We start from the raw sequence: 144,179 nt of genomic DNA, 5'->3' as shown, positions 1-144,179 counted from the left end.
ACAACGTGTCCTGGAATCTGAGATGTAATGATAATGACAACAATTACTATGTCGTTCACAATGGGGTGGAGACTAAACTCTCTGTCCGTCCCTCTGACTCTGTCCTCGGTCTCCGTCGCTCCAACAGAGTAGCAGTGTACGTGGACTGCTCTGCTGGCACTCTGTCCTTCTACAAAGTGTCCTCTAACACACTGACACACCTTCACACCTTCCAGACCACTTCCACTGAACCACTCTGTGTTGGGTTCAACTGCTGCTGCTGGAGGTCTGGTTCCTCAGTGTCTCTGTGTCAGATCTAGGAGGAACAGTAACACCATGTGACCTGGATGCACTCATGCACACACGCATGCACACACGCACACACACACACACAGCACACACAGCCCTGAATGACCATAACAGGTCTGTAACTCGGAGAGTGATCTGACCTCATCAAACCCTGTACACTCAAGACACGCTCCATATGTGGCCAGTACAGAATTCACTCCATATGTTGATCTGACCCCCACCATGCCAAAGCGCCAGCTCTCGCCCAGCAGTCTGCTGTCACCCAGGAGGATGCATTATTATTAATATTATAACTCAACCTTAATTGAATTCACACTTCCAGCATGATCAGATGATCCTGATCAGAAGCAAGACCATCAGTTCAACACAGACAAATGGATGATAGTGATTCATCAAAGTCCTTTAGTTTATCAGACAGTGGATGGATTTGTTTTTACACCCTGATACCCCGACCAGGACAGGCTTCAGACGCCCCTCCATAGGAGACCAGTGTTGTTTTTGATTTTAGTTTTAGTCACCCGGAATGTTTTAGTGTTAGTCTCGTTTTAGTCGACTAAATATCATAAGATTTTAGTCGGCTAAATCTACAGTTGATTTAGTCAACTAAAATGTATTTTGGCGGGCCTTGATGCCGTCATTTTTACACTTTCTGAAAATAGACGATCTACAAGCTCACAACGCGTCGCGTGCAGCGCGGTGCGTTGTGAGCTTGTAGATCTGCTATTTTCAGCATGCAACCTAGTGTAAAATGACTTATACTGGATCTCTTGTCCACTAGTCCCTTCCTCACATTTTAGTCTAGTTTTTATTTGTCGACGAAATTGTCAGTACATTTAGTCTTAGTTTTAGTCATAGCTTCGTTTTCATTTAGTTTTCATCAGTGGAAAAAAGGTAGTCGACGAACATTTTTCGTCTTAAGTTTTAGTCGAGGAAATCAACAGTGGATCTGAAGTCATTTGATTTGGCGTTAGGAACCCGTTGCTGTCCACCACAGGGCAGTGTTTATGCATAACCTCCCGCATTAAAGGCATATATCTCTGCTGTCTGAAGGAAACCCCAGAACTCCATCTTTGAGGTTTTTGATTTTTGTTCTCCATAAATCAGTGCTATTGAACACCCTTTACGTCTGTGTGTTGTTTCGAAAATATTGAACCAATGGAAAGTAGTAAAAAACGCATTGGACCCTCAAAATGTCTGCTAAAGCAACTAACTCCACCACCTCTCATGGAAGTAATTGACAATATATAACACCAACTTTGATGACGCTTTATTGCTTTGTTTTTAAAAAAATCACACCCGTGTGAACTGAGTGGTGTAAGGTATTATATAGCCTGATCAGCTCTGATCTGACGTAATGTCTGACGTAATGAAATCACACCCGGGTGAACTGGGTGACCGTAGCGACCATGCTCATTTTTTGGTACGAACAGACAGACAGACAGACAGACAGACAGACAGACAGACAGACACGTAAACTAACAAAGTTTACACCACTCAAATATAAGGTTTTCTTAATTTCCTGAAAAATGTATATTTTTAATTTCCTGAAAAATAAACATTTTGGAGTTATGAGGTTTCCTCCCGACAGCAGAGATATGCTCTAACGCTAACCACTACACTAGGACGGCCCGACCGTAGGTCACATTTACTGTGAAAACCTGCATCTCTGTGTGTTAGTCACGCCTCCATATATGGTCACGCCTCCTTACATCACACGTCACGAGGCGTGATGTCACGCCTCGTGACATCACGCCTCCATACATGGTCACGCCTTGTGACATCACACCTCCATACATGGTCATGCCTCGTGACATCACACCTCCATACATGGTCACGCCTCGTGACATCACACCTCCATACATGGTCATGCCTCGTGACATCACACCTCCATACATGGTCACGCCTCGTGACATCACACCTCCATACATGGTCATGCCTTGTGACATCACACCTCCATACATGGTCACGCCTCGTGACATGTCATGCCACCATATATGGCCATCTCTGAAGATCACAACCTCATCTAACCCTGGATAACCATAACCATAACCTGTCTGCTGCAGATAATTGATTTTATTCATGTTACTCAATGGAAGAGATTTCTTTCTTTCTTCCTTCCAGACAGTACTGTATCATACTGTGTAACCTTTTCAATGAAAAGTTATTTTTGCTATAAATATTTCACTGCATGTTTCCAATAACCATTCTATGTGGGGGGTTTTTGTTTGTTTTTTGGAACTTCTCTAAACTCTATTTTGAACCAGACTGTCTGCCTGACACACCAGAATTATATTAAATTAAATTCAGATTGTTGACGTCCCTATTTCCTTGTCTTTATTCTAAGCCATTGGCGCACAGCTCCACTATTCCTAACGATAGTTGAAGCCCAGTGGCCATACATTTCACACAAGCGTCTTAAGTTTCTTCTTCTCAGATATTTGGGCTTGCAGCTGCGGTCACACTTGTTGACCGCACTTGTTGTGAACATTTTGTAGTGGCTCTCTGAAGTCTATAGGCTCTTGTGTACATTCACCAATATTGTGTATTATGCATACTTGGAAGTATTGTGATGCCTTGCTTCAGACCCTGCCCTTTTACCCGTTTGTAAAACAATCACCCTTTCCAGACCACGAATGCAGCATTTACTATGTGGCACTCCTTTCCATGCCATGCCGGAAGGCAGCATTCAGGAGAATTGCTTTTGAAATCCATGTCGTTACACCGCATCTCCACTAGCTAAAGAGTGCTGGGTTGCGCCCCGAAAATAGCTGATCTACAAGCTCTCAATAGCTCTCAATAGTTCGCTATTGTTGTCCAAAAGTGCCCCCTTACAGGATTTTAGCCCCTGTCCCTCTAACACTCTGCACTCTGCTCAGACTCTAAATCTGATCTGGAGCAGCTAGACAGGGATTGGTGATTTCACACTGGTCAGCTCATCTCGTTTCAAAAGGCACATGACCCATTCAATATCAACATTTACTTCTTTGAGCGGGGTCCGCACGTAATTCCGACTGAGCATTAGTCTGTGTCATATCCTCTCCAGTTGACATGATTTCATTACAAATATGTCAATACATCAATAATTAAGACTTGCATTATTTTGTAGTAAAAACATTATATTTGTTTAATTGTATTCAAGTGGGACGGTTTGTGACACTTAGAGTACATTTATATTATTATACGTTTATTATTATTATTATTATTAGGTCATAAGAGTTAGCTGACCTAACACAGAAAAGGAGACTCTAAATCTGATCTGGAGCAGCTAGACAGGGATTGGTGACACTGGTCAGCTCATCTCGTTTCAAAAGGCACATTTACTTCTTTGAGCGGGATCCGCACGTAATTCCGTGGACATTAGTCCATGTCAGACATGCGCTGCTCCTGTGCTTGCGGTTATGGTTAGTTTAGGGTTTGAGGTAGTTTGTCGTTTGTCGGACCATGAATGACTAGTCTGAACTCTGAACTAAGTACTGCACCCCTTTGAGCTGCTTGGAATCTGGCCTCAAATCCTAAGCCTTTGGCACCCTCTAGCTGTAGCAGCAAAACACATACAGTACTAGATAGAAAGATAGATGGATAGATAGATAGATGCTTTGCCCTGGCTTGCAGACGTTCATTTTGTACTAAGAAGCCATCAGGAATTCAGGTTACAAAGAAATCAGAACACAATAAATACACAATACATAGACAGATCACACAATGCATTGACAATACTACACAGCTCCTCTTACAGAGAGCATGATGGAATAGGCTACCAGTCACAGTTCAAGAGGCATCACAATACACATGTTATGCACAGAACAGAGATGGGGTCTGCTTGTTCACAAGTCCTGTACTTGTGGGGACAAATCATGTTCAAATGCTTTTTCAGGATTTCTGACTGACAGTATAGTGACCAACCGTTATTGAAAGTGACATTCACATGAATCACTAGTCGTTTCCACCCCCCTTCACAGCAAGACTATACTTTCAGGGATCATTTCTATGGTTTTCAACTTGAGAGATGAGTTTCTTTTTTTTAAAGATGTTTTTGGGTATTTTTGTCTTTGATAGATGACAGTACGGTCTGTAACTCTGAGTGTACAAATGTACAAATGCATTTGTACACTCTGAGTTACATTAACATGGATTTTACAATATAAATTGGGGGTCCCAGAGGTAGAAATGCCATTAAATGGGGTCCGTATAGACTAATGCATGTCAAACTTGAAGGGGTCCTTGAAATTAAACGAGTTGAGAATCACTGCTAGAGCCGTGAACATCTTCTCTTATGGGGGTCCGGATCCCTGGCATATATTTTCAAATGGGGGTCCGTGGGCTAATGAGTGTCCATTTGGGGGTCCTTGACATGAACATGTTTGGGAACCACTGTTATAGCCTAGGCTACAAAATAAATCACACCCGTGTGAAGTGAGGGGCGCTAATATATTAAAGTCTAACTAATGGTGATATAAAACAAACCTTAAACGCCATTAACAATAAAGAGACAATATGACGTAATGAGGCACATTATGACGTAAACAAAACAATGGCACACATTGTGACCTGATGGTCAAGATTCAACGTATCCCCTGAGCAAGCAGCCTGGCTCTATTAGCTCAATGGTAAAAATGTCAGCAATTGCAGCTGTATAGTTAAATATACAATTGTTGTAATGTGGAAAACGTAATGACAGGAGAGATAGTCAGCCCTAACCTCCCCCATATCTGGAACAATAGTGCCATGATGTGTTGGTTTTCAGAACTCGTACTTTGAATTCCAATGACCAGAAGAGTTAGGCCTACAAGATATATAGGTGGGCACTAGTAGGGACATCTGGGCACCTCCATGTACAAATATTAGACCTACGGTAAATTGTCGAATGTTTAAGCATCCAAATATTTTAGTTTAACATTTTGTAAAAATATATATATGTAAAAATAAATAAAAACAATCTATTTAACACAGAGGTGCCCAATCTGCCTTGTCGAATGTTTAATCTTATGGCACCAAGGAAGATTGGGCAACACAGTGTTAAAAAATATATATTTTTGTCTTTACATATATATTGTTTTACAAAATGTTAAAATAAAATATTTGGAAAATGTTTTTAAGTATAATGTATACATGATTAGAACATGCTTAAACATTCGACAATGAAGGTCTAAGCTAAGCTCTACAGTCACTTCACTTGCATAACATGGGATTTCTAGTAGGCAGTGGTGGAAAAAGTACTCAATTGTTTTACTTAAGTAAAAGTATCAATACTGTAATTTAGATGTACTCCTCTCCGTTACAAGTAAAAGTCCGGAATTCAAAATGTGCTTGAGTAAAAGTACAAAAGTATTGACGTCATACGTACATATTTTGTACCCATTATGCAGAAATGTCCCATTTGAAGTTTTCAAACGTTATAAAAACATTTGAAATTAGCGAATCTACAAGCTCACAATGCATCGCATCGGGACACATTGTTATCTTGTAGATCGGCTATTTTCAAATGGTATAAATTATAGGGCTGAAGTAGGAGAGATGTAGTCGTCCTTGGCCCTGTGACCTTCTTGAACAACACCGCCATCGTGTGTTGGTTTTAAGAACTTGTACTTTTAATTATTACACTAGCAAGACAGACTACAGATAATAAAGCACAAAACAGAACACAGGTTCTGATGGTCAGAAGCCACGGGGCTAATTGAATGGGTCAGAACAGAATCTGACCCATTCTTTACCCCATGGTCACAAATAAGTGTTGGAAAAAGTACTCGCATGTTTTAATTTAGGCTACTTAAGTAAAAGTATCAATACTGCAATGTAGAAATTCTCAGTAAAAAAGTCCGGGATTTAACTGAGTAGAAGTACAAAAGTATTGCTATCAAAATGTACTTCAAGTACCGAAAGGAAAAGGTACTCATTGTGCAAAATGTCCCATTTCACAAGTTTTCAAAAGAATAAAATGGATACAAATCCTTTGAAAATAGCATATCTACAAGTTCACAATGGGCCACATGGCGATGCATTGTGAGGTTGTATAGAACTTGTAGATCAGCTATTTTCAAATTGAAGTGGTTAATGCAGGTTTTGTTACAATAATCAAAATCTACAAAGTAATTATATTAGTAACTAAAGTTTTCAAATGATTGTAGTGGAGTAAAAGTACAGTATTTGCCTCTGAGATGTAGTGGAGTAGAAGTAGAAGTACAGAAAAAGTAAAGTGAAAAAACAACAACCTCATAATTGTACTTAAGTAGCCTATACAGTTACTTTACATCAGTGGTTCCCAAACTCTTTCATGTTAAGGACCCCCAAATTGACACTAATTAGCCCACAGACCCCCATTTGAAAAGATATGCCAGGGACCCCCATGAGAGAAGATTTGTACGGCTCTAGCAGTGATTCTCAACCCGTTTAATTTCAAGGACACCCAGTTTGTCATGCATTATAGGACCCCGATTGAATGGCATTGTCATCTCTGAGACCCCAATTTATATTGCAAAATCAATGTTAATTTAACTCTGAGAATGTACAGTGTTAGGCATTTGTACACTCTCAGTGTAGAGTTACAGACCCATAAGGGTCCATTTGGTTACAAACTGTCATTTAGCTAGGGATCCCCTGAAACTCCCTCAAGGACCCCTGGGGGGGGGGGGGGGGGGGGGGATCCTTGAGGAGGATTAGTTTGACACTGAACTCCACTTTAAGATAGATGTAGTGATGTGGAAATAGATGTGCATGTTCTGGATATAGATATCAATCTATAGGTCGACATTCGACATACACACGATCCCCTGCCTTCAGCTCAGCGTAGCCAGAGCATCGAGGTGGAAGACCGCGCACAAGTGATCTCTACAGTACTCTTCCAAGGCCACCACGCCTCAGTGATGGTAAGGTTGAATTTGTACTTGCCATCTTTCGGAACAGTGAATTCACCTATAAAGGAAGAGGATTTGTGATGTTAATCATCTACATTGTACGCTCAGTCATATAGCAGCTATAGCTGTTAGGCAGTGGTGTGTAAAGTAACTAAGTACCTTTACTCAAGTACTGTACTTAAGAAACATTTTGAGGTATTTGGACTTTATTTGAGTATTTCCAATTTCCAATATTTTTACTTCTACTCCACTACATTTATTTGAAAACTTTAGTTACTAGTTACTTTGGAGAGTTTGATTGTTATTACAAAACATGCATTTACCACTTAATTTCGGCCATTTGAAAAGTTCTACAAGCTCACAAGGCATTGCAATGCGACACATTGTGAGCTTGAAGATCGGCTATTGTCAAAAGATGTTTAAACATTTGAAAACTTGAAATGGGACATTCTGCACAATGAGTACTTTCTGCTCTTGGTACTTTAATTAGGCTGCATTTTGTACTTTTACTTAAGGACATTTTGAATTCCAGACTTTTACTTGTAATTTCTATATTGCAGTATTGATACTTCCAGTGGTGGAAAAAGTAGCTACTCACATTTTTTACTGAAGTAAAAGTATCAATACTGCAATATAGAAATACTCCGTTACAAATAAGAGTCCCGAATTCAAAATGTAATTGAGTTAACTCAGTTAAGTGTGCCAAATGTAACAATAAGAGTATACAAATCTTCCTCACAATGCATCACTAGGCATTGTGAGCTTGTAGATCGGCAATTTTCACATGTCCAAAATATATATAGGGCTAAAGTGGTTAATATGTGTTTTGTAATAATAATACAAATCTACAAAGTAACTATTAACTAAAATAATTGTAGTGGAGTAAAAGTACAACATTTTAAAATGTACTCTAAGACGTTACAGTTACCGTTTTTTGTACTCTGATTACGTAACGGCATTACAGGTAATCTGTTACTTCCCAACCCATGTCTTATATTAAATCGTCCATGTAAACACTCATTCGGAATGACCATTTCCCATGTAAACTCGCAGCAAAAAACATTACTTCCAAAGTATTTTTTTCGGAAGTATTTATTTGGAATGACAAGCCGTAATGTAACCGCGGCCAGTGATGACCGTTCTTTGCTTCCTAGTGGAGTGTTGAGGAAGGAGATGTTGTCAGAGTAGTAGACATGTCAAATATGAAAACTGATAATAGCCGTGCAGGATCAAGTGGTTGATCTATGTTTTAATGTAATGCAATCTGGGCTGCTGTCATGAAAGATGCTATAGCATACAAGTAAAGTGTATTATTATCAAATTAGATTCAAATGAGCTTTATTGGCATGAGAAAGCATATGTTTACAATGCCAAAGCAAGTGTCAAAATATAATAAAATACAGTTGAAAATGGGATGGATGGATGGATGGATGGATGGATGGATGGATGGATGCTTTACCCGGCTTGCGGACGTTCATTTTGTACCAAGCAACCATCAGGAATTCAGGATACAAAGAAATCAGAACACAATAAATACACAATACATAGACAGATCACACAATGCATTGACAATACTACACAGCTCCTCTTACAGAGAGCATGATGGAATAGGCTACCAGTCACAGTTCAAGAGGCATCACATTACACATGTTATGCACAGAACAGAGATGGGGTCTGCTTGTTCACAAGTCCTGTACTTGTGGGGACAAATCATGTTCAAATGCTTTTTCAGGATTTCTGACCAGCCGTTAATGAAAGTGACACCACTTTCACAGCAAGACTATACTTTCAGGGATCATTTATATAGTTTTCAACTTGAGAGATGAGTTTCTAAACTTAGTGTTTGGTCTTGCTAACCACGATGAAGAGTGGTGAAAATCCTTTCTGAGAGTGAAGTGGGCAGTGAATAATGATTCATTTCATATGTTTGCTGCCATTGATGACTGTTCTTTGCTTCCTAGTGGAGTCACTGGATTGATTGATTGATTGAAGAATGTATCAACAGTTTGCAGAATTACAGTACATTTCAAGCACAAACTCAATACAAAGGCTGTTAACTGTGAGTGGACGACCCAATTAAGCATTACACTTGTTTCCAATAGGGTCCACCATGTTCAAATCATCAAAACATTTAGAGACGTACAAATAGACACTTCTATAGACAGAACAGGAATTCATCATAAAGGAGGTAAAAAGGGAAAAGAAACATATACAGTGAGGGGGAAAAAAAAGGGGTGGGCGGTGGGGGGGATTCACGTTCAGCTCCGTTAATTTGTTTGTTTTCCTTGGAGGAGCTGCGTTGGGTCCCCAAGTTGGCTCAGTGGCCATACCTTGAGTTGGCTGTGTGGCCGTGACCGTCTCTTGTGTTGTCCTTGCGTTCGTGTTTGAGGGATTCCGATTTTACAGGGGCCAGTTTCGAATTGCAGCCGTCCGTAGGTGCCCTTTGAGAGCGGTTTTGAAAGAGTCAAGGGATTCGCATGTCTTAATGACAGTTGGTAGGTGTTAGGTCAACCCCAATTCCACTCCAAAATGACATGTAAGGAAACAACTCCAAGATCCAACTCAGGTCAACTTTTATTTTCCAACTTTTTTATCCACAGTTGCTTGTTTGTTGACTGGTTGGTATCTTCAATTAGGTTGAAAACCTTTGAAAACAAAGAAATAAGGTTTAACAACAATGTCAAACAATCAAGACATCAAAAACAAACATCTTTTCAAAACAATAGGTTCTCTTTTAAACATGCTTGATTTTAAACATTAAATATATTTTTAACTAATCACATGTCTTTAACTATTTGTTTTAACAATAAAGTGTTTTTACACTAAATGTAATGTCTTAAATTAACTTATTGAAGTCAACATTTTAATCAAATTATTAAAGTAATTTTAATTTAAACATTTCAGGTTACTGCAACCTTTAAGCTTGAATAAATTAGGAAACAAGCATTTTAAATGTAATAAGTATTTAGGGGGAAACTGAACTTTGAGCTTGTAGATCAGCTCTAAGCCAACTAGGCATTTAACATACCTTTAAACATGGTAAGTTGTCCAGTTTTAGTAGTTTTAAGTATAAATAATGTAAATCATGTTAACATCTTTAACTACATCTAAATTGCCTTTTGTAAATGTAGACTTCAACAAATGAAATCCAAACTCAAACAAATTGAGGCTATAATGCAAGTTCCAAACTGAAACAGTTACTTATACTACACACATTTAGCCTATTAAGGCCATATTTTTAACCACATTAAGTAAGTAAGTAAGTAGAACAAACATAACCGACCATTGGCGTCTTTGGAGGTAGAGCTCATGGGTAGACCTTCATCTTTGGTAGTCTGATATTTGTTTGACAGCCACCACCAGCAGCCTTTAACAGGTGTTCAATCAGGCAAATGAGCACCAGCAGCCATCTTGCAGCTGATGCACTCTGGGAGATGTAGTTGTCTGAGAGGTCTGAGGTGTCTTGTAGAAGATCCAGCTCCATTTATGAGATTCATGCTCCATTTATGAGTTTTGACTCAACAGTAGGGCGTTCCACATTTTGGTGGCATAGGAGCGAAAATAATGTAGTCCCTTGTTTGTGCCGAATCTGGGTTGTACATGGTTCGTTGCACTCCCTCTGGTGTTGTGGGTGTGGACTTCGTTAACATTAAGGAAGTATCTAGACAGGTACATGGGTATCTTGGTGGTGTATAGAATCTTGTGGACCAGACCCATTGCAAGATGCAATTGTGTGATCTGTCTATGACTGTATTCATAGGCGGATCTAGAAATGATGGGCCCCTGGGCCACCACCATGCAAAAGCCCCTCCCCACAGTGCCTTTTCTTTTCAGGATGGATCCAACACACAGGCCCTGTGTGTTGCACCAGACTCCCAGCACCAGGCACTTTATTCAGGAATGGTGGATTCTCGAGCCGCAACAGTTCCGCAGGCTCCACCTTGCCCTTGGTGGTGCCGCAGGCTCCGCTTGAGGCTTGAATGGCCCTCCTAAAGGCCTCACCATGGGTTTGTTGGGCTTCTTCCTCACGGAAGACACAGGCTGGGGCGCCAACCCATACTGCTCCCGGGTGCCGTCTAATTTCCGGCTGCCACCCGTCTCTCCGGTGGTCACCAGACTATTCCTGGTTGTCACGTAGTCTATTCCTATGAGTCACTATAAATAGAATAACTAAACAAAATACATACATACATGGATGCACCTGGGACGTATCCTCAGTGATGTATCCTAAGGTCATCGGGGTTTCGGGTCTCCCAACATCATACCCCTCACTCAGGTGACCCAGCCGGGGTGATCAAGTCCCGACTTACGTCCCAGTAGCTACCCTCGATCAGTCCCATTAGGAAAAAAACAGGGCCACACAATCCGTTCTTCCTGAACTACTCTGCCGGGACTGGGAGGTACCATTCTGGCGCGTGGAAGGACTAGGCTCTGTGGGTTGACTCCTGTCCGGGCCCCTCCTACGTCTCACCAGGTCCACTCCTGCTCTCACCAGGTCAGGCCCTGTGCGTTGCACCAGACTCCCAGCACCAGGCACTTTATTCAGGAATGGTGGATTCTCGAGCCGCAACAGTTCCGCAGGCTCCACCTTGCCCTTGGTGGTGCCGCAGGCTCCGCTTGAGGCTTGAATGGCCCTCCTAAAGGCCTCACCATGGGTTTGTTGGGCTTCTTCCTCACGGAAGACACAGGCTGGGGCGCCAACCCATACTGCTCCCGGGTGCCGTCTAATTTCCGGCTGCCACCCGTCTCTCCGTCAATAAACCATTTGAAAATACAATAATTAAATTCCAAATACTGTACGTCTCTACTTGAATTCATAATTAGTAAATGGCTACACAACCTTTTGTTTTATGCAGGCGATTAAAATACAATTTTGATTATATTTATTTTCAAAAATAGCTAAATTAAATGGATAGCGAGCATGAAATGTCGTGTCTGTCTTGTTTTCACTTGCTGCTTCCAGACACCTGAATTTAAACTGAGCTTTGTTTTGAAAAATGAAAAATGTAAAACTGTTATTTTACATTTCCTTTTGCTCTCTCACTGATGACGCTAAGATTCTATTGTGTATTGGTGCTGTTAGTTCATTTGTAAAGTCCAGTGGAAGTCACAGTGACAGTTGCTACTGTCTCTGGGTGTTATACCTGTGTGTGTGTGTGTGTGTGTGTGTGTGTGTGTGTGTGTGTGTGTGCGTGCGTGCGTGCGTGCGTGCGTGCGTGCGTGCGTGCGTGCGTGCGTGCGTGCGTGCGTGCGTGTGCACGCGCGCGCGTGTTTGATAGTTTGATAGAAAAGTGTTTTTACCGTCCATTTTTAAACCCATAATTTTAAAGTGGCACTATATGTAACTTTGCTAAATATATATATTTGTCCAATCTATGGAGTATGTTAATTCAAAGCTGGTTGTACATTGTGTCTCCCTGCTCTTCTATTGAGACCTTCAGATTCTTTGTCAAAGGTCACAGGTCACAGGATCTGGATCTGACACACATTGTGACCTGATGGTCAAGATTCAACGTATCCCCTGAGCAAGCAGCCTGGCTCTATTAGCTCAATGGTAAAAATGTCAGCACTTGCTTTGTGGGGGTAGAAAAGGAAAGTTACATGTTACATAGTGCAGCTAATGATGACAATAATGACAATGCCAAAGCAAGTGTCAAAATATAATAAAATACAGTTGAAAATGGGATGGATGGATGGCTGGATGGATGGATGGATGGATGGATGGATGGATGGATGGATGGATGGATGGATGCTTTGCCCGGCTTGCGGACGTTCATTTTGTACCAAGCAACCATCAGGAATTCAGGATACAAAGAAATCAGAACACAACTAGAAAAAGTGCCCCTCGGGGCACAGGTCTCCACCAGGGCAGGTCAGGTTGTGGCCTCCTGGTGGCGCTATAATAGGCCAATGTGAAAAGGGTGCCATTTCTTCATACGCCTTTGATGGCAATTGGATGATTTGAGGCATTTTGTTCCAAAAATGTGTTTTGCTAAAATCAACCTGTTGGTGGCGCTATAACAGGCCAATGTGAAAAGGGTGGGATATATTCCTCAGCCTAGTAAGAAAATGTGTGAAAGATTTCACGTAAATTGCATGCTGCGTTCATGATTTGAGGCTTTTGTTCAAAACGGGGCAATCTTGCAAACTTTGAAAGCCAATTATAGCCAATTAGGATGGAATATGAAATATCGGACAGATTCAACTTGAGCACATGACCATAGAGATACTGTGTAACGATTTTTGGACAGAATCTGGAGGAGTAATATCAAAAAATGTGTTTTACAAAAGTCGGCCTCCTGGTGGCGCTATAAAAGGCAGATGCGTAAAATGCAGGTCAAAGGTTTGTCCTTGGCCTCTAGGGAGTGTGCATGCAACGTTTCACGCAGATCGGTGCAGTTATAGGTTAAAATGGTGAAAAGCTGCCTCATGGTGGCGCTATAACAGGCCGTTCTGGAAAATGTGGGGCAGAGGTTCATCGTTGGCATCCAGGGAGTGTGTGTGCAAAGTTTGGCATCGACCGGGTTAACGGTGCCGGAGATTAGCTGGTAACGGACGGACGGAAGGAAGGAAGGACGGACGGACACACACACACACACACACACGGACGGAGTGCAAAACATACTCTCTCCCCATACTCTCTCCCCATGCCTTCGGCCTGGTGGAGACAATAAATACACAATACATAGACAGATCACACAATGCATTGACAATACTACACAGCATCTCTTACAGAGAGCATGATGGAATAGGCTACCAGTCACAGTTCAAGAGGCATCACATTACACATGTTATGCAAAGAACAGAGATGGGGCCTGATTGTTCACAAGTACAGGACTTGTGGGGACAAATCATGTTCAAATGCTTTTTCAGGATTTCTGACAGTATAGTAACCAATCGTTATTGAAAGCGACATTCACATGAATCACTATACGTTTCTACCCGCTTTCACGGCAAGACACAAAACACAAAAAAAACTGTCGGTATGTATTTTTCACGTAACTCCACAGACAATGATATTCTCATCAAGGGTAGTAGTATTCAGATAGTATCAGAATTTAAATATCTTGGAATTACACTAGACGCAAACTTGACATTTAAGGGGTTAAACGGTTGAACATTTCCTCTATCAGGTTATAAAAAGAGTCTTTCTGCAGTTCACTGTGGATCATAATGGTTAATAATCAATAGTTCTGTGTCTGACTGTTGACTAAAGGTCAGTCTGACTTGATAACATTCTGATGCTGTTAGACTTTGATAGTGTTTTAACAAGTCATATAATATCATTACATCTCACAATGTACAGTATAAATCCAATGATTAAAAGTGGGATAGAGAACATGGGGGGAATCAAACATTATCTATGGTGTATTTGTAATTGCATTGAAATAGAACCATAGAGTGAGAAACACAATAAAGAACAGACACCCTTATTGTACCAAAAGTGGTGTAATCGAGTGAGACACAAAAGAGACCGAAACTACCTACACTGTACATGTAGCCTATCTGAAATTTTGTGATGACTCTACAAAAAAAGGGTTACAAAATTGTGGGATAAAATAAAATAAAACAAGAAAGGAAAGAAAAGATAAATTAAATGTTTGTTTTAAGTGACATCATACATGTGATCTAGACCTGTGACCTTTGACCTATAGGCCACCACAATCTGCTACCATGTGTTCCTGTCAATACAGATGAATGTCAAAGCAAGGTAATACTTGTTGGGTTTGTGTTAGATTTTTAATCACATTCAAAAAGTATTGACATACGCTTGTTGTGTGCAACTGGTAACGATGTATTGAGGCTGGCCATAATATGCTTTGAGTCAGACAGATCAGATGAGTTCATTTAAGTCTGTCCCCTACTGCAGTAAATAATCAATACTGAACGGTTGTCTCTCGCCATGTTTTGTCTTTCTGTTTTCTGAGTACCCAAATACAGATTACATTGACAGATCACAACCATAAACTCAATCTCTACCAAACACATGATTTTTATCTCATTGCAGCTGCATTTTTACTTTCTTGCCATACTGATTTATGTGAAAGTCATAGTTTTCTGTTTGTATGGTTAATCTTCTTTAGAACCAATTAGATTTCAACATTCTGTTAACCCAGTGGTTCCCAAACTGTGGTGCGTGCTCCCCTTGTGGTGTGCGAGCGCCTTCTAGGGGGTGCGCGACATGAAAAGGTAGTGCTATGGTTTTATTTTAGATATATTAACATATTATGCCAATATATGGCAAGTATATGCAGCATATAACCTATGCTGCATATATTTATGCCATATCCAGGTTCATATGCATATGCAGGTTTTTTTCTGCACCCAGCGAGACATCAACAACCGGTCAAGACAACACACACACCATTACGTCATGATAACATCCGGTTATGGGTATTTGGCTTTTCAAAATAAGGGTTGAAAAGCAATACGAGGTTAATTCATTAATTAAGCTGGTGGGGAATTTAAGACCTGAGGCCGATTCTATAAATGTCTTCAAAATCTTAACTTATGTTGCTTCAGTGGTGCTCATTACAACAAGGACACCCACAATGATATGGATTTGGTCACCGACCCCCCCATCTCAAACAATGTCTGTTCCAGGGACCATCCATTCCAATTTTTACTATTTTGAAATACATTTTAAAATAGTTCAACTAGCCGATCTACATTGACACATGCATTGTGAGCTTGTAGATCGGCTCAACATTGTAAAAAATGGCAAATAAGTTTAGGAATAAGGTCATCATCAATGTGCTATCTTTTTTCCTCTGTGTTAAGCATGTGCAGCAGTTGTATGTGGTTGGACCATTAAATGTAACCTTCTTCTGATCAGTGTTTGGATCTATTGTATTGCGCCTCTTGTGCAGATCCAAATAAAATAATTCAAAACAGTGTGTGTGTGTGTGTGTGTGTGTGTGTGTGTGTGTGTGTGTGTGTGTGTGTGTGTGTGTGTGTGTGTGTGTGTGTGTTGTGTGTGTGTGTGTGTGTGTGTGTGTGTGTGTGTGTGTGTGTGTGTGTGTGTGTGCATGCGTGTGTGCGCGTGTGCGTGTGCGTGTGTGTGTGTGTGTGTGTGTGTCATAAACAGTGATATATGGCACAAGGGTATATGGTCAATTTAAAGTATTCATAAAAGCCATGAAAAGTCTGGAATAAGTTTTGATTGACATCCATAAAAACATACATACCACTTGTATGTAATTTAACATGTGTTGAACACTGTTGTGCTACTAAACATACGCATATAAAGAGTACATAATACATGTCTTAACCTGACACCATAAATACATGTAATACTTTTGTCTCTCCCCGACACCAAGTTACTGTTTAACCCACGTTGACGTCACAGAGTTTGTTTCTGAGGAAGTTAGTGACAGGCAGCACCCTCAGATGAATTCAGACACCCTGGTGAATACTGCCTTTCTACTTCTCCTCTGTGAAGGTAAATCGTCTCAACTTAATCTGGATGTCAATTGACCATCCTAGCAGGAAATATTATGTTGGCGTGCTTTGTATAGTCACATTGTATAATATGACTGTAGGAAATTACGAAATACTGGAACTGCATAATGTAATTTTAAATGAATACGATGAATGAACTATTAACGATGAAAACGTTAAGTTGTATTGCTTTTTATCAAAACATGGAGCTGTGTCGTGTAGACTATTGTCTGCAGGGAAGGAAGCTCTGCTTCAAATTACTGCAGGTACGTTCACACCTACGAAGCTAGAAAAATAAAGCAAAGCTAAAATTATTTCGAAGCGGCTCTTTTTTTTTTAGAAAGTGGGCGTGTACAAGGTACCTGTCAGTCAAGCGGCCTGGACTGGCCTTGAGACGAGACAGAAAATAGGCAGTCCGAGCAGACGCGCATTTTAAAGTCTAAAATGTAAAATAGCGGCTGTAGAGGAGAAATAATTATATATTTAGTTACATCATAACCTATTTATGGATAAATAAATAATATAATCTTGGTAAACATGCTTGTAAATAACCAAACGAGAAGAAGGACCGGATCTCGATCCTCCCTCTTTTACCCCGGCTCATGTGCTCATCTTGGGGGGGGGGGGAAACCCCACTCCGCCGTCCTCTTCCACGGGTGACAAGCGAAACTCTCCGTGCTATTTTTTAAATAGCGGCTCTGTATGTAATGTTTTAATGTTGATTTAGCAAGAGCATACCGTATTTATGGAAAGAAATACAATTGTATATCCAGCACACTTGTGTTTACGTGTGGGTTCCGGACATTCAGTCCCAACTCTCCCCGGGGAAGGGAGACCCTATCGTGGCGCTGTCTGTCTGTCACTGACCCTCCTCGGCTGCCTATATCGTGGCAGTAGGAGGCCTCCTCCACCACCCGGACCCTCAGCATCAGCAAATTTAAAGTTTGCTTTTAATTAGCAGATGATGTGAAACTTGGGCAACTAGTAGGCATACTTTTATTACTTAATAAATAATCAATATCACCGGAACGGAGTCCGGTGCAACAGGTGTGTGTGTGTGTGTGTGTGTGTGTGTGTGTGTGAGAGAGAGAGAGATATTGTTTACTTAACATTAACAATAGTAGTTAATAGGGCCATTATATCTCTCTCACACACACACACACACACACACACACACACACACACACACACACACACACACACACACACACACACACACACACACACATACACACACACACACACACACACACACACACACACACACACACACCCATTTCAATTTCTTTATTTGAGTCCACATTTATAAAATACATTATCAAGGGCACAAATATTTTCAGTTGCTTCTGATATCCCACGCACTCGAAACATCATGTGCTTGAGTCCAAACAAGCCCTAAATGTACAGAATATAGGCAACACATGAACTTAATCACAGCCAACATTGGTCACTTCAGTCTGTCATAATACCAACACCGAAAGTAAATCATGGGTACAAAAAGCACCTTCTCCTCCAAATAGACCGTATAATGGAGGAGATTGAACAGCATGTTGCAAGCTGCTTTGCCTTACACTTGGACAACCCTATAATCCTCAAGCCTCTGACCACTAGCCTGTGGACATGGCCCAGGCTGCCAAATATAAAAACAATGAGCTGACACATATATCCCAGTTGTATAATGGCCTGTACTAATGGTTGATATTTTACTTGTTTAGTAAGGAAAGCTTCCTCTAAACTTGAATCAAAAGCACAGCCAACTTCCAATAGAAAAACCTCTCTGCTGTTCTAATAATAATGAATAATGACATCTGGGGCCCTATTATGCATGTCTTAAGTACCAGGTCTTATTACTTAACTTAAGACCTGGAGGCGTGATCAATGCCATTTGGCTATTCTGAGTGGCCAAACAGCATTGACCACGCCTCCAGGTCTTAAGTTAAGTCATAAGACCTGGTACTTAAGACACGCATAATAGGGCCCCAGCTGGTGTATTTGCAGTTATATTTGCAAATACGGTTGGGTCATTGCATTGAAACATTTCTGGTTTCACACAGGAATCTTTGTGAAACACAACAGAGGAATTAAACATAGGTGACACATCTTTGGCAATAATGTTCACAATTCTGTCATGCTTGGCTATATACAGTCCTTTTTAAATATTACAGCTGTTTAATATGAGACAGAGGGCCCTATTATGCGTGTCTTATAAGTACCAGGTCTTATGACTTAACTTAAGACCTGGAGGCGTGGTCAATGCTGTTTGGCCACTCAGAATAGCCAAATGGCATTGATCACGCCTCCAGGTCTTAAGTTAAGTAATAAGACCTGGTACTTAAGACATGCATAATAGGGCCCAGAGGGCAGTATTATGCGTGTTTTAAGTACCAGGTCTTATTACTAACTTAAGACCTGGAGGCGTGATCAATGCCATTTGGCCACTCAGAATAGCCAAATGGCATTGACCACGCCTCCAGGTCTTAAGTTAAGTCATACGACCTGGTACTTAAGACACGCATAATACTGCCCTATAGACTCTATGGTTTGATGCTGTCCATGGTGTAGACAGTGAGGGCCCTATTATGCATGTCTTAAGTACCAGGTCTTATGACTTAACTTAAGACCTGGAGGCGTGGTCAATGCTGTTTGGCCACTCAGAATAGCCAAATGGCATTGATCACGCCTCCAGGTCTTAAGTTAAGTAATAAGACCTGGTACTTAAGACATGCATAATAGGGCCCTGAGGGTCATGATTATTGGGATACCAGATGGATAGATTCCGTTTGGTTGGCAGCACTTGGGGTGCCTTTACTGTGAAGATGAGAATGTCCTCATCAATCGCTGCATTTTTTAGAATTGAGTGGGACACAGAGTGATCAGCTGATTGGAGGCACGCAAGCTTCCCTTGCAACCGTAGTCCTGTCCAGCGCCGTTTTCTATGCTGCTCTCTGAGTGCTAGAAGATGCGCACGCGCCGTTGTTAGGGAGCGCGCTTGCTGTTCCGTCGTCGCGGATTGATTGACAGTGACCACTGATCACTGACCGTTGATTGACAGGTCAGTGATCACGGATTCAGAGACGTGCACCGTCTCGTTGTCCGCTCCTTTCCAGTCAGAGTTTACACCAAAACCAGTTGCGTTGGTATCCAATTTACCACTGGGCTTCACACACACACACACACACACACACACCACGCGCGCGGTGCACACGGCCGAAAGAGCGCGCTGCTCATCCCCTCCCCGAGACAGTGCCCTATTCCTGGGGAGAGTTTGGGGATAAAGACAGGGGGTCCGTCCGACACGAAAACCGGTTTTAACTATATTGTTTAGTTCTTTGTCTAGTATAGACTATCTATATCTGCTAATTTATAAACCGTGTGTGTGTGTTTAGTCCACGGTCAGTCAGCGTCAGCGACGGGGTTCAGTTGTTCACCGCTCTCCGGTCGGTGGGAACCGTGCCAGTCCACTGGGAGAGAACTGGCTCGCAAGTGACGGAACACAACCTGTTTTCACCGCTTCGACAACTTGTTGCTCCTATAAACTTTTATTTCTTTCCATAAATATGCTATGGTCTTGCCAAATATTCCTTCATATTACATATACAGCCCTTATTTAAAAAGTAAATAATTGAATGCGATGTCGGTGCGGTCAGCTTTTGCGGAGGGTTTCTGCTCTTGTCAAATGAGCTAAACTCCGCCTCCTCAAACCACTCTGTGCTTGGCTTAGAAGCAGCTTCTAGAAGCTGAAGCCAGAACCCAGCTTTTAAAAGCTGCCGAGCTGCGTCAAAGATGAGTTTTCAGGAGAAAAAAAGCACGCTAAAAAAAAGCTCTTCATTCCAAGCTTTAAAACGAAAAAGCTGGTCTGCGTACTAGAGATAACATGGGACCACGAAACAAGAAGCTGCTTCTAGCTTCCTTGGTGTGAACGCGGCTTGCTGTGGTTGTGTGATGTCTCTGAGAGATTGATGCCATGTCAGAGTTGTGTCTGTCACTGTACAGTACTGTACAGTATTGTACTTTTCAGGCCACGACCCCCAAAATAAAATAAATAATAATTAAATAATTTGTTCTGCGGACCGCGAAAATAGCAGACTACAAGCTCACTAAGCATTGCAACATGACATAGGCATATTATGCCTGTTTTTTAGGTAATATTTGACAACGCGGTCCATGTTTTACCACTTTTATAGTACACACACACACACACACACACACACACACACACAGGTTCCTCAGAGCAGGTAAACATCTTCAATGTTTGTCCTCAGACAGCTTTCAGATGACCACACACATCATGACTGTAGCTTTACTGTCTGTGTTTTACACATAGTAATCAATCAAAAACTGAAAAGTCATGATGCTTGCTGTACACATTTCTGTATTCTGTATTCTCAGGCCAAAAATTCTGTATTATGTAATCTCAGGCCACCCCCCCCCCCCCCCAAATAAATAAATAAATAGATAGATAGATAGAGATAGATAGATAGATAGATAGATAGATAGATAGATAGATAGATAGATAGATAGATAGATAGATAGATAGATAGATAGATAGATAGATAGATAGATAGATAGATAGTCCAACATTTAAACAAATGACAACTGACAAGTGTCAACTTGCAACTTCAGTTTGTCATCAACGTCAGTGTTGTGGAACTTGCTATGATCATCACCAGGTGCCGTTTCTGAATGTTAATGAGCATCGATCAGAACAGTGGCGGACAGCGATGCGTTCATATCCTGAGACAAAAGCTCTGTCAGGATGATCATTAACTATGTCTTAATATGCTGTTCTCCACTGAGGTCAAGTTCATGATCAGACTCATTTAGGCCTATCCTTAGGTGGCTTAAAAAAAAAGTCTAGTAGTGTCAAGTAGTAGTGTGTGTGTGTGTGTGTGTGTGTGTGTGTGTGTGTGTGTGTGTGTGTGTGTGTGTGTGTGTGTGTGTGTGTGTGTGTGTGTGTGTGTGTGTGTGTGTGTGTGTCATAAACAGTGATATATGGCACAAGGGTATGGTCAATTTAAATTATTCATAAAAGCGGCCATGAAAAGTCTGGAATAAGTTTTGATTGACATCCATAAAAACATACATACCACTTGTATGTAATTTAACATGTGTTGAACACTGTTGTGCTACTAAACATACGCATATAAAGAGTACATAATACATGTCTTAACCTGACACCATAAATACATTTAATACTTTTGTCTCTCCCCGACACCAAGTTACTGTTTAACCCACGTTGACGTCACAGAGTTTGTTTCTGAGGAAGTTAGTGACAGGCAGCACCCTCAGATGAATTCAGACACCCTGGTGAATACTGCCTTTCTACTTCTCCTCTGTGAAGGTAAATCGTCTCAACTTAATCTGGATGTCAATATTGACCATCCTAGCAGGAAATATTACACATGTTTGATGATAATATCATCAAACATGTGTAATCAATCTCTGCAGTCATTTGAAGCAGAGCTTCCTTCCCTGCAGACAATAGTGTACACGACACAGCTCCATGTTTTGATAAAAAGCATATTATGTTGGCGTGCTTTGTATAGTCACATTGTATAATATGACTTTAGGACATTACGAAATACTGGAACTGCATAATGTAATTTTAAATGAATACGATGAATGAACTATTAACGATGAAAACGTTAAGTTGTATTGCTTTTTATCAAAAAACATGGAGCTGTGTCGTGTAGACTATTGTCTACAGGGAAGGAAGCTCTGCTTCAAATGACTGCAGAGATTGATGCCATGTCAGAGTTGTGTCTGTCACTGTAGTGTACAGTATTGTACTTTTCAGGCCACGACCCCCAAAATAAACATAATTTGTTCTGCGGACCCCGAAAATAGCAGACTACAAGCTCACTAAGCATTGCAACATGACATGGGCATATTATGCCTGTTTTTTAGGTAATATTTGACAATGCGGTCCATGTTTTACCACTTTTATAGCACACACACACACACACACACACACACACACACATACACACACACACACACACACACACACACACACACACACACACACACACACACACACACACACACACACACACACACACACACACAGGTAAACATCTTCAATGTTTGTCCTCAGACAGCTTTCAGATGACCACACACATCATGACTGTAGCTTTACTGTCTGTGTTTTACACATAGTAATCAATCAAAAACTGAAAAGTCATGATGCTTGCTGTACAAATTTCTGTAATCTGTATTCTCAGGCCAATAATTCTGTATTCTGTAATCTCATAACAGAATAAATAAATAAATAAATAAATAAATAAATAAATAAATAAATAAATAAATAAATAAATAAATAAATAAATAAATAAATAAATAAATAAATAAATAAATAAATAAATAAATAAATAAATAAATAAATAGTCCAACATTTAAACAAATGACAACTGACAAGTGTCAACTTGCAACTTGAGTTTGGCATCAACGTCAGTGTTGTGGAACTTGCTATAATCATCACCAGGTGCCGTTTCTGAATGTTAATGAGCATCAGAACAGTGGTGGACAGTGCGTTCATATCCTGAGACAAAAGCTCTGTCAGGATGATCATTAACTATGTCTTAATATGCTGTTCTCCACTGAGGTCAAGTTCATGATCAGACTAATTTAGGCCTATCCTTAGGTGGCTTCAAAAAAAGTCTAGTAGTGTCAAGTAGTAGTGTGTGTGTGTGTGTGTGTGTGTGTGTGTGTGTGTGTGTGTGTGTGTGTGTGTGTGTGTGTGTGTGTGTGTGTGTGTGTGTGTGTGTGTGTGTGTGTGTGTGTGTGTGTGTGTGTGTGTGTGTGTGTGTGTGCGTGTGTGTGTGCGCGTGCTAAATACATTTCCTATTGGTATAGTATGTTAATTCAAAGGTGGTACATTGTGTCTCCCTGCTCTTCTATTGAGACATTCAGATCCTTTGTCAAAGGTCATGTCTCACCTAGACACAGGATCTGGATCTGACACACATTGTGACCTGATGGTCAAGATTCCCCAAGCGTATCCCCTGAACAATCAGCCTGGCTCTATTAGCTCAATGGTAAAAATGTCAACACTTGCTCAGGGAACCGGGTTAAAATGTGGGGGTAGAAAAGGGAAGTTAAATAGTGCAGCTATAAGAATGACACTCAATTGAACAGAATAGGGTGTAATTCAGATTTCAGGTAATGGTTTATCAATGAAATAACCAATTAAAATTGAATCAGCAGTTTATCATTAGGACACAAATGACTGCTGAAAATGGGGCTTTGCATTTTTTTTAACCACACACACACACACACACACACACACACACACACACACACACACACACACACACACACACACACACACACACACACACACACACACACACACACACACACACACACACACACACACACACACACACACACATGATCCTGGAGAGACTGAAGGTTCCTCAGATTAGGTAAACATCTTCAACCTTTGTCCTCAGACAGCTTTCAGATGACGACACACATCATGTGTTTTACACATAGCTTATCTTCACTTATACAACATTGTTTTTCAGTCTGTTGTCTCAGTCACTGCTATAACTACAATATATCACTTAAATACCTTATGAAGAAGACTATAGCTACTTTAATGATTGACATTAAAAACAAACAATGCAACTGTTAAGGAGCCAATTCAATTTTAATTTAACATTTTTTAAGTTAGACATTACCATGTCTAATCAAATTCGTAAGTGAGGCCATGGTCAACTTTATGCTAATAACCATGGCTTCACTGACTTATACAGCTGTCACTTGGCTTTGTTTTTCTTCATGTTGTCTCAGTCACTGCTATAGCCTACACTAAGCAATATTACACAAGAGGGTGTGGGTTAACGTGATTATTGCCACGACAGGGAACGAGACGAAGTCGAGTTCCGCAAGCATCACTGAAGTGGCAATAATCACATTAAACCACACCCTCGAGTGTAATATTGTAATTATACAACAGTTACCCTTAAAACTAAGAAAATCACTTATTTTATGCAGGCGATTCAAATAAAATGTTGATTATATTTATTTTCAAAAATAGCTAAATTAAATGGATAGCGAGCATGAAATGTCGTGTCTGTCTTGTTTTCACTTGCTGCTTCCAGACACCTGAATTTAAACTGAGCATTGTTTTGAAAAATCTCTCTCACTGATGACGCTATGATTCTATTGTGTATTGGGGCTGTTAGTTCATTTGTAAAGTCCAGTGGAAGTCACAGTGACAGTTGCTACTGTCTCTGGGTGTTACTTTGACCTACAGCCAAAATCATACGGAGTCAAACATTCGATATACCTGTGTGTGTGTGTGTGTGTGTGTGTGTGTGTGTGTGTGTGTGTGTGTGTGTGTGTGTGTGTGTGTGTGTGTGTGTGTGTGTGTGTGTGTGTGTGTGTGTGTGTGTGTGTGTGTGTGTGTACACATCCAGACAAAGACTATAGTTTAAGAATACATTCTGATACTCTTTCTAAGGAACGCACGTTCTTTGCAGGAAAGTGCAAGGTCAGATACATTATTTGGCTCTCATACAGAACTTTTACTGTCATACTAGTTACTTATTCTTGTTTCCTTGTTCCTCCCAGTAATTAGGATTTATGGGTTTTGATAGAGAACTGATGACCAAACGAGTGCTTTGTGAAATAAGGTTACATTGTGTCAAAGTACACATAAAGAAACCAATAAACGTCTAGTAAAGGCTGCATGGGTTACTGGCACTGCAATAAAACAATGCTGCTAGCCGTGCTAGGATCCTGTTGAGAGTGCGGAAATGTGACCACACTGACTTTTTTTTAACTTAAGCTGCATGAAATACTTGCCATTAATATAGTGGTTGCAAGTTGCAACTGTATTAATTGATTGCCCGAGTCCCGTGGTGGGAGTTCTGCTCTGGTTTTGGTGAAATATTAAGTAGTTCCGGTCATTTTGTGGGGGGCACAGGGGACCACGTATTAAAAGTAAATTAATCCACAAAACTAACGTCATTTGTATTTCTAAAATATTAGTGCAACTTTCGTTAATTTTTTACCCCTCTATCACACGGAACTATGTTTTTTATGTCCATATCATTCACTACGCCCAAAACATTGTTCCATGTGATAGAGAGGTCAAAGTTGAACGAAAGTTTTTCCGCCGGACCCTCCATAGTCAGAGTAGAGTAGTCACTGCTTGCCTGTGTAGGTATAGTAGTGAGAGGCTGTTTAGCTCTGTGGGTTTTTATACTGTTCTGTTCTGATATGCATGACTATTATGCACAAGTTGTGCATCACAACACGGGGGTTACTGGAGATAGCGGTCAAACAATAGAACAAACAAACTCCGCAGTTGATGGCCCAATACACATGTCTGGGGCCATCACTGCAAGCTAATTCTAAATCCACGTTCTGTGTATTGGTAGAGATGGCTGGCTGACACCCGCTTACTCCGGGATCTACTTGAATGGCTCGTGCGAGCTACTGGTAGCTTGCGAACCCCTGGTTGGTTACCCCTGGCCTACAGTAACATGACGCAAAACTGAAAAGTCATATGACGCCTGTTCAGATAGCAATAGCAGTTTGAAATAAGTATGGATTAATAATATAATGTATTGTCTGCATGGGGAAGGAAGCTCTGCTTCAAATGACTGCAGGACTTGTGATTGTGTGATGTCTCTGAGAGATTGATGCCATGTCAGAGTTGTGTCTGTCACTGTACAGTACAGTACAATTTTGTACTTTTCAGGCCACGACCCCCAAAATAAACATAATTTGTTCTGCGGACCCCGTACCCTGACAAGCACTTGTGGGAATGAGACATTTGATTTTGTTGATACATAATCTCACTAAGCATTGCAACATGACAGGCATATTTTTTACAATGCATGCCTGTTTTTTAGGTAATATTTGACAATGCGGTCCATGTTTTACCACTTTTATAGTATCGTATATACCCCCCCCCCCAACACACACACACACACACACACACACACACACACACACACACACACACACACACGTTTGTCCAATAATTCATAATTCTCCTCTTTCCACAGCAGTGTGAAGAGATGGAGTCCAGAGTGGATGATGTTAATCCTGGAGAAACTGAAGGTTCCTCAGAGCAGGTAAACATCTTCAATGTTTGTCCTCAGACAGCTTTCAGATGACCACACACATCATGACTGTAGCTTTACTGTCTGTTTTTTACACATACAGTAATCAATCAAAATGCTTGCTGTACACATTATGAATGTGTCCATTCTGTATTCTGTATTTTGTTATAATCTCAGGCCAAAAATCCCCCAAATGAATGAATGAATGAATGAATGAATGAATGAATGAATGAATGAATTAATGAATGAATGAATGAATGAATGAATGAATGAATGAATGAATGAATATATAAATAGTACATTTAAACGAGTGACAACTGTCTGCAACTTGAGCTTGGCATCAACGTCAGTGTTGTGGAACTTGCTATAATCATCACCAGGTGCCGTTTCTGAATGTTAATGAGCATCAGAACAGTGGTGGACAGCGATGCGTTCATATCCTGAGACAAAAGCTCTGTCAGGATGATCATTAACTATGTCTTAATATGCTGTTCTCCACTGGGCTGTTGTGAGGTTAAGTTCATGATCAGACTTTTTACTGACACTTAAATCTGACAGCACAGCAGCAACGGGCACTCTCTGCTCTATTGTGTCACAACGTCTTGCACAACTTTATGTTCTGCCACAGTCTTGTCTTGATGTCTTTCTGCACGTGCTCTGGTGGCCTCTCTCACTGATGGCGTTATGACTGTATTGTGTGTGTGTGTGTGTGTGTGTGTGTGTGTGTGTGTGTGTGTGTGTGTGTGTGTGTGAATGATTTTATTTAGTGTCATGCCACCTTGTGGCCCATCCCTCATGGGATTATATGATACCTTTTCACAGACGTTACAATAAACATACACTTAGTTTAGTGTGTGTGTGTGTGTGTGTGTGTGTGTGTGTGTGTGTGTGTGTGTGTGTGTGTGTGTGTGTGTGTGTGTGTGTGTGTGTGTGTGTGTGTGTGTGTGTGTGTGTGTGTGTGTGTGTGTCTGTGCGTGAGTGTGCAAATTCGTTGTGCCTTTAGTGGTTGGTGCCTTGCATGGTTTCCTCCACCATCGATGTGTGAATGAGAAGTACATTGTAAAAAGTGCTTCGGAGGAAGATGCTATATAAATGCAGTTCCATTTAGATACAGTATGGGGCTTCTAAATCTAGTAAGACCTATGCCTGATATATCTTAGTGGAGCATCGAAAATAGTCGATTTACAAGCTTGTAGATGTGCTATTTCCGCCATCAGTTTAATGGTTCAAAATGACAAATGCGATTGTTGACATTTCTTGCACTGATTGGTCAGCAACCTTTCCTATCAGCCCAGAGGATACATCCAGACAGTAGCGCCTAGAACAGGTGTCTCTTCCTGGTTTTTAAACAGCTGGAGGATGGAAATGACGCTTAAAGGGGAATTTCTCCCTAAACCTTTTTTTTTACAAAAGTAAGTTGATAATTATGTATATTGACAAAAAAATAAAATAAAGATATAGGGGATATAGGCGTTATTCTCAGCTAAAGGGAAGGGGGGGGATCTTTTATTTTATCGTTTGGACTTCTAAACTTCTAAAGGCTCAGCAAATATCACCCTCTCTGGGATTGGTAAAACAACATTAAAATAATAGCAGTAATGCAGTGAGGACATGAATAACAATAAGGATTTAAAACCTCAACTAAAAGCAAGAATGTAGAAGTAGGTCTTGACCTGTGCTTTAAAAATGTCTACAGACGCTGCCTGTCGAAGGTACAGTGGGAGTTTGTTCCACGCCGTCGGCCCGTAGAAGCAGAAAGCTGCTTCACCGTGTTTTTTTGTTGACATTTTTTAAGCACATCGAGCAGGCCAGCAGTGGAGGGAGGAGCAGTGTGATAAGCTTGTGCTGTGATTGGCCGGTCTCTCTCTCTCACACATGTGTGCCGTTTCTGAATGTTAATGAGCATCAGAACAGCGGTGGTCAGTGCGTTCATATCCTGAGACAAAAGCTCAGGATGATCTGTCAGGATGATCATTAACTATGTCTTAATATGCTGTTCTCCACTGGGCTGTTTTCAGTGTTTTGAGGTCAAGTTCATGATCAGACTCACTCTCTGCTCTATTGTGTCACAACGTCTTGCACAACTTTACGATCTCCCACAGTCTTGTCTTTATGTCTTTCTGCATGTCCTCTGGTGGCCTTTGCACCTTTTTTTGAAGTGAGCAACAATTAAGTCATCTTGCAGCAGCTATAGTGTGACTCACAGTATCTTGTTGCTTGAGCGCAGTGTTGATGCACAGCTGTAAAGTGTGGCCAGCTTAACGCACTCCCTTCACTCCCCCCCCCCCCCCCCCCCCACCACACACACACACACACACACACACACACACACACACACACACACACACACACACACACACACACACACACACACACACACACACACACACACACACACACACAGTTTCCTCAGTAATGACAAGGACACCTCTTTCCACAGCAGTGTGAAGAGATGGAGTCCAGAGTGGATGAAGTTAATCCTGGAGAAACTGCAGGTTCCTCAGAGCAGGTAAACATCTTCAATGTTTGTCCTCAGACAGCTTTCAGATGACCACACACATCATGACTGTAGCTTTACTGTCTGTTTTACACATACAGTAACATGAATTAAAACTACAGTACCTTAAAAAACTGTAGGCCTACAAATACATTTATTATTATTTGTTTTTCAAACATGTTGCAAATTACAAAGCTCATGTTATGTCCATTCCTGCGTACACACTGAGTGTCCTTATTTCAAAAGACTATAACTTTTTTCATTTTGTTTTTGCATTAACTGTATAGGTTAATGTTCATATAGGTACTGGATATTCATAAATGTTGCATTAAAAATAGAAAGCATAGTACAGCATCTTGCAATGGGTCTGGTCCACACGATTCGATACACCACCAAGATACCCATGTACCTGTCTAAATACTTCCTTAATGTCAACATAGTCCACACCCACAACACCAGAGGGAGTTCAACAAACCATGTGCAACCCAGATTCGGCACAAACAAGGGACTAAATTAATTTCGCTCCTATGCCACCAAAATGTGGAACGCCCTACCAACAGTCATTAAGACATGTAAATCCCTTGACTCCTTCAAAACCGCTCTCAAAAGGCACCTATGGGCGGCTGTAATTCGAAACTGGACCCCGTAAAATCTTATTCCTCCACCCACCTTTTCCCCTCACTGTATATGTATTTTTTTCCCTTTTCCTCTATGATTTCCTGTTTTTGGCTATATAGAAGTGTACCTGTATATTTGTACGTCTCTAAATGTTTTGATGAAGTGAAAAAAAGTGTAGTGCTTTATGGTGTCGTCCGCTCAGAGTTAACAGTATTGTATTGAGTTGTGCTTGAAATGTACTGTAATTCTGCAAACTGTTAATATATTTAAATCAATCAATCAAAAACAACAAATGGGATATTACTAGTCTATATAAAATATAGCACCAAAAATGCAGGTGGTTGGTTGTAGGTGTAAAACCACTAATGTAGTCAATACTTGTATACAAGACATGATATTGTTTAATAGTGCTTCAGGCATGATATGATTGAAATAACATGACTTTGTACAACAGGATGCTGTTGTCAGCTTGACTTCAGACAAAAAGAATGCAGAAAAAGGTGAGCTTTATACATAAAGATATACCAAATACACAGTTGTTACACTATGCATGTGAGGATGTAGAAATGCCGATAGCTTTATGTTTCTAAATTCATATTGCCTGTGATGCATTTAACTCAACTGTCTCTTTCTCTCGCAAACAGCCAATTTTGTGATCCAGCACAAGGCACCGCTTATTCAAAGGGTTTCCATGGTCATGCCTATAGTAGACAGTCTAGGAAAAATGGTCCATCCTGAGCACTATGCCAGGATTAAAGCTGAGAAGACAACCATGGACCAAATGAGGGAACTGTACACAGGCGGGATAGATCCAGGTGATACTCGTATCAGAACAGCGTTTTACAGTGCCCTTGAACAACATGTGCCCCACCTGCTGGTGAGCCTTGGTAAGAACACATGTACAACTAAATTATTATTATTTTTTACAACCTCAATATTATTCATAGTAGCAGTCCCATAGAGTGGACACATTTGGGCCAGTATGGCTTTCCTCAGCTACTATCAGGACCACCTGCTATCAACAAGGAGCAATTGGTTATGCATTATCATATTCGACAATATTGCATCAATATGTCTTAAAGATGGAGTGCCACAATGTTTGGGTTTCTTCCTGGAGGCTGAACCCTTGACAGTCAAACGGGCCAATGAAATAAACAGTAATATAGTGACATCACACTATCAGCTCCTCCCCTAACCCCTCCCCCTTTATCATACAACTACAGCTGTGGGTGTGGCTTCAGTTCAGGTGGATCACCACCCATCACTACCCACCAGGCAAACCAGGCATACTTAATGAACTAGTGTACAAATACTGTACACTTTTTGGGAAAAATTCTTCCTCCTTATATTATAATAATACCTGATGATCATGTTTTGGGGTGGAAAAAAAATTGTGGCACTCCATCTTTAATGAAATCATACATATCATATCATAATGAGAATAATGTAATGCAATGCATTGTCAAGAAAGGAAAACATTCACAGAAATAAATTAATTAAAGGGCAACTTTACAGATTATTCACCCAGATCCTATTTTAATGAAGTCGAGGACATAATAAACATGATGTTGGATCACAGTACAGAATGTCAGTTCTTCCTGGACTACAATGGACTACAGCCCTACAGACTATTATACTATAGAACTGCACTACAATGAACTACAGCCTTATAGACTATTATACTATAGAACTGGACTACAATGGACTACAGCCCTACAGACTATTATACTATAGAACTGGACTACAATGGACTACAGCCCTACAGACTATTATACTATAGAACTGGATTACAGCCCTACAGACTATTATACTATAGAACTGGACTAAAATGGACTACACCCCTACAGACTGAGACTATTATACTATAGAACTGGACTAAAATGGACTACAGCCCTACAGACTATTATACTGGAATATTTGAAAACAATTCTAAGCAAATGTATAGTTCAATAAACTACTTTGCAGCCAGATAACGGTTAGTCTTAAATATTAAATAAATAAATAAATAACTTTGCGATTTGATTTTAATATTGTGGCGATATATTGCGATATATCTTTTTTGCCCACCTCTACGTCACACCCTTCTCTCTTTCTTGACAACTTGGTCTGGCTAGGTATTTGACAGTCGAATGGTACGGTACGGCCACACAGTCACGACAGAATGCTGAATCTGATTGCAAGCCCATACATACGCCATCACACACGTGCACACTGCACACATAGACATGAAAGGGGGCTTCAGCCCCTGCCCTTTTGGCCGTTGGTGAAAAGTGCCCTCTCCAAACCATGGATGCAGCATTTACTAAATTACTATGGTGACAAAAACCTAAATGCCCCCTTAACATGCCGTATGAGTTGCATTGGTGTGGTCTACCTTAAAAACCGTCTTTGTCCCATAGATTATGACAAGAATCCTATTACATGAATGTCATACTGTTATGTCAACTCCTCTTCTTATGCAGGAGCTGTACTTCCATCAGAAGACTCAGCTAACAGTGGTGAGTTATGAAACATTTGATTTAACTGACAACACTAGAGAGCAGTATGAAAGTCACAGCTTTAACATGATCCAACTTGATGTTTACGGGCGTGGCCATCTCGTTTCCGGTTCATTTTCTGTTTACTCTATACTATAGAGTGCTATAGAGTCTATAGCCTAATAACCCAGAGCTAATCTACAGTATATAGCACATGAGTGTGATCTATCATAAACCACTATAAAGACCAGACCAGGCAACATAGCTTTAGGTCATTGGCGCTTAACCGCTGGATTGGATGTGACGTACATTTACGCCAGTGGTGGTGAATGGGTTAATTTCAGTTAGCATTTTCTATTTTTCTGTGCCATTCAACATAAATATTATGTTGGCCTATGAACCTTAATATTGTGATTTGTTCATATGGGTTAATTATAGCATCTTTGGAAATATATTTACTGGGGAAAAGGTTGACACATTCAATATTATTTTTTACCAGGAACATGTGATAGTTCCACTGGCAATACATGAATGTATTTGCCCCATAGATAATGACAATAATCCAATTACATGAATGTTATGTCAACTCACTGAGCTCACTTCATTACTCCTCTTCTTATGCAGGAGCTGTACTTCCATCAGAAGACTCAGCTAACAGTGGTGAGTTATGAAACACCCTAGAGAGCAGTATGAAAGTCACAGCTTTAACTGTGACTTAATGATGGAGAGGATGGATGATACACTTTTATTTGATTGATTGATTGATTGAAGAATTTATTAACAGTTTGCAGAATTACAGTACATTTCAAGCACAAACTCAATACAAAGGCTGTTAACTGTGAGTGGACGACCCAATTAAGCATTACACTTGTTTCCAATAGGGTCCACCATGTTCAAATCATCAAAAACATTTAGAGACGTACAAATAGACGTACAAATAGACACTTCTATATAGACAGAACAGGAATTCATCATAAAGGAGGTAAAAAGGGAAAAGAAACATATACAGTGAGGGAAAAAAAGGGGTGGGCGGTGGGGGGGATTCACGTTCAGCTCCGTTAATTTGTTTGTTTTCCTTGGAGGAGCTGCGTTGGGTCCCCAAGTCGGCTCCGTGGCCGTACCTTGAGTTGGCTGTGTGGCCGTGACCGTCTCTTGTGTTGGGTCCCCAAGTCGGCTCCGTGGCCGTACCTTGAGTTGGCTGTGTGGCCGTGACCGTCTCTTGTGTTGTCCTTGCGTTGGGTCCCCAAGTCGGCTCAGTGGCCATACCTTGAGTTGGCTGTGTGGCCGCGACCGTCTCTTGTGTTGTCCTTGCGTTCGTGTTTCACACACAACTCTCTCTAGGTCGTCCTCAGACGAGCCCTCCATCGTCGCTTCCAGTCATCCTGGTTCTCCATACATCTGGCCAGCTCGTTGGTGCTTTGCGCTCCTGCGTCTTTCTTGAGTACATCCACGTATGTTAATGTTGGACGTCCTCTTGATCGATGCCCATGTGTTGGTTCCCACAGCACTACTTTGCTGGCTGGCAGCTCTTGATGTCTTTGGCAGTGTCCTGCTAGTCTCATTCTCCTGGCTGCTACTTTCTGGCTCACCCTATTATTCCCTCATACAGGGTATTGTTGGTAACACGCTCTTGCTGATGTTAATTAAGTACTGCACGCAGCATTCTGGTGTAGCACCCGTCTAGAGACTTCTGCAGGGTTGGCTTCAGGGTCCACCATTCGCTGCCATATAGGAGAACAGATTCCACCCTTGCATAGAAGAAGAGTTTGATTTGTCGGGGGACATTGGAGTTCCATACACTGGTCATGCCATTCAGGGCCCTCCATGCAAGTGACTTCCTCACTTTTAGATCCTGCTCGGTTGGTCAACTCAACGCCCAGGTACTTGAAATCCATGACCTCCTTCAGTACAGTTTCTCCTGTTGTCAGAGGTTGATGATCCAGTGAGATCTTATAGGTGATAACCTCAGTTTTCTTGGCATTTAACCTGAGGCCCACGTTGGCACACTCGGACTCCACTCTGGTCAGGAGTTCCTGTGTTTGCTGCACGCAGTGTTGGGCATCGTTACTTTAGAAAGTAACGTCGTTAGGTTACTGGATTACTGCCCATAAAAATAATCCCTTACCGTTACAAATTACCTTCTGAGAAAAGTAAAAGGTTAGATTATTTTCCGTTATTTTCCGTTACCCGACAATTAAAACCCATTTTTGAATGCTTGCGCAAGTTGGTTACATTGTATTAGGCTACTGCCTACCGTCATTGCGCCGCATTATCACGGCCCGGTTAAAAACGAGAATGATACACACCATGAACTGACCATAGACAATATCCCCTTTACAGCTCTCTCTTTATTAATGAATATAATTTGCCACAATCGGCACGTAGGACTGGACAGAAAGAGAGTGCAGAGAGTACACTACAATATGCCATACTAGGCTGTTGCGCTGCGCTCTGATGCCCTCTCCACGCCGCGCGCCGTGGCGCATGAACAATAACAACAATCCACGTGGACCCACGACGACCCACGTATGAATTAGATAGTTTATAAGCAATGGCACGGCGGCCATCCTTGCAGGCAGTGACAGTAACAGAATGAGAATCCTGTAGGCAGTAACCTGTTCATTTTGGGGGGGCAACAACAACAGCCTGTTGTTGATGATGAATGATACTATGAAACTTAACAATTCATTAATTAGTACTCACCTAATGACGCCGCCACCGAGGATATACCATGTTAAACGTAATTCCAAAGTGTTTAGCCTACATTGTTTAAGTCAAGTCAACTTTGGCTAAAAGCATGTTGTTGTTATTATTATTCCACTACCACCCGGCACTTCTAGTCGACTAGACTGTCATGGCAGCTGGCTACAACCGAAACAACTTCCTCTTCAAAATAAAATCTACTTGTAACAATACTTTTATTTCTTAAGTGAACTACAGGATGTAGTAGACGCAGGATGTATAGTACATGGTATAGTGGGCTTGGAAGGATAACTCACACAGAAGGCAGGAGAAATAGACTCCGCGGGCAGTCGGGGCTTTATTATTTTTTAAATCTTGCCAACAAAATGAACAGGGACACATTATAGTAACGGGATTACTTTTTTGGAAATGTAACTAGGTAACTAACTACTAAATTGCAAAACTAAGTAGTTACTTTATTCCGTTACCAATGAAAGTAGTCCGTTACATAACGCCGTTATTAATAGCGCCGTTACACCCAACACTGCACGTTGTCAGAGAGCAGGCTGATGTTGTCTGCATAGTCCAGATCTGTCAGGACTACTTTGGGGTGTCATCTCGACCTCCTTGGTGTTAGAGTGAAGCCAAGATCCTGCTCTTGTCCACTGATGGCCTTCTTGAGTGCATAGTGCAGGACTATGATGAAGAGAAAGGGGGCTAGGATCCCCTTGCATTACCCCAGCCCGGATGGCTCCCGTACCAGTAGGCTCAGGACAGCTTCTTTCCTGTTGCTGTCTCCCTGCTGAACTCAGAAACACGAGGTATACCTTGTATAACTGTGAGATCCCTGTTAAGGCCATAATTAATACATTATTTGACTTCTTCAGTCTTAGTCTGACCATACGGGGCGGCAGTGGTTCAGGGGTAGATTGACTGGATGGGAACCACAAGGTTCCCAGTTCCAACCCGGGCTCCCCCAGAGTTAAGAATGAATGGAGCCTAAAGACACATCACCTGTGGTGGCCATGCTCTGATTAGCAATCAGCCGAGTGTTTAAGCCCCACCCGGGCATGGCCACATTCTTTTGTGTCCTTCTTTCTTGACTTTCCGAGCTCTCATCATTAGCTTCCTCTCCACACTTTGACTTCCTATGGGAGCTTTTCTGCCCAGGCTTGTTGGAAAATGTGAACAGGAGAAGCAAACTATGACAAGATCATGGTCTGTCAGCCATTGAGTAATCAATATCTTGCTGAAGACATTCTCTCCAGATGTATGTACCATCTGTTGCTCATACATTCTTATTCACGTTTCCACATGCACGTCTTCCCCACTTTTCCTGGGTTACATGACTCTCTGCATGAAGAGGATAATGTTCTCAAGCTGTTGCAAAAAGACTGGCACAATTCCAACTGAAGTCAGTTGTATCACATCCTGTAACAGAATGATAGGCAAGAAAGACATCACATACTTCCTTAGATTTTCATAGGCGTGTCCATAGCCAAGGGCATGCCAATGTGCAATTTCAATAGATATTATTGGCACACAAATTAAAATCTAACACACACGCACTATTTATTTAATTAGCTGCAGCTGTGTTGCTTACATCACTGTATACTTCTGTAGCCTGCCATGTTTTTACCCTGTAGTTCTTAACCTGGTGTGGAAAACTAACATAGGCTATAGGGTTTTATGCCCCTATAATAAACAAAGTGTCAGAACAGAAATACAATTCCATCTCATTTTGTTTTTATCAATTCTACAAGAAACATTGACAGCTCTATGCCTAGTTTAAATAATAATTAATAAGACGTCACATGGAAGATTCAGCAGCAATATTCATAATTCAGCATCTACAGCAGCAGAGCCATGAATATAATTACCAAGTCCACTCATTTGAGGACCACATTTATCATAGCATGCACTTACTGGTGTCCTCTGTTCTTTGGTTATTTAGAAATCCTTACTCCCCAACTACTCAAGTCTTTTCTGAAGAAGGAGGGACAGTATCTGATTGAGTGGAAACGACCTGAGGAAAACCCAGAAGAAACACCTCTGAACCAGGACTTCACAGAGGTCAATGTCACAGTGGTAGCTAGTGGAGAGGTCAACAAGGAACATGAGGTCAGCCAGATTGAAACTGTGTCCAGAAAAACATCCAGACCAGAAACACCAATCAAGTCTCTAGACATCACTAAACCTTTACCTGGGGAAGCTGAAATCAAAACAGTGCTGATGAAGGGAGTGGCTGGCTCTGGTAAAACAGCCTTAACTCAGAAGTATGCTCAGGACTGGGCAGATGACATAGCCAACCAGGATATCCTCTTCCTGTTCCCATTCACTTTCCGAGAGCTGAATGTCAAGCAGAAGGAGATGAAATACAGCTTGATGGAACTTCTTCGTGATTTTTTTGGTGAAATCAACAAGGCAGATATTTGCAGCGGAAAAGGGTCTAACGTTATGTTCATCCTCGATGGGCTGGATGAGTTTTGTACTCCTCTACGCCATCTATTCGAGAAAAGGGAGATCTGCACTGACGTAGAAAAGAAAATGTCAGTGGACATGCTGCTGACAAATCTCATCAAGGGAAACCTGCTTCCCAAAGCTCGCATCTGGATAACCACACGACCTGCAGCCGCCGATCAGATCCCTGCTAAGTATGTTGACAGGGTGACAGAGTTGAGAGGGTTCACTGACGACCAGAAGGAGGAGTACTTCAAGAAGAGAATCAGTGATGAGAACATGGCAAATAAAATCATCTCACACATCAAGACATCACGAATCCTCCACATCATGTGTCACATCCCAATCTTCTGTTGGATCATTGCTGGAGTTCTGAAGGACATTTTAATAAAAGGGACTGGAATGCTGCCAAAGACCCTGCCCGAGATGTACATCCACTTCATGCTGGTTCAGTCCAAACAGAAAGAGACCAAGTATGACTGGAGTCCAGCTAAGAACACACACGCCATTCTGTCAATGGGAAAACTGGCTTATAAACATCTGGAGAAAAGCAACCTGATCTTCAATGAAGCAGACCTGAAAGAGTGTGGCATTGATATCAATGATGCAGCAGTGTGCTCAGGCATGTTCACACAGACGTTTAAAGAGGTGCGTGGTGGGTTGCACAAGGACAAGGTGTTCAGCTTTGTCCATCTGAGCGTCCAGGAGTTTCTGGCTGCTCTTTACGTCTTTCACACATTCACCAACACTGGCGTCAATGTACTGTCAACCTCCAAGTGGTCAAAGCTGTTTAGACCACAGTTAAACAACCTCTACCAGAGTGCTGTAGACAAGGCCTTAAAGAGTCCAAATGGACACCTGGACTTGTTCCTCCGTTTCCTGCTGGGCCTCTCATCGGAGACCAATCAGACTCTCTTACAAAGACTGCTGGAACATACAGGAAATAGGTCACAGGCCAATCAGAAAACTGTCCAGTACATCAAGAAGAAAATCAGGAAGAATCTCTCTCCAGAGAGAACAATCAATCTGTTCCACTGTCTGAATGAGTTGGGTGATCATTCTCTAGAGGAGGAGATCCAACAGTACCTGACCTCAGGGAGTCTGTCCACTGTCTCTCCTGCTCAGTGGTCAGCTCTGGCCTTCATGTTGCTGTCATCAGGAAAGGAGCTGGACGTGTTTGACCTGAAGAAATACGGTTCCTCAGAAGAGGCTCTTCTGAGGCTGCTGCCAGTGGTCAAAGCCTCCAACAGAGCTCTGTAGGTTAACTGAAGACTGAATACACTTAAAATATGTCACAGTTCTATAGGAAATAACCACCATTTCAATGCTGTTTATACTTCCTTAATATATTATGTGATATTGGTTTTACAGGAAAAGAAAAAAGAGAATACAAACAGATTTTTACCACTGCTCTTTCTTCAGGCTGAGTGGCTGTAACCTCTCAGAGCGATGCTGTGTGGAGTTAGCATCAATGCTCAGCTCCAACTGCAGTCTAATAGAATTGGACATGAGCAACAACGATCTGCAGGTTTTGGACATAAAACATCTATGTTTTGGACTGAGGAGTCCACACTGTAAACTGGAGACCCTCAGGTTTGTATGCCTGACAATTATCCTGGCGTAACCACACATGGAGTTTGCCCTGATTCATTTATATACGAATATGATTACTGCAGTAGAACGATTAACAAGTAGAACCGAGCCTGGTACTTGCTTATACATACATACAGCGTGCGTGCGTGCGTACGTGCATGCGTGCGTGCGTGTGTTCCCCCTGGCAAGTCATGCATGCGTTTGTGTAGATGCTGAGTAAGCTGGATGAACCACAATGGATTCAAACCCCAGACTGTGATGGTGAACAGTTAATGTACCCCTCTGTCACCTGAGGGCCCAACAGAGCCCAATAACCTACTATAATAAATATGAACAGTTACTGTACCCCTCTGTCACCTGAGGGCCCAAAAGAGCCCAATAAACTACTATAATAAATATGAACAGTTACTGTACCCCTCTGTCACCTGAGGGCCCAACAGAGCCCAATAACCTACTATAATAAATATGAACAGTTACTGTACCCCTCTGTCACCTGAGGGCCCAACAGAGCCCAATAACCTACTATAATAAATATGAACAGTTACTGTACCCCTCTGTCACCTGAGGGCCCAACAGAGCCCAATAACCTACTATAATAAATATGAACAGTTACTTTCAAGCCTGTTTTCGCTGTTTTCTGCAAGACATTACTTAACCCATTTTGACCTGAGATCAGATTCTAAAAATGTCTTCTACATCCTGACAGTTTTCTGAAAAAGCTGTTTCTATGTCAGTCGTTCTTCAATTTTTCAAAATAGCAGACCTACAAACTTGTAGCACGCCACTTGTGGCGTGCGTGCGTGTGTGTGCGTGCACGTGCGTGCAGGTTGTCAGGCTGCATGCTCTCAAAGGAAGGTTGTTCTTATCTGGTCTCATTGATTTTTATCACTTCTCTTTCTTCAGGCTGAGTGGCTGTAACCTCTCAGAGCGATGCTGTGTGGAGTTGGCATCAATTCTCAGCTCCAACTGCAGTCTAATAGAATTGGACATGAGCAACAACGATCTGCAGGATTTGGGCATACAAAATCTGTGTCTTGGACTGAGGAGTCCACACTGTAAACTGGAGACCCTCAGGTTTGTATGCCTGACAATTATCCTGGTGTAACCACACATGGAGTTTGCCCTGATTCATTTATATACTTCGCGAAGATGATTACTTCTTAGCAGTAGAAGGATTAACAAGTAGAACCGAGCCTGGTACTTGCTTATACATACATACATACATACATACATACATACATACATACATACATACATACATACATACATACATACATACATACATACATACATACATACATACATACATACATACATACATACATACATACATACATACATACATACATACATACATACATACATACATACATACATACATACGTGCGTGCATGCGTGCCTGCGTGCGTGCGTTCCCCCTCACAAGTCATGCATTCGTGCTACTTAATCCTCCGCAGACATTTCTGTATTTGTACGACTGCTGTCACCTTACCTGCCAATGACTAGCACAGTGACAATGTCCGCTTCCCTCCCCCAAGCATGCACAGCTGTGTTTGTGTAGATGCTGAGTAAGCTGTATGAACCACAATGGATTCAAACCCCAGACTCTGTGATGGTGAATAGTTACTGTACCCCTCTGTCACCTGAGGGCCCAACAGAGCCCAATAACCTACTATAATAAATATGAACAGTTACTGTACCCCTCTGTCACCTGAGGGCCCAAAAGAGCCCAATAAACTACTATAATAAATATGAACAGTTACTGTACCCCTCTGTCACCTGAGGGCCCAACAGAGCCCAATAACCTACCATAATAAATATGAACAGTTACTGTACCCCTCTGTCACCTGAGGGCCCAACAGAGCCCAATAACCTACTATAATAAATATGAACAGTTACTGTACCCCTCTGTCACCTGAGGGCCCAACAGAGCCCAATAACCTACTATAATAAATATGAACAGTTACTGTACCCCTCTGTCACCTGAGGGCCCAACAGAGCCCAATAACCTACTATAATAAATATGAACAGTTACTTTCAAGCCTGTTTTCGCTGTTTTCTGCAAGACATTACTTAACCCATTTTCACCTGAGATCAGATTCTAAAAATGTCTTCTACATCCTGACAGTTTTCTGAAAAAGCTGTTTCTATGTCAGTCGTTCTTCGATTTTTCAAAATAGCAGACCTACAAGCTTGTAGCGCGCCACTCGGTGGCGTGCGTGCGTGTGTGTGCGTGCACGTGCGTGCAGGTTGTCAGGCTGCATGCTCTCAAAGGAAGGTTGTTCTTATCTGGTCTCATTGATTTTTATCACTTCTCTTTCTTCAGGCTGAGTGGCTGTAACCTCTCAGAGCGATGCTGTGTGGAGTTGGCATCAATTCTCAGCTCCAACTGCAGTCTAATAGAATTGGACATGAGCAACAACGATCTGCAGGATTTGGGCATACAAAATCTGTGTCTTGGACTGAGGAGTCCACACTGTAAACTGGAGACCCTCAGGTTTGTATGCCTGACAATTATCCTGGTGTAACCACACATGGAGTTTGCCCTGATTCATTTATATACTTCGCGAAGATGATTACTTCTTAGCATTAAAACGATTAACAAGTAGAACCGAGCCTGGTACTTGCATATACATACATACATACATACATACATACATACATACATACATACATACATACATACATACATACATACATACATACATACATACATACATACATACATACATACATACATACATACATACATACATACATACATACATACATACATACATACATACATACATACGTGTGTTCCCCCTCAAGTCATGCATTCGTGCTGCTGCTCCACACACATTTCTGTATTTGTACGACTGCTGTCACCTTACCTGCCAGTGACTAGCACAGTGTAGACTAGTACAGACTAGTACAGGCTTTAGTTCCGACATACTATTGATCCGAAACCTCAATCCCTAACCTAACCATAATCGCAAGCACAGGAGCAGCGCATGTCAGACCATCACATTTTTGCATCGCATCGCATGTCCCCGCGCTTCGGACCTTTGGTGTGTCGGATCTGCGTGTGCACCCCGTGACAATGTTCGCTTCCCTCCCCCAAGCATGCACAGCTGTGTTTGTGTAGATGCTGAGTAAGCTGTCTGAACCACAATGGATTCAAACCCCAGACTCTGTGATGGTGAACAGTTAATGTTCCCCTCTGTCACCTGAGGGCCCAACAGAGCCCAATAACATACTATAATAAATATGAACAGTTACTGTACCCCTCTGTCACCTGAGGGCCCAACAGAGCCCAATAACCTACTATAATAAATATGAAACTAGTAATATTGTAGCACAAATCATTGCTAATTTTAAGGTATACAATCATAATCTGGGGACCTGAATGGTTATGTGTGACTATTTTTGATACAGAGACAGTCAATTGGTTAGGGTTAGGGTTAGGAGATGAGAAATGTATGTATTTATTTATTTATTTGTATCCAAAATGAGTTAATAGCACAGGCAAACTCTTCACATACTAGACTAGAGCATGTCTCAAATAAATGTCAGAGCTGAAATCGACATGTAAAAATGAAATAAATGCTTAAACATGTAGCTAGGTGTAATGTTAGAGACCACAGAAGTGAACATTTCAAGCCTGTTTTCGCTGTTTTCTGCAAGACATTACTTAAGCCATATCTCCAAAAATGGTGGGTCAAACTGTCAATTTGAAGCTATGATTCCCTGCTTTCATATGACATGAAAAAACGTGTGTGTGTGTGTGTGTGTGTGTGTGTGTGTGTGTGTGTGTGTGTGTGTGTGTGTGTGTGTGTGTGTGTGTGTGTGTGTGTGTGTGTGTGTGTGTGTGTGTGTGTGTGTGTGTGTGTGTGTGCGTGCGTGTGTGTGCGTGTGTGCAGGTTGTCAGCCTGCATGGTCTCAAAGGAAGGTTGTTCTTATCTGGTCTCAGCTCTGAGATCCAACTCCCACCTAAAAGTGTTGGACTTGAGCTACAATCACCCAGGAGACCAAGAGACGCTGCCCTCTGCTGGACAACTGAAGACTCTCAGGTATGGACAGACTTGATGCCAGTCAGTGTAAATGTGCCTAGTTGTTGTTTAAGCCATTTAGACCTGACACTAGATTCTAGTTTTCATAGTATTCAGAAAACCCTGTTTCTATGTCAGTGGTTCTCAAACTATTTCATGTCAAGGACCCCAAAAATTGTATGTATTTGGCCGCCGACCCCCATCTGAAAATATGTTGTTCCAGGGGACCCCCCCAGAAGCAAAGATTTTAACTTTCGTTCTGAAACAATATATATTCCAAATTTGCACCACATTTTCACAATTTTCAAAAATAGCAGATCTACAAGCTCGTAGCGCGGCACTCGTTGTCTGCTATTTTTCAACAGCTAATGTATAACATAATGCTTAAAACACCAAAAGGGGGCTGTATAGTAGCATTTAATGTTTAATAAATGCATAATTATCTATCATTATTGTTTCTATTATCTTATTATCTTTGTCTCTCCTTCACCCACAGTGACCACAGTGGAGAGTGCAGGCTGAGACCAGGTGTGAGGAAGTGTAAGTGTTTATTCTGTTCTATTCATTAAATCAAAGAAGCACAACATCCTGCTATGTATGAACAGCTCATATACAGCATGTCACTTTCACTTAACATAACTGTAATGTGTTTATATTAACCAAAACATGCATTATATTTCCTGGGGTTTATTACTAAACACAATGTAGATTTGGGTGAACTCTGCCTACCTATGGTGTCCACATATAGGATTCTAGAAATATACACTAAGTACCTACTGTGCGTCTCAAAGCTTTCAGCACTTCCTCTCTGAATGTAAACTCCCTGGCCTGTAAGAGCCCACCAAACAGAAGTGATTTAGTTAAAGACAGCCTCTTTCTAATCAAACAACTGTTGATGTGGGCTTAAATAGTTAAAGGAACATTAACTATTAGTGAGACATTTATTTAAGAGTCTCAACCACTTAAGAGGACCATATAAAATTAGCTCAAACTAGTGCTGGTTGTCTGGGCTAGGCCCTGCCGCAGTGGTGTCCGATTAGAACGTATCGGGGTTGCTGAAACTTTTAACACAACAATATCTTGGTTGTAAGGCCAGATATCGCTGAGAATATCTTGGTTGTAAGGCCAGATATCGCTGAGAATATCTTGGTTGTAAGGCCAGATATCGCTGAGGATATCTTGGTTGTAAGGCCAGATATCGCCGAGGATATCTGGGTTGTAAGGCCAGATATCGCTAAGGATATCTGGGATGTAAGGCCAGATATCAGTGAGGATATCTTGGTTGTAAGGCCAGATATCGCAGAGGATATCTGGGTTGTAAGGCCAGATATCGCTGAGGATATCTGGGTTGTAAGGCCAGAAATAAGTGAGGATATCTGGGTTGTAAGGCCAGATATCGCTGAGGATATCTGGGATGTAAGGCCAGATGTCCTGTCTCGTACGGAAGGTGACGGAGTCTCTCGTAGCAAATGCTGCTAGATCCCCTACACTTCTAAACTTCCCCTAAACCTCTGTATACTTATACTGATTCTACTTATATAAGGTTCTTACTGGGTGCGTGTCATGATGACGATGCCAAAACGTGTATCCCCATATATGATGGTTTCTACATTAGCCTGATGTCAGTGCTGGATGTCGCCGTCGTCCTCATATATGGAGCTCTAGGTGAAAGCCTCCGCTACAGCCACCCCTAAGACCTACGACGAATAGCCACAAAGCCAATTTACAAGCTCGCAACGTGTTGCATCATGACGCGTTGAGAGCTTGTATATCGGCTACTTTCACCGTCTTTGGACTTTTTTAAATACAGTTTATCAGTACAACCACTGGTTTGTTTACCTTAGGAGGTACAATACTCTTAAAGAGATCTAAACATAATATAAGCAATCAAGTCATGATGACGATGCCAAACGTGTATACCCATATATGAGGTTTCTACATTAGCCTGATGTCAGTGCTGGATGTCGCCGTCGTCCTCATATATGGAGCAATATATATTCAAAGATTTGCACCACATTTTCATGATATATAATTTCAAAAAGTATAACATAATGCATAAAACACCAAAAGGGGTTCCCGTCCTGAATGGGTTAAAACACAGACTATCTGAGGCTTTTATTTTGACAATGTCCATCAATAGCTTCCTGTCGGGGCACTGATAGCCGAGTGGTAAGGACACGTACCACATGGGCTCTGATTCCTGACCGGTCTGGGGTTCAATTCCTAATCCTGGTGACGGCTTCACTGCATGTCACGCCCCAACTCACCCCCTGTTTCCTGTCTCTGTCAGTTGTACTATCGAATAAAGGCAGAGAAGTCCCCAGAAATATAGAGACAAACTATTACAAATTCACTATTATTAAATGTTTTTATATCTGTGTGTGTGTGCGTGTGTGCGTGTGCGTGTGTGCGTGTGCGTGCGTGCGTGCGTGCGTGCGTGCGTGCGTGCGTGCGTCCTCATGTTATTATAGGTCACACATTTAATAGGTGTGTGCATGTGCGTGTGCGCGCGCGCGTGCATGCGTGCGTGCGTGTCTGTTTGTTGAAATATTTAGTTTTGAAGGCAGAGAAGTCCCCAGAAATATAGAGACAAACTATTACAAATTCACTATTATTAACTCTTAGCCTGCCGCCATTAATTAATCCCTCGATTGCGTATTGCCATGGTTTAATCACGCGTGACACTTACTTTGAAGAGCCAAATATCCGTATCGCATTTTACTATGAAACCATTCCGTGTGTGTTGACGAAGCTGGTGCTCGTTCTCTCGGTCGGTGGTGGAAAAAGTGGACCGCGAGTATCACAGCGCCTGCTACAGGCCGTTGAAAACGCTTGTCTGGGACAAAGCGTCCTCTGCAATGTCGCTTCTGTGAGATAAAGCCGTCTGAAAACAGAGCCGGCAATGTTAGTGGATGCGCGCGCATTTTCAAAATGGCCGCGCCCATTGTGTCAGAAGCATAACAAAGCTAACGGACGGTAGATTTCGATACGATCGTATTAAAACATGCATTAATGAATACATCGCTGTTAAAACGGCTTTTCCGTTTGTGGCAGGCTACAAGATTCTACGTGTTAATATTCCTATGTTCCTGGCGGGTAAACGATTAAATGTTTTTATAGATGTATCTCTGTGTGTGTGTGTGCGTGTGTGCGTGCGTGCGTGCGTCCTCATGTTATAGGTCACACATTTAATAGGTGTGTGCATGTGCGTGTGCGCGCGCGTGCATGCGTGCGTGCGTGTGTGTGTTTGTTGAAATATTTTGTTTTGAAGTCCACCATCTGGGAATAGTGTTTAGCTATTGTATCTCGTGTTTGTTTATAGCAGACTGAGGAGTCTGCTATAAACACAACACTTGCAGTTTGGGCAACACTTGCAGTTTGGGCAACTCCAAAGCTAACTCCACTTGCCCCAACATTTTATTTACCTGCCATAGTGTCAACCCTTACCCCTGTGTCGGATCTGTGTTGACACTAGCATATTTGCCGATACCGATATGACCCGATATGACCAAATTAGGGCCGATCTGATACTTACAGTATCGGGACATCTCTACTAATAATACCCGCTGTCAACTTGTCATAGCACCCGTTTTAACTATCTGTCTGTGTCCCTTTTGTGCCCATACTGTATATGGAGATCTCTGTATCTGTCTGTCTGCCTCTGTCTGTCTGCCTGTGCCTGAAGAGTGCAAACTGACTGTGAAAAGTGGACTGGTTAAGTAATCAATTGTCAGGTGTGGGGTTGCCATGGCAATCAATTGGTTGAGGCAGAGGCTGGAAATTGCACAGGTGAGGGGAGAGCCTGACCAGAGCCTTTTGTGGTGTTTCTGGACAACGGTGTGTCCCACAGACTCAAGGCTGGTCACTGCAATCCCTGTGGGGGTGTGTAATGCGTGTTTCGAATTTGAAGTCGGTGGGTCAAACGGTTCTCGGGTTACGTCCATTACAAGAGCACACACACACACACACACACACACACACACACACACACACACACACACACACACACACACACACACACACACACACACACACACACACACACACACACACACACACACACAGACAGACAGACAGACAGACAAAGACGTGGCACATTTATAGTTAGATTGTGCATTACATTCACCCATTCACACACACATTCACATACCTTTACATAGATTGTGCATTACATTTACCCATTCACACAGACATTCACACACCTTTACATAGATTGTGCATTACATTCACCCATTCACACACCTTTACATAGATTGTGCATTAACTTTTCGGATTGTACTTAAGGTTCTTACTGGGTGCGTGTCATGATGACGATGGCAAACGTGTATACCCATTTATGAGGTTTCTACATTAGCCTGATGTCAGTGCTGGATGTCGCCGTCGTCCTCATATATGGAGCAATATATATTCAAAGATTTGCACCACATTTTCACGATATATAATTTCAAAAAGTATAACATAATGCATAAAACACCAAAAGGGGTTCCCGTCCTGAATGGGTTAAAACACAGACTATCTGAGGCTTTTATTTTGACAATGTCCATCAATAGAGGGTATGCGCGTGACATCATCATCAAACCAGGAAGTTATGCAGGAACGCCTACTGAGTGGCAAAAACTACTTTCTGGCCTTGACAGCCCCATACATCCACACAGAAAAGTCATATCTGATTGCATTAAACAACATTAAACAATGTTAAACTCACTTTGCCTGTTGCTTTGCCACTCGATTTGCCACTCGATGTGCCATTCACTTTAAGCATGCGCATACTCTCCATAGCTTCCTGTCGGGGCACTGATAGCCGAGTGGTAAAGACACGTACCACATGGGCTCTGATTCCTGACCGGTCTGGGGTTCAATTCCTAATCCTGGTGACGGCTTCACTGCATGTCACTCCCCAACTCACCCCCTGTTTCCTGTCTCTGTCAGTTGTACTATCGAATAAAGGCAGAGAAGTCCCCAGAAATATAGAGACAAACTATTACAAATTCACTATTATTAAATGTTTTTATAGATGTATATCTGTGCGTGCGTGCGTGCGTGCGTGCGTGCGTGCGTGCGTGCGTCCTCATGTTATTATAGGTCACACATTTAATAGGTGTGTGCGTGTGCGCGCGCGTGCATGCGTGAGTGCGTGTCTGTTTGTTGAAATATTTAGTTTTGAAGTCCACCGTCTGGGAATAGTGTTTAAACTGAGTGTTTATAGCTATCTAGCTATTGTATCTCGTGTTTGTTTATAGCAGACTGAGGAGTCTGCTATAAACACAACACTTGCACTTGCAGTTTGGGAAACTCCAAAGCAAACTCCACATGCCCCAACATTTTATTTACCTGCCATAGTGTCAACCCTTACCCCTGTGTCGGATCTGTGGTGACACTAGCATATTTGCCGATACCGATATGACCCGATATGACCAAATTAGGGCCGATCCGATACTTTTCCGATACAGTATCGGGACATCTCTACTAATAATACCCGCTGTCAACTTGTCATAGCACCCGTTTTAACTATCTGGCTGTGTCCCTTTTGTGCCCATACTGTATATGGAGATTTCTGTATCTGTCTGTCTGCCTCTGTCTGTCTGCCTGTGCCCGAAGAGTGCAAACTGACTGTGAAAAGTGGACTGGTTAAGTCAACCTGACAATCAATTGTCAGGTGTGGGGTTGCCATGGCAATCAATTGGTTGAGGCAGAGGTTGGAAATTGCACAGGTGAGGGGAGAGCCTGACCAGAGCCTTTTGTGGTGTTTCTGGACAACGGTGTGTCTCACAGACTGCATTACAAGAGCACACACACACACGCACGCACGCACGCACGCACGCACGCACGCACGCACGCACGCACGCACGCGCACGCACGCATGCACGCGCACACACACGCACACGCACACGCACACAGACAAAGAAGTGGCACATTTATAGTTAGATTGTGCATTACATTCACACACATTCATACACCTTTACATAGATTGTGCATTACATTCACACAGACATTCACACACCTTTACATAGAGTGTGCATTACATTCACCCATTCACACACAGCGACTGTGGCTCAAGAGGTAGAGCAGGTCGTCCAATGATCCATGGGTCGGCGGTTCGAATCCCGGCTCCTCCTGTCTACATGTCGAAGTGTCCTTGGGCAAGACACTGAACCCCAAATTGCTCCCGATGTGCTGGTTTGTACCTTGCATGGCTTCCGCCGCAATCCGTGTATGTGTGTGAATGGGTGAATGTAAAGCGCCTTGGATAAAGGCGCTATATAAATGCACCATTTACCATTTTACATTCACACACCTTTACATAGATTGTGCATTACATTCACCCATTCACATACCTTTACATAGATTGTGCATTACATTCACCCATTCACACACACCTTTACATAGATTGTGCATTACATTCACCCATTCACACACCTTTACATAGATTGTGCATTACATTCACCCATTCACACACACATTCACACACCTTTACATAGATTGTGCATTACATTCACCCATTCACACACCTTTACATAGATTGTGCATTACATTCACCCATTCACACACACATTCACACACCTTTACATAGATTGTGCATTACATTCACCCATTCACACACCTTTACATAGATTGTGCATTACATTCACCCATTCACACACCTTTACATAGATTGTGCATTACATTCACCCATTCACACACCTTTACATAGATTGTGCATTACATTCACCCATTCACACACACATTCATACACCTTTACATGGATTGTGCATTACATTCACCCATTCACACACCTTTACATAGATTGTGCATTACATTCACCCATTCACACACCTTTACATAGATTGTGCATTACATTCACCCATTCACACACCTTTACATAGATTGTGCATTACATTCACACATTCACACACCTTTACATAGATTGTGCATTACATTCACCCATTCACACACACATTCATACACCAATAGTTGAGGATTAGGAAACCATGCAAGGCACCAACCTGCACATCTGGAGCAATTAGGGTTCAGAGTCTTGCTCAAGGACACTTTGACACTAACTCTGGGGGAGCCCGGGTTCGAACTAGGAACATTGCGGTTGCCATCCGGCCACTCTACCCCTGACCCACTGCTGCCCCTGTGTGTGTGTGTGTGTGTGTGTGTGTGTGTGTGTGTGTGTGTGTGTGTGTGTGTGTGTGTGTGTGTGTGTGTGTGTGTGTGTGTGTGTTGAATTTGAAGTCGGTGGGTCAAACGGTTCTCGAGTTACGTGCATTACAACCGCACACACGCACACACGCACACACGCACACATGCACACACGCGCACAAACACACACATACACACACACACACACACACACACATACATACACACGGCACATTTATAGTTAGACTGTGCATTACATTCACACACATCCACACACCTTTACATAGATTGTGCATTACATTCACCCATTCACACACACATCCACACACCTTTACATGGATTGTGCATTACATTCACCCATTCACACACACATCCACACACCTTTACATGGATTGTGCATTACATTACATTCACCCATTCACACACACATTGACACACCTTTACATAGATTGTGCATTACATTCACCCATTCACACAGACATTCACACACCTTTACATATATTGTGCATTACATTCACCCATTCACACACCTTTACATAGATTGTGCATTACATTCACCCATTCACACACCTTTACATAGATTGTGCATTACATTCACCCATTCACACACACATCCACACACCTTTACATGGATTGTGCATTACATTCACCCATTCACACACACACACACACACACACACACACACACACACACACACACACACACACACACACACACACACACACACACACACACACACACACACACACACACATACACCAATGGTTGAGGATTAGGAAACCATGCAAGGCACCAACCTGCACATCTGGAGCAATTAGGGTTCAGAGTCTTGCTCAAGGACACTTTGACACTAACTCTGGGGGAGCCCGGGTTCGAACTATAGGAACATTGTGGTTGCCATCTGGCCACTCTACCCCTGAGCCACTGCTGCCCCTGTGTGTGTGTGTGTGTGTGTGTGTGTGTGTGGGGGTAGAGTGGCCAGATGGCAACCGCAATGTTCCTATATAAAAAAAAAGTTTCCCCATATCATATTTTTTGCTATGTGTGCGTGTGTACAGAATTCAAACTGTAGCATTGATTATTGTCACGGACAGAAGTCATTATTTCCCTTTGCATATGCACCGGACTCGACCGGAGCGCACTCGCCTATTAGTTTGCATTGCATTCAGAACGCGCCCTTCATTAAAAACCAACTGCATCTGTGGCTCTCAGCGCGCGGTGTCCCACTATTGACTGGCTGAATTTGAAGTTTGAACTGCGCTGTGTCAGAGAAGTAACAGATAGAAGCGCGGAAACTTTATCCCCAAACGATATCCCCCTCACCTCCTTGCTGGAAATAAAACGTCTGGCTTTCCGAGGCTACATCCGTGCTGACGCAATGACTGTCCTGTTTCTGGTTTAGCTTTATGCGTGGGGCACATCATATGAACCTCTCCGTCTCCGGTCAGTGCGGGTTGTTGTTTATTTACATGGCTCAGAAAATAAGTAACAAACTAACATGAGAACGTTATCGAGTTGGAGGAGGAGAAGGTTCACATGGAAGGTAATGTAGATTGTATTCTGATGATGTGCCAAACTGCTGCTGGCTGCTGTGATGATAATATATAGACCTATGTCTTCTATATTGTGTTCTGAAGGTCGGGCTGACTGCCACTAGTGTTAATGTTATATTTTGTATTGCGTTCTCGGGCCGCTGCGCTGTGCTGCGCGCTGCTGCTGGCACTGTGTGCCAATGATGCCCCCTCTCATGTTGTGTTCTCTTTTCTGGTCTGTGTTGAGTGATCCAACTATTGCAACTTCAACGGGGGAGAGAGAGAGAGAGTCGCGTTAGAGAGAGAGAGAGAGAGAGAGAGAGAGTCGCGTTAGAGAGAGAGAGAGAGAGAGAGAGAGGAGAGAGAGAGAGAGAGAGAGAGAGAGAAGGGGGGTCACGTTAGCAACAGGCTAAGCTCACAGCATATCGGTACGTTCGTTCTATAAAGGGTAGATCCGCCACCGTTTGGGGGGCTGCTGAGCCCCTAAACGGTAGCGATCTACCCTTTAATAGAACAAACGTACGGGTACATTCGTTGCATGAAGCGTTGATCTGCGAGCTCACAGGCTGGGGCAGCCCTCACTTCCCCCTCCGAGTCAGCGGCCGCATGGTCTAAAGTGCCTGCCCAATTTGAGGCTTTTTTATTCCTTTTCTCTTCCCCGTGGCCGGCGGCCCAACAAACTGTTCGCGACCGGGCCGTGAGCCTCTACGCGGCCCACGGGGGACGCGCGACGCACACACTGTTTAGTATTTACTATTATAGTTTTATGTTTTGATAATCAGCGCTTTGCCATATAGATGATACATACACTGTGCCATATTGGAGAGGCCACTGTGTGTGTGCGGCTGTGCGCAGTGCTTTGTTTGACATGCTCCGTATTTGAGCGCGTGCACCTCCACCAGCCCCTGTTAAACCCCCCCCCGTCATACAAAACGATAAATCGACTCAACTTCGACTTTACTGTCTGACAAGTCGACTTGGAAAAATCTCAAGTCGTTAATGCCCTATTACACACATGCGCGCGCGTGCCTGCCTGCCTGCCAGCCTGCCTGCCTGCGTGCGTGCGTGCGTGCGTGCGTGCGTGCGTGCGTGCGTGCGTGCGTGCGTGCGTGCGTGCGTGCCTGCGTGCGTGCGTGCGTGCTGCATGGTGATGTGTTGTGAACTTGTAGATCTTATTTATTATATGCAATATATTTATTATTAATATATTTCCATTCTGGACACGTCATTATAGGTGAACATTTTACTGAAAATAGCAGATCTACAAGCTCACACTGCATAGATCTGATATTTTTTAAATAGTGGTTTCTGAACAATTTGAACCCCAATGTGTTGCGATCTGAGCTTGTAGATCGAGTGCCTTCATTATTATTGATGAGTGTTTGTGTGTGTGTGTGTGTGTGTGTGTGTGTGTGTGTGTGTGTGTGTGTGTGTGTGTGTGTGTGTGTGTGTGCGTGCATGATTGTATGTGCGTACATAGTGAGTGTACATCCATCACCATGTGCTGTGAACTTGTAGATCTTATTGTTGTTGTTGTTGTTGTTGTTGTTGTTGTTATTATTAACCAGATATATTCAAGGTAATTATACAGCAGCTGAACATCATACAGAAAATGGCAGATCTACAAGCTCACAACGCACCGCAATGCATTGTGAGCTTGTAGATCTGCCATTTTCAATACTATTTGAAGCAGTGCTCATAGTGGTTAATAAGTTCAATGTTGTATATTATTATGAAGTTGTATGTGATTGTAAAGTGGTGTTGTGTTGTGTGTTGTTCTCTCATCAGATGTGTGTGAACTCACACTGGATCCAAACACAGCATACAGAGAACTCTCTCTGTCTGAGAACTACAGGAAGGTGACAAATGTGAGAGAGGATCAGCACTATCCAGATCACCCAGACAGATTTACCTACTGGGACCAGGTTCTGTGTAGAGAGACTCTGACTGGACGGTGTTACTCTGAGGTAGAGTGGAGTGGACGGGTTTATATATCAGGGACAACCAGAGAAATCAAGAGGAGAGGAGCCGGTGCTAGGTTAGGATCCAACAACGTGTCCTGGAGTCTGGAATGTGATGATGATGACAACAGTTACTATGTCTATCACAATGGGAGGAGGACTAAACTCTCTGTCCGTCCCTCTGACTCTGTCCTCGGTCTCCGTCGCTCCAACAGAGTAGCAGTGTACGTGGACTGCTCTGCTGGCACTCTGTCCTTCTACAAAGTGTCCTCTAACACACTGACACACCTTCACACCTTCCAGACCACTTCCACTGAACCACTCTGTGTTGGGTTCATGTGCTATGGGTCAGTGTCTCTGTGTCAGATCTAGGAGGAACAGTAACACCATGTGACCTGGATGCACTCATGCACACACAGCACACACACACAGCCCTGAATGACCATAACAGGTCTGTAACTCTGAGAGTGATCTGACCTCATCAAACCCTGTACACTCAAGACACGCTCCATATGTGGCCAGTACAGAATTCACTCCATATGTTGATCTGACCCCCACCATGCCAAAGCGCCAGCTCTCGCCCAGCAGTCTGCTGTCACCCAGGAGGATGCATTATTATTAATATTATAACTCAACCTTAATTGAATTCACACTTCCAGCATGATCAGATGATCCTGATCAGAAGCAAGACCATCAGTTCAACACAGACAAATGGATGATAGTGATTCATCAAAGTCCTTTAGTTTATCAGACAGTGGATGGATTTGTTTTTACACCCTGATACCCCGACCAGGACAGGCTTCAGACGCCCCTCCATAGGAGACCAGTGTTGTTTTTGATTTTAGTTTTAGTCACCCGGAATGTTTTAGTGTTAGTCTAGTTTTAGTCGACTAAATATCAAAAGATTTTAGTCGGCTAAATCTACAGTTGATTTAGTCAACTAAAATGTATTTTGGCGGGCCTTGATGCCGTCATTTTTACACTTTCTGAAAATAGCCGATCTACAAGCTCACAACGCGTGAGCTTGTAGATCTGCTATTTTCAGCATGCAACCTAGTGTAAAATGACTTATACTGGATCTCTTGTCCACTAGTCCCTTCCTCACATTTTAGTCTAGTTTTTATTTGTCGACGAAATTGTCAGTACATTTAGTCTTAGTTTTAGTCATAGCTTCGTTTTCATTTAGTTTTCATCAGTGGAAAAAAGGTAGTCGACGAACATTTTTCGTCTTAAGTTTTAGTCGAGGAAATCAACAGTGGATCTGAAGTCATTTGATTTGGCGTTAGGAACCCGTTGCTGTCCACCACAGGGCAGTGTTTATGCATAACCTCCCGCATTAAAGGCATATATCTCTGCTGTCTGAAGGAAACCCCAGAACTCCATCTTTGAGGTTTTTGATTTTTTTCTCCATAAATCAGTGCTATTGAACACCCTTTACGTCTGTGTGTTGTTTCGAAAATATTGAACCAATGGAAAGTAGTAAAAAACGCATTGGACCCTCAAAATGTCTGCTAAAGCAACTAACTCCACTACCTCTCATGGAAGTAATTGACAATATATAAAGTTACAACACCAACTTTGATGACGCTTTATTGCTTTGGTTTTAAAAAAAATCACACCCGTGTGAACTGAGTGGTGTAAGGTATTATATAGCCTGATCAGCTCTGATCTGACGTAATGTCTGACGTAATGAAATCACACCCGGGTGAACTGGGTGACCGTAGCGACCATGCTCATTTTTTGGTACGAACAGACAGACAGACAGACAGACAGACAGACAGACACGTAAACTAACAAAGTTTACACCACTCAAATATAAGGTTTTCTTAATTTCCTGAAAAATGTATATTTTTCATTTCCTGAAAAATAAACATTTTGGAGTTATGAGGTTTCCTCCCGACAGCAGAGATATGCTCTAACGCTAACCACTACACTAGGACGGCCCGACCGTAGGTCACATTTACTGTGAAAACCTGCATCTCTGTGTGTTAGTCACGCCTCCATATATGGTCACGCCTCGTGACATCACGCCTCCATACATGGTCACGCCTCGTGACATCACGCCTCCATACATGGTCACGCCTCGTGACATCACGCCTCCATACATGGTCACGCCTCGTGACATCACGCCTCCATACATGGTCACGCCTCGTGACATCACGCCTCCATACATGGTCACGCCTCGTGACATCACGCCTCCATATATGGTCACGCCTCGTGACATCACACCTCCATACATGGTCACGCCTCCTTACATCACACCTCCATACATGGTCACGCCTCGTGACATCACGCCTCCATACATGGTCACGCCTCGTGACATCACGCCTCCATACATGGTCACGCCTCGTGACATCACACCTCCATACATGGTCACGCTTCGTGACATCACACCTCCATACATGGTCATGCCTCGTGACATCACACCTCCATACATGGTCACGCCTCGTGACATGTCATGCCACCATATATGGCCATCTCTGAAGATCACAACCTCATCTAACCCTGGATAACCATACATGGAGAAGACTTCACCTAGATCTGCATATGGAGCCGGCCAGCAACTCTACATCTGACCTCAAACCTCAAACCCTCAGATCTCCATATATGGAGCTGACCTGTTCTGACATTCCATATGTTGATCTGACCTCATCAAACCCTGTACACTCATGACACGCTCCATATATGGCCAGTACATAATTCATTCCATATCTTGATCCGACCCCCCCCCCCCCCCCCCCCATGCCAAAGCGCCTTTTTTAGGGCGAGGTCGCTTCTCGCCCTCAGGGCGTCTTACTGTGTATATATTAAACAGTGTAATTGAGTATATTTACTATGCAAATATTCTCATCACATATCAATTGATATGTAATGTTGTATTTTTTAATTATGATACAATGTAGTCGTGAAAAATATGTTGCGTTGAAGTGTCCAATCCGAACTGCTGTCTGCTGCAGATAATTGATTTTATTCATGTTACTCAATGGAAGAGATTTCTTTCTTTCTTCCTTCCAGACAGTACTGTATCATACTGTGTAACCTTTTCAATGAAAAGTTATTTTTGCTATAAATATTTCACTGCATGTTTCCAATATGTGGGGGTTTTTTGTTTGTTTTTTGGAACTTCTCTAAACTCTATTTTGAACCAGACTGTCTGCCTGACACACCAGAATTATATTAAATTAAATTCAGATTGTTGACGTCCCTATTTCCTTGTCTTTATTCTAAGCCATTGGCGCACAGCTCCACTATTCCTAACGATAGTTGAAGCCCAGTGGCCATACATTTCACACAAGCGTCTTAAGTTTCTTCTTCTCAGATATTTGGGCTTGCAGCTGCGGTCACACTTGTTGACCGCACTTGTTGTGAACATTTTGTAGTGGCTCTCTGAAGTCTATAGGCTCTTGTGTACATTCACCAATATTGTGTATTATGCATACTTGGAAGTATTGTGATGCCTTGCTTCAGACCCTGCCCTTTTACCCGTCTGTAAAACAATCACCCTTTCCAGACCACGAATGCAGCATTTACTATGTGGCACTCCTTTCCATGCCATGCCGGAAGGCAGCATTCAGGAGAATTGCTTTTGAAATCCATGTCGTTACACCGCATCTCCACTAGCTAAAGAGTGCTGGGTTGCGCCCCAAAAATAGCTGATCTACAAGCTCTCAATAGCTCTCAATAGCTCTCAATAGCGAAAATATTTTCGCTATTGTTGTCCAAAAGTGCCCCCTTACAGGATTTTAGCCCCTGTCCCTCTAACACTCTGCACTCTGCTCAGACTCTAAATCTGATCTGGAGCAGCTAGACAGGGATTGGTGATTTCACACTGGTCAGCTCATCTCGTTTCAAAAGGCACATGACCCATTCAATATCAACATTTACTTCTTTGAGCGGGGTCCGCACGTAATTCCGACTGAGCATTAGTCTGTGTCATATCCTCTCCAGTTGACATGATTTCATTACAAATATGTCAATACATCAATAATTAAGACTTGCATTATTTTGTAGTAAAAACATTATATTTGTTTAATTGTATTCAAGTGGGACGGTTCGTGACACTTAGAGTACATTTATATTATTATTATTAGGTCATAAGAGTTAGCTGACCTAACACAGAAAAGGAGACTCTAAATCTGATCTGGAGCAGCTAGACAGGGATTGGTGATTTCACACTGGTCAGCTCATCTCGTTTCAAAAGGCACATTTACTTCTTTGAGCGGGATCCGCACGTAATTCCGTGGACATTAGTCCATGTCAGACATGCGGTGCTCCTGTGCTTGCGGTTATGGTTAGTTTAGGGTTTGAGGTAGTTTGTCGTTTGTCGGACCATGAATGACTAGTCTGAACTCTGAACTAAGTACTGCACCCCTTTGAGCTGCTTGGAATCTGGCCTCAAATCCTAAGCCTTTGGCACCCTCTAGCTGTAGCAGCAAAACACATACAGTACTAGATAGAAAGATAGATGGATAGATAGATAGATGCTTTGCCCTGGCTTGCAGACGTTCATTTTGTACTAAGAAGCCATCAGGAATTCAGGTTACAAAGAAATAGGAACACAATAAATACACAATACATAGACAGATCACACAATGCATTGACAATACTACACAGCTCCTCTTACAGAGAGCATGATGGAATAGGCTACCAGTCACAGTTCAAGAGGCATCACATTACACATGTTATGCACAGAACAGAGATGGGGTCTGCTTGTTCACAAGTACAGGACATCTGGGGACAAATCATGTTCAAATGCTTTTACAGGATTTCTGACTGACAGTATAGTGACCAACCGTTATTGAAAGTGACATTCACATGAATCACTAGTCGTTTCCACCCCCCTTCACAGCAAGACTATGCTTTCAGGGATCATTTCTATGGTTTTCAACTTTCAAGAGATGAGTTTCTTTTTTTTTAAAGATGTTTTTGGGTATTTTTGTCTTTGATAGATGACAGTACGGTCTGTAACTCTGAGTGTACAAATGTACAAATGCATTTGTACACTCTGAGTTACATTAACATGGATTTTACAATATAAATTGGGGGTCCCAGAGGTAGAAATGCCATTAAATGGGGTCCGTATAGACTAATGCATGTCAAACTTGAAGGGGTCCTTGAAATTAAACGAGTTGAGAATCACTGCTAGAGCCGTGAACATCTTCTCTTATGGGGGTCCGGATCCCTGGCATATATTTTCAAATGGGGGTCCGTGGGCTAATGAGTGTCCATTTGGGGGTCCTTGACATGAACATGTTTGGGAACCACTGTTATAGCCTAGGCTACAAAATAAATCACACCCGTGTGAAGTGAGGGGCGCTAATATATTAAAGTCTAACTAATGGTGATATAAAACAAACATTAAACGCCATTAACAATAAAGAGACAATATGACGTAATGAGGCACATTATGACGTAAACAAAACAAACATTTAACTGAAGACAAACATTAAACCTGTATATAGGAGGGGCTGGCGCCCCTCAAAAAGTAATATAAAGTAATGTAAAGTATGCATGATGACGATGTGAACATGCACCGTACATCATTATCAGACACATTCTACTTGGGCTGGCCTGCTAAAGGTTAGAAGTGCCATTTTCAGCAGTAGGCTACCCCATATGTTATTGCTGCACATGATCTAGAAATATTGTATCCTGGCCATTCATGCAAGAAGGAGGGGGAGAAGGAGAGAGGAGAAAAAGAGGAGAAAGAGAGAAAAAAGAGGAACAGAGAGAGAGAGAGAAGAAAAATGGTGCTTTACTGTAGCCATTTATGTTTGATGTGTGCCAGATTTGGTCACCTTTGATGTTTTGGACGTGTGACAGACGGTATTCGAACCAGCGGCCCTATGTTCTTGAAGGTCTCCCATTCAGGGAGTGTCATAGTGACATAGATGCCCTTATATGGACACAGCCAGTGTGGGGAAACCCCATGCAGCTTTCAAAACACAACGTGCATTAACTGCATTTGTCACTAATATTGTTCGTTCACATGAATTTTCATTCAACAAGTTATTAATTATTATACTCATTCAATATGCTTTATAATTTGACTTGTCATACTGTCATGATGCTATTCACTGTTGCCTGTCAGTGCAGGAGATGAGCTTGTTTATAATAATAAATATAACATAATAATGATAATCGCTAAATCAATTAACTGTATACAGTGCTGTATACATCCTGGTTATTTGGCTCTACTGCCAGTGTGCATGGGTTAGCTAAGAATGAAAACATTACTTTTTAACCCATAATTATGTTTATCAGTGGCATTGAATGGGTGCTGGTTAGCTATTTTGTTATTGCTAAATAACAATGAATGGTTAGCAGTGTAAATCACTTCTCATTAATCCAGATAAGGTCTACCCCTAAGTGTACAGAAGGACACAACATCTATTGTTTTATTAAGTGCCAGGAATGGCCACAGCTATCAAAGTTATTAATTCCTGTACCTAGAGCTACAGTATGCTTACTATTTTATCATCATCACCACTACCATTAGATTTGATATAAAGATAGCTAAATTAATCAATTTAAAGTATCTGACATGTTTAGGCTAGATAGTGCTGTATGTATGAAATGCAGCATAAGTAAGCAACATGACTTATTGAACACACATACACACACACACACACACACACACACACACACACACACACACACACACACACACACACACACACACACACACACACACACACACACACACACACACACACACACACACACACACACACACGTAGGTTGTCCGTCCTAAAATAAACATTGTACGATATCACAGTTGTAATCACAACACAGCGTCTTTACACTCTAGTTTATTGAAATTGTGAATTTGACATTTGATGTAATTTGATGTTTCATGCATCAGGACAAAAGTGACACAGCAAGGTTAGCATTGCAGAGAGTTGCACTCTGTATATACAGCAGAAGCTGGCTATAGTCTACCACCAATGCTTTTCCTGGTTGCTTTGTGAGTGACACTTTGCCTTGCATGTGAATAGGTAGGACAGTTGTTACATGTACATTCAGAAATGAGCAAAAAACTAAAATGGCTACAATCTGCACAGTATGACATAATTCGCACATAAATAATTAACCCTGGCTATAACCTGTAACCCTAAAAGAATGTGTGCATGTCAACTCATTTTTATGAAGTGTGTCCACTCTTTTACACACATTTCACACACCATATTAATTTCAACATGAATCCATTGTGCTGACTAATTACACATGATATAAGAGTACTTAATGTTGCAGTTGCATTGATGTTACATTGCTGAAACGATTATGCTAAATAGCACCTTGAAGAGATGTAAACACCAAGGCAGAGCTAACAAACAGGCTAGCTATGTTTGACTAACATTAACAATATCTGTTTTGCCACATAGCTACTATTTCATTCATCAGATGAACAGATCTGTATCTGAATCTGTTTACTGATGTTATGTTGCATTATAATGAATTGCAGCCGTCCGTAGGTGCCCTTTGAGAGCGGTTTTGAAAGAGTCAAGGGATTCGCATGTCTTAATGACTGTTGGTAGGGCGTTCCACATTTTGGTGGCATAGGAGCGAAAATAATTTAGTCCCTCGTTTGTGCCGAATCTGGGTTGTACATGGTTCGTTGCACTCCCTCTGGTGTTGTGGGTGTGGACTTCGTTAACTTTAAGGAAGTATCTAGACAGGTACAGTACATGGGTATCTTGGTGTATCGAATCTTGTGGACCAGACCCATTCCAGCCTGTCAAAGTGGGCAGGGGTGAGGTGGGTTCGGGGGGTGAGGCCAAGTAGGAGCCTGACCAGTTTGTTTTGGGAAGTCTGGAGCCTAGTTTTAAGGGCCTTTGAGGTGCTGTGGTACCAGGAGGTGCATGCATAGTCAAAGAAACCTTGTTGTACGAGGGCTCCTGTTTAGGTCTTCAAGGTGTTTTTGTTGACCAGTGAGGAGATCCTGTAAAGGATGTTCTTTGGTTGACTTTTTGGATTATGTTGGTGGCCATTTTATCACTGGATGGCCATTTTATCACCGGTGTTTACATCTCTTCAAGGTGCTATTTAGCATAATCGATTCAGCAATGTAACATCAATGCAACTGCAACATTTTGTACTCTTATATCATGTGTAATTAGTCAGCACAATTCTTTTTTTTTTTTAATTATATTAGTTTGTAATGTTTGGGCCACCTGGAGAGATTGACTCAGTCCAGAGTGGAGATGAACAGAGAGACAGACAGGCTACTGGAGAAGCAAGAGGAATATTTCCCAAGTCTTGCCATATTTCCTTTCTGGAGTACTTTCCTGAATATTGGATTCTACCATTGGATTTAGAGACCTTCTTTCCATTTTGGATTAGTTCCCTGGATATTGGATATTCGATTAAGGACGGACTTTGCGGAACAGTGTACAGGGTGGTAAGAGGAGACTTACCACTACACACAGCATTGACTGGGTTCCATTTTGATTTTCTTTTTTGGACATTTAAGTTTAGTTTTGGACAGTGCCAGGACACTTGGACTTTACACCCATACCCTTTGAGGCAGTTTTATTTTATTTTGATTTGATTAGGTGAACATTTTGTTATTAAACTTTATTTTGTTTTGATTTAATAAATTACAGTTAAACTTATTTACTGATTTCTTTAGTTATTCTTATTCTGAACTGACCCACAACCTCCCTCATTTTGCTATAATTGGTTCCTTAATTGTTGTTGCTGCAACCGTTATAGAATTGGAGCCTGAACAGGGACCTGAACCCTGGACCCTCAGATTGTTGCAACCGTTATATCACATTTTAGTCTAGTTTTTATTTGTTGACGAAATTGTCAGTATATTTAGTCTTAGTTTTAGTCATCATAGCTTAGTTTTCATTAGTTTTCATCAGTGGAAAAAAGCTAGTCGACGAACATTTTTCGTCTTAAGTTTTAGTCGAGGAAATCAACAGTGGATCTGAAGTAATTTGATTTGGCGTTAGGAACCCGTTGCTGTCCACCACAGGGCAGTGTCTATGCATAACCTTCCGCATGAAAGGCATATATCTCTGCTGTCTAACTCCATTTTTCAGGTTTTAGATTTTTTTTCTCCATAAATCAGTGCTATTGAACACCCTTTACGTCTGTGTGTTGTTTCGAAAATATTGAACCAATGGAAAGTAGTAAAAACGCATTGGACAAAACCTCTTAACTCCATTGGACCCTCAAAATGTCTGCTAAAGCAACTAACTCCACCACCTCTCATGGAAGTAATTGACAATATATAAAGTTACAACACCAACCTTGATGACGCTGTATTGCTTTGTTTTAAAAAAATATAAGGTTTTCTTAATTTCCTGAAAAATGTATATTTTTCATTTCCGGAGAAATTAACATTTTGGAGTTATGAGGTTTCCTCCCGACAGCAGAGATATGCTCTAACGCTAACCACTACACTAGGACGGCCCGACCGTAGGTCACATTTACTGTGAAAACCTGCACCTATGTTCTAGTCACGCCTCCATACATGGTCACGCCTCCTGACATCACACCTCCATACATGGTCACGCCTCGTGACATCACACCTCCATACATGGTCACGCCTCGTGACACGTCATGCCACCATATATGGTCACGCCTCGTGACATCACACCTCCATATATGGTCACGCCTCATGACACGTCATGCCACCATATATGGCCATCTCTGAAGATCACAACCTCATCTAACCCTGTATAACCATACATGGAGAAGACTTCACCTAGATCTGCATATATGGAGCCGGCCAGCAACTCTACATCTGACCTCAAACCTCAAACCCTCAGATCTCCATATATGGAGCTGACCTGTTCTGACATACAGTACAGTACCATATGTTGATCCTTCCCTACCCACCCTTCCTGTTCTGACATTCCATATGTTGATCTGACCTCATCAAACCCTGTACACTCAAGACACGCTCCATATATGGCCAGTACATCATTCATTCCATATGTTGATACCGACACCCCCCCCCCCCCCCCCCCCCCATGCCAAAGCGCCTTTTTAGGGCGAGGTCGCTTCTCGCCCTCAGGGCGTCTTACTGTGTATATATTAAACAGTGTAATTGAGTATATTTACTATGCAAATATTCTCATCACATATCAATTGATATGAAATGTTGTATTTTTTAATTATGATAAAATGTAGTCGTGAAAAATATGTTGGGTTGAAGTGTCCAATCCGAACTGCTTTCTGCTGCAGATAATTGATTTTATTCATGTTACTCAATGGAAGAGATTTCTTTATTTCTTCCTTCCAGACAGTACTGTATCATACTGTGTAACCTTTTCAATGAAAAGTTATTTTTGCTATAAATATTTCACTGCATGTTTCCAATAACTATGTGGGGGTTTTTTGTTTGTTTTTTGGAACTTCTCTAAACTCTATTTTGAGCCTGACACACCAGAATTATATTAAATTAAATTCAAATTGTTGACGTCCCTATTTCCTTTATTCTAAGCCATATTGGCGCACAGCTCCACTATTCCTAACGATAGTTGAAGCCCAGTGGCCATACATTTCACACAAGCGTCTTAAGTTTCTTCTTCTCAGATATTTGGGCTTGCAGCTGCGGTCACACTTCCACTTTCTAGAGGTGATAAAGCATCGTCTTATACTCTGTCTTGTTGTGAACATTTTGTAGTGGCTCTCTGAAGTCTATAGGCTCTTGTGTACATTCACCAATATTGTGTATTATGCGCCTTATTATGATGCCTTGTGTTTTGAAGATTGCTTGTCATTGACACCATTCAGCTTGTGGGTCATATTAGTCTTGTGCAGGGAGGTGCACTGCACACATAGACATCAAAGGGGGCTCCGCAGCCCCTGCCCTTTTACCCGTCTGTAAAACAAGCGCTCTTTCCAGGCCAGGAATGCAGCCTTTACTATGGTGAAAGAAATGCAAATGGCACTCCTTTCCATGCCATGCCGGAAGGCAGCATTCAGGAGAATTGCTTGTGAAATCCATGTCGTTACACCGCATCTCCACTAGCTAAAGAGTGCTGGGTTGCGCGCCGAAAATAGCTGATCTACAAGCTCTCAATAGCTCTCGATAGCGAAAATATTTTCGCTATTGTTGTCCAAAAGTGCCCCCTTACGGGATTTTAGCCCCTGCCCCTCTAACACTCTGCACGTCCCTGCTCTTGTGAGTCTTGTCCTTTCCTTGCTGTGATGCTGTTCATTGCCTTTCAATATTACCAGCGGTTTAGACGAGCGGAGACGCATCTGAATTAGTTAGATTGTATTGCTTTTTCATATATGCATCCTCTCCAGTTGACATGATTTCATTACAAATATGTCAATACATCAATAATTAAGACTTGCATTATTTTGTAGTAAAACATATTTGTTTAATTGTATTCAAGTGGGACGGTTCGTGACACTAAGGCCTCACTCACACCTTCGCATCTAGCATACAACATTGTTGGATGCTAGATGTAAACAAAGGGTAAGTGTCATGGCCGCCCTAATGCATTTCCAATGGAAGTCACATGGTTTGACACAACATTTGCTTTCGGCTGTGTTTCGACTGCCCCCCTCCCCCTCATACAACAAAAATGTTGTGTCAAACCATGTGACTCCCATTGGAAATGCATTGCGAGCTTGCATCAGTAAACAAGTCTCATGCATCAGCTATACATCAAAAATAGCAGACCTACAAGCTGGTAGGCTTACGAGCTTGTAGGTCTGCTATTTTTGAAAAATCGTGAACATTTGGCGCTATGAATCTATGAATATATATTCTTTCAGAGCGAATGTTTTTAACTCAAATCTTTGCTTCTGGGGGTGTTCACTGGAACAACATATTTTCAGATGGGGGTCGGTGGCCAATTACATATAATCTTGGGGGTCCTTGACATGAAAATGTTTGAGAACCACTGACATAGAAACATTGTTTTTTCTGTCACTTCACAACTTACCTGTTCGAGTCAAGTCCTTTTCTGGTTGACTCGAGTTCTGAGTTCGACACATGTGTCGAAGGCCTGACCAAACTCTCCACTTCTCAATACATACACATGGTGAGAGGGAACCCCTGTCGGTGTTTTAAGCATTATGTCATGCTTTAGCTATTGAAAAATAGCAGACCTACAAGCTGGTAGCACAGCACTCGGTGCCGCGCTACGAGCTTGTAGGTCTGCTATTTTTGATAGAAGATAGGGCAGATCCATTTGGTTCCATTTGTATACTCTTAGAGTTAGGATTTTATAGTATTGCGGTTCATTATTTAATTGCAACACAGGTTACTCCTCCCTATTTTAATATTTTCTGTATTGACATGAAGTACGGATGGTGATGTCAGAAAACAAGCAGTGGTAGTTGGTACATTCTGATTCTACATTGCTAGAATCAGGGTTCAAATCCCTGCGCTGCTGTCTGTCTCACCGTTGTCCACCGTTGTATGTTTACAAGGACATGTTAAATTCATTGTCACACTGTCCATTAAACAAATGAACAATTTCACTGAAGCTGTTAAACTGTGTCCAAAGAGGCTGTGTGACAGGTGTCAGAATAGACAACAAAGGACCTCTAGATGGTCTTCCGCCATGTCTTCACCTCCTCCTAAGACACTCTAGGACTAGACTAGAGGGTGATGTTTAAATGTCCAAATGTCAGGAAATTGCAGTGGCTCAAACCCTGTCCATATAAAGTTTACTTGTATTAATAATTACCTAACATGGTTCATATAGTAATTTGAATTGATTCGAATTGATTTGTGTGAATAGGATGGGATAGGTTATGTGTATGCTACTGTATTTTAGTGTAAGTCATAATGGTGGTAGGCTACTTTAATTTGATTAAGTGATATTTGAAAGATTTGTAATCAATAACAATTGGCACATTTAATAATGAGCTACAGAATGGCCTACACAATACAGCATTTGATTGCCTGTTAAGAGTTTGCATTCATCTAATTACTGAAACAGATGCCAGCGACTGCCGTTCACCACTGTCAATGTCTACTGTCATTACCATTATTTGTGGTATATTTCTGCCATAGAAAAACATACAGTTATCGTTCTTGGTGTGGAGGGACAGGCCTCTACACTCTACATCAAACTTGTCATTGTGTAAAATAATCGAAAACACAGCATGAGCACCTCTTATGGTCAGGTTACTTTTGGACGAAGCGGGGCTCGAACTGGCGGCCTTGGTCAAAGCGGGGCTTGAACTGGCGACCTTGTGGTCCATACTTCCCCTTCCCAGAAACGACAGTTTTAAACATTTCAGTGCTTTTTGAAACTATTTGCATAAATGATCGCTTCCAGCAGGATTTTACATGAAGCTGAATTAGAATTGCATCCATTCCCTTGATTTTTCTCAAGATTTCGCTCCTTTTCTCTTCTTTCTTCTCTTTTTCTTCTCCCCCCTTCTTTCCCCTCCATTTTCTTCTTCCCACCCTCTTACTTTTGTTTCTCCCTGGAAATAAAAACGTCTGGGTTTCCGAGGCTACCCTCTTACGGTCTAGTGTTCCCCAGCTTTAGCTCAGTCAGTAGCCTTTGGAGTTTGGAGCACAGGGTCATGGGTTCAAATCCGGGTAGTGACAACTCCACCTGTGATTCTTATTTGTGCATATTGTTCTTATTGCGTATTGTCTTCTTTCTTGGTCCCGCCTTATCGCTGATATATTTGATATTTGTGTTTGTCCTGGGCCACGGATGTGTGTGTGCAACACGTCCTCCTTGTATTAAGGAGTGAGGTCCTTGCAGCCGACATCACCACAATAAGCTTCACAACAGATATTTGGAGTTCTGATGTAAGCCCCATAAGCACGCTGAGTTTAACGGCCCTAGTGGATAAAAGAAGATTTCACTCTACATAAAGTGATTTGACATCGAATTGAATAATTGCATGAATATTTTATTAGACAATATAGAAGTGCAAACAGCACAAGGTACAGTCAGGCATTTTGGTCCAAAATTATTTCCGAAGAAAGACCTTGCGGTCTTGTTTCCATTCGGGTACCATGCACTCACACACATATCATATCATGAACAATAATCATGTCATAATAATCATGTCATGAACAATACTCAAAAACAGCAATCGAACACCACCTGTGTGGTGATCGATTGAAATTGTTTTAAATTGTTTTAATGTGAAATTGTTTTAAAGGAAGCCAGTGATTTGCTTGTTTTAAGGGAAGGGGGCAGGGCATTGCACACCTGAATAGCAGTGCTGCGGAAGGTTAATTTACCCATAGCCTATTTGTTTTATAAGTGGGTGGCACCAGATCATTGTTTACGCTCCCTCTAGTAGTCTAACTAGGAGGAATATTTGTGGATCACACACCGCAACTAACATTGCAAAGGCATTCATCACCATGTCCGCAAAGTGGGACATTCCAAAAGAAAAGGTGCATGTTATTCTGCGGCACAATGCACGCACCGAGGCCAAGGCAGCAACAGATGGGGAGATATCAAGTTTGCCATGCATGGCTCACACCCTGCAGCTGGCGGTGAACGAAGGCATTCTGTCACAGACTCGCAGCCAAGCGTCACAAACATGCTGAAAGTGGGGAGACAGATCGACGGGCATTGCAAGCATTCCCAGCGTGCATACAGCCGCCTACAAGATGTGCAGATAGAACTATAGGCTCCAACAAGACATTGTAACTAGATGGAAATCTACGTTTTATATGATGAGAGCTTGTTAGAGCAGCGGCGCGCACATATTCCACCGACTATGAGTTGCCTGGAACTCTGACTGTAAGTGTAAGTCAGTGGAAGCTCATTGAGAATCTGCTGACAGTTCTAGAACCCTTCGAGGAACTGAGTCATTAAGTAAGTCATTCCCCCTGTCCTGGTAATGTAATGTGCAGTTGAGAAGGTGACAGCAGTGCTGTAACCTTTTTAACGTTTTGATTTTGTTTTGTATAGGCTTACTCATGTTCAAATTTCTCTCTCTCTCTCTCTCTCTCTCTCTCTGTCTGTTCTAATGTGATGCTTATTTTTTTAAATATATTCAAATATCAAATATACCCTATACTTTATATTGTCTATATTTCATTTGTGTACTCATCTCGTTCAGTAGTCATTCAGTAGGCTAGTGCAAAAAACAGACACTTTCCAATCTGGTCCTATATCGGAATTGGTCAGAATCCGTATCGGCAGATATGACCCTGCAAAAAATACGAGATCACATTTAGGGCTTTCTGGTTTATTATTATTATTACTATTATGTGTTACTATTACTATTATTGTGTGTGTGTGTGTGTGTGTGTGTGTGTGTGTGTGTGTGTGTGTGTGTGTGTGTGTGTGTGTGTGTGTGTGTGTGTGTGTGTGTGTGTGTGTGTGTGTGTGTGTGTGTGTGTGTGTGTGTAATCAAACCCTTTAATTATTTGTCTGGTTTTGGTCTAAATTTGTTTATAAAGTGGATGCTATTCTTGTGTCATCCTCAACACAGGATTTGATTTTGATGCATTGCCACCACCAGCAATAATAATCATCATCATAGTAAGTGTCATTCCCTCGGATACGAACTTGAAACGAGGCAGTTGTAGCATGTACTGGCGGTTTTATTGCTCCAAAAACTCACGTCAAAACTGACGAAACACAAAGACAAACAATAATCAGTGATCAAATAATAAACAACAAATAAAGCATATAAATGAAATAAAAAGAAAGGAAACATGAACAACTGATTTACCTTACTGACTGCACGTAACTCAAAAGGAATGAATGAATGAATGAATGAATGTGGAATGGACCCGTGAACATGATCAATCAGGACTGAAAGGAAAAACAATAAATAAAACGATCAATGAAACTCATACTGGAATATAACATAGAAACTGAAATGTTGACAAACAACTTAAAGTATGGGACCAGAAAGAGCAAAACTAACCTTTAGGTGGCAACACGCTTCCATGACAAACAAACAAACTCCCGTCTGCAGACGGAAGCTGCAATGACCGTGAACCCGTGAGGTTTCTTTACACACCATATATGGTCGGGGCGCCGGAAATGACGGCAATATGGAATTGAAAATGAACCGTTACAAAAATAATCATTCAAAAGTGTAGAAACCAGCAGAGAAATTAAATATACATAATGTAGAAAATAACACATTGTAGCAAACAAAAGAATACCAAAAAACAAATATCAAAATAATAACGAAATCATAATAGTGGCAGCTATCCTGTTGAAATTGTTGAAATGTATTTATTGGGAATAACCACACAACAACCAGTTTTCAAAGGGGTCCACGTACAAAATGCATACATTTATTTATGTATTCACACATATTTCAGTTGGCAAAAAATACAAAAATAAAATACTTACAACAACAGCAAAACACAGGACTAGCATGTCTAAGCAGTCAATCTGACCGACTTTGAGATTTTTAAGTGGATTTTCTTTGCCCATGAAGTTCTGAGAAAGTTCCCCTTCCATGACTTTTCCTAAATATTCGATTCAAATCTCTCTGTTTTTTTCCCCATCTGAAACATATCTAACTAGAAAAAGTGCCCTTCTGGGCACAGGTCTCCACCAGGAGGATAGGAGTGTGTGTGATGTTTGGCAAAATGTTTAGGAGTGATATAATATATAAACTTTATTACAGGCTCGTGGCCCACAAGGTAAGACAGTACATCACAAATAGAGAATAAAAATAAATAAAAATACAGTACATTTACCCAGCCCCACAGGTTACTACTCTAAGCGAGGCACTCGTGCCAGTGTCCTCTGATGGTAGAAGTGTACCTTACAGAACTACGGCCTGGGTCTGTCATCTGTTCAATGAGTCCATTCAGTGAGCGATCCAGCCTGCTCATGAATTTGAATGTCAGGTTCCTCAACAGAGCCATGAATGTAGTGAGACCCAATGAACAGAAAAGCCCACTGGCTCTAGTGCTCCTGGGTTTTTTTAACAGGATTCGAAGACAGTCATTATAGGCTACTTGCAGCTTGCGTAGACTCTCCTTCTTATACTTCACCCACAGTGGAGCTGTGTAGAGAGGGGTGCAATAAGCTCTAAAGAGGTTTACTTTAACATCCGTAGTACAATGGTGAAATTTACGGACCAACATGTTGGCTTGTACATATAGCATTCTCCTCTGTCTAAACATGTCCTCATCATCCTCTAAGGTATCTGTTATGATATGCCCAAGATATTTTGTAATCTTGGACACGCCCATAATTTGACCAGACAGATGAAAGGCAGGAAACTCAAGTTCCAGATCTTCTTTAGTTCTACATATCAGTACCATGCTCTTCTTAGCATTATAAAGAATATCAAAGTCAATACCATAATTTGTACATACATTGAGTAGCTGTTGGAACCCACTGCTACTAGGAGAAAGTATAGCAAGGTCATCTGCGTACATAAAATGATTAATCAGGCTATCACCAATCATACAACCTGTTCTGCACCCCTCCAGCTGCATTGACAGGCCGTCCATATATAAATTGAAGAGGGCTGGGGATAAAATCCCCCCCTGCCTGACACCATTACCCACCCGAAAAGGGGTGGATAATGTGCTCCCCCATTTTACCTGCATTTTCTGGTTAGCATACCAGTAAACAAGAATGCGTATTAAACAGTTTGGCACACCCCTAAGCTTGAGCTTATTAAAGAGCTTGTAGTGATGCATTCTGTCAAAAGCTCTCGACGTATCAATAAAACCAACCAGCATAGTAGAGCCCTGCCTTCTATAGGTCTCCACTGCTTCTTTCAGAGCATAAATACATAATTCTGTACTATGTTTGGGCTTGAAGCCAAACTGATTGTCAGTGGTGGAAATGTATATACTTAATCTATCAAGGAGTAGTTTTTCTAGTACTTTAGACACAATACTGGCAAGAGCTATGGGTCTGTAGTTATCTATACTTCCTACTTTCCCAGCTTTGTCTTTTATTATAGGAACCAGAACGACAGACAGCATGGACTCTGGTAAAGTGCCATGAGTCAACATCCCTGAGAAGCAGATAGACAACAACACTGCCAATCTGGGACCAGCTAGCTTTAAGTGTTCTGCTATAATATTGTCCAGACCACTGGATTTTCTGTCAGCAAGTTGCCGTATGTATGGCATTAACAACCTCATGGGTGTTAAAAAATATACTATCCTCTTCTATAGCACCTATATGGTAAGGCTCACCCTTAACACAATTAAATAATGTTGCATAATGCTGCCTCCAGAGGGCAGCGATGCCTACTGGATCTGTCACCCCCTCTACATTACATGGGAGCGCTGTAACATATAACATATAAACATGTTTGTTTGTTTTTTGCAACAATTTTCTTCATTTTGTTGAGTAAATGCAGAGCCAGATCACTCATAGCATCTCTGAGGATAGAATTCTGGATGAGCAGGACATGTGCAGCATTTTGTACAAAACTGGCCACTCCTGAAGACTTTGGAAGGTAATCTTAGCCAATCAGTGTAGAATCTGAGAAATCAAACAGACTCGTCTTGATCACATGACTACAGAGATCATGTATACCGATTTGCATGAGATTTGGATGAAATCTGTGCGACTAATATAAACAATGGGTTTTGCAGAAATCGGCCTCATGGTGGCGCTATAACCGGAAGATGTGGAGGGATGCAGGGAAAATGTTTTTCCATGGCCTCTAGGGAGTGCGCATACAAAGTTGTACACAGATCGATGCAGTTATAGGTAAAAACAGGAATTGGCCTGTTATAGCGCCACCGTGAGGCTGATTTGGGAAATAAATAGTGGCATGTCGTCCTCGGCCTAGTGGAAATGTGCGTGTATAATTTCACGGAAATTGCACACTGTGTTTGTTATTTGTGGCATTTTGTTCGAAACGGACCAATCATGTGAGCTTTGGAAGCGAATCTTAGCCAATCAGGAAGGAAGATGGGAAATGGTGCAGATCCGTGTTGATCACATGACGATGGAGATAGTGTATACCGAATTGTGTGATGTATGGATAAAATGTGTACGAGTAATCTAACAGAAATGTGTTTTGCCTAAATCAGCCTCATGGTGGCGCTATAACAGGCCGTTGAGGAATATTTGGGGCAGAGGTTCGTCGTTGGCATCCAGAGAGTGTGTGTGCAAAGTTTGGCATGGATCGGGCCAACGGTGCCGGAGATTAGCTGGTAACAGACGGACGGAAGGAAGGAAGGACGGACGGACGCACACACACACACACACACACCCACGGACGGAGTGCAAAACATACTCTCTCCCCATGCCTTCGGCCTGGTGGAGACAAATATGATTTTAGGCATACTTATACCTAGTATGTCTGTTCGTTTTCACCAAAAGGACCGTTGTCACCCTTTCTCCCCCCCCCCCCGCAAGCAGTGAAGTTCACACCTCCCGACAGCTGGAGACGGGCATTGTTCAAGCTAATGGATCATTGTCTCCACCAGGCCGAAGGCATGGGGAGAGAGTATGTTTTGCACTCCGTCTGTGTGTGAGTCTGTGTGTGTCCGTCCGTCTGTTACCAGCTAATCTCCAGCACCGTTAACCCGGTCGACGTCAAATTTTCCACACACACTCCCTGGATGCCAACGATGAACCTCTGTCCCAAAAATTCCAGAACGGCCTGTTATAGTGCCCCTGGAGGCCGACTTTTGTAAAACACATTTTTGGATATTACTCCTCCAGATTCGGTCAAAAAATCCCGCAAATCGTTACACAGTATCTTCTATCTCATGTGTTCAAGACGGATCTGTCCGATATTTCATATTCCATCATAATTGGCTAACATTGGCTTTCAAAGTTTGCAGGACTGGGGGTGCGTACGTCCGTCCGTCTGTTACCAGCTAATCTCCGGCACCGTTAACCCGGTCGATGCCAAATTTTGCACACACACTCCCTAAATGCCAACGATGAAATTTTCCAGAACACTCATGGAAAAACATTTTGATATTACTCCTCCAGATTCTGTCCAAAAATCACACAAAGATAAAGATAGTGTGTAACAACACACTATCTCTATAGTCACGTGTTCAAGACGGATCTGTTAGCCTAATTGGCTAACATTGGCTTTCAAAGTTTGCAGTATTGGCCCGTTTTGAACAAAAAGCCTCAAATCATGAATGGAGCGTGCAATTTACGTGAAATCTTTCACCGACTTTCCTACTAGGCTGAGGAATATACCCCACCCTTTTCACATTGGCCTGTTATAGCGCCACCAACAGGTGGATTTTTGCAAAACACATTTTTGGAACAAAATTCCTCAAATCATCCATTTGCCATCCAAGGCATAAGAAGAAATGTCACCCTTTTCACATTGGCCTATTATAGCACCACCAGGAGGCCACAACCTGACCTGCCCTGGTGGAGACCTGTGCCCCGGGGGGCACTTTTTCTAGTTTCCATTTCAACTGCCAACGCCTGCATTTCAACTAATAGACCTTGCGGTAAGCCCCACCCGCTTGTGCACCTGCCCCGATACCGTTGCTAAGCAGGACAAACAACCCCTACTATCAGCAATCCTCCACTGAGGACCGTGTTATGTCGGCGTTTTTCCGAAGAGGAATAGAAGTATTCATATCAACAACATCCATACTATAATAACGCCATGGTGAAACGTTGCTGTTGGGCGTCCTGCAACAGTGCTTCATAGGTACCCAGGATGTTTGGGTCATTTTCTTTTTATTCCATTTCCCGTGGGTGCGCACATGCACATGTCAATGTTTACATTCTGGAGGTGGAGGCAGTGGCGGTGGCGTCACTCGTTCACCCTCCCTGCTACTAAATCATACTATTAACGTCAACTTTTACTAAAAAATGGTTAAATCAATCGTCTAATAAACAACAAACAATTTACCTTGGAGCAAATGGTGTGCTTTGTAACCTTCTCGACGCTCAGTTGCTTGTGTTGGACGGCAGCCACATAACTTCACCCACAGGCTCCAGCCTCCTGTCACGTCCCCTCCCACTGCGGTTCAGAAAAAAGAACGCTGCTTACCCTTTTCTGCACATTGTATCCAAACAGTGAAGTTCCGCTAATGGTCTAAACTAAGGAACGGCAAAGAAAAGTTTAAACGGTTAAACGAGTGTTTACATCATGGGGTTTACATAGCTTGTTTAGTCAGCCGCTTCCATGTTTTTCAAGGTGTTTGGTTCCCACTATTCCCAAATGTCTTTCATGGGCTTGTTTAAGTGATCGTGCTTGCAGCTTCTGTGGTAGTTCTATGCACGTTCCACATAGCACCATGTATCCTATTACACACGACTCCTTGCAACTCAAGGAGTTGCATTGGTGTGGTTGACCTTAAAACAGTTTTGTTGCAAGGAGTTGCAACTGGTGTGGTTTGGGCTTTAAATGGCACTGTATCCTTTCTGGTCAGGTGTCGTAATGGCTCTGACAGTGTTGCAAAACCTGATATGAATCTTGAACTAAATCCTACGAGACCCAATAAACTTCTGACCTCTTAAGACTTAGAGGTTCATTCTCCAGCTGGCCTCTACTACAGCTCTCACCCCCTCCTGTGTTGGTCGTATGCCTTTCTGTGACAGAGGTATCCCCAGGAAAATCAAGCTGTCCATGTTGAATTGATAGTGAGAACCTTTTAGCATGCACACTTATATGAATCTGGTACCGTTCCGCGTTCCCTTACAATTGGTAAATAAAATAAATGGTGCATTTATATAGCACCTTTATCCAAGGCGCTTTACATAGATTGTGCATTACATTCACCCATTCACACACACATTCATACACCGATTGCAGCGGAAGCCATGCAAGGTACCAACCAGCACATCGGGAGCAATTCGGGGTTCAGTGTCTTGCCCAAGGACACTTCGACATGGATCATTGGAAGACCTGCTCTACCTCTTGAGCCACAGTCGCAATTGCTTCATTGGCCCCAGCTGTGGGATGGAGGATGACTGAAACACACTTTTGGTCATGTCATCATGTCATGTGAACACCGGAGACAGTTTTTAAGTTGCTCGAGTCAGTATTTAGTATTTACTATTTAGATATATTATTTTAGCTGCCCCGCCCCCTTCCTATACAAACCCATTGTAACTTCAACCTCCATTTTAACCAATGAGCAACTTCCAAATGAATAGCTGGGGTGAGGCAGTCTGCCCTCTATAGTTTATATAAAATCACACTCGTGTGAAGCCCACTTTATTTATATCGGCCACATGACGATTTACGTCGTCTTTTAGTGCCCTAAACAAACATTAAAGTCCATAGACTTGGCTGGCAAACAAGTTACGCCAGGAACAGAATATGCATCTCCTATCGTTTTGCACAGACGTCAGTCAAACAAAAAGTCAACCAAAGACCAAAGAACTATAGATTCCTGTACAGGATCTGCTCACTGGTCAACAAAAACACACTGAAGACCCTAACAGGACTCATAGGAGCCCTCATACAAGGTTTCTTCGACGATGCATGCACCTCTTGGTACCACAGCCTCAAAGGCCCTGAAAACAAGGCTCCAGACTTAGCTATACTACTTGGCCTCACTCCCAGAACCCACCTCACCCCTTCCCATTTTGATAGGCTGGACTGGCTTAGGGTTGACGGCAGAGTACAGCATCTTGCAAGGGACCTGGTCTATAAGATTCGCTACCACAAAAACTGAGTGGTGTAAGGTCTTATATAGCCTGTCTGACGTAATGAAATCATGTCTGACGTAATGAAATCACACCTGGGTGAACAGGGTGAACATAGCAACCATGCTCATTTTTTCTGCACAGACTAACAAAGCCAGTTGTAGGAGTGGTTTACACCACTCAAAAAAAGTCAGAGTTTGCCCCACCCCTTTCCCCCCATATTGTACATCTTTTTCTCTTTTTGAGGGGTGCTAGCCCCTCCAATATACAGCTTTTTGGCATAACTCGTGTCAGATCTGCCATTGACAATGAAAGGAGAATTTACGTCATGAGTCTGAGCAAATCGACATGTTACGTCATGATGATGTATGCGATGATAAGAGCGCCTCTCCCAACTTTCTTAATTTATATGATGATTTCATGTTTTTTCATAGAAGTGTGTACGTCTCTAAATGTTCTGATGAATTGAAAATGGTGGACCCTGTTGTAAACAAGTCTTAGTACTTTATTATGGTTTCGTCCACAAAAGTAGCAATTTTTCTATTGACTTGTGCTTTCGTTTGAAATGTACCCATTCTACATACTGTGAAATAAAAATGTCAATCAATCAATCAATCAATCAATCAATCAATCAATCCTCTAGATGGCCATCGTATCATGGATATCAATATGCTTACGCAGATGAGTGTTTCACCACTGGGTCAAGCAGATATTATAAGGTGTAATATTATTCATAATAATATTCTTGACATTCGGTGAAAGAGACTACGGTTTCACTGCCTCTGTTCTTCCTAACCTGTTTTTGAGGGGCGCTGGCCCCTTCTATATTCAGCTATACAGCGTATATTTTCGTCTTACACGAACATTAAATTCCCATTGACAATGAATGGAGAATTTACGCCATAATGTAGACGAGCAAATCGGCTATTTTTGTCCTACTCAAAATTCTCATTGACAATCAATGAATTGATGACGTTATAGTCCATGAAGGGGCTAAAAGGGCTATATATTGCCCCACTGCATGGGCACAACACAAGAGAGGGCATCTCCCTCTCTCTCTTTCTCACCACAAAGGCACCTCTATTCATCAGACATGGCTTGTAGCCCTCAGTGAATAACTCAACGTAGTATAATACATTTGATTTAATAAAATGGAAATGTGCCTTTGGCACACTGGCAGTCAGTATACAACAATATAAACATCAATACATAAAATACACAGTGCATTAAAATACTATATAAAATGAACTGGGATCAAACATTGTTTAGAGACGGGAGTTGGGTTGCACATCATGGTGAGGTGTGCAACCATTAGACATTAGATGTCTATTGCTTTTGATCATTGAACCCTCAGCATTACTGTAAAGTGTTAACTATTTAAAAAAAGCCTGAATTGTTTTTGTTTTGTTCACAGCACAGATATTGGCTACATTTGGCAACGCTGCCAAAAATAGCCTATTATAATTGCAGCTGTATAGTTAAATATACACGTGTTGTAATGTGGAAAACGTAAGTAGTCCTATATGACAGGAGAGATAGTCTGCCCTAACCTCCCCCATATCTGGAACAATAGTGCCATGATGTGTTGGTTTTCAGAACTCGTACTTTAAATTCCAATGACCAGAAGAGTTAGGCCTACAAGATATATAGGTGGGCACTAGTAGGGACATCTGGGCACCTCCATGTACAAATATTAGACCTACTTAAGCTTCCAAATATTTGAGTTTAACATTTTGTAAAAATATATGTAAAAAAAATAATAAGAAAAACAATCTATTTAACACTGAGGTGCCCAATCTGCCTTGTCGAATGTTTAATCTTATGGCACCAAGGAAGATTCGGCAACACAGTGTTAAAAAATATTTTTGTCTTTACAGTATATATTGTTTTACAAAATGTTAAAATAAAATATTTGGAAAAAGTTTTTAAGTATAATGTATACATGATTAGAACATGCTTAAACATTCGACAATGAAGGTCTAAGCTAAGCTCTACAGTCACTTCACTTGCATAACATGGGATTTCTAGTAGGCAGTGGTGGAAAAAGTACTCAATTGTTTTACTTAAGTAAAAGTATCAATACTGTAATTTAGATGTACTCCTCTCCGTTACAAGTAAAAGTCCGGAGTTCAAAATGTGCTTGAGTAAAAGTACAAAAGTATTGACGTCAAAATGCCAAATGCCAAAATACCAAAGTACATATTTTGTACCCATTATGCAGAAATGTCCCATTTGAAGTTTTCAAACGTTATAAAAACATTTGAAATTAGCGAATCTACAAGCTCACAATGCATCGCATCGGGAGACATTGTGATCTTGTAGATCGGCTATTTTCAAATCGTATACATTATAGGGCTGAAGTAGGAGAGATGTAGTCGTCCTTGGCCCTGTGACCTTCTTGAACAACACCGCCATCGTGTGTTGGTTTTAAGAACTTGTACTTTTAATTATTACACTAGCAAGACAGACTACAGATAATAAAGCAAGCAGGCTGTGAAGTGAACAGAACACAGGTTCTGATGGTCAGAAGCCACGGGGCTAATTGAATGGGTCAGAACAGAATCTGACCCATTCTTTACCCCATGGTCACAAATAAGTGTTTAATTTAGGCTACTTAAGTAAAAGTATCAATACTGCAATGTAGAAATTCTCAGTAAAAAAGTCCGGAATTCAAAATTTAACTGAGTAGAAGTACAAAAGTATTGCTATCAAAATGTACTTCAAGTACCGAAAGGAAAAGGTACTCATTGTGCAAAATGTCCCATTTCACAAGTTTTCAAAAGAATAAAATGGATACAAATCCTTTGAAAATAGCATATCTACAAGTTCACAATGGGCCACATGCAGGTTTTGTTACAATAATCAAAATCTACAAAGTAATTATATTAGTAACTAAAGTTTTCAAATTATTGTAGTGGAGTAAAAGTACAGTATTTGCCTCTGAGATGTAGTGGAGTAGAAGTAGAAGTACAGAAAAAGTAAAGTGAAAAAACAACAACCTCATAATTGTACTTAAGTAGCCTATACAGTTACTTTACATCAGTGGTTCCCAAACTCTTTCATGTTAAGGACCCCCAAATTGACACTAATTAGCCCACAGACCCCCATTTGAAAAGATATGCCAGGGACCCCCATGAGAGAAGATTTGTACGGCTCTAGCAGTGATTCTCAACCCGTTTAATTTCAAGGACACCCAGTTTGTCATGCATTATAGAGCTCCGAAGTCTGACGTCACTTTCAGTAGAGGGCGTCAATCGCCAGGTTCATGTATTTGTTTATTTGCATTGAGATCCCCATCGGCGATTTTAGGTCGCTTCATATAAGAACTGTGTTTGAAAAATAAACCGATCATCCAGACTTTACTGTCAGGGGGGTGGCTGTGTGTCGTTAATGATGTCCATTAATATTTGATACAGCCAGTTTCTGGAGAAAATGGAATTAATGTGGCCGCAGATGCCTAGAAACTACAAGGTGCATGGAAGCAATGTCGCTGCTAATATACGTCACGCCCAGCTGTCAACAGGCGCTGAGATTCCTCGTTGACGTAAACTCAGCTGGCAGTGACTCGACTGAGTCAACTGAATACATATATCAATAAAGAAAAACTTAATAAACATGTCGGTTTCTGTTTTTGACATTATGTCATTTTTTAAAGAAGAAGAAAAAAGCGTGAAGAGAGGGGAGAATCATTTCAAATCTGGCCATGTGGAGAAGTGCCTGTATGCAGACGGTCAGATAACTGGTATTGTCAAGGCCAGCATGCGCAATGTATTATATCACGTTTCGGTAAGTAGTTAAGTATAAATACATAAATATATAAATAAGATAGACATTCATTGATCCCCAGTGGCAAATTCACCTGCAAAAGCCACTTTCCTCAAATGCCCCACTGCCTTTGAGGGAAGATGCTTTTGTAGGTGAAATTATTCACAAATCATTAGTTGAAGGAAAATAATAATAAAATGTATCTAGGAACGACATAGGCTTACAGTTTATGAATATAAGTAGGCCTATGCATATCACCATATGAGAGCTGGTGTACACTTAAGCCCCATAGCCTATCTGTTGATATATCACTACTTTATTTATTAGCAATTGATAGGCCTACTGTACATATCATATAAGTGCAGATGGCTGACACATAAGGTTTAAGGATACAGATTATTTAATCTACCGGTATTGTATTCCACTCAATTCACTTCCATGTCTTTATTAATTTATGTATGTATTATTATCTTAGTCAATCATATTTCTTTCCTCTACCTGTAGGGCCTACCTATATACAGTAATGACCTGTGTTTCGCACAGTTTAAACTGTCAGTAAATGTTGCTCATTCTATTGCTGCACTACACTAATTAAATAAGGTACAGCCTTTGGAGTGATGCACTGAACATCTTCTTGCCACTTTCCAGGTCTCCATGGGGGGTGCAGGCATTGCATCCACACAGTGTGAATGCCCACGGGGGAATTTTAAGTGCAGCCATGCAGCAGCACTGGCCATCTTTGCCACACACAACATCGGTCCCACTGACCTGGAATGTAAGTGGAAAAAGCCACCTTGTGGTAAAGAAGTCAACTCTGCCCATAAGATGTACCATCGCGATAAGGAGTACTTGTCACTTCCCTCCGGGTCAGTGACAGAAGACAAGCGCCAGCAGTTGCGTGACCGATGGAGGGGAACCGGAAGATGTATTCCGTTAGGATTTGCCTTTTTTCCAGAGCCAGAAAAGCAGTCTTCCCCTATCTCCTGCTTAACTGTTCCGGAAATTGTGGCTCAGTGCGGCCACCTCGGACCAGCCGCCATCCTGTCCAGAATGCACTTGACAGAGGAACAGCAGAAGACCATTTTCACTATGACTGTTGGCCAAGCGGCTAACCAGGACTGGCATGACCAGCGCAAAGGGAGACTTACAGCCAGCAATTTTGGCTGTGTCCTCAAGGCAAAGCGGATCACCCCAAGCCTCCTGAAAAGGCTACGTGGGGAGTACAACCTTGCCGGTGTAAACTGTAAAGGCAGTGCAGCATGGAGTTGCCAATGAACAAGAAGGGATCAAGGCTTTTGAGAAAGAGACAGGTCAAAAGGTTGAGAAGTCTGGGATTTTCCTCAACACAAGCGGGATCCTTGGTGCCTCTCCTGATGGCCTTGTAGGCACTGATAGCCTCCTTGAGGTAAAATGTCCCTATCGAGAGAGGAACCTCACAGTCGAAGAGGCAGTTCAGAACAAGGATTTCTGTCTCCAGAGGGAAGGTTAGCCTTAAGAGAGCCCATGTCTACTGGCACCAGGTCCAAGGCCAGCTCCACTTATCTGGACGAACCACCTGCTATTTCGTTGTGTGGACAACCAAAGATGTGGTCATCATCCCGATCAATTGTGATGACTCTTGGAAGGATAACATCCAAGCTTTGGAGACCTTCTATCAAGTCCACATGCTCCCAAACCATGTCAGCAAATGATTTACCCATTTAGGACTGAGACCACACACACACCCCAGAATTAGATGTATTTGGCTGTGACCCCCCCCCATCAGAAATGTTGTTCCAGGGACCCCCCCAGAATCAAAGATTTGAGTTAAAACGTTTGCTCTGAAAGAATATATATTCAAAGTTTTATGCCACATTTGATTTTCAAAAATAGCAGATCTACAAGCTCGTAGTGAGACACTCGGTGCCGCTATGAGCTTGTAGATCTGCTGTGTTTCAACAGCCGACATTTAAAAGCTATAAGGTGACAGATGTGTTCCCGCCCTGAATGGGTTAAGCACAGATTTGACAAAGTGAGCCAAATGTCTCAGCATGGACTCAGGCTGGATGCTGCTGGATCGAGGCATCGGTCATAAACTTAAAATGTTTGATTGTATATATGCCAGAATGTCAAATTGAAAATAAGGTTCTTCATCTTCTTTCTTTGCCAATTATTTACATGAAAAGGCTAGGCCAAATACATTTTTCGGATGAAGTCTGATTTCATTTTCTATTCTACAGTACTACAGCATGACCTTGCATAGAGATAAGAGCCCATGCACAAGGTGTGCCTATAGATAGAGCAAAAATAGCAGATCTACAAGCTCATAATGCATGTGCGCTTGTAGATCAGCTATTTTAGCTATGAATACAGTTTGACTTGAGATATTGACTTACTCACTGGTGCCGTGGTGCGTCTTGGGTACAAGAGTTTGAAAACCACTACATAGCGAATATGAAACGTGAAACAAGGCAGCGTAATAGAAGACACATTCCATGACTGTGCTAAATCAATTTATTAAAAAAAGCACAACAGTTTAGATTCTCAGATGATTACAAATCATTTACCACACAAGTGAATCTCTAATCTCATTTATGAGAGGTTCCTGCAGGTTCACCAAGACGGCACAGACCTGAACCACCACATCAGCATAGCTACGAAGGTAGGGTGGAATGAAGTGGAGGATCGTGAAGTCTTCCAGACGTGCATTAGCTCGTTCAACGTGGATCCTATTTCTAGCTATGTTCTTTGTTAACAGGACCTCACTTTCGGTGAACTTTCCATTGTTTAGGAATGGTGGGATGTTGACTGAAACCCCCTCTGGCAGAATGTCAGAAATTAAAAAGCCTTTGTCTGCTAGAATTAAATCTCCAGATTTAAAATGACTAAGGATGCCAGACTCTTGGACTATGGCTTTATCAGAAACTGAACCTGGGAAAAGATTGCTACAATAGTAAATGACACCATTTGGTGCAACTCCCAACAATAACTTGAAAGAGTGCATCCCTCTGTATGCAGAATAGGTCTGCTTCTGTTCGTCCATTTGATGAGGAGCAGCTATTTTAATGTCAGTGCAGTCGATTATCATCCTGCAGTTTTTGAACTTCTGAAATGAGGCAGGGAGGCTTAACTGATTCTTCTCTCTACTTGGCACTACACTCATGATGTCTTTAAAGAGAATCTCATGTAACACATGGATGAATGTGATTATTACATTGCTGACTGTACAAGTGCTGCAGTGGAACAACTGGGCAAGATGCAAATTAGTGTAGTTCTTTCGCAATTTCATCAGGGTCATGAAAACTTGGTCCTCCAGAGTGAGAACATCCACTTTCCATCCACTGAAATAAGCTATAGAGTCCTTGAACAGACCCACATAAAACACAACATCGAGGAATATTGCTCTATCTGGCAGTCCAGTCTCCATACGTAGGACGATATCTGGAACTTGAGAGGCAGAATAGCTGTCCCTACAGTACTGTTGTTTATCTTTTAAAGTCTGTAGCTCCATCATCATCTCTTCTTGTTGAGCATCATCAATGATTTTCTGCAATCTTGTCCAATCCGCAGGAGGCATTTCGGCAGAGGTGCATGGACTTGCTGGTGGTTGTATTAGAGAGGACAGAGAGAGAGAGAGATTTATGAACAGATTGAGGTGGATGTATATTTATTTTTTACAGACAAATGTAGATGGATGATGGTGAACATTAACAAAACATACCTAAGATGGATGGAACATAGAAGTGCATGGAACTGGAGCCGTTTTATCGGCAGAGGTGCATGGATCTGCTGGAGGTTAGAGAGAGAGAGAGAGAGAGAGAGAGAGTTAGTCATGAAAAGATTGAGGTAGATGTACATTTACAGACAAATTGGATGATGGTGAACATTACAATTTAGGCATTTAGCAGACGCTCTTAATCCAGAGCGACTTACATTAAGCAATAACAAAAAGCATGGCATACATCACATATATAAAAAGTAGTTATCATGAGTAAACTAAGAACGTAACAGTGGAGTATCTATGTAAACTATACATACTATACTATATAATATATTATACATGTGTACTATAAAGTGCTATGACTACATAAAGTGCGATTCTAGAGCTGTCTACATAACAAGCTATAAGTCTGTTTAAAATACTATTTAAGTCTACATAATGTGCTATCTAAGGGGCTAGGCTAGGGCAAGTGCTACGGGCCATGGTGGAGTCTGAAGAGGTGGGTTTTCAGACTACGGCGGAAAATTGGGAGTGAGGCTGCAGTTCTGACTGTGATGGGAAGTGCATTCCATAGTTTTGGAGCCAGAAGGGAGAAGAGTTTGGGACGTGTGGAGCGTTGTCCCGGCGTTTTTAGTGAAGGTACCTTAAGCTTCCCTGCGTTGGCTGATCTGAGTGAGCGGGAGGGTTTGTACAAACATAACTAATGTACCTAAGATGGATGGAACTGGAGGTGACATTATGGCAGAAGTGCATGGAGCTTCAGGCAAGGCTTCACATGGAACCGTTGTATCGGCAGAGGTGGAGGTGCATGGATTTGCTGGAGGTTGCAGAGAGAGAGACACACAGACAGAATGAGAGACATTTACAGACAAATTGGATGATGGTGAATATTACAAACCGAACTAAAGTACCTAAGATGGATGGAACTTCAGGCAAGGCGTCACATGGAACTGTATCTGCAGAGGTGCATGCATTTGCTGGAGGTTGCAAAGAAAGGAGGGAGGGGGGGAGAGGGAGAGAGAGAGAGAGAGAGAAATGAAATGATTACTATATTTACCCAGGGTAGCTGGGCTAAGCTCAAGAACTTGTTTCCAGCCAGGCCCTGCTCATAGAACACATTTCATCGTAGTGGTTCAATGCCTTGTTCAAGGGCACTTCAGCGGTGGTAATTTTAACGTGTCGGACAGCTGATTCGAACTGGCGACCTTCCGGTATCAAGACCGCTCCGCTATCCGTTCGGCCACCGCTGCCACAAAGAGAGAGAGAGCGCATTAGTCATGAAAAGATTGAAGTTTGATTGATTGAAATATTTTGTTTGCAGTTTGCAGAATTAAAGTACATTTCAAGCACAAACTCAATACAAAGACTGTTAACTGTGAGTGGACGACCCAATTAAGCATTACACTTGTTTACAAGAGGGTCCACCTTGTTCAATTCATCAAAACATTTAGAGACGTACAAATAGACACTCATAAGGGAGGTAAAAAGGGGGGGGGAAAGGGAAAAGAAAAATATACAGTGAGGGGAAAAGGGGGTGGGCGGTGGGGGGGATTCAGATTTTACGGAGGCCAGTTTCGAATTGCAGCCATCTGTAGGTGCCCTTTGAGAGCGGTTTTGAAGGAGTCAAGGGATTTGCATGTCTTAATGACTGTTGGTAGGGCGTTCCACATTTTGGTGGCATAGGAGCGAAAATAATTTAGTCCCTGTTTGTGCCGAATCTGGGTTGTACATGGTTCGTTGCACTTCCTCTGGTGTTGTGGACTTCGTTAACATTAAGGAAGTATCTAGACAGGTACATGGGTATCTTGGTGGTGTATCGAATCTTGTGGACCAGACCCATTGCAAGATGCTGTACTCTGTCGTCGACCCTAAGCCATTCCAGCCTGTCAAAGTGGGCAGGGGTGAGGTGGGTTCGGGGGGTGAGGCCAAGTAGGAGCCTGACCAGTTTGTTTTGGGAAGTCTGGAGCCTAGTTTTAAGGGCCTTTGAGGTGCTGCGGTACCAGGAGGTGCATGCATAGTCAAAGAAACCTTGTAAGAGGGCTCCTGTTAAGGTCTTCAAGGTGTTTTTGTTGACCAGTGAGGAGAACCTGTAAAGGAATCTTGTTCTTTGGTTGACTTTTGATTACGTTGGTGGCCATTTTATCACCGGAAAGATTAGCCTCCAGGATGGAACCTAGGTAGGTAATTTCATCTTTACGTGTGATAGTTCAAGTTCAAGTATTTTATTTGCCATTTCAAAACAAGTTTGATAGGAAATTGTCATGATACTTCCTCTCACATACAAGACAACACAATAAACAACAGCACAAAGACAAGAACAAAAAGAGACACAAGAAACAGAACCAGACCAGGACCAAGCTGCAGCTTTGACGCATGTATACAGTACAGACAGTAGAAGAAACTGGTTAGTGCATTTTTAAAGTGCATAATTAAAGTGCATACCGTCTAGTTTGTGTTTGAAGTGCAAGAGTGTCGTTAAGGTGCCTGACTGCTTGGAGGTATGTGCTGTCTCTAAAACGGGAGGTTCTACTCCCAATGCTGCCATATCTCCTACCTGATGGGAGGAGATTGATAAGGTAATGGGCTGGATGGGAATAGTCGGCTATGATTTAACATTGTCACCCACTCTAACCAAGAAGCCATTTGCCTTGCTGAGATTACTATTAGATCCAAAGAGAATGGATTCAGTGGATGTACATTTACAGACAAATTGGATGATGGTGAACATTACAAACATAACTAACGTACCTAAGATGGATGGAACTGGAGGTGACATTATGGCAGAAGTGCATGGAGCTTCAGGCAAGGCTTCACATGGAACTGGAGCGGTTGTATCGGCAGAGGTGCATGGATTTGCTGGAGGTTGCAGAGACAAACAGATACACAGAGAGACAGCTGATTGAGGTGGAGATATATTTAAAGACATGCGATGTATAAGTGAACATTAAGAACATGCACATCAGATGTATGAAAAAGAAATGGAGCAGACTTGCTGGAGGCTGCGTACCTGCAGAACAGGGCCTAAGCCTAACCATAGGGCCTTTACGGTTGTAAAACCATATAGGCCCTCTGGAGATGCCAGCAGGGAAATGGCAGCTGCACACACGCGAATCCTGGCTGGGCCTCCGGTCTTTCCGTCTTAAAAAAAAGTAAATAAAAATGATGATATGGTAAGATGTTAGACATTTACTTAGAGACTATTAGGGCAGTCACAAGCATGGCATTTTACTTGACAATAGGAAACAATAGAAGACGCACATCCACTAACTGAACGCCAGGTGCTGGGCTGAAGTAAATAATATAAAAGAAAGTAAGGTCCGCAGTCCACACACTGGACTGAGCTCCAAAAGCCTAACGTTTTATCTTCTCACCACAGAGACATGACACTTCTAGCCTCACGGCTCTTTATCAGACAATGAACAACACAAACAAGCACCTACATATACCTGACACTGCTGTGTCACATGACCAGACACAGCTGGTGCTCATAACACCGTCAATCATATTTAAATAAAGGTCATGTGACACAGCAATGGCAGGTATATGTAGGTGCTTGTTTATGATGTCCATTGTCTGATGAAGAGCCGTGAGGCTCGTCATGTCTCTGTGGTGAGAAGATAAAACATTAAGCTTTTGGAGCTCAGTCCAGTGTGCAGACCTTACTTTCTTTTTTATTTTACTTGACAATGACACACAAATTCAAATTGTAATGGCTATTTTGTCAGCTCCAAACATTTCAACAAAACCCAATGATGCACCTTGAGTCAATAAACCAATAATCAAAATTGATCATTCTAAACAATATACAAAAAAGTTGAAATGGCTTCTACAAAAACTAACTATTTAATTGTAGTTTTGTCAATTAACATAATATGGAACATATACCATTTCTGATTTTCTGTTTTGCTTTGTAAACAAAGACAGATATGACTGAAAAATTACTATAGAAAAATGACAGTCCCAATAATCAAAATTGTGTAAAAACCTGCTTGAAAGTAATATTAACTAACATTTTGTGAAAATAAGATTAGATTAGTCTGGGATCATTCCATGATCAGGAAACGATAGACACACAAACTCAGCACCCACACATTCAACGGGTGTTTTATTGGTTGTGCACAAAAAGTGCAGTTTAATACAGTAAGTGGGATATCGTATATGTCTAATGCCCATTTCTAAATTAAATAAAATCAAAGTGTAAAAGCTTGGGGTGGACTATCAATACTTTTAAAGCACCGTTTGATGTTGTTTGTGTGGCGATAGCCAGGGCTACAGCCTACAGATCACCTCCCTGCTTCATTCCAGATGTTCAAAAACTGCAGGATGATAATCAATGATAAGCAATCTTTTTCCAGGTTGTTTCTGATAAACTGTAAAGCTTTAAGCTACAGATATAAACACATATGTTGTGCATTGTCACTTCACTGACTTGGCAACAAAACCATTTACCCGTAACTTTGTTTTATCCTTACCGTATCTTCTCAATCCAATGGCGTCTCGTCCTTTTATTTTCAGGAAAACGGTAGAAAGTACAACCGTGGCACTGACCGCTTACATGCTCGCAATCTGGGACGAAGCACAGTACCATTGTGTTTTCTCATTTAGTTTGTTTGCAACGTTAAAACGGAGAGAGGAAACAAAGTCTGAGTCTTCTAGTAGTAGTAAATAAAACACACGCGCTAAGCGTGACGTATCTTGGGTGCGACGGGCAGCTGCAGCCAGTCACCCCGCCTACCCGGACATGTAGTCTATGGGTTGTTTGACTCGTTTATAGCGCTTATTTTGTTACTCTTTGGGTATATTTGTACATTTCCACCTTCAGTCGATGCTTCATATCCATATGAGTGATAAAGCCGGGGTGATCGGTTTATTTTTCAAACACAGTTCTTATATGAAGCGACCTAAAATCGCCGATGGGGATCTCAATGCAAATAAACAAATACATGAACCTGGCGATTGACGCCCTCTACTGAAAGTGACGTCAGGACTTCGGAGCTCTATAGGACCCCGATTTAATGGCATTGTCATCTCTGAGACCCCAATTTATATTGCAAAATCAATGTTAATTTAACTCTGAGAGTGTAGTGTTAGGCATTTGTACACTCTCAGTGTAGAGTTACAGACCCATAAGGGTCCATTTTTTTTACAAACTGTCATTTAGCTAGGGATCCCCTGAAACTCCCTCAAGGACCCCTGGGGGGGGGGGGGGGGGGGGGGGGATCCTTGAGGAGGATTAGTTTGACACTGAACTCCACTTTAAGCATGTTCTGGATATAGATATCAATCTATAGGTCGACATTCGACATACACACGATCCCCTGCCTTCAGCTCAGCGTAGCCAGAGCATCGAGGTGGAAGACCGCGCACGAGTGATCTCTACAGTACTCTTCCAAGGCCACCACGCCTCAGTGATGGTAAGGTTGAATTTGTACTTGCCATCTTTCGGAACAGTGAATTCACCTATAAAGGAAGAGGATTTGTGATGTTAATCATCTACACATTGTACGCTCAGTCATATAGCAGCTATAGCTGTTAGGCAGTGGTGTGTAAAGTAACTAAGTACCTTTACTCAAGTACTGTACTTAAGAAACATTTTGAGGTATTTGGACTTTATTTGAGTATTTCCAATTTCCAATATTTTTACTTCTACTCCACTACATCTCCGATCCAAATATTGTATTTTTACTCCACTACATTTATTTGAAAACTTTAGTTACTAGTTACTTTGGAGAGTTTGATTGTTATTACAAAACATGCATTTACCACTTAATTTCGGCCATTTGAAAAGTTCTACAAGCTCACAAGGCATTGCAATGCGACACATTGTGAGCTTGAAGATCGGCTATTGTCAAAAGATGTTTAAACATTTGAAAACTTGAAATGGGACATTCTGCACAATGAGTACTTTCTGCTCTTGGTACTTTAATTAGGCTGCATTTTGTACTTTTACTTAAGGACATTTTGAATTCCAGACTTTTACTTGTAATTTCTATATTGCAGTATTGATACTTCCAGTGGTGGAAAAAGTAGCTACTCACATTTTTTACTGAAGTAAAAGTATCAATACTGCAATATAGAAATACTCCGTTACAAATAAGAGTCCCGAATTCAAAATGTAATTGAGTTAACTCAGTTAAGTGTGCCAAATGTAAGAATAAGAGTATACAAATCTTCCTCACAATGCATCACTAGGCATTGTGAGCTTGTAGATCGGCAATTTTCACATGTCCAAAATATATATAGGGCTAAAGTGGTTAATATGTGTTTTGTAATAATAATACAAATCTACAAAGTAACTATTAACTAAAATAATTGTAGTGGAGTAAAAGTACAACATTTTAAAATGTACTCTAAGACGTTACAGTTACCGTTTTTTGTACTCTGATTACGTAACGGCATTACATGTAATCTGTTACTTCCCAACCCTGCTCATGTCTTATATCAAATCGTCCATGTAAACACTCATTCGGAACGACCATTTCCCATGTAAACTCGCAGCAAAAAACATTACTTCCAAAGTATTTTTTTCGGAAGTATTTATTTGGAATGACAAGCCGTAATGTAACCGCGGCCAGTGATGACCGTTCTTTGCTTCCTAGTGGAGTGTTGAGGAAGGGGATGTTGTCAGAGTAGTAGACATGTCAAATATGAAAACTGATAATAGCCGTGCAGGATCAAGTGGTTGATCTATGTTTTAATGTAATGCAATCTGGGCTGCTGTCATGAAAGATGCTATAGCATACAAGTAAAGTGTATTATTATCAAATTAGATTCAAATGAGCTTTATTGGCATGAGAAAGCATATGTTTACAATGCCAAAGCAAGTGTCAAAATATAATAAAATACAGTTGAAAATGGGATGGATGGATGGATGGATGGATGGATGGATGGATGGATGGATGGATGGATGGATGCTTTACCCGGCTTGCGGACGTTCATTTTGTACCAAGCAACCATCAGGAATTCAGGATACAAAGAAATCAGAACACAATAAATACACAATACATATAGACAGATCACACAATGCATTGACAATACTACACAGCTCCTCTTACAGAGAGCATGATGGAATAGGCTACCAGCCACAGTTCAAGAGGCATCACATTACACATGTTATGCACAGAACAGAGATGGGACCTGCTTGTTCACAAGTCCTGTACTTGTGGGGACAAATCATGTTCAAATGCTTTTTCAGGATTTCTGACCAGCCGTTAATGAAAGTGACACCACTTTCACAGCAAGACTATACTTTCAGGGATCATTTATATAGTTTTCAACTTGAGAGATGAGTTTCTAAAGTGTTTGGTCTTGCTAACCACGATGAAGAGTGGTGAAAATCCTTTCTGAGAGTGAAGTGGGCAGTGAATAATGAATAATTCGTTTGCTGCCATTGATGACTGTTCTTTGCTTCCTAGTGGAGTCACTGGAGTGTTGAGGAAGGGGATGTTGTCAGAGTCATAGATATTTAAAAAATCACACCCGTGTGAACCGAATGGTGCAACTCCCCTCTCCCCCACCTCTCTCTCTCTCTCTCTCTCTCTCTCTCCCTCTCTCTCATTAGCAGGCAACAGTGCAGCACTATCTCTCTGTTTCTGGCACAACAGTGCCCCTACTGATATTCATTGGTACTCATAGTCACACATCACACACAAACATAAGTTAACACGGACATTGCTGTGCCTTGGAGTGGTTGCACCACTCAAAAATAGATGCCTCACTTGCAGCTGCAGCTTGGAGCGACGTGTCTCCCAATGAAGGCAGGAAGTCAATGACAATACATTACAATACGAAACAAGACAAACAAACAAACACAAACATATTAATACAACAATACAACATCAGAGCCTGGGGGATTACTAACTGAAAACATTAAAGAATGAACACAAAACAACAGTTCTCCGCAGCTTTCTTATTTAGAAGTGCTGAAGGCATTTGCTGAAGGCACTCGAGTGACCAATCACAGGTCACTCAAGTGACTGGCCAATCACAGTGCGTATTTTCCGGGACTTATGTTACGCACGCAGAAGCGCTCATTGAAGGTAAATGCTTTGCAAGGAATGTGGGGAAAATTGTGCCTTCAATTGTGACACACGCCTCAGAGCCAGAAAGGGCGTCTACGTTTATATGTCTATGGTCAGAGTGGTTCTCTAAAGACATGTCGAATATGAAAACTGATAATAGCCATGCAGGATCAAGTGGTTGATCTATGTTTTAATCTGATGCTATCTGGGCTGCTGTCATGAAAGATGCTATAGCATACAAGTACAGTGTAATATTATCAAATTAAATCCAAATGAGCTTTATTGGCATGAGAAAGCATATGTTTATTGTTTACAATGCCAAAGCAAGTGTCAAAATATAATAAAATACAGTTGAAAATGGGGTAGATGGATGGATGGATGGATGGATGGATGGATGGATGCTTTACCCGGCTTGCAGACGTTCATTTTAAGAAATCAGAACACAATAAATACACGGCCCCTGAGCTAGGGGGGTCCCTGAGCTTGAGCGTCCGCGTGACCGTGAAGAGGCTCAATAATAACAGTGACGCACATGGTCCTTGTCACTGTTATTAACAATGGGTTTATTAATTTGTGTCAATAAAATAATCCCAAAAGTCCTAAACCATCATGATACGGTACATTACTGTGTGTTTAAACCATCAGTTTGCATTTATTTGGCTTAGTTTTTGGCTGTTTATTATTTTTAAGCAATCCCTTGCTGTAAATCCTGAAAATTGCAGCCCTATATGTCATAATTGTTATGCGTACACGTGTGCAGACAGTATGCGCCACGTCGGGAAGAAAAGAAAAGGCACTGGGGGGAGGGGCTTTTGCATGGTGGTGGCCCAGGGGCCCATCATTTCTAGATCCGCCTATGAATACAGTCATAGACAGATCACACAATGCATTGACAATACTACACAGCTCCTCTTACAGAGAATGATGGAATAGGCTACCAGTCACAGTTCAAGAGGCATCACATTACACATGTTTTGCACAGAACAGAGATGCATGGGGCCTGCTTGTTCACAAGTCCTGTACTTGTGGGGACAAATCATGTTCAAATGCTTTTTCAGGATTTCTGACAGTATAGTGACCAACCGTTATTGAAAGCGACATTCACATGAATCACTATACGTTTCCACCCGCTTTCACGGCAAGACACAAAACACAAAAAAAACTGTCGGTATGTATTTTTCACGTAACTCCACAGACCATGATATTCAGATAGTATCTTGGAATTGCACTAGACTCAAACTTGACATTTAAGGGGTTAAATGGTTGAACATTTCCTCTATCAGGTTATAAAAAGAGTCTTTCTGCAGTTCACTGTGGATCATAATGGTTAATAATCAATAGTTAAAGTCATTCTCTGTGTCTGACTGTTGACTAAAGGTCAGACTGACTTGATAACATTCTGATGCTGTTAGACTTTGATAGTGTTTTAACAAGTCATATAATATCATTACATCTCACAATGTACAGTATAAATCCAATGATTAAAAGTGGGATAGAGAACATGGGGGGAATCAAACATTATCTATGGTGTATTTGTAATTGCATTGAAATAGAACCATAGAGTGAGAAACACAATAAAGAACAGACACCCTTATTGTACCAAAAGTGGTGTAATCGAGTGAGACACAAAAGAGACCGAAACTACCTACACTGTACATGTATCTTAAATTCTTTGATGACTCTACAAAAAAAGGGTTACAAAATTGTGGGATAAAATAAAATAAAACAAGAAAGGAAAGAAAAGATAAATTAAATGTATGTTTTAAGTGACATCATACATGTGATCTAGACCTGTGACCTTTGACCTATAGGCCACCACAATCTGCTACCATGTGTTCCTGTCAATACAGATGAATGTCAAAGCAAGATAATAATTGTTGGGTTTGTGTTAGATTTTTAATCACATTCAAAAAGTATTGACATACGCTTGTTGTGTGCAACTGGTAACGGTGTATTGAGGCTTTGAGTCAGACAGAGCAGATGAGTTCATTTAAGTCTGTCCCCTACTGCGGTACATAATCAATCATACTGAACGGTTGTCTCTCGCCATGTTTTCTGAGTACCCAAATACAGATTACATTGACAGATCACAACCATAAACTTAATATCTACCAAACACATGATTTTTATCTCATTGCAGCTGCATTTTTACTTTCTTGCCATACTGATTTATGTGAAAGTCCTAGTTTTCTGTTTGTATGGTTAATCTTCTTTAGAACCAATTAGATTTCAACATTCTGTTAACCCAGTGGTTCCCAAACTGTGGTGCGTGCACCCCTTGTGGTGTGCGAGCGCCTTCTAGGGGGTGCGCGACATGAAAAGGTAGTGCTATGGTTTTATTTTAGATATATTAACATATTATGCCAATATATGGCAAGTATATGCAGCTTATAACCTATGCTGCATATATTTATGCCATGTCCAGGTTCATATGCATATGCAGGTTTTTTTCTGCACCCAGCGAGAGATCAACAACCGGTCAAGACAACACACACACCATTACGTCATGATAACATCCGGTTACGGGTATTTGGCTTTTCAAAATAAGGGTTGAAAAGCAATACGAGGTTAATTCATTAATTAAGCTGGTGGGGAATTTAAGACCTGAGGCCGATTCTATAAATGTATTCAAAATCTTAACTTATGTTGCTTCAGTGGTGCTCATTACAACAAGGACACCCACAATGATATGGATTTGGTCACCGACCCCCCCATCTCAAACAATGTCTGTTCCAGGGACCATCCATTCCAATTTTTACTATTTTGAAATACATTTTAAAATAGTTCAACTAGCCGATCTACATTGACACATTGTGAGCTTGTAGATCGGCTCAAAATTGTAAAAAATGGCAAATAAGTTTAGGAATAAGGTGTAAGGGGTGGACCCAAGATATAGCCCTTAGTGTGTGTGTGTGTGTGTGTGTCATGGTTTGAGTCTCCCCCTGTCTGCATTTCCACTTCGGCCACTCCCTCATCCCATTCCACACTTCAGTCCCAATTACACACCTGGTTCCACACTCATCAGCCCAGCCCATTACAAACCTGTGAACACTACTGCAATCAACCCACCACCTATAAGACTGGACTCATTGCACACACACCTTGTCGGATCATACTTTCATGTCATGTTGTTGTACCTGGGATCTCTTGCCTTGTTCCTTGTTCCTGGACTATGCTTTGAATCTGCTGGTAATTTGCTTGTACCTCTTTGTTTTTGGACTGCTTAGTTTCTGCCAGTAGTTTGTATAAGTTTGCCATTTTTCTGCATTATTTAATAAATGCTTTGATTACACTCTGCTTTGCTGGTCATTACTCTGCACTTGGGTTCAATACATTTTTGCCACCGTGACAGAATGATCCGACCATTATGAACCCAGCAGAGTTAAAACTTTTTCGCCTAAAAGTGGCAGACTTTGAATGTTTGGTTGATCGTTTTATGGCCTCTCCTCCTAACCTGCGTGCTGAGGTTGAGGGGGAGATTTCAAACCAGCAGCAGTGGCTTAAAGAGAGGCCTTGGGTCAGCCATTTTGTGCCCCGTTTGGATGCTGTCCGTACTAAGCTTAATGACTTTGAGACCAGCTTGGTTCATACTTCCCAGAAAGCCCCTCACTCCATGAGGTGTGGAGTCTTGAGCCTGAATCCTGCCAGCCCTAATAATGACCAGCAGAAAGCCAAGCCATTAGACCTATTGTCTTATTTTTGCAAACATGCAAGGATACCTGTTTATTCAGCGCCACCTCATGCCCCAAATCCTTATCTGGGCACACGCCTGGCTCTGGGAGGTCCCCGTAGTGCCAACAAACGGGGCAAAATCTCCCAGGATCGCCAAGCAACCAAGCCCACCCGGTCAGCCATCTCGAGTCTGCAGTCAGCCCCGGCTCGGCCTCGGAGACCACCGGTGTCTGCAGATCCACCTGCAGTCCCGCCTCTGGTGCCTGTAGCCCTGCCTGCAGTTCCACCTACAGTCCAGTCTCCACAATCTGCAGCACCCTCCTCATCTCCTGGGTGTGCAGCTTCATCATCCTCATCTCCAGCATCCTCCTCGTCTTCAGCACCCTCCTCGTCTCCAGCATCCTCCTCCTCTCCTGGGTGTGCAGCATCCTCCTCCTCTCCTGGGTGTGCAGCATCCTCCTCCTCTCCTGGGTGTGCAGCATCCTCCTCTCCTGGGTGTGCAGCATCCTTCTCCTCTCCTGGGTGTGCAGCATCCTTCTCCTCTCCTGGGTGTGCAGCATCCTCCTCCTCTCCTGGGTGTGCAGCATCCTTCTCCTCTCCTGGGTGTGCAGCATCCTCCTCCTCTCCTGGGTGTGCAGCATCCTTCTCCTCTCCTGGGTGTGCAGCATCCTCCTCCTCTCCTGGGTGTGCAGCATCCTCCTCCTCTCCTGGGTGTGCAGCATCCTCCTCCTCTCCTGGGTGTGCAGCATCCTCCTCCTCTCCTGGGTGTGCAGCATCCTTCTCCTCTCCTGGGTGTGCAGCATCCTCCTCCTCTCCTGGGTGTGCAGCATCCTCTTTGTCTCCTCGGTGTCCAGCTCCTGCAGCACCGCCTGCAGTTCTACCTGCAGCACCGCCTGCAGTTCTGCCTGCAGCACCTCCGGCCTCGCCTCTGCCTGCAGCACCTCCGGCCTCGCCTCTGCCTGCAGCGCCTCCGGCCTCGCCTCTGCCTGCAGCGCCTCTGCCTGCAGCACCTCCGGCCTCGCCTCTGCCTGCAGCCCCTCCGGCCTCGCCTCTGCCTGCAGCACCTCCGGCCTCGCCTCTGCCTGCAGCACCTCCAGGACGTCCGCCGGATGACACCGCTGCGTCGTCTCAGCCTCCAGGCCGACCTCCAGACGGCGCCTCCTTCGCCTCGTCTCGGCCTCCCGGTCGACCTCCAGACGGCGCCTCCCTCGCCTCGTCTCGGCCTCCCGGTCGACCTCCAGACGGCGCCTCCCTCGCCTCGTCTCGGCCTCCCGGCCGACCTCCAGACGGCGCCTCCCTCGCCTCGTCTCGGCCTCCCGGCCGACCTCCAGACGGCGCCTCCTTCGCCTCGTCTCGGCCTCCCGGCCGACCTCCAGACGCGTCCTTCGTCTCGTCTCTGCCTCCCGGCCGGCCTCCAGACGTTAGCTGCTCAGCCCGGGTCCATCCTCCAGGCCGTCCACCTGAGGTTCAGCTTCCCGGATCCCTTTGCTCTGGTGCCATGACACAGTCTCCCTCCTCCAGACCCCCTCCACCCACCCTGCTCGTTCCTGGTCTAGGTCATGGGTCGTCTGGAATCCGCCCCTTGAGGGGAGGGTACTGTCATGGTTTGAGTCTCCCCCTGTCTGCATTTCCACTTCGGCCACTCCCTCATCCCATTCCACACTTCAGTCCCAATTACACACCTGGTTCCACACTCATCAGCCCAGCCCATCACAAACCTGTGAACACTACAGCAATCAACCCACCACCTATAAGACTGGACTCATTGCACACACACCTTGTCGGATCATACTTTCATGTCATGTTGTTGTACCTGGGATCTCTTGCCTTGTTCCTTGTTCCTGGACTATGCTTTGAAGCTGCTGGTAATTTGCTTGTACCTCTTTGTTTTTGGACTGCTTAGTTTCTGCCAGTAGTTTGTATAAGTTTGCCATTTTTTTCTGCATTATTTAATAAATGCTTTGATTACACTCTGCTTTGCTGGTCATTACTCTGCACTTGGGTTCAATACATTTTTGCCACCGTGACTGTGTGTGTGTAGTGTGTATGTGTGTGTGTGGTGGTGGGGGGGGGGGGGGGGCAGCAGTCTGTCTTACTTGGAGAAGGTGATGTTTAATTTATCCTTATGTGGCTAAAAGAAAAGCATCCTGCCTAGTAGTGTCAAGTAGGAGTCATCATCAATGTGCTATCTTTTTTCCTCTGTGTTAAGCATGTGCAGCAGTTGTATGTGGTTGGACCATTAAATGTAACCTTCTTCTGATCAGTGTTTGGATCTATTGTATTGCGCCTCTTGTGCAGATCCAAATAAAATAATTCAAAAAAGTGTGTGTGTGTGTGTGTGTGTGTGTGTGTGTGTGTGTGTGTGTGTGTGTGTGTGTGTGTGTGTGTGTGTGTGTGTGTGTGTGTGTGTGTGTGTGTGTGTGTGTGTGTGTGTGTGTGTGTGGTGTGTGTGTGTCATAAACAGTGATATATGGCACAAGGGTATATGGTCAATTTAAAGTATTCATACAAGCCATGAAAGGCCTGAAATAAGTTTTGATTGACATCCATAAAAACATACATACCACTTGTATGTAATTTAACATGTGTTGAACACTGTGCTACTAAACATACGCATATAAAGAGTACATAATACATGTCTTAACCTGACACCATAAATACATTTAATACTTTTGTCTCTCCCCGACACCAAGTTACTGTTTAACCCACGTTGACGTCACAGAGTTTGTTTCTGAGGAAGTTAGTGACAGGCAGCACCCTCAGATGAATTCAGACACCCTGGTGAATACTGCCTTTCTACTTCTCCTCTGTGAAGGTAAATCGTCTCAACTTAATCTGGATGTCAATTGACCATCCTAGCAGGAAATATTACACATGTTTGATGATAATATCATCAAACATGTGTAATCAATCTCTGCAGTCATTTGAAGCAGAGCTTCCTTCCCTGCAGACAATAGTGTACACGACACAGCTCCATGTTTTGATAAAAAGCATATTATGTTGGCGTGCTTTGTATAGTCACATTGTATAATATGACTTTAGGACATTACGAAATACTGGAACTGCATAATGTAATTTTAAATGAATACGATGAATGAACTATTAACGATGAAAACGTTAAGTTGTATTGCTTTTTATCAAAACATGGAGCTGTGTCGTGTAGACTATTGTCTACAGGGAAGGAAGCTCTGCTTCAAATGACTGCAGAGATTGATGCCATGTCAGAGTTGTGTCTGTCACTGTAGTGTACAGTATTGTACTTTTCAGGCCACGACCCCCAAAATAAACATAATTTGTTCTGCGGACCCCGAAAATAGCAGACTACAAGCTCACTAAGCATTGCAACATGACATAGGCATATTATGCCTGTTTTTTAGGTAATATTTGACAATGCGGTCCATGTTTTACCACTTTTATAGCACACACACACACACACACACACACACACACACACACACACACACACACACACACACACAGGTAAACATCTTCAATGTTTGTCCTCAGACAGCTTTCAGATGACCACACACATCATGACTGTAGCTTTACTGTCTGTGTTTTACACATAGTAATCAATCAAAAACTGAAAAGTCATGATGCTTGCTGTACACATTTCTGTAATCTGTATTCTCAGGCCAAAAATTCTGTATTGTGTAATCTCATAACAGAATAAATAAATAAATAAATAAATAAATAAATACATAAATAAATAGTCCAACATTTAAACAAATGACAACTGACAAGTGTCAACTTGCAACTTGAGCTTGGCATCAACGTCAGTGTTGTGGAACTTGCTATAATCATCACCAGGTGCCGTTTCTGAATGTTAATGAGCATCAGAACAGTGGTGGACAGCGATGCGTTCATATCCTGAGACAAAAGCTCTGTCAGGATGATCATTAACTATGTCTTAATATGCTGTTCTCCACTGAGGTCAAGTTCATGATCAGACTAATTTAGGCCTATCCTAAAAAAAGTCTAGTTGTGTGTGTGTGTGTGTGTGTGTGTGTGTGTGTGTGTGTGTGTGTGTGTGTGTGTGTGTGTGTGTGTGTGTGTGTGTGTGTGTGTGTGTGTGCGCGTGCTAAATACATTTCCTATTGGTATAGTATGTTAATTCAAAGGTGGTACATTGTGTCTCCCTGCTCTTCTATTGAGACATTCAGATCCTTTGTCAAAGGTCATGTCTCACCTAGACACAGGATCTGGATCTGACACACATTGTGACCTGATGGTCAAGATTCCCCAAGCGTATCCCCTGAACAAGCAGCCTGGCTCTATTAGCTCAATGGTAAAAATGTCAACGCTTGCTCAGGGAACCGGGTTAAAATGTGGGGGTAGAAAAGGGAAGTTAAATAGTGCAGCTATAAGAATGACACTCACTTGAACAGAATAGAGTGTAATTCAGATTTCAGGTTTTTTGAGTGATTGAAGAATTTATTAACAGTTTGCAGAATTACAGTACATTTCAAGCACAAACTCAATACAAAGGCTGTTAACTGTGAGTGGACGACCCAATTAAGCATTACACTTGTTTCCAATAGGGTCCACCATGTTCAAATCATCAAAACATTTAGAGACGTACAAATAGACACTTCTATAGACAGAACAGGAATTCATCATAAAGGAGGTCAAAAGGGAAAAGAAATATATACAGTGAGGGGAAAAAGGGGGGGGCGGGGGGGGGGATTCAGATTTTACGGGGGCCAGTTTCGAATTGCAGCCATCCGTAGGTGCCCTTTGAGAGCGGTTTTGAAGGAGTCAAGGGATTCGCATGTCTTAATGACAGTTGGTAGGGCGTTCCACATTTTGGTGGCATAGGAGCGAAAAGAATTTAGTCCCTTGTTTGTGCCGAATCTGGGTTGTACTAGGTAATGGTTGTAGGTAATGGTTTATCAATGAAATAACCAATTAAAATTGAATCAGCAGTTTATCATTAGGACACAAATGACTGAAAATGGGGCTTTGCATCTTTTTTAACCACACACACACACACACACACACACACACACACACACACACACACACACACACACACACACACACACACACACACACACACACACACACACACACACACACACACACACACACACACACACACACACGTGATCCTGGAGAGACTGAAGGTTCCTCAGATTAGGTAAACATCTTCAACCTTTGTCCTCCGACAGCTTTCAGATGACGACACACATGTGTTTTACACATAGCTTATCTTCACTTATACAACATTGCTTTTCAGTCTGTTGTCTCAGTCACTGCTATAACTACAATATATCACTTAAATACATTATGAAGAAGACTATAGCTACTTTAATGATTGACATTAAAAACAAACAATGCAACTGTTAAGGAGCCAATTCAATTTGAATTTAACATTTTTGAAGTTAGACATTACCATGTCTAATCAAATTCGTAAGTGAGGCCATGGTCAACTTTATGCTAATAACCATGGCTTCACTGACTTATACAGCTGTCACTTGGCTTTGTTTTTCTTCATGTTGTCTCAGTCACTGCTATAGCCTACACTAAGCAATATTACACGAGAGGGTGTGGGTTAACGTGATTATTGCCACGACAGGGATGCGGTCAGGAACGAGACGAAGTTGAGTTCCGCAAGCATCACTGAAGTGGCAATAATCATGTTAAACCACACCCTCGAGTGTAATATTGCAATTATACAACAGTTACCCTTAAAACTAAGAAAATCGCTGAAAGAATATATTTTTTAGCTACTTTCATTATTGACTTCCATTATTGGTATTTTATTACAGTTGTAGCCTACAATATATTTGGTATGGTAGTTTTGTTAAAGCGTAACTAAACAAAATACATACATACATGGATGCACCTGGGACGTATCCTCAGTGATGTATCCTAAGGTCATCGGGGTTTCGGGTCTCCCAACATCATACCCCTCACTCAGGTGACCCAGCCGGGGTGATCAAGTCCCGACTTACGTCCCAGTAGCTACCCTCGATCAGTCCCATTAGGGAAAAACCAGGGCCACACAATCCGTTCTTCCTGAACTACTCTGCCGGGACTGGGAGGTACCATTCTGGCGCGTGGAAGGACTAGGCTCTGTGGGTTGACTCCTGTCCGGGCCCCTCCTACGTCTCACCAGGTCCACTCCTGCTCTCACCAGGTCAGGCCCTGTGCGTTGCACCAGACTCCCAGCACCAGGCACTTTATTCAGGAATGGTGGATTCTCGAGCCGCAACAGTTCCGCAGGCTCCACCTTGCCCTTGGTGGTGCCGCAGGCTCCGCTTGAGGCTTGAATGGCCCTCCTAAAGGCCTCACCATGGGTTTGTTGGGCTTCTTCCTCACGGAAGACACAGGCTGGGGCGCCAACCCATACTGCTCCCGGGTGCCGTCTAATTTCCGGCTGCCACCCGTCTCTCTGTCAATAAACCATTTGAAAATACAATAATTAAATTCCAAATACTGTACGTCTCTACTTGAATTCATAATTAGTAAATGGCTACACAACCTTTTGTTTTATGCAGGCGATTAAAATAAAATTTTGATTATATTTCTTTTCAAAAATAGCTAAATTAAATGGATAGCGAGCATGAAATGTCGTGTCTGTCTTGTTTTCACTTGCTGCTTCCAGACACCTGAATTTAAACTGAGCTTTGTTTTGAAAAATGAAAAATGTAAAACTGTTATTTTACATTTCCTTTTGCTCTCTCACTGATGACGCTAAGATTCTATTGTGTATTGGTGCTGTTAGTTCATTTGTAAAGTCCAGTGGAAGTCACAGTGACAGTTGCTACTGTCTCTGGGTGTTATACCTGTGTGTGTGTGTGTGTGTGTGTGTGTGTGTGTGTGTGTGCGTGCGTGCGTGCGTGCGTGCGTGCGTGCGTGCGTGCGTGCGTGCGTGCGTGCGTGCGTGCGTGCGTGCGTGCGTGCGTGCGTGCGTGTGCACGCGCGCGCGTGTTTGATAGTTTGATAGAAAAGTGTTTTTACCGTCCATTTTTAAACCCATAATTTTAAAGTGGCACTATATGTAACTTTGCTAAATATATATATTTGTCCAATCTATGGAGTATGTTAATTCAAAGCTGGTTGTACATTTTGTCTCCCTGCTCTTCTATTGAGACCTTCAGATTCTTTGTCAAAGGTCACAGGTCACAGGATCTGGATCTGACACACATTGTGACCTGATGGTCAAGATTCAACGTATCCCCTGAGCAAGCAGCCTGGCTCTATTAGCTCAATGGTAAAAATGTCAGCACTTGCTTTGTGGGGGTACCAAAGGAAAGTTACATGTTACATAGTGCAGCTAATGATGACAATAATGACAATGCCAAAGCAAGTGTCAAAATATAATAAAATACAGTTGAAAATGGGATGGATGGATGGATGGATGGATGGATGGATGGATGGATGGATGGATGGATGGATGCTTTGCCCGGCTTGCGGACGTTCATTTTGTACCAAGCAACCATCAGGAATTCAGGATACAAAGAAATCAGAACAGAACTAGAAAAAGTGCCCCTCGGGGCACAGGTCTCCACCAGGGCAGGTCAGGTTGTGGCCTCCTGGTGGCGCTATAATAGGCCAATGTGAAAAGGGTGCCATTTCTTCATACGCCTTTGATGGCAATTGGATGATTTGAGGCATTTTGTTCCAAAAATGTGTTTTGCAAAAATCAACCTGTTGGTGGCGCTATAACAGGCCAATGTGAAAAGGGTGGGATATATTCCTCAGCCTAGTAAGAAAATGTGTGAAAGATTTCACGTAAATTGCATGCTGCGTTCTTGATTTGAGGCTTTTGTTCAAAACGGGGCAATCTTGCAAACTTTGAAAGCCAATTATAGCCAATTAGGATGGAATATGAAATATCGGACAGATTCAACTTGAGCACATGACCATAGAGATACTGTGTAACGATTTGTCAATCTGGAGGAGTAATATCAAAAAATGTGTTTTACAAAAGTCGGCCTCCTGGTGGCGCTATAAAAGGCAGATGCGTAAAATGCAGGTCAAAGGTTTGTCCTTGGCCTCTAGGGAGTGTGCATGCAACGTTTCACGCAGATCGGTGCAGTTATAGGTTAAAATGGTGAAAAGCTGCCTCATGGTGGCGCTATAACAGGCCGTTCTGGAAAATGTGGGGCAGAGGTTCATCGTTGGCATCCAGGGAGTGTGTGTGCAAAGTTTGGCATCGACCGGGTTAACGGTGCCGGAGATTAGCTGGTAACGGACGGACGGAAGGAAGGAAGGACGGACGGACACACACACACACACACACACACGGACGGAGTGCAAAACATACTCTCTCCCCATGCCTTCGGCCTGGTGGAGACAATAAATACACAATACATAGACAGATCACACAATGCATTGACAATACTACACAGCATCTCTTACAGAGAGCATGATGGAATAGGCTACCAGTCACAGTTCAAGAGGCATCACATTACACATGTTATGCAAAGAACAGAGATGGGGCCTGATTGTTCACAAGTACAGGACTTGTGGGGACAAATCATTTTTTTTCAGGATTTCTGACAGTATAGTAACCAATCGTTATTGAAAGCGACATTCACATGAATCACTATACGTTTCCACCCGCTTTCACGGCAAGACACGTAACTCCACAGACCATGATATTCTCATCAAGGGTAGTAGTATTCAGATAGTATCAGAATTTAAATATCTTGGAATTACACTAGACGCAAACTTGACATTTAAGGGGTTAAACGGTTGAACATTTCCTCTATCAGGTTATAAAAAGAGTCTTTCTGCAGTTCACTGTGGATCATAATGGTTAATAATCAATAGTTCTGTGTCTGACTGTTGACTAAAGGTCAGACTGACTTGATAACATTCTGATGCTGTTAGACTTTGATAGTGTTTTAACAAGTCATATAATATCATTACATCTCACAATGTACAGTATAAATCCGGACGGACGGAAGGAAGGAAGGACGGACGGACACACACACACAATCAATGATTAAAAGTGGGATAGAGAACATGGGGGGAATCAAACATTATCTATGGTGTATTTGTAATTGCATTGAAATAGAACCATAGAGTGAGAAACACAATAAAGAACAGACACCCTTATTGTACCAAAAGTGGTGTAATCGAGTGAGACACAAAAGAGACCGAAACTACCTACACTGTACATGTAGCCTATCTGAAATTTTGTGATGACTCAACAAAAAAAGGGTTACAAAATTGTGGGATAAAATAAAATAAAACAAGAAAGGAAAGAAAAGATAAATTAAATGTTTGTTTTAAGTGACATCATACATGTGATCTAGACCTGTGACCTTTGACCTATAGGCCACCACAATCTGCTACCATGTGTTCCTGTCAATACAGATGAATGTCAAAGCAAGGTAATACTTGTTGGGTTTGTGTTCGATTTTTAATCACATTCAAAAAGTATTGACATACGCTTGTTGTGTGCAACTGGTAACGATGTATTGAGGCTGGCCATAATATGCTTTGAGTCAGACAGATCAGATGAGTTCATTTAAGTCTGTCCCCTACTGCAGTAAATAATCAATACTGAACGGTTGTCTCTCGCCATGTTTTGTCTTTCTGTTTTCTGAGTACCCAAATACAGATTACATTGACAGATCACAACCATAAACTCAATCTCTACCAAACACATGATTTTTATCTCATTGCAGCTGCATTTTTACTTTCTTGCCATACTGATTTATGTGAAAGTCCTAGTTTTCTGTTTGTATGGTTATTCTTCTTTAGAACCAATTAGATTTCAACATTCTGTTAACCCAGTGGTTCCCAAACTGTGGTGCGTGCACCCCTTGTGGTGTGCGAGCGCCTTCTAGGGGGTGCGCAACATGAAAAGGCTAATGGTAGTGCTATGGTTTTATTTTAGATATATTAACATATTATGCCAATATGGCAAGTATATGCAGCATATAACCTATGCTGCATATATTTATGCCATATCCAGGTTCATATGCATATGCAGGTTTTTTTCTGCACCCAGCGAGAGATCAACAACCGGTCAAGACAACACACACACCATTACGTCATCATAACATCCGGTTACGGGTATTTGGCTCTTCAAAATAAGGGTTGAAAAGCAATACGAGGTTAATTCATTAATTAAGCTGGTGGGGAATTTAAGACCTGAGGCCGATTCTATAAATGTCTTCAAAATCTTAACTTATGTTGCTTCAGTGGTGCTCATTACAACAAGGACACCCACAATGATATGGATTTGGTCACCGACCCCCCCATCTCAAACAATGTCTGTTCCAGGTACCATCCATTCCAATTTTTACTATTTTGAAATACATTTTAAAATAGTTCAACTAGCCGATCTACATTGACGCATTGTGAGCTTGTAGATCGGCTCAAAATTGTAAAAAATGGCAAATAAGTTTAGGAATAAGGTGTAAGGGGTGGACCCAAGATGTAGCCCTTAGTGTGTGTGTGTGTGTGTGTGTGTGTGTGTGTGGTGGGAGGGGGGGGGGGGGCAGTCTGTCTTACTTGGAGAAGGTGATGTTTCATTTATCCTTATGTGGCTTAAAGAAAAAAAGAAAAGCATCCTGCCTAGTAGTAGTCATCATCAATGTGCTATCTTTTTTCCTCTGTGTTAAGCATGTGCAGCAGTTGTATGTGGTTGGACCATTAAATGTAACCTTCTTCTGATCAGTGTTTGGATCTATTGTATTGCGCCTCTTGTGCAGATCCAAATAAAATAATTCAAAAAAGTGTGTGTGTGTGTGTGTGTGTGTGTGTGTGTGTGTGTGTGTGTGTGTGTGTGTGTGTGTGTGTGTGTGTGTGTGTGCTCTGGTTTTTCTATCTTTGTGGGGACACAAATCTGTTTACACAGTCACGTCATGGGGACCAGTTACGGTATGGGGACAAAAAAGCTAGTCCCCATGAGGGAAACCGTTAAAAAACCAACCCAGGAGATGCTTTATATGTGCCTGTGAGGTTTTTAGCCTTGGCCCATAAGGGACGTTTTTTGATCATCGTGTGTGTGTAAGTGGTGCTCAGTATCTCCCCCTAAGGGTTTTAGCTGCTATTGCACTCATTACATTCTCACACACACTTTTGTGGCCGCACCCACATCATTATGTGGCCCCACCCACCCTGTTCCCCACAAGGAGGGATTATACCATCAAATTGAGTGTTAACAGGTGTAACAGAACAGGAGATTCCAGTGAAGATGGCAGCAAAAGCAAAACACAAGGTAAGCTATTTTTTTCTGAATGAACAATTAATAAAAACAGTGCTCAACCACAGATATTTGAAAAATCACTATAACCAGTATTTGACCATAACATTTTGTGAATTAGCTCTGATTATTAAGATAGCTCAGTTAGCTAAGTTAGCTCATAACATTTTGTGAATTAGCTCTGATTATTAAGATAGCTCAGTTAGCTAAGTTAGCTCATAACATTTTGTGAATTAGCTCTGATTATTAAGATAGCTCAGTTAGCTAAGTTAGCTCAAATGGCTCACATGGGCTGAAGACAGTTTAGATCAGTTAGAGGGATTGCTTTTCCTGTACTTTCAGGTTAGTAATGACCTTAAAACTACTGTTTTGTAACACAAATAATTTTGTGATGAAGTTAAGACACTTAGCTTCAGTTTAGCTTCAGATATAAGGATGATGTTGTTTGGTGGTAATTTCATGTAATGTAATCCAATGTGGGCTCCTGAAACGTTTATTTTGCTATTATTTTCTGTGAAAATAGTCAGAATGGGTATACAATTTCGTTTTTGTGTTAGGACTTTCTACTGTATAAAGTATATATGTTGAGTTTGGTCCAGTTTGTAGTGTTGTAGCATTAGCTTCCTTTAGCTGCTGTCCTTCTGTGTAGCACTGTAGCAGTGCAGCCAGTGACTCTGCAATGATGTGATATTAAAGAAAATGGTAATAATATAATAATTGAAACATCAGAAGACGTCCCCATGATGCACATTAGCACGGGGTCCCCAATATGCATGTTTTAAGATGTGTGTGTGTGTGTATTTATGCAAGCTTGAAGGCAAAATATTGAAACTTCAGAAGACGTCCCCATGATGCACATTTAGCACAGAGTCCCCAAGATGCATGTTTTAAGATGTGTGTTTGTGTTTGTTTGTGTGTGTATTTATATGTCCCCGTGATGCACATTAGCTTAAAGTGTGTTAAATGTCCCCATATATCACAGAACTGAAAGTGTGTTCTAAATACCTACTATGTAACAAAATGTATATTGGACTACATCAGGATGTTGTAATACTAGTAACATTATCTTACATGAGTTATTTCGAACTCGCTTTTATCCAAAGCAACTTCCAATAAGTGCATTCAACATTGATAGTCAAGTGCACTACTTTCACATGCCTAACTCTTTTAAATATTCAATGAATCTTATTCTAAACAGATGTTGAATGACATGCCTGCAACAGGGGGTGGAGACTCCCCCACAGACACACATGGCTTCAGCAGTTGCCAAGACATCCACTTCAATTGAAAAGGTAAATGGGGAGAGCACACCTTACAAGGTTGTTGTGTAATGTCCTAATGTCTAGTATGACTGTCCGTTCTCTCACACACTCACTCGGTATAATGATGTAAATTTAACAACATAGCCGCAGCCAACTGGTGGTGTTTTTTCCTTTACTGGGGCTTATCAGACTTAACATTATGGTAATGTTTCGGGCCGGGCCAAGTCTTGGGTTGGACCAGTTCGGGTCCAGGCTTTATTGTCAGGCCCGTTAAGAACTCTAACAGCATGTATGTCCCTGTGACGCACATTAGCCTAAAGTAAAGGGCATTAAAAGTCTAAATATTGTAGATCACATAATAGGCAGAATAATTGAAACATCAGAAGACGACCCCATGATGCACATTAGCACGGGGTCCCAAATATGCATGTTTTAAGATGTGTGTGTGTGTGTATTTATGCAAGCTTGAAGGCAAAATAATTGAAACTTCAGAAGACGTCCCCGTGATGCACATTTAGCACGGAGTCCCCAAGATGGATGTTTTAAGATGTGTGTGTGTGTTTGTTTGTGTGTGTATTTATATGTCCCCGTGATGCACATTAGCTTAAAGTGTGTTAAATGTCCCCATATATCACAAATCTGAAAGTGTGTTCTAAATACCTACTATCTATCTACTATTTAGTATGACTGTCCGTTCTCTCACACACTCACTCGGTATAATTATGTCAATTTAACAACATAGCCGCAGCCAACTGGTGGTGTTTTTTCCTTTACTGGGGCTTATCAGACTTAACATTATAGTAATGTTTCGGGCCGGGCTAAGCCTTGGGTTTGACCAGTTCGGGTCCAGGCTTTAATTGTCAGGCCCGTTGAGAACTCTAACAGCATGTATGTCCCCGTGACGCACATTAGCCTAAAGTAAAGGGCATTAAAAGTCTAAATATTGTAGATCACATAATAGGCAGAATAATTGAAACATCAGAAGACGACCCCATGATGCACATTAGCACGGGGTCCCCAATATGCATGTTTTAAGATGTGTGTGTGTGTGTGTATTTATGCAAGCTTGAAGGCAAAATATTGAAACTTCAGAAGACGTCCCCATGATGCACATTTAGCACGGAGTCCCCAAGATGCATGTTTTAAGATGTGTGTGTGTTTGTTTGTGTGTGTGTATTTATATGTCCCCGTGAGGCACATTAGCTTAAAGTGTGTTAAATGTCCCCATATATCACAGAACTGAAAGTGTGTTCTAAATACCTACTATGTAACAAAATGGTATATTGGACTACATCAGGATGTTGTAATACTAGTAACATTATCTTACATGAGTTATTTCGAACTCGCTTTTATCCAAAGCAACTTCCAATAAGTGCATTCAACATTGATAGTCAAGTGCACTACTTTCACATGCCTAACTCTTTTAAATATTCAATGAATCTTATTCTAAACAGATGTTGAATGACATGCCTGCAACAGGGGGTGGAGACTCCCCCACAGACACACATGGCTCCAGCAGTTGCCAAGACATCCACTTCAATTGAAAAGGTAAATGGGGAGAGCACACCTTACAAGGTTGTTGTGTAATGTCCTAATGTCTAGTATGACTGTCCGTTCTCTCACACACTCACTCGGTATAATGATGTAAATTTAACAACATAGCCGCAGCCAACTGGTGGTGTTTTTTCCTTTACTGGGGCTTATCAGACTTAACATTATGGTAATGTTTCGGGCCGGGCCAAGTCTTGGGTTGGACCAGTTCGGGTCCAGGCTTTATTGTCAGGCCCGTTAAGAACTCTAACAGCATGTATGTCCCTGTGACGCACATTAGCCTAAAGTAAAGGGCATTAAAAGTCTAAATATTGTAGATCACATAATAGGCAGAATAATTGAAACATCAGAAGACGACCCCATGATGCACATTAGCACGGGGTCCCAAATATGCATGTTTTAAGATGTGTGTGTGTGTGTATTTATGCAAGCTTGAAGGCAAAATAATTGAAACTTCAGAAGACGTCCCCGTGATGCACATTTAGCACGGAGTCCCCAAGATGGATGTTTTAAGATGTGTGTGTGTGTTTGTTTGTGTGTGTATTTATATGTCCCCGTGATGCACATTAGCTTAAAGTGTGTTAAATGTCCCCATATATCACAAATCTGAAAGTGTGTTCTAAATACCTACTATCTATCTACTATTTAGTATGACTGTCCGTTCTCTCACACACTCACTCGGTATAATTATGTCAATTTAACAACATAGCCGCAGCCAACTGGTGGTGTTTTTTCCTTTACTGGGGCTTATCAGACTTAACATTATAGTAATGTTTCGGGCCGGGCTAAGCCTTGGGTTTGACCAGTTCGGGTCCAGGCTTTAATTGTCAGGCCCGTTGAGAACTCTAACAGCATGTATGTCCCCGTGACGCACATTAGCCTAAAGTAAAGGGCATTAAAAGTCTAAATATTGTAGATCACATAATAGGCAGAATAATTGAAACATCAGAAGACGACCCCATGATGCACATTAGCACGGGGTCCCCAATATGCATGTTTTAAGATGTGTGTGTGTGTGTGTGTATTTATGCAAGCTTGAAGGCAAAATATTGAAACTTCAGAAGACGTCCCCATGATGCACATTTAGCACGGAGTCCCCAAGATGCATGTTTTAAGATGTGTGTGTGTTTGTTTGTGTGTGTGTATTTATATGTCCCCGTGATGCACATTAGCTTAAAGTGTGTTAAATGTCCCCATATATCACAGAACTGAAAGTGTGTTCTAAATACCTACTATGTAACAAAATGGTATATTGGACTACATCAGGATGTTGTAATACTAGTAACATTATCTTACATGAGTTATTTCGAACTCGCTTTTATCCAAAGCAACTTCCAATAAGTGCATTCAACATTGATAGTCAAGTGCACTACTTTCACATGCCTAACTCTTTTAAATATTCAATGAATCTTATTCTAAACAGATGTTGAATGACATGCCTGCAACAGGGGGTGGAGACTCCCCCACAGACACACATGGCTCCAGCAGTTGCCAAGACATCCACTTCAATTGAAAAGGTAAATGGGGAGAGCACACCTTACAAGGTTGTTGTGTAATGTCCTAATGTCTAGTATGACTGTCCGTTCTCTCACACACTCACTCGGTATAATGATGTAAATTTAACAACATAGCCGCAGCCAACTGGTGGTGTTTTTTCCTTTACTGGGGCTTATCAGACTTAACATTATGGTAATGTTTCGGGCCGGGCCAAGTCTTGGGTTGGACCAGTTCGGGTCCAGGCTTTATTGTCAGGCCCGTTAAGAACTCTAACAGCATGTATGTCCCTGTGACGCACATTAGCCTAAAGTAAAGGGCATTAAAAGTCTAAATATTGTAGATCACATAATAGGCAGAATAATTTAAACATCAGAAGACGACCCCATGATGCACATTAGCACGGGGTCCCAAATATGCATGTTTTAAGATGTGTGTGTGTGTGTATTTATGCAAGCTTGAAGGCAAAATAATTGAAACTTCAGAAGACGTCCCCGTGATGCACATTTAGCACGGAGTCCCCAAGATGGATGTTTTAAGATGTGTGTGTGTGTTTGTTTGTGTGTGTATTTATATGTCCCCGTGATGCACATTAGCTTAAAGTGTGTTAAATGTCCCCATATATCACAAATCTGAAAGTGTGTTCTAAATACCTACTATCTATCTACTATTTAGTATGACTGTCCGTTCTCTCACACACTCACTCGGTATAATTATGTCAATTTAACAACATAGCCGCAGCCAACTGGTGGTGTTTTTTCCTTTACTGGGGCTTATCAGACTTAACATTATAGTAATGTTTCGGGCCGGGCTAAGCCTTGGGTTTGACCAGTTCGGGTCCAGGCTTTAATTGTCAGGCCCGTTGAGAACTCTAACAGCATGTATGTCCCCGTGACGCACATTAGCCTAAAGTAAAGGGCATTAAAAGTCTAAATATTGTAGATCACATAATAGGCAGAATAATTGAAACATCAGAAGACGACCCCATGATGCACATTAGCACGGGGTCCCCAATGTGCATGTTTTAAGATGTGTGTGTGTGTGTGTGTATTTATGCAAGCTTGAAGGCAAAATATTGAAACTTCAGAAGACGTCCCCATGATGCACATTTAGCACGGAGTCCCCAAGATGCATGTTTTAAGATGTGTGTGTGTTTGTTTGTGTGTGTGTATTTATATGTCCCCGTGATGCACATTAGCTTAAAGTGTGTTAAATGTCCCCATATATCACAGAACTGAAAGTGTGTTCTAAATACCTACTATGTAACAAAATGGTATATTGGACTACATCAGGATGTTGTAATACTAGTAACATTATCTTACATGAGTTATTTCGAACTCGCTTTTATCCAAAGCAACTTCCAATAAGTGCATTCAACATTGATAGTCAAGTGCACTACTTTCACATGCCTAACTCTTTTAAATATTCAATGAATCTTATTCTAAACAGATGTTGAATGACATGCCTGCAACAGGGGGTGGAGACTCCCCCACAGACACACATGGCTCCAGCAGTTGCCAAGACATCCACTTCAATTGAAAAGGTAAATGGGGAGAGCACACCTTACAAGGTTGTTGTGTAATGTCCTAATGTCTAGTATGACTGTCCGTTCTCTCACACACTCACTCGGTATAATGATGTAAATTTAACAACATAGCCGCAGCCAACTGGTGGTGTTTTTTCCTTTACTGGGGCTTATCAGACTTAACATTATGGTAATGTTTCGGGCCGGGCCAAGTCTTGGGTTGGACCAGTTCGGGTCCAGGCTTTATTGTCAGGCCCGTTAAGAACTCTAACAGCATGTATGTCCCTGTGACGCACATTAGCCTAAAGTAAAGGGCATTAAAAGTCTAAATATTGTAGATCACATAATAGGCAGAATAATTGAAACATCAGAAGACGACCCCATGATGCACATTAGCACGGGGTCCCAAATATGCATGTTTTAAGATGTGTGTGTGTGTGTATTTATGCAAGCTTGAAGGCAAAATAATTGAAACTTCAGAAGACGTCCCCGTGATGCACATTTAGCACGGAGTCCCCAAGATGGATGTTTTAAGATGTGTGTGTGTGTTTGTTTGTGTGTGTATTTATATGTCCCCGTGATGCACATTAGCTTAAAGTGTGTTAAATGTCCCCATATATCACAAATCTGAAAGTGTGTTCTAAATACCTACTATCTATCTACTATTTAGTATGACTGTCCGTTCTCTCACACACTCACTCGGTATAATTATGTCAATTTAACAACATAGCCGCAGCCAACTGGTGGTGTTTTTTCCTTTACTGGGGCTTATCAGACTTAACATTATAGTAATGTTTCGGGCCGGGCTAAGCCTTGGGTTTGACCAGTTCGGGTCCAGGCTTTAATTGTCAGGCCCGTTGAGAACTCTAACAGCATGTATGTCCCCGTGACGCACATTAGCCTAAAGTAAAGGGCATTAAAAGTCTAAATATTGTAGATCACATAATAGGCAGAATAATTGAAACATCAGAAGACGACCCCATGATGCACATTAGCACGGGGTCCCCAATATGCATGTTTTAAGATGTGTGTGTGTGTGTGTGTATTTATGCAAGCTTGAAGGCAAAATATTGAAACTTCAGAAGACGTCCCCATGATGCACATTTAGCACGGAGTCCCCAAGATGCATGTTTTAAGATGTGTGTGTGTTTGTTTGTGTGTGTGTATTTATATGTCCCCGTGATGCACATTAGCTTAAAGTGTGTTAAATGTCCCCATATATCACAGAACTGAAAGTGTGTTCTAAATACCTACTATGTAACAAAATGGTATATTGGACTACATCAGGATGTTGTAATACTAGTAACATTATCTTACATGAGTTATTTCGAACTCGCTTTTATCCAAAGCAACTTCCAATAAGTGCATTCAACATTGATAGTCAAGTGCACTACTTTCACATGCCTAACTCTTTTAAATATTCAATGAATCTTATTCTAAACAGATGTTGAATGACATGCCTGCAACAGGGGGTGGAGACTCCCCCACAGACACACATGGCTCCAGCAGTTGCCAAGACATCCACTTCAATTGAAAAGGTAAATGGGGAGAGCACACCTTACAAGGTTGTTGTGTAATGTCCTAATGTCTAGTATGACTGTCCGTTCTCTCACACACTCACTCGGTATAATGATGTAAATTTAACAACATAGCCGCAGCCAACTGGTGGTGTTTTTTCCTTTACTGGGGCTTATCAGACTTAACATTATGGTAATGTTTCGGGCCGGGCCAAGTCTTGGGTTGGACCAGTTCGGGTCCAGGCTTTATTGTCAGGCCCGTTAAGAACTCTAACAGCATGTATGTCCCTGTGACGCACATTAGCCTAAAGTAAAGGGCATTAAAAGTCTAAATATTGTAGATCACATAATAGGCAGAATAATTGAAACATCAGAAGACGACCCCATGATGCACATTAGCACGGGGTCCCAAATATGCATGTTTTAAGATGTGTGTGTGTGTGTATTTATGCAAGCTTGAAGGCAAAATAATTGAAACTTCAGAAGACGTCCCCGTGATGCACATTTAGCACGGAGTCCCCAAGATGGATGTTTTAAGATGTGTGTGTGTGTTTGTTTGTGTGTGTATTTATATGTCCCCGTGATGCACATTAGCTTAAAGTGTGTTAAATGTCCCCATATATCACAAATCTGAAAGTGTGTTCTAAATACCTACTATCTATCTACTATTTAGTATGACTGTCCGTTCTCTCACACACTCACTCGGTATAATTATGTCAATTTAACAACATAGCCGCAGCCAACTGGTGGTGTTTTTTCCTTTACTGGGGCTTATCAGACTTAACATTATAGTAATGTTTCGGGCCGGGCTAAGCCTTGGGTTTGACCAGTTCGGGTCCAGGCTTTAATTGTCAGGCCCGTTGAGAACTCTAACAGCATGTATGTCCCCGTGACGCACATTAGCCTAAAGTAAAGGGCATTAAAAGTCTAAATATTGTAGATCACATAATAGGCAGAATAATTGAAACATCAGAAGACGACCCCATGATGCACATTAGCACGGGGTCCCTAATATGCATGTTTTAAGATGTGTGTGTGTGTGTGTGTATTTATGCAAGCTTGAAGGCAAAATATTGAAACTTCAGAAGACGTCCCCATGATGCACATTTAGCACGGAGTCCCCAAGATGCATGTTTTAAGATGTGTGTGTGTTTGTTTGTGTGTGTGTATTTATATGTCCCCGTGATGCACATTAGCTTAAAGTGTGTTAAATGTCCCCATATATCACAGAACTGAAAGTGTGTTCTAAATACCTACTATGTAACAAAATGGTATATTGGACTACATCAGGATGTTGTAATACTAGTAACATTATCTTACATGAGTTATTTCGAACTCGCTTTTATCCAAAGCAACTTCCAATAAGTGCATTCAACATTGATAGTCAAGTGCACTACTTTCACATGCCTAACTCTTTTAAATATTCAATGAATCTTATTCTAAACAGATGTTGAATGACATGCCTGCAACAGGGGGTGGAGACTCCCCCACAGACACACATGGCTCCAGCAGTTGCCAAGACATCCACTTCAATTGAAAAGGTAAATGGGGAGAGCACACCTTACAAGGTTGTTGTGTAATGTCCTAATGTCTAGTATGACTGTCCGTTCTCTCACACACTCACTCGGTATAATGATGTAAATTTAACAACATAGCCGCAGCCAACTGGTGGTGTTTTTTCCTTTACTGGGGCTTATCAGACTTAACATTATGGTAATGTTTCGGGCCGGGCCAAGTCTTGGGTTGGACCAGTTCGGGTCCAGGCTTTATTGTCAGGCCCGTTAAGAACTCTAACAGCATGTATGTCCCTGTGACGCACATTAGCCTAAAGTAAAGGGCATTAAAAGTCTAAATATTGTAGATCACATAATAGGCAGAATAATTGAAACATCAGAAGACGACCCCATGATGCACATTAGCACGGGGTCCCAAATATGCATGTTTTAAGATGTGTGTGTGTGTGTATTTATGCAAGCTTGAAGGCAAAATAATTGAAACTTCAGAAGACGTCCCCGTGATGCACATTTAGCACGGAGTCCCCAAGATGGATGTTTTAAGATGTGTGTGTGTGTTTGTTTGTGTGTGTATTTATATGTCCCCGTGATACACATTAGCTTAAAGTGTGTTAAATGTCCCCATATATCACAAATCTGAAAGTGTGTTCTAAATACCTACTATCTATCTACTATTTAGTATGACTGTCCGTTCTCTCACACACTCACTCGGTATAATTATGTCAATTTAACAACATAGCCGCAGCCAACTGGTGGTGTTTTTTCCTTTACTGGGGCTTATCAGACTTAACATTATAGTAATGTTTCGGGCCGGGCTAAGCCTTGGGTTTGACCAGTTCGGGTCCAGGCTTTAATTGTCAGGCCCGTTGAGAACTCTAACAGCATGTATGTCCCCGTGACGCACATTAGCCTAAAGTAAAGGGCATTAAAAGTCTAAATATTGTAGATCACATAATAGGCAGAATAATTGAAACATCAGAAGACGACCCCATGATGCACATTAGCACGGGGTCCCCAATATGCATGTTTTAAGATGTGTGTGTGTGTGTGTGTGTATTTATGCAAGCTTGAAGGCAAAATATTGAAACTTCAGAAGACGTCCCCATGATGCACATTTAGCACGGAGTCCCCAAGATGCATGTTTTAAGATGTGTGTGTGTGTGTTTGTTTGTGTGTGTATTTATATGTCCCCGTGATGCACATTAGCTTAAAGTGTGTTAAATGTCCCCATATATCACAGAACTGAAAGTGTGTTCTAAATACCTACTATGTAACAAAATGGTATATTGGACTACATCAGGATGTTGTAATACTAGTAACATTATCTTACATGAGTTATTTCGAACTCGCTTTTATCCAAAGCAACTTCCAATAAGTGCATTCAACATTGATAGTCAAGTGCACTACTTTCACATGCCTAACTCTTTTAAATATTCAATGAATCTTATTCTAAACAGATGTTGAATGACATGCCTGCAACAGGGGGTGGAGACTCCCCCACAGACACACATGGCTCCAGCAGTTGCCAAGACATCCACTTCCATTGAAAAGGTAAATGGGGAGAGCACACCTTACAAGGATGTTGTGTAATGTCCTAATGTCTGGTATGACTGTCCGTTCTCTCACACACTCACTCGGTATAACGATGTAAATTTAACAACATAGCCGCAGCCAACTGGTGGTGTTTTTTCCTTTACTGGGGCTTATCAGACTTAACATTATGGTAATGTTTCGGGCCGGGCCAAGCCTTGGGTTGGACCAGTTCGGGTCCAGGCTTTATTGTCAGGCCTGTTGAGAACTCTAACAGCATGTATGTCCCCGTGACGCACATTAGCCTAATGTAAAGGGCATTAAAAGTCTAAATATTGTAGATCACATAATAGGCAGAATAATTGAAACATCAGAAGACGTCCCCATGATGCACATTAGCAAGGGGTACCCAATATGCATGTTTTAAGATGTGTGTGTATTTATGCAAGCTTGAAGGCAAAATAATTGAAACTTCAGAAGACGTCCCCATGATGCACATTTAGCACGGAGTCCCCAAGATGCATGTTTTAAGATATGTGTGTGTTTGTTCGTGTGTGTGTATTTATATGTCCCCGTGATGCACATTAGCTTAAAGTGTGTTAAATGTCCCCATATATCAAAGAACTGAAAGTGTGTTCTAAATACCTACTATGTAACAAAATGGTATATTGGACTACATCAGGATGTTGTAATACTAGTAACATTATCTTACATGAGTTATTTCGAACTCGCTTTTATCCAAAGCAACTTCCAATAAGTGCATTCAACATTGATAGTCAAGTGCACTACTTTCACATGCCTAACTCTTTTAAATATTCAATGAATCTTATTCTAAACAGATGTTGAATGACATGCCTGCAACAGGGGGTGGAGACTCCCCCACAGACACACATGGCTCCAGCAGTTGCCAAGACATCCACTTCCATTGAAAAGGTAAATGGGGAGAGCACACCTTACAAGGATGTTGTGTAATGTCCTAATGTCTAGTATGACTTTCCGTTCTCTCACACACTCACTCGGTATAATGATGTAAATTTAACAACATAGCCGCAGCCAACTGGTGGTGTTTTTTCCTTTACTGGGGCTTATCAGACTTAACATTATGGTAATGTTTCGGGCCGGGCCAAGCCTTGGGTTGGACCAGTTCGGGTCCAGGCTTTATTGTCAGGCCCGTTGAGAACTCTAACAGCATGTATGTCCCCGTGACGCACATTAGCCTAATGTAAAGGGCATTAAAAGTCTAAATATTGTAGATCACATAATAGGCAGAATAATTGAAACATCAGAAGACGTCCCCATGATGCACATTAGCAAGGGGTACCCAATATGCATGTTTTAAGATGTGTGTGTGTATTTATGCAAGCTTGAAGGCAAAATAATTGAAACTTCAGAAGACGTCCCCATGATGCACATTTAGCACGGAGTCCCCAAGATGCATGTTTTAAGATATGTGTGTGTTTGTTCGTGTGTGTGTATTTATATGTCCCCGTGATGCACATTAGCTTAAAGTGTGTTAAATGTCCCCATATATCAAAGAACTGAAAGTGTGTTCTAAATACCTACTATGTAACAAAATGGTATATTGGACTACATCAGGATGTTGTAATACTAGTAACATTATCTTACATGAGTTTTTTCGAACTCGCTTTTATCCAAAGCAACTTCCAATAAGTGCATTCAACATTGATAGTCAAGTGCACTACTTTCACATGCCTAACTCTTTTAAATATTCAATGAATCTTATTCTAAACAGATGTTGAATGACATGCCTGCAACAGGGGGTGGAGACTCCCCCACAGACACACATGGCTCCAGCAGTTGCCAAGACATCCACTTCCATTGAAAAGGTAAATGGGGAGAGCACACCTTACAAGGATGTTGTGTAATGTCCTAATGTCTAGTATGACTGTCCGTTCTCTCACACACTCATTCGGTATAATGATGTAAATTTAACAACATAGCCGCAGCCAACTGGTGGTGTTTTTTCCTTTACTGGGGCTTATCAGACTTAACATTATGGTAATGTTTCGGGCCGGGCCAAGCCTTGGGTTGGACCAGTTCGGGTCCAGGCTTTATTGTCAGGCCCGTTGAGAACTCTAACAGCATGTATGTCCCCGTGACGCACATTAGCCTAATGTAAAGGGCATTAAAAGTCTAAATATTGTAGATCACATAATAGGCAGAATAATTGAAACATCAGAAGACGACCCCATGATGCACATTAGCACGGGGTACCCAATATGCATGTTTTAAGATGTGTGTGTGTATTTATGCAAGCTTGAAGGCAAAATAATTGAAACTTCAGAAGACGTCCCCATGATGCACATTTAGCACGGAGTCCCCAAGATGCATGTTTTAAGATATGTGTGTGTTTGTTCGTGTGTGTGTATTTATATGTCCCCGTGATGCACATTAGCTTAAAGTGTGTTAAATGTCCCCATATATCAAAGAACTGAAAGTGTGTTCTAAATACCTACTATGTAACAAAATGGTATATTGGACTACATCAGGATGTTGTAATACTAGTAACATTATCTTACATGAGTTTTTTCGAACTCGCTTTTATCCAAAGCAACTTCCAATAAGTGCATTCAACATTGATAGTCAAGTGCACTACTTTCACATGCCTAACTCTTTTAAATATTCAATGAATCTTATTCTAAACAGATGTTGAATGACATGCCTGCAACAGGGGGTGGAGACTCCCCCACAGACACACATGGCTCCAGCAGTTGCCAAGACATCCACTTCCATTGAAAAGGTAAATGGGGAGAGCACACCTTACAAGGATGTTGTGTAATGTCCTAATGTCTAGTATGACTGTCCGTTCTCTCACACACTCATTCGGTATAATGATGTAAATTTAACAACATAGCCGCAGCCAACTGGTGGTGTTTTTTCCTTTACTGGGGCTTATCAGACTTAACATTATGGTAATGTTTCGGGCCGGGCCAAGCCTTGGGTTGGACCAGTTCGGGTCCAGGCTTTATTGTCAGGCCCGTTGAGAACTCTAACAGCATGTATGTCCCCGTGACGCACATTAGCCTAATGTAAAGGGCATTAAAAGTCTAAATATTGTAGATCACATAATAGGCAGAATAATTGAAACATCAGAAGACGACCCCATGATGCACATTAGCACGGGGTACCCAATATGCATGTTTTAAGATGTGTGTGTGTATTTATGCAAGCTTGAAGGCAAAATAATTGAAACTTCAGAAGACGTCCCCATGATGCACATTTAGCACGGAGTCCCCAAGATGCATGTTTTAAGATGTGTGTTTGTTTGTTTGTGTGTGTGTATTTATATGTCCCCGTGATGCACATTAGCTTAAAGTGTGTTAAATGTCCCCATATATCACAGAACTGAAAGTGTGTTCTAAATACCTACTATCTATCTACTATTTAGTATGACTGTCTTTTATTGGTTTGGGTTTTATTGGTGTGTATTTGTTAACCCCCTGCACTGCATGTTTTGTATTGATTTTATTGTTGTATTGCACAAGTTGTTTTTCGTGCTAGGCCTGTCCCCTTTCTTTCCCCAAATGTATTTGAGCTAATTATATACTTGTCACTCTATTATCTTATCTGCCTCACTGATGTATTGCCCTAACCTTTTAATATATACTGTGTAGTTATATATAAATAAAGTTGTTACATTTTCCACAAATGCCTCTCGTACATTGTTCCTGTTAAAGGGGAAGTTGGTCAAAGTTTACACTCTAGGGGTTCCTCCTGCCCCCTCAACAAGCGGGAGGTGGCGTAGTCAGGATATTAGTACCAATTTGTTCGCTTGTACAATTAAATAGCAAAAATAGCAGTCTACAAGCTCAAAATGTGTTGTGCTTTGACGCGTTTTGAGCTTGTAGATTGGCTATTTTTTAATTGGAAAACTGAATTATGTTTTAGCTATTTTTGAATTGGTTATGGTTTTGAATTATTATTATTATTTATTATTATTATTATTATTTTCCCAAATGGATTCATATGGTATGTTACCTTAATAACTTAATTACAAATTCATTGGACATGAAAGAAGGCAATAACATTTTAATACTAGTCATAGACTGAAGTTGCCCGTTTGGAATTAAAGCTGAATGATATATCAGTATTTTGATTAAGCCCATATCTGGGAATGCCCATATATGGACATATTGTATTCATAAATCCATATGACATCAGACATCTATGCATGTCAGACGTCAGTCATCTACATATGTATGTAGCAATACAGCCCATATATGGAGATACCATATATGGAGATAGAGGCATCAGTAATTGTAGGACTCCCCTTTATGCCCATACTGTATATGGAGATCCCTGATGCCATCCCAAGTCCATGTCAACAATATTAAGCCCATATCTGGGAATGCCCATATATGGACCTATTGTAGTCATCAATCCAGATGACCTAATCAAACACTGGAGATCCATACATAAAACCGACTCGAGGTTGCCTCTCGCCCCAGGGCGTTTTACTAGTTAGTAATTACACTTGTTGCAAGGTCCCCATTAATCACATTAGAGCGGACCTTGTGTGAATTATTTAAATGATATTCAAATGAGGTCCCCATCAACCATGTTAACCAGATTTTTCACAAGTCCCCATATGGCATGGTCCAGATATTACTTCATCAATTCTGATATTTAAAGTCGTGTATAAGCTTACAAAGCCATAGTTGTTATACCTGATTTTTTTCATAGCTGTATAACCTTTAGAAAGGGTGGTCCCCACGAGGGATGAAAAAAATGTTGGTCCCCACAAACCACAAAAACCAGTATGTGTGTGTGTGTGTGTGTGTGTGTGTGTGTGTGTGTGTGTGTGTGTGTGTGTGTGTGTGTGTGTGTCATAAACAGTGATATATGGCACAAGGGTATGGTCAATTTAAATTATTCATAAAAGCGGCCATGAAAAGTCTGGAATAAGTTTTGATTGACATCCATAAAAACATACATACCACTTGTATGTAATTTAACATGTGTTGAACACTGTTGTGCTACTAAACATAAGCATATAAAGAGTACATAATACATGTCTTAACCTGACACCATAAATACATTTAATACTTTTGTCTCTCCCCGACACCAAGTTACTGTTTAACCCACGTTGACGTCACAGAGTTTGTTTCTGAGGAAGTTAGTGACAGGCAGCACCCTCAGATGAATTCAGACACCCTGGTGAATACTGCCTTTCTACTTCTCCTCTGTGAAGGTAAATCGTCTCAACTTAATCTGGATGTCAATATTGACCATCCTAGCAGGAAATATTACACATGTTTGATGATAATATCATCAAACATGTGTAATCAATCTCTGCAGTCATTTGAAGCAGAGCTTCCTTCCCTGCAGACAATAGTGTACACGACACAGCTCCATGTTTTGATAAAAAGCATATTATGTTGGCGTGCTTTGTATAGTCACATTGTATAATATGACTTTAGGACATTACGAAATACTGGAACTGCATAATGTAATTTTAAATGAATACGATGAATGAACTATTAACGATGAAAACGTTAAGTTGTATTGCTTTTTATCAAAACATGGAGCTGTGTCGTGTAGACTATTGTCTACAGGGAAGGAAGCTCTGCTTCAAATGACTGCAGAGATTGATGCCATGTCAGAGTTGTGTCTGTCACTGTAGTGTACAGTATTCTACTTTTCAGGCCACGACCCCCAAAATAAACATAATTTGTTCTGCGGACCCCGAAAATAGCAGACTACAAGCTCACTAAGCATTGCAACATGACATAGGCATATTATGCCTGTTTTTTAGGTATGCGGTCCATGTTTTACCACTTTTATAGCACACACACACACACACACACACACACACACACACACACACACACACACACACACACACACACACACACACACACACACACACACACACACACACACAGGTAAACATCTTCAATGTTTGTCCTCAGACAGCTTTCAGATGACCACACACATCATGACTGTAGCTTTACTGTCTGTGTTTTACACATAGTAATCAATCAAAAACTGAAAAGTCATGATGCTTGCTGTACAAATTTCTGTAATCTGTATTCTCAGGCCAATAATTCTGTATTCTGTAATCTCATAACAGAATAAATAAATAAATAAATAAATAAATAAATAAATAAATAAATAAATAAATAAATAAATAAATAAATAAATAAATAAATAAATAAATAAATAAATAAATAAATAAATAAATAAATAAATAAATAGTCCAACATTTAAACAAATGACAACTGACAAGTGTCAACTTGCAACTTGAGTTTGGCAATTGGCATCAACGTCAGTGTTGTGGAACTTGCTATAATCATCACCAGGTGCCGTTTCTGAATGTTAATGAGCATCAGAACAGTGGTGGACAGCGATGCGTTCATATCCTGAGACAAAAGCTCTGTCAGGATGATCATTAACTATGTCTTAATATGCTGTTCTCCACTGAGGTCAAGTTCATGATCAGACTAATTTAGGCCTATCCTTAGGTGGCTTAAAAGAAAGTCTAGTAGTGTCAAGTAGTAGTGTGTGTGTGTGTGTGTGTGTGTGTGTGTGTGTGTGTGTGTGTGTGTGTGTGTGTGTGTGTGTGTGTGTGTGTGTGTGTGTGTGTGTGTGTGTGTGTGTGTGTGTGTGTGCGTGTGTGTGTGCGCGTGCTAAATACATTTCCTATTGGTATAGTATGTTAATTCAAAGGTGGTACATTGTGTCTCCCTGCTCTTCTATTGAGACATTCAGATCCTTTGTCAAAGGTCATGTCTCACCTAGACACAGGATCTGGATCTGACACACATTGTGACCTGATGGTCAAGATTCCCCAAGCGTATCCCCTGAACAAGCAGCCTGGCTCTATTAGCTCAATGGTAAAAATGTCAACACTTGCTCAGGGAACCGGGTTAAAATGTGGGGGTAGAAAAGGGAAGTTAAATAGTGCAGCTATAAGAATGACACTCAATTGAACAGAATAGGGTGTAATTCAGATTTCAGGTAATGGTTTATCAATGAAATAACCAATTAAAATTTAATCAGCAGTTTATCATTAGGACACAAATGACTGCTGAAAATGGGGCTTTGCATTTTTTTTAACCACACACACACACACACACACACACACACACACACACACACACACACACACACACACACACACACACACACACACACACACACACACACACACACACACACACACACACACACATGATCCTGGAGAGACTGAAGGTTCCTCAGATTAGGTAAACATCTTCAACCTTTGTCCTCAGACAGCTTTCAGATGACGACACACATCATGTGTTTTACACATAGCTTATCTTCACTTATACAACATTGTTTTTCAGTCTGTTGTCTCAGTCACTGCTATAACTACAATATATCACTTAAATACCTTATGAAGAAGACTATAGCTACTTTAATGATTGACATTAAAAACAAACAATGCAACTGTTAAGGAGCCAATTCAATTTTAATTTAACATTTTTTAAGTTAGACATTACCATGTCTAATCAAATTCGTAAGTGAGGCCATGGTCAACTTTATGCTAATAACCATGGCTTCACTGACTTATACAGCTGTCACTTGGCTTTGTTTTTCTTCATGTTGTCTCAGTCACTGCTATAGCCTACACTAAGCAATATTACACAAGAGGGTGTGGGTTAACGTGATTATTGCCACGACAGGGAACGAGACGAAGTCGAGTTCCGCAAGCATCACTGAAGTGGCAATAATCACATTAAACCACACCCTCGAGTGTAATATTGTAATTATACAACAGTTACCCTTAAAACTAAGAAAATCACTTATTTTATGCAGGCGATTCAAATAAAATGTTGATTATATTTATTTTCAAAAATAGCTAAATTAAATGGATAGCGAGCATGAAATGTCGTGTCTGTCTTGTTTTCACTTGCTGCTTCCAGACACCTGAATTTAAACTGAGCATTGTTTTGAAAAATCTCTCTCACTGATGACGCTATGATTCTATTGTGTATTGGGGCTGTTAGTTCATTTGTAAAGTCCAGTGGAAGTCACAGTGACAGTTGCTACTGTCTCTGGGTGTTACTTTGACCTACAGCCAAAATCATACGGAGTCAAACATTCGATATACCTGTGTGTGTGTGTGTGTGTGTGTGTGTGTGTGTGTGTGTGTGTGTGTGTGTGTGTGTGTGTGTGTGTGTGTGTGTGTGTGTGTGTGTGTGTGTGTGTGTGTGTGTGTGTGTGTGTGTGTGTGTGTACACATCCAGACAAAGACTATAGTTTAAGAATACATTCTGATACTCTTTCTAAGGAACGCACGTTCTTTGCAGGAAAGTGCAAGGTCAGATACATTATTTGGCTCTCATACAGAACTTTTACTGTCATACTAGTTACTTATTCTTGTTTCCTTGTTCCTCCCAGTAATTAGGATTTATGGGTTTTGTTTTGATAGAGAACTGATGACCAAACGAGTGCTTTGTGAAATAAGGTTACATTGTGTCAAAGTACACATAAAGAAACCAATAAACGTCTAGTAAAGGCTGCATGGGTTACTGGCACTGCAATAAAACAATGCTGCTAGCCGTGCTAGGATCCTGTTGAGAGTGCGGAAATGTGACCACACTGACTTTTTTTTAACTTAAGCTGCATGAAATACTTGCCATTAATATAGTGGTTGCAAGTTGCAACTGTATTAATTGATTGCCCGAGTCCCGTGGTGGGAGTTCTGCTCTGGTTTTGGTGAAATATTAAGTAGTTCCGGTCATTTTGTGGGGGGCACAGGGGACCACGTATTAAAAGTAAATTAATCCACAAAACTAACGTCATTTGTATTTCTAAAATATTAGTGCAACTTTCGTTAATTTTTTACCCCTCTATCACACGGAACTATGTTTTTTATGTCCATATCACTCACTACGCCCAAAACATTGTTCCATGTGATAGAGAGGTCAAAGCTGAACGAAAGTTTTTCCGCCGGACCCTCCATAGTCAGAGTAGAGTAGTCACTGCTTGCCTGTGTAGGTATAGTAGTGAGAGGCTGTTTAGCTCTGTGGGTTTTTATACTGTTCTGTTCTGATATGCATGACTATTATGCACAAGTTGTGCATCACAACACGGGGGTTACTGGAGATAGCGGTCAAACAATAGAACAAACAAACTCCGCAGTTGATGGCCCAATACACATGTCTGGGGCCATCACTGCAAGCTAATTCTAAATCCACGTTCTGTGTATTGGTAGAGATGGCTGGCTGACACCCGCTTACTCCGGGATCTACTTGAATGGCTCGTGCGAGCTACTGGTAGCTTGCGAACCCCTGGTTGGTTACCCCTGGCCTACAGTAACATGACGCAAAACTGAAAAGTCATATGACGCCTGTTCAGATAGCAATAGCAGTTTGAAATAAGTATGGATTAATTATATAATGTATTGTCTGCATGGGGAAGGAAGCTCTGCTTCAAATGACTGCAGGACTTAGAGGTTGTGATTGTGTGATGTCTCTGAGAGATTGATGCCATGTCAGAGTTGTGTCACTGTACAGTACAGTACAGTATTGTACTTTTCAGGCCACGACCCCCAAAATAAACATAATTTGTTCTGCGGACCCCGTACCCTGACAAGCACTTGTGGGAATGAGACACTTGATTTTGTTGATACATAATCTCACTAAGCATTGCAACATGACAGGCATATTTTTTACAATGCATGCCTGTTTTTTAGGTAATATTTGACAATGCGGTCCATGTTTTACCACTTTTATAGTATCGTATATACCCCCCCCCCCCCCCCAACACACACACACACACACACACACACACACACACACACACACACACACACACACACACACACACACACACACACACACACACACACACACACACACACACACACACACACACACACGTTTGTCCAATAATTCATAATTCTCCTCTTTCCACAGCAGTGTGAAGAGATGGAGTCCAGAGTGGATGATGTTAATCCTGGAGAAACTGCAGGTTCCTCAGAGCAGGTAAACATCTTCAATGTTTGTCCTCAGACAGCTTTCAGATGACCACACACATCATGACTGTAGCTTTACTGTCTGTTTTTTACACATACAGTAATCAATCAAAATGCTTGCTGTACACATTATGAATGTGTCCATTCTGTATTCTGTATTTTGTTATAATCTCAGGCCAAAAATCCCCCAAATGAATGAATGAATGAATGAATGAATGAATGAATGAATATATAAATAGTACATTTAAACGAGTGACAACTGACAAGTGTCTGCAACTTGAGCTTGGCATCAACGTCAGTGTTGTGGAACTTGCTATAATCATCACCAGGTGCCGTTTATGAATGTTAATGAGCATCAGAACAGTGGCGGACAGCGATGCGTTCATATCCTGAGACAAAAGCTCTGTCAGGATGATCATTAACTATGTCTTAATATGCTGTTCTCCACTGGGCTGTTGTGAGGTTAAGTTCATGATCAGACTTTTTACTGACACTTAAATCTGACAGCACAGCAGCAACGGGCACTCTCTGCTCTATTGTGTCACAACGTCTTGCACAACTTTATGTTCTGCCACAGTCTTGTCTTGATGTCTTTCTGCACGTGCTCTGGTGGCCTCTCTCACTGATGGCGTTATGACTGTATTGTGTGTGTGTGTGTGTGTGTGTGTGTGTGTGTGTGTGTGTGTGTGTGTGTGTGTGTGTGTGTGTGTGTGTGTGTGTGTGTGTGTGTGTGTGTGTGTGTGTGTGTGTGTGTGTGTGTGTGTGTGTGAATGATTTTATTTATTTAAGTGTCATGCCACCTTGTGGCCCATCCCTCATGGGATTATATGATACCTTTTCACAGACGTTACAATAAACATACACTTAGTTTAGTGTGTGTGTGTGTGTGTGTGTGTGTGTGTGTGTGTGTGTGTGTGTGTGTGTGTGTGTGTGTGTGTGTGTGTGTGTGTGTGTGTGTGTGTGTGTGTGTGTGTGTGTGTGTGTGTGTGTGTGTGTGTCTGTGCGTGAGTGTGCAAATTCGTTGTGCCTTTAGTGGTTGGTGCCTTGCATGGTTTCCTCCACCATCGATGTGTGAATGAGAAGTACATTGTAAAAAGTGCTTCGGAGGAAGATGCTATATAAATGCAGTTCCATTTAGATACAGTATGGGGCTTCTAAATCTAGTAAGACCTATGCCTGATATATCTTAGTGGAGCATCGAAAATAGTCGATTTACAAGCTTGTAGATCTGCTATTTCCGCCATCAGTTTAAGGGTTCAAAATGACAAATGCGATTGTTGACATTTTATCTTGCACTGATTGGTCAGCAACCTTTCCTATCAGCCCAGAGGATACATCCAGACAGTAGCGCCTAGAACAGGTGTCTCTTCCTGGTTTTTAAACAGCTGGAGGATGGAAATGACGCTTAAAGGGGAATTTCTCCCTAAACCTTTTTTTTACAAAAGTAAGTTGATAATTATGTATATTGACAAAAAAATAAAATAAAGATATAGGGGATATAGGCGTTATTCTCAGCTAAAGGGAAGGGGGGGGATCTTTTATTTTATCGTTTGGACTTCTAAACTTCTAAAGGCTCAGCAAATATCACCCTCTCTGGGATTGGTAAAACAACATTAAAATAATAGCAGTAATGCAGTGAGGACATGAATAACAATAAGGATTTTAAAACCTCAACTAAAAGCAAGAATGTAGAAGTAGGTCTTGACCTGTGCTTTAAAAATGTCTACAGACGCTGCCTGTCGAAGGTACAGTGGGAGTTTGTTCCACGCCATCGGCCCGTAGAAGCAGAAAGCTGCTAAACCGTGTTTTTTTGTTGACATTTTTTAAGCACATCGAGCAGGCCAGCAGTGGAGGGAGGAGCAGTGTGATAAGCTTGTGCTGTGATTGGTCGGTCTCTCTCTCTCACACACGCACATGTGTGCCGTTTCTGAATGTTAATGAGCATCAGAACAGCGGTGGTCAGTGCGTTCATATCCTGAGACAAAAGCTCAGGATGATCTGTCAGGATGATCATTAACTATGTCTTAATATGCTGTTCTCCACTGGGCTGTTTTCAGTGTTTTGAGGTCAAGTTCATGATCAGACTCACTCTCTGCTCTATTGTGTCACAACGTCTTGCACAACTTTACGATCTCCCACAGTCTTGTCTTTATGTCTTTCTGCATGTCCTCTGGTGGCCTTTGCACCTTTTTTTGAAGTGAGCAACAATTAAGTCGTCTTGCAGCAGCTATAGTGTGACTCACAGTATCTTGTTGCTTGAGCGCAGTGTTGATGCACAGCTGTAAAGTGTGGCCAGCTTAACGCACTCCCTTCACTCCCCCCATGAGGGGTCTTCATTCATCTGATCAGAGGAATTAACAATACTAGTCCTTACCCGTTCTGAATATATGGTAACGGATGGGTTATTCATTATTATGTTTGCGTGCGCACACACACACACACACACACACACACACACACACACACACACACACACACACACACACACACACACACACACACACACACACACACACACACACACACACACACACACACACACACAGTTTCCTCAGTAATGACATGGACACCTCTTTCCACAGCAGTGTGAAGAGATGGAGTCCAGAGTGGATGAAGTTAATCCTGGAGAAACTGCAGGTTCCTCAGAGCAGGTAAACATCTTCAATGTTTGTCCTCAGACAGCTTTCAGATGACCACACACATCATGACTGTAGCTTTACTGTCTGTTTTACACATACAGTAACATGAATTAAAACTACAGTACCTTAAAAAACTGTAGGCCTACAAATACATGTATTATTATTTGTTTTTCAAACATGTTGCAAATTACAAAGCTCATGTTATGTCCATTCCTGCACTGACACTGACACTGAGTGTCCTTATTTCAAAAGACTATAACTTTTTTCATTTTGTTTTTGCATTAACTGTATAGGTTAATGTTCATATAGGTACTGGATATTCATAAATGTTGCATTAAAAATAGAAAGCATAGTACAGCATCTTGCAATGGGTCTGGTCCACACGATTCGATACACCACCAAGATACCCATGTACCTGTCTAAATACTTCCTTAATGTCAACATAGTCCACACCCACAACACCAGAGGGAGTTCAACAAACCATGTGCAACCCAGATTCGGCACAAACAAGGGACTAAATTAATTTCGCTCCTATGCTACCAAAATGTGGAACGCCCTACCAACAGTCATTAAGACATGTAAATCCCTTGACTCCTTCAAAACCGCTCTCAAAAGGCACCTATGGGCGGCTGCAATTCGAAACTGGACCCCGTAAAATCTTATTCCTCCACCCACCTTTTCCCCTCACTGTATATGTATTTTTTTCCCTTTTTACCTCCTCTATGATTTCCTGTTTTTGGCTATATAGAAGTGTACCTGTATATTTGTACGTCTCTAAATGTTTTGATGAAGTGAAAATGTTGGGCCCTAATACCCTAAGTGTAGTGCTTTATGGTGTCGTCCGCTCAGAGTTAACAGTATTGTATTGAGTTGTGCTTGAAATGTACTGTAATTTTGCAAACTGTTAATATATTTAAATCAATCAATCAAAAACAACAAATGGGATATTACTAGTCTATATAAAATATAGCACCAAAAATGCAGGTGGTTAGTTGTAGGTGTAAAACCACTAATGTAGTCAATACTTGTATACAAGACATGATATTGTTTAATAGTGCTTCAGGCATGATATGATTGAAATAACATGACTTTGTACAACAGGATGCTGTTGTCAGCTTGACTTCAGACAAAAAGGATGCAGAAAAAGGTGAGCTTTATACATAAAGATATACCAAATACACCAGTTGTTACACTATGCATGTGAGGATGTAGAAATGCAGATAGCTTTATGTTTCTAAATACATATTGCCTGTGATGCATTTAACTCAACTGTCTCTTTCTCTCACAAACAGCCAATTTTGTGATCCAGCACAAGGCACCGCTTATTCAAAGGGTTTCCATGGTCATGCCTATAGTAGACAGTCTAGGAGAAATGGTCCATCCTGAGCACTATGCCAGGATTAAAGCTGAGAAGACAACCATGGACCAAATGAGGGAACTGTACACAGGCGGGATAGATCCAGGTGATACTCGTATCAGAACAGCGTTTTACAGTGCCCTTGAACAACATGTGCCCCACCTGCTGGTGAGCCTTGGTAAGAACACATGTACAACTAAATTATTATTATTTTTTACAACCTCAATATTATTCATAGTAGCAGTCCATAGAGTGGACACATTTGGGCCAGAATGGCTTTCCTCAGCTACTATCAGGACCACCTGCTATCAACAAGGAGCAATTGGTTATGCATTATCATATTCGACAATATTGCATCAATATGTCTTAAAGATGGAGTGCCACAATGTTTGGGTTTCTTCCTGGAGGCTGAACCCTTGACAGTCAAACGGGCCAATGAAATAAACAGTAATATAGTGACATCACACTATCAGCTCCTCCCCTAACCCCTCCCCCTTTATCATACAACTACAGCTGTGGGTGCGGCTTCAGTTCAGGTGGATCACCACCCATCACTACCCACCAGGCAAACCAGGCATACTTAATGAACTAGTGTACAAATACTGTACACTTTTTGGGAAAAGTTCTTCCTCCTTATATTATAATAATACCTGATGATCATGTTTTGGGGTGGAAAAAAAATTGTGGCACTCCATCTTTAATGAAATCATACATATCATATCATAATGAGAATAATGTAATGCAATGCATTGTCAAGAAAGGAAAACATTCACAGAAATAAATTAATTAAAGGGCAACTTTACAGATTATTCACCCAGATCCTATTTTAATGAAGTCGAGGACATAATAAACATGATGTTGGATCACAGTACAGAATGTCAGTTCTTCCTGGACTACAATGGACTACAGCCCTACAGACTATTATACTATAGAACTGCACTACAATGAACTACAGCCTTATAGACTATTATACTATAGAACTGGACTACAATGGACTACAGCCCTACAGACTATTATACTATAGAACTGGACTACAATGGACTACAGCCCTACAGACTATTATACTATAGAACTGGATTACAATGGACAACAGCCCTACAGACTATTATACTGGAACATTTGAAAACAATTCTAAGCAAATATATAGTTCAATAAACTACTTTGCAGCCAGATAACGGTTAGTCTTTATTAAATATTAAATAAATAAATAACTTTGCGATTTGATTTTAATATTGTGGCGATATATTGCGATATATCTTTTTTGCCCACCTCTACGTCACACCCCTCTCTCTTTCTTGACAACTTGGTACAGTCTGGCTAGGTATTTGACAGTCGAATGGTACGGTACGGCCACACAGTCACAACAGAATGCTGCATCTGATTGCAAGCCCATACATACGCCATCACACACGTGCACACTGCACACATAGACATGAAAGGGGGCTTCAGCCCCTGCCCTTTTGGCCGTTGGTGAAAAGTGCCCTCTCCAAACCATGGATGCAGCATTTACTAAATTACTATGGTGACAAAAACCTAAATGCCCCCTTAACATGCCGTATGAGTTGCATTGGTGTGGTCTACCTTAAAAACCGTCTTTGTCCCATAGATTATGACAAGAATCCTATTACATGAATGTCATACTGTTATGTCAACTCCTCTTCTTATGCAGCTGTACTTCCATCAGAAGACTCAGCTAACAGTGGTGAGTTATGAAACATTTGATTTAACTGACAACACTAGAGAGCAGTATGAAAGTCACAGCTTTAACATGATGGAGAAAGGAATCCAACTTGATGTTTACGGGCGTGGCCATCTCGTTTCCGGTTCATTTTCTGTTTACTCTATACTATAGAGTGCTATAGAGTCTATAGCCTAATAACCCAGAGCTAATCTACAGTATATAGCACATGAGTGTGATCTATCATAAACCACTATAAAGACCAGACCAGGCAACATAGCTTTAGGTCATTGGCGCTTAACCGCTGGATTGGATGTGACGTACATTTACGCCAGTGGTAGTGAATGGGTTAATTTCAGTAAGCATTTTCTATATTTCTGTGCCATTCAACATAAATATTATGTTGGCCTATGAACCTTAATATTGTTATTTGTTCATATGGGTTAATTATAGCATCTTTGGAAATATATTTACTGGGGAAAAGGTTGACACATTCAATATTATTTTTTACCAGGAACATGTGATAGTTCCACTGGCAATACATGAATGTATTTGCCCCATAGATAATGACAATAATCCAATTACATGAATGTTATGTCAACTCACTGAGCTCACTTCATTACTCCTCTTCTTATGCAGGAGCTGTACTTCCATCAGAAGACTCAGCTAACAGTGGTGAGTTATGAAACACCCTAGAGAGCAGTATGAAAGTCACAGCTTTAACTGTGACTTAATGATGGAGAGGATGGATGATACACTTTTATTTGATTGATTGATTGATTGAAGAATTTATTAACAGTTTGCAGAATTACAGTACATTTCAGCACAAACTCAATACAAAGGCTGGTTACTGTGAGTGGACGACCCAATTAAGCATTACACTTGTTTCCAATAGGGTCCACCATGTTCAAATCATCAAAAACATTTAGAGACGTACAAATAGACGTACAAATAGACACTTCTATATAGACAGAACAGGAATTCATCATAAAGGAGGTAAAAAGGGAAAAGAAACATATACAGTGAGGGAAAAAAAGGGGTGGGCGGTGGGGGGGATTCACGTTCAGCTCCGTTAATTTGTTTGTTTTCCTTGGAGGAGCTGCGTTGTGTCCCCAAGTCGGCTCCGTGGCCGTACCTTGAGTTGGCTGTGTGGCCGTGACCGTCTCTTGTGTTGGGTCCCCAAGTCGGCTCCGTGGCCGTACCTTGAGTTGGCTGTGTGGCCGTGACCGTCTCTTGTGTTGTCCTTGCGTTGGGTCCCCAAGTCGGCTCAGTGGCCATACCTTGAGTTGGCTGTGTGGCCGCGACCGTCTCTTGTGTTGTCCTTGCGTTCGTGTTTCACACACAACTCTCTCTAGGTCGTCCTCAGACGAGCCCTCCATCGTCGCTTCCAGTCATCCTGGTTCTCCATACATCTGGCCAGCTCGTTGGTGCTTTGCGCTCCTGCGTCTTTCTTGAGTACATCCACATGTGTTAATGTTGGACGTCCTTGATCGATGCCCATGTGTTGGTTCCCACAGCACTACTTTGCTGGCTGGCAGCTCTTGATGTCTTTGGCAGTGTCCTGCTAGTCTCATTCTCCTGGCTGCTACTTTCTGGCTCACCCTATTATTCCCTCATACAGGGTATTGTTGGTAACACGCTCTTGCTGATGTTAATTAAGTACTGCACGCAGCATTCTGGTGTAGCACCCGTCTAGAGACTTCTGCAGGGTTGGCTTCAGGGTCCAGCATTCGCTGCCATATAGGAGAACAGATTCCACCCTTGCATAGAAGAAGAGTTTGATTTGTCGGGGGACATTGGAGTTCCATACACTGGTCATGCCATTCAGGGCCCTCCATGCAAGTGACTTCCTCACTTTTAGATCCTGCTCGGTTGGTCAACTCAACGCCCAGGTACTTGAAGTCCATGACCTCCTTCAGTACAGTTTCTCCTGTTGTCAGAGGTTGATGATCCAGTGAGATCTTATAGGTGATAACCTCAGTTTTCTTGGCATTTAACCTGAGGCCCACGTTGGCACACTCGGACTCCACTCTGGTCAGGAGTTCCTGTGTTTGCTGCACGTTGTCAGAGAGCAGGCTGATGTTGTCTGCATAGTCCAGATCTGTCAGGACTACTTTGGGGTGTCATCTCGACCTCCTTGGTGTTAGAGTGAAGCCAAGATCCTGCTCTTGTCCACTGATGGCCTTCTTGAGTGCATAGTGCAGGACTATGATGAAGAGAAAGGGGGCTAGGATCCCCTTGCATTACCCCAGCCCGGATGGCTCCCGTACCAGTAGGCTCAGGACAGCTTCTTTCCTGTTGCTGTCTCCCTGCTGAACTCAGAAACACGAGGTATACCTTGTATAACTGTGAGATCCCTGTTAAGGCCATAATTAATACATTATTTGACTTCTTCAGTCTTAGTCTGACCATACGGGGCGGCAGTGGTTCAGGGGTAGATTGACTGGATGGGAACCACAAGGTTCCCAGTTCCAACCCGGGCTCCCCCAGAGTTAAGAATGAATGGAGCCTAAAGACACATCACCTGTGGTGGCCATGCTCTGATTAGCAATCAGCCGAGTGTTTAAGCCCCACCCGGGCATGGCCACATTCTTTTGTGTCCTTCTTTCTTGACTTTCCGAGCTCTCATCATTAGCTTCCTCTCCACACTTTGACTTCCTATGGGAGCTTTTCTGCCCAGGCTTGTTGGAAAATGTGAACAGGAGAAGCAAACTATGACAAGACCATGGTCTGTCAGCCATTGAGTAATCAATATCTTGCTGAAGACATTCTCTCCAGATGTATGTACCATCTGTTGCTCATACATTCTTATTCACGTTTCCACATGCACGTCTTCCCCACTTTTCCTGGGTTACATGACTCTCTGCATGAAGAGGATAATGTTCTCAAGCTGTTGCAAAAAGACTGGCACAATTCCAACTGAAGTCAGTTGTATCACATCCTGTAACAGAATGATAGGCAAGAAAGACATCACATACTTCCTTAGATTTTGATAGGCGTGTCCATAGCCAAGGGCATGCCAATGTGCAATTTCAATAGATATTATTGGCACACAAATTAAAATCTAACACACACGCACTATTTATTTAATTAGCTGCAGCTGTGTTGCTTACATCACTGTATACTTCTGTAGCCTGCCATGTTTTTACCCTGTAGTTCTTAACCTGGTGTGGAAAACTAACATAGGCTATAGGGTTTTATGCCCCTATAATAAACAAAGTGTCAGAACAGAAATACAATTCCATCTCATTTTGTTTTTATCAATTCTACAAGAAACATTGACAGCTCTATGCCTAGTTTAAATAATAATTAATAAGACGTCACATGGAAGATTCAGCAGCAATATTCACTAGAAAGGTCGCAATTTAAAAAAATTGCAAAGTGTGGTTGCCGCAGTGGCTTACATATGCCCCTCCTACTGATATTGCCAGCCAATTACAATGTCGCTTCACCCCTGCGATCATGGGCAAGTAATTCGGAGGGTATTTATCCCCAAAAAATCATGTTTTTGCGAGAAAATAGATGAAAATGGAATTGCTTTTGGCATTTGGTTGATTAAACCACCCCAGACATGTGATTCAAATTTGGGATGGATTGGACATTCCGTTCGTGATTTATGGCATTTTTTGTGATATAGGCCTCTCCTACTAACTTTGGACGACGATTACGGCCGAACGATACGCACTACCAAAATACTGCAGTTGGTGTTTTAATCGGATGGGTCCGGAGAGCATGTGTGCCGATTTTTGTGAGATTTGGACAAAATCTGTAGGAGGAGGAGCCAAAAGTGTGTTTTGGAGAAAATTCAAAATGGCGGAAAATCTATCATGACGCAAATGGGCGGGGCCTATATGGGGAGATGCGTCATGGCCCAAGGAAGTCAGGGAAAATAATATTTTGATTTTACGACCTACGGTTCAAGAGTTATAAGCCAAAACGTAAAGTGGGCTGTTATAGCGCCACCATGAGGCCGACCGATAACATTATAAGTTGATTAATTTTAGTAATTATTATGAACCTACCCTCCAAGTTTTGTAACTATAGTGCTTACAGTCTCTGAGGAAAAAATACTTGAATGTGAGAATGCGAAAAATCGCATTTTCCCATTCATGTCAATGGGGAAATTGTATTCACTAATAAATTAATATCAATTAAACTATACAACATTTCTCTTAAAAAAATACAAGCACATCCTTCCCGATGAAGCCGGTAAATTTGAGATATGGCTCAAGTGCGTACAGTCAAAACTGTGGGAGGAGTAGTGCGTCAAACAAAAGGTTACTCCAGTGGAATAAAGTGTTCCAATTACATGAGTCTGGTTGCCCTTTTAGGGCCTTTGCCCTTTTTGCCCTTTTAGGGCAACCACACTAATAATAATAAAGTGTTACAATTACAATAGTCTGGTTGCCCTTTGGGCAACCACACTAATGAAGCTGACATGTTAACATTGTGTGTTTGTAACAGAATCCACCATGGGGACACTTAAGCAGCGCATGTTGGATACTCTGGATCATCTGCTTCACGATGAGTTTGACAGGTTCAAGTGGCATCTACAAGAGCCTGAAAATGTTGAAGGTCTCAAGCCGCTCACAAAGAGTGTTCTGGAGAACGCCAAGAGGACAGACACAGTGGACCTGATCGTGCAGAGCTACCCTGGTAGAGAAACTCAGATCATGCTGAATGTTCTGACAAAGATACACAGGATTGATCTAGTGGAGGGGTTTAAAACCACACCAACAGGTAGGTGAAGAGAGGATAGAGATTTTAAGTTTATAAATTAATACTAGAAAGGTCGCAATTTAAAAAAATTGCAAAGTGTGGTTGCCGCAGTGGCTTACATATGCCCCTCCCACTGATATTGCCAGCCAATTGCAATGTCGCGTCACCCCTGCGATCATGCGTAAGTAATTCGGAGGGGATTTATCCCCCCAAAAATCATGTTTTTGCGACAAACGGTTACATTTCTCGCATTTGCGGCGCCCCCTATGGATGAAAATAGAATTGCTTTTGGTACTTGGTTGATTGAACCACCCGCGACATGTGATTCAAATTTGGGATGGATTGGACATTTCGTTCGTGATTTATGGCATTTTTTGTGATATAGGCCCCTCCTACTAACTTCGGACGACGATTACGGCCGAACGATATGCACTACCAAAATTCTGCTAGTTGGTGTTTTAATCGGATGGGTCCAGAGATCATGTGTACCAATTTTTGTGAGATTTGGACAAAATCTGTAGGAGGAGGAGCAAAAAGTGTGTTTTGGAGAAAATTCAAAATGGCGGAAAATCTATCATGACGCAAATGGGCGTGGCCTATATGAGGAGATGCGTCATGACTCAAGGAAATCAGGGAAAAAATAATTTGGATTTTACAACCTACGGTTCAAGAGTTATAAGCCAAAATGTAAAGTGGGCTGTTATAGCGCCACCATGAGGCCCACCGATAACATTATAAGTTGATTAATTTTAGTAATTATTATGAACCTACCCTCCAAGTTTTGTAACTATAGTGCTTACAGTCTCTGAGGAAAAAATACTTGAATGTGACAAAATGCGAAAAATCGCATTTTCCCATTCATGTCAATGGGGAAATTCTATTCACTAATAAATTCATATCAATTAAACTATACAACATTTCTCTTTAAAAAATACAAGCACATCCTTCCCGATGAAGCCGGTCAATTTGACATATGGGTCAAGTGCGTACAGTCAAAACTGTGGGAGGAGTAGCATTTCAAAATAAAGGTTACTCCAGGTGAATAAAGTGTTCCAATTACAATAGTCTGGTTGCCCTTTAGGGCAACCACACTAATAATTCAGCATCTACAGCAGCAGAGCCATGAATATAATTACCAAGTCCACTCATTTGAGGACCACATTTATCATAGCATGCACTTACTGGTGTCCTCTGTTCTTTGGTTATTTAGAAATCCTTACTCCCCAACTACTCAAGTCTTTTCTGAAGAAGGAGGGACAGTATCTGATTGAGTGGAAACGACCTGAGGAAAACCCAGAAGAAACACCTCTGAACCAGGACTTCACAGAGGTCAATGTCACAGTGGTAGCTAGTGGAGAGGTCAACAAGGAACATGAGGTCAGCCAGATTGAAACTGTGTCCAGAAAAACATCCAGACCAGAAACACCAATCAAGTCTCTAGACATCACTAAACCTTTACCTGGGGAAGCTGAAATCAAAACAGTGCTGATGAAGGGAGTGGCTGGCTCTGGTAAAACAGCCTTAACTCAGAAGTATGCTCAGGACTGGGCAGATGACATAGCCAACCAGGATATCCTCTTCCTGTTCCCATTCACTTTCCGAGAGCTGAATGTCAAGCAGAAGGAGATGAAATACAGCTTGATGGAACTTCTTCGTGATTTTTTTGGTGAAATCAACAAGGCAGATATTTGCAGCGGAAAAGGGTCTAACGTTATGTTCATCCTCGATGGGCTGGATGAGTTTTGTACTCCTCTACGCCATCTATTCGAGAAAAGGGAGATCTGCACTGACGTAGAAAAGAAAATGTCAGTGGACATGCTGCTGACAAATCTCATCAAGGGAAACCTGCTTCCCAAAGCTCGCATCTGGATAACCACACGACCTGCAGCCGCCGATCAGATCCCTGCTAAGTATGTTGACAGGGTGACAGAGTTGAGAGGGTTCACTGACGACCAGAAGGAGGAGTACTTCAAGAAGAGAATCGGTGATGAGAACATGGCAAATAAAATCATCTCACACATCAAGACATCACGAATCCTCCACATCATGTGTCACATCCCAATCTTCTGTTGGATCATTGCTGGAGTTCTGAAGGACATTTTAATAAAAGGGACAGGAATGCTGCCAAAGACCCTGCCCGAGATGTACATCCACTTCATGCTGGTTCAGTCCAAACAGAAAGAGACCAAGTATGACTGGAGTCCAGCTAAGAACACGCACGCCATTCTGTCAATGGGAAAACTGGCTTATAAACATCTGGAGAAAAGCAACCTGATCTTCAATGAAGCAGACCTGAAAGAGTGTGGCATTGATATCAATGATGCAGCAGTGTGCTCAGGCATGTTCACACAGACGTTTAAAGAGGTGCGTGGTGGGTTGCACAAGGACAAGGTGTTCAGCTTTGTCCATCTGAGCGTCCAGGAGTTTCTGGCTGCTCTTTACGTCTTTCACACATTCACCAACACTGGCGTCAATGTACTGTCAACCTCCAAGTGGTCAAAGCTGTTTAGACCACAGTTAAATGACCTCTACCAGAGTGCTGTAGACAAGGCCTTAAAGAGTCCAAATGGACACCTGGACTTGTTCCTCCGTTTCCTGCTGGGCCTCTCGTCGGAGACCAATCAGACTCTCTTACAAAGACTGCTGGAACATACAGGAAATAGGTCACAGGCCAATCAGAAAACTGTCCAGTACATCAAGAAGAAAATCAGGGAGAATCTCTCTCCAGAGAGAACAATCAATCTGTTCCACTGTCTGAATGAGTTGGGTGATCATTCTCTAGAGGAGGAGATCCAACAGTACCTGACCTCAGGGAGTCTGTCCACTGTCTCTCCTGCTCAGTGGTCAGCTCTGGCCTTCATGTTGCTGTCATCAGGAAAGGAGCTGGATGTGTTTGACCTGAAGAAATACGGTTCCTCAGAAGAGGCTCTTCTGAGGCTGCTGCCAGTGGTCAAAGCCTCCAACAGAGCTCTGTAGGTTAACTGAAGACTGAATACACTTAAAATATGTCACAGTTCTATAGGAAATAACCACCATTTCAATGCTGTTTATACTTCCTTAATATATTATGTGATATTGATTTTACAGTAAAAGAAAAAAGAGAATACAAACAGATTTTTACCACTGCTCTTTCTTCAGGCTGAGTGGCTGTAACCTCTCAGAGCGATGCTGTGTGGAGTTAGCATCAATGCTCAGCTCCAACTGCAGTCTAATAGAATTGGACATGAGCAACAACGATCTGCAGGTTTTGGACATAAAACATCTATGTTTTGGACTGAGGAGTCCACACTGTAAACTGGAGACCCTCAGGTTTGTATGCCTGACAATTATCCTGGCGTAACCACACATGGAGTTTGCCCTGATTCATTTATATACGAATATGATTACTGCAGTAGAACGATTAACAAGTAGAACCGAGCCTGGTACTTGCTTATACATACATACAGCGTGCGTGCGTGCGTGCGTGCGTGCGTGCGTGCGTGTGTTCCCCCTGGCAAGTCATGCATGCGTTTGTGTAGATGCTGAGTAAGCTGGATGAACCACAATGGATTCAAACCCCAGACTCTGTGATGGTGAACAGTTAATGTACCCCTCTGTCACCTGAGGGCCCAACAGAGCCCAATAACCTACTATAATAAATATGAACAGTTACTGTACCCCTCTGTCACCCGAGGGCCCAAAAGAGCCCAATAAACTACTATAATAAATATGAACAGTTACTGTACCCCTCTGTCACCTGAGGGCCCAACAGAGCCCAATAACCTACTATAATAAATATGAACAGTTACTGTACCCCTCTGTCACCTGAGGGCCCAACAGAGCCCAATAACCTACTATAATAAATATGAACAGTTACTGTACCCCTCTGTCACCTGAGGGCCCAACAGAGCCCAATAACCTACTATAATAAATATGAACAGTTACTTTCAAGCCTGTTTTCGCTGTTTTCTGCAAGACATTACTTAACCCATTTTGACCTGAGATCAGATTCTAAAAATGTCTTCTACATCCTGACAGTTTTCTGAAAAAGCTGTTTCTATGTCAGTCGTTCTTCAATTTTTCAAAATAGCAGACCTACAAGCTTGTAGCACGCCACTTGTGGCGTGCGTGCGTGTGTGTGCGTGCACGTGCGTGCAGGTTGTCAGGCTGCATGCTCTCAAAGGAAGGTTGTTCTTATCTGGTCTCATTGATTTTTATCACTTCTCTTTCTTCAGGCTGAGTGGCTGTAACCTCTCAGAGCGATGCTGTGTGGAGTTGGCATCAATTCTCAGCTCCAACTGCAGTCTAATAGAATTGGACATGAGCAACAACGATCTGCAGGATTTGGGCATACAAAATCTGTTTCTTGGACTGAGGTTTCCACACTGTAAACTGGAGACCCTCAGGTTTGTATGCCTGACAATTATCCTGGTGTAACCACACATGGAGTTTGCCCTGATTCATTTATATACTTCGCGAAGATGATTACTTCTTAGCAGTAGAACGATTAACAAGTAGAACCGAGCCTGGTACTTGCTTATACATACATACATACATACATACATACATACGTGCGTGCATGCGTGCATGCGTGCCTGCGTGCCCCCTCACAAGTCATGCATTCGTGCTACTTAATCCTCCACAGACATTTCTGTATTTGTACGACTGCTGTCACCTTACCTGCCAGTGACTAGCACAGTGACAATGTCCGCTTCCCTCCCCCAAGCATGCACAGCTGTGTTTGTGTAGATGCTGAGTAAGCTGTATGAACCACAATGGATTCAAACCCCAGACTCTGTGATGGTGAATAGTTACTGTACCCCTCTGTCACCTGAGGGCCCAACAGAGCCCAATAACCTACTATAATAAATATGAACAGTTACTGTACCCCTCTGTCACCTGAGGGCCCAACAGAGCCCAATATAACCTACTATAAAACAGTTACTGTACCCCTCTGTCACCTGAGGGCCCAACTGAGCCCAATAACCTACTATAATAAATATGAACAGTTACTTTCAAGCCTGTTTTCGCTGTTTTCTGCAAGACATTACTTAACCCATTTTGACCTGATATCAGATTCTAAAAATGTCTTCTACATCCTGACAGTTTTCTGAAAAAGCTGTTTCTATGTCAGTCGTTCTTCGATTTTTCAAAATAGCAGACCTACAAGCTTGTAGCGCGCCACTTGTGGCGTGCGTGCGTGTGTGTGCGTGCACGTGCGTGCAGGTTGTCAGGCTGCATGCTCTCAAAGGAAGGTTGTTCTTATCTGGTCTCATTGATTTTTATCACTTCTCTTTCTTCAGGCTGAGTGGCTGTAACCTCTCAGAGCGATGCTGTGTGGAGTTGGCATCAATTCTCAGCTCCAACTGCAGTCTAATAGAATTGGACATGAGCAACAACGATCTGCAGGATTTGGGCATACAAAATCTGTGTCTTGGACTGAGGAGTCCACACTGTAAACTGGAGACCCTCAGGTTTGTATGCCTGACAATTATCCTGGTGTAACCACACATGGAGTTTGCCCTGATTCATTTATATACTTCGCGAAGATGATTACTTCTTAGCAGTAGAACGATTAACAAGTAGAACCGAGCCTGGTACTTGCTTGTAGATACGTGCGTGCGTGCGTGCGTGCGTGCGTGCGTGCCTGAGGGCCCAACAGAGCCCAATAACCTACTATAATAAATATGAACAGTTACTGTACCCCTCTGTCACCTGAGGGCCCAACAGAGCCCAATAACCTACTATAATAAATATGAACAGTTACTTTCAAGCCTGTTTTCGCTGTTTTCTGCAAGACATTACTTAACCCATTTTGACATGAGATCAGATTCTAAAAATGTCTTCTACATCCTGACAGTTTTCTGAAAAAGCTGTTTCTATGTCAGTCGTTCTTTGATTTTTCAAAATAGCAGACCTACAAGCTTGTAGCGCGCCACTCGGTGGCGTGCGTGTGTGTGCGTGCACGTGCGTGCAGGTTGTCAGGCTGCATGCTCTCAAAGGAAGGTTGTTCTTATCTGGTCTCATTGATTTTTATCACTTCTCTTTCTTCAGGCTGAGTGGCTGTAACCTCTCAGAGCGATGCTGTGTGGAGTTGGCATCAATTCTCAGCTCCAACTGCAGTCTAATAGAATTGGACATGAGCAACAACGATCTGCAGGATTTGGGCATACAAAATCTGTGTCTTGGACTGAGGAGTCCACACTGTAAACTGGAGACCCTCAGGTTTGTATGCCTGACAATTATCCTGGTGTAACCACACATGGAGTTTGCCCTGATTCATTTATATTGTGATATCTCCACTGTGGATATATATATAATAAACAGTCCTGCTTTTCCAGATCACTGTAGATTTATTAGTTCAGAAGGATCACATAAGAACATGTATATCAGGCTTCCACACTCTGACTCTGGTTGTAACTCTACTGCGCATGACTTTACCCAGTTGCTAAACACAGTCAGTTCGTTATTATAGAATGCCCCCTTTCGGACTGGAGGGAACCAACCCCAGGATATTACATTCCTTTCCCCTTAAGCTGAACACCAATACAAGTAGACCTCACCCAAAATCCACAATAGCCCTTCTGCAATTACTCATCTGTACACAAATGAAAGCACTTAAAACATCCTCAAATATAACAACCTTTTTCATATCTCTTTTCTTTTTTTTTTTTTTTTACACATAACTTCAATTAACACAGGGAAGGTGGGTGGACCACCACACTTCCCATGAGCCTCAGAGCGCATTCTTGCTCGTGGTTGAGAGGACTCACTATTCACGCACAAAGTCATTCAAGCGAGCAGGAGCTCGTCTCACCCTCGCGGAATGGCGCAGTGTCGGCGGTGACCCGGCTCCCCCAGACGGCGGTCCCACAGCAGGAGGTTGAACTGGAACCACCCCAGGAACGGCTGTCCCCTCACCGACGGGATGTGTGATGATAGAGTCCTCAGCCGAGGGCTCCATGGACTGGTCCGGCAACT

The 144,179-nt window shown here is 41.8% G+C and overlaps 3 protein-coding genes and 1 long non-coding RNA gene across 4 annotated transcripts in view; 3 read left to right on the top strand and 1 right to left on the bottom strand.

The window, feature by feature from the left end:
- The window catches only part of LOC306924074 (NACHT, LRR and PYD domains-containing protein 3-like), a gene marked incomplete at both ends in the record, with an annotated part of 16,916 nt that extends 16,617 nt beyond the window's left edge, over window positions 1–299 (top strand). The window contains one exon of the mRNA XM_079502415.1: window positions 1–299. This exon is cut by the window's left edge and continues 264 nt beyond it. Within this exon, the coding sequence (XP_079358541.1) occupies window positions 1–299 (299 nt within the window).
- A 36,503-nt stretch (window positions 300–36,802) lies between these two features.
- LOC306924073 (NACHT, LRR and PYD domains-containing protein 3-like) lies at window positions 36,803–54,011 on the top strand (the record flags this gene model as incomplete). Its single annotated transcript, XM_079502414.1, has 7 exons — window positions 36,803–38,652; window positions 38,819–38,989; window positions 39,893–40,063; window positions 41,316–41,486; window positions 42,892–43,041; window positions 43,517–43,550; window positions 53,478–54,011. The coding sequence occupies 7 exons, from the start codon at window positions 36,803–36,805 to the stop codon at window positions 54,009–54,011; spliced, it is 3,081 nt and encodes a 1,026-aa protein (XP_079358540.1).
- A 29,595-nt stretch (window positions 54,012–83,606) lies between these two features.
- Window positions 83,607–86,998, bottom strand: LOC306923554. Its single transcript, XR_013790078.1, has 6 exons — window positions 86,859–86,998; window positions 86,608–86,738; window positions 86,349–86,456; window positions 84,512–84,577; window positions 84,310–84,417; window positions 83,607–83,668 (listed from the first exon to the last, which is right to left on the bottom strand). It is a non-coding gene; the product is annotated as an uncharacterized lncRNA (long non-coding RNA).
- A 49,974-nt stretch (window positions 86,999–136,972) lies between these two features.
- The window catches only part of LOC306924072 (NACHT, LRR and PYD domains-containing protein 3-like), a gene marked incomplete at its 5' end in the record, with an annotated part of 23,923 nt that continues 16,716 nt past the window's right edge, over window positions 136,973–144,179 (top strand). The window contains 6 exons of the mRNA XM_079502413.1: window positions 136,973–137,240; window positions 138,430–140,191; window positions 140,358–140,528; window positions 141,434–141,604; window positions 142,502–142,672; window positions 143,253–143,268. Coding sequence (XP_079358539.1) covers window positions 136,973–137,240; window positions 138,430–140,191; window positions 140,358–140,528; window positions 141,434–141,604; window positions 142,502–142,672; window positions 143,253–143,268 — 2,559 coding nt within the window. The remainder of the gene's footprint in view (window positions 137,241–138,429; window positions 140,192–140,357; window positions 140,529–141,433; window positions 141,605–142,501; window positions 142,673–143,252; window positions 143,269–144,179) is intronic.

The sequence above is a fragment of the Electrona antarctica genome, assembly GCF_951216825.1.
Source record: "Electrona antarctica genome assembly, chromosome: 5".
Classification (NCBI taxonomy): domain Eukaryota; kingdom Metazoa; phylum Chordata; class Actinopteri; order Myctophiformes; family Myctophidae; genus Electrona; species Electrona antarctica.
Note: the sequence above shows the minus strand (reverse complement) of the source record. Positions and strands in the feature narration are given on the sequence as shown.